The sequence below is a fragment of the Dendrobates tinctorius genome, unplaced genomic scaffold, assembly GCF_039654945.1.
Source record: "Dendrobates tinctorius isolate UK_male_01 unplaced genomic scaffold, ASM3965494v1 ptg000246l, whole genome shotgun sequence".
Classification (NCBI taxonomy): Eukaryota; Metazoa; Chordata; class Amphibia; order Anura; family Dendrobatidae; genus Dendrobates; species Dendrobates tinctorius.
Window position 1 is genome coordinate 4,922,962 of NW_027361913.1, and position 144,179 is coordinate 5,067,140.

The 144,179-nt window shown below is 45.4% G+C and overlaps 1 protein-coding gene across 3 annotated transcripts; it reads left to right on the plus strand.

Annotated features, from left to right (window-relative positions):
* The first annotated feature begins 16,074 nt into the window (after positions 1–16,074).
* Positions 16,075–110,541, plus strand: RAP1A (RAP1A, member of RAS oncogene family). Of its 3 annotated transcripts, XM_073557279.1 has the most exons (9): positions 16,077–16,415; positions 50,865–50,923; positions 80,699–80,788; positions 86,812–86,880; positions 87,829–87,885; positions 89,001–89,141; positions 90,521–90,664; positions 94,485–94,603; positions 109,794–110,541. In XM_073557279.1, the coding sequence occupies exons 3-8, from the start codon at positions 80,732–80,734 to the stop codon at positions 94,572–94,574; spliced, it is 558 nt and encodes a 185-aa protein (XP_073413380.1). In that variant the 5' UTR covers positions 16,077–16,415; positions 50,865–50,923; positions 80,699–80,731; the 3' UTR covers positions 94,575–94,603; positions 109,794–110,541. The 3 variants fall into 3 exon arrangements, with proteins under 3 accessions (XP_073413381.1, XP_073413380.1, XP_073413379.1); XM_073557280.1 differs by lacking the exon at positions 50,865–50,923 and having other exon boundaries at positions 16,075–16,415; XM_073557278.1 differs by lacking the exons at positions 16,077–16,415; positions 50,865–50,923 and adding an exon at positions 68,114–68,146.
* The last annotated feature ends 33,638 nt before the right edge of the window (positions 110,542–144,179 follow it).

Genomic DNA, 144,179 nt, shown 5'->3' on the forward strand with positions numbered 1-144,179 from the left:
AGGCAGAAGAGCATCTCTGAACGCACAGTGCGTCGAACTTTGAGACAGATGGGCTACAGCAGCAGAAGACCACACTGGGTACCACTCCTCTCAGCTAAGAACAGGAAACTGAGGCTACAATTTGCACAAGCTCATCGAAATTGGACAGTAGAAGATTGGAAAGACCTTGCCTGGTCTGATGAGTCTCGATTTCTGCTGCGACATTCGGATGGTAGGGTCAGAATTTGGCGTAAACAACATGAAAGCATGGATCCATCCTGCCTTGTATCAACGGTTCAGGCTGGTGGTGGTGGGTTCATGGTGTGGGGAATTTTTTCTTGGCACTCTTTGGGCCCCTTGGTACCAATTGAGCATCGTTGCAACGCCACAGCCTACCTGAGTATTGTTGCTGACCATGTCCATCCCTTTATGACCACAATGTACCCAACATCTGATGGCTACTTTCAGCAGGATAATGCGCCATGTCATAAAGCTCGAATCATCTCAGATTGGTTTCTTGAACATGACAATGAGTTCACTGTACTCAAATGGCCTCCTCAGTCACCAGATCTCAATCCAATAGAGCATCTTTGGGATGTGGTGGAACGGGAGATTCGCATCAGGGATGTGCAGCCGACAAATCTGCGCCAACTGTGTGATGCCATCATGTCAATATGGTCCAAAATCTCTGAGGAATGCTTCCAGCACCTTGTTGAATCTCTGCCACGAAGAATTGAGGCAGTTCTGAAGGCAAAAGGGGATCCAACCCGTTACTAGCATGGTGTACCTAATAAAGTGGCCAGTGAGTGTATGTATATAACAATATAGATCATAATGTATACAGTATATATAATATATATGTATATAACAATATAGATCATAATGTATACAGTATATATCATATATATATATATATCTATGGGCTGTTGCTGGGCAGCATTGAGTTTCATCTCCCTACAAAGATTTTCTATTGGGTTCAGCCCTGGAGTCTCCTTAATTGTCCTGGCTGTGTCCTTCAAGTCATTGTCATGCTGTAAGATCCAGCTACGACCCATTTTTAAAGCTCATACTGAGGAAGAAGGTTGTTGGAAAAAATCTCACAATACATTGCCCAACCTATCTTCCTTTCAATAGGGTGCAGCAGTCATGTTACCTTTTAAGAAAAGCACGCCCCAAAGTATGATTTTTCCCCCACCATGCTTCATGGTTGGGACGGTGTTCTTGGGGTTGTACTCATCTTTCTTCTTCCTCAACACGGCGAGGAGCTGACAGCAAAAAGTTCTATTTTGGTCTCATTTGACCACATGACCTTTTCTCATGCCTCCTCTGGATCATCCAGAGGGTCATTGGTGAACATTAAATGGGCCTGGATATGTGCTACAGTGAACAACAGGTACCTTGTGTGCCCTGCAGGATTTTAATCCAGAACAACATAGTGTGTTACCAATGGTGATGTTTGAGTCTATGGTCCCATCTCTCTTTAAGTCACTGACCAGGTCCTCACGTGTAGTTCTGGACTGATTCCTGACCTTTCTTAGAATCATCCTTACTCTACGAGGCAAGATCTTGCATGGAACTCCAGACTGAAGAAGATTAACAGTCATCTTGTGTTTCTTCCATTTTAAAATAATTGTTGCAACAATTGTTGCCTTCTCACCAAGTTGCCTGCCTATTGTCCTGTAGTCCATCCCAGCCTTGTGCAGGTTTACAATTTTGTCTCTGGTGTCCTTAGATAGCTCTTTGGTCTTGGCCATGGTGGAGAGGTTGAAGTGTGATTGATTGTGTGGACAGGTGTCTTTTAAACAGGTAACAAGTTCAAACAGGTGCAATTAATACAGGTAATGAGTAGAAATGAGCGAATATCTTCGACTCCCTCCTTATTCGGCAAGCTATAGCGCTTACCGAACAAGCTGCAGCGGGAACCCAGATACCTGGATCGCTCCTGCTGATTAGCAGTACAGTGCCGCAGCTGCATGTGTCGCGGCTGTGTGACAGTCACAACACATGCATGCAGAACCCAACACACAGGCTCTTCATGCTTGTGTTGTGACAGTCACACAGCCGCTCATGTCTAGTAATGAGTGCAGAGTAGGATGGCTTCTTAAAGAAAAGATAACAGGTCTGTGAGACCCAGAAATCTTGCTGGTTGGTGGGTGAAAAATATAGTCCTCGTGGCAGCATGTCTCGCTGTTGTTAGTCAGCCGCAATCCCTACATGTGTTGCAACCGTCGAACAGCCACGAGACATGCAGCTGAAGACACTTGGTTAGCACCTGAGCATGCTCAGATAACACCTTATCCGAGCACTCATCACTAATAGACATCCATTCGCATCCAGCTCTGGGTACACTAAATACATGGAAAGAAATACAAGCAAAATAAAATATCCAGATTAAATAAAATATCAAAATTACATTAAATAATTAAAGCACACTGTACCAAGTACAACATAGGCTAATACTGCACTACATATGGGCCACATAATTTGAAATTTAGCGTTTTTAATAAATACATTCTGCTATATGCAAATAAGCATATAGTTCTATGGGAACCACTCACAATGAAAAAAGTCTATTTTTATTTTGTGATTTTTTTTAGTTCTGAAAATTCGTCTATGCAAACTAGTCCAAATATCCAGTCACTGGTGAACAGATTTTGCTATCGAGTTGATGACATGTGGCTCTTCCATATATGACAATAGCACAAGAATGATGTGGTTTCTGTAGAATCGGAAACTTTGTTAGGGTATGTTCACATGCTGCCTTCTTCAGGCGCGTTCCACCTAGAATCCACATGAAAAAGCTAAAAAAAACAACCAAAAAGGATGCACATATTGCACAATTGTCGAAACATCTTGCTGTGCGTATGTTTCACAGTCTCCTTTAACCATTTCAGGCTTTGACAGCTGTGAAGCTGCTAAATGAAGTGACTTTGAGCTTTCTTCTGGCGTTTTCCACTTGAAATATATATAGAATTTCTTTTAAAAAGACATCGGAAGCGAAGCAACCGCAAAAGACATCCGGAAAGGTGCAAGAAAAGATGCTTGAGGTAAAACATTGCCGGTATCTACCTGAAGCAAAAACTATGAAGGTATACCGGCATCTATAAGACGCCGTGTGCGCCAACAAGCCTACAGAATGGCAGGTCTGGGTTTTGCCATTTCTTGGTGTCAGTAAAACTTCAATTTTGGTCTAAATTCCCGTAACCAATCGCCAAATATTAGACTTCCCTCTAAATAGAATTGAGGGCATACTGCCGTGCTCATTTATAACTATCGAGCTGCTATGATACAAGGAGTCCTTGAGAAGCAAAAATACTTGAGATATTTCAGGCGGCACCAAACAATGGCTTTACTTCAGTGTGAAAGTACAGAACAACAGCTTCCTGCTTCAGCACAGGCCACATAAGCTCCTTAAATAATTGCTGAATTTCACTACCTGAGCGAAAGCCTCACATGACGGCGGGGCTGTAACGACATCACTAACCCACCGCTGAGTGCACATTACGGCTCTCTGGAATGAGAAAAATCCACTCAGATGTTTGCTAAAAAATGTATTTCTAGTTAGAGGAAAGGAAGTATATTTCCATTTGTCACAGCAGTTTTCCCCTTTCCACAAACTATTTTTATCTAAAGAGTTTTACAGAATAACCAGGGCCCATTTGATGTTCTTGTCCTGAGATCCTTAGGCCACTTTGATGTAAGGAGGTGACAGAGTCCGTCAGGTGTCTTCCCCCCTGTGGACGCTGTACACATGTATTACCTGCGGCACCTTGTCGTTTGTTAATGTTAATGTAATATTGCTGTATTGTTTATGTACTGTACTGTGGATGTCTTTGATATGTGTTCATTTACATAATTAGGGATAGTATAGATGTTAGCATAGGATAATAGTAGAGTTAAATTAGTGGGGCACATTAGAGATAGGGAATAGGATTATTAGCTTAGGTTTACTTAGCATAGTGGTTTTCCAGCAGGAAGGGGCTACAGAGCAGTGAGGCATAGTGCAGGGGGATATACAGAGGGACTTCCTGGTTAAGTCTCAGTGCAGTCAGGATGTAGTAGTGAACAGTGATAGTCTGCCAGCCGTGGGGATAAAGCTGCTATGGCAGGAAGCGGCCCCAGGCTGAGGGACGTGCTAGCTGTCACCACCTTCAACGGATACCAACCCCATGAGGATTCGGGGCTTACGGTCGAGATAAGGTGCAGCTGAGATGGTGAGCCTTCTGCCTTCTCCTACTGAGACAGGACAAGGGGAGTGGGAAGAAACTGGTGAACACAAAAGCACGGATTGTGCAGATGGGAAAGGGACTGTCCAGAAAGGCCGGGATGGCCAGACAAGACAGAAACTGTCAGGTGGGACAGGGATTGTCCAGAGGGGCCTAGATAGCTGGGAAACAGAGACTGCCAGGAACAGCGTCAGGACTGCCATTACAAAGGAACTGTGCTGCACTTGTAACGAAAACCCTGTCATTAAGTAAAGTTGAATTGTTCAGCATGGATATGGAGTTTGGAGTGAATTCTGAGATCCGTGGATCTGAAGCCAGAGTGACAGATGACGAAAGGACTCCAGCAACTGAAGTGAGTGTCCTGCTGCATATACAGCAGTATGGACATTATATCTCATCTGTGAGGCGCCAGGGTGTGGGAACAGTACAGCCCGTTGCCACGACTACCGCCCTGGCCACCTAACATTCACACATTCAGTATTTGGTCAGTATTTTACCTTAGTATTTGCAAGCTGAAATCAGAGGAACAATCAGAGGAAAAGTATAATACTGTAGAGACACGTCACCACTTCTGTAGTTTTCACCCACTCCTGGTTTTGGCTTTCAAATACCGAGGTAAAATACTGACCAAATACTCAAAGTGTGAACGTGAATTTGTTACAGGATGACTCGTAATAAATCGCTCACGGAATTTGAGCGCGGTCCTGTAATAGGATGCCTCCGATGTGACAAGTCAGTTTGTGAAAATATTTCACTCCTAGAAATTCCACTAACAACTGTGAGTGATGATATTGAAAAGTGAGAGCGTTTAGGAACCACAGCAATAAGGGCATGAAGTGAAGACCACGTAAAGATAAAGAGCGGGGTCACTAAGTGCTGATAAGCTTAGCACAGAAAAGTCACCAACGCTTTGCTGACTCCATAACTGCACAGTCCAAACCTCCTTTCTCATTAACATCAGCTTAAAACCTATGCCGAAGGAGCTTCATAGCATGGGTTTCCATAGCTGAGTAGCTGCATGCAAGCCTTACACCACCAAGCACCATGCAAAGCGATGGATAGAGTGATGTAAAGCACACAGCCATTGGATTATGAAGAGGTGGAAACTTATAATGTGGAGTGACAAATCATGCTTCTCTGATGGCGAGACAGAATTTGGCCAGTGCTAATAGCATGCTCTCTGCATGACTGAATTATATCAACTGTTATTTTTGATGAAGACACGATCAAGTGGTTATTTTCAGGGGTAATCCTAGGCCCCCTTAGTTCAAGAGAGTCTTAATGCTTCAGCCTACCAAGATATTTTGGACAATTGTATGCTTCCATCTTTGTGGGAACAATTTGGGGAAAGATACTTTTCTGTACCCCATGACTGTGCCCCAATGCACAAAGCAACGCCCTTGAAGACATGTTTAGGTGAGATTGATGTGGAGGTACTTGATTGGTGGCTGAGCCCTGACCGCAATGGCATCAAACAGCAAAATCTCCACTTATAGTTTGGATTTTGCTACAAAACTGAAGCAAATCCGATACCATGTATTGAAAAAGGTGAATTCAGAGAGCAAGAATCTGAGGGAAGGACCTGCAATAAAACTATTCATCAAATACAGTGGGTACGGAAAGTACTTAGACCCCTTTACATTTTTCACTCTTTGTTTCATTGCAGCCATTTGGTAAATTAAAAAAAGTTAATTTGTTTTCTCATTAATGTACACTCTGCACCCCATCTTGACTGAAAAAAACAGAAATGTAGACATTTTTTTCAAATTAAAAAAGAAAAACTGAAATATCACATGGTCATAAGTATTCAGACCCTTTGCTCAGACACTCATATTTAGGTCACATGCTATCCATTTCCTTGTGATCCTCGAGATGATTCTACTCCATTGGAATCCAGCTGTGTTTAATTAAACTGTTAGTACTTGATTTCTAAAGGCATACACCTGTCTGTATAAGACCTCACAGCTCACATAGCATGTCAGACCAAATAAGAATCATGAGGTCAAAGGGATAGGCTAAGGAGCTCAGAGACAGAATAGTGAGGCCGTACTGGGCCGCAGACCATAGAAGGGAGGACGACATGACAGGGTTGAGGGGACTATAGGAAGGATGACAAGTAAGGTGTTTTGGGAAGGAAAGGGTTAAAAGGTTTTGGGAAATAGCAAGGGGACGAGGCTTCGGAGTGGTAGGAGGGGTCATAAGAGGGGAGGTGAGGGGGAACTATAAGAGGACGTCGCCATCTTAGTGGGGCAACCATTTTAGGTGCCCCATCACAGTAGGAACAAGCTGTGATCCTACCTGAAAGTATGGACGGTGAAGCGATCCTTCAGCATTTGAGAGCGGCTGTGAGCACCAGGGGCGCAGGATGGCTGCAGGTTTCCCTACAAGGCCTGTTGCAGGAAGGGGGGACCATCCATCCTCAGAGCCAGAGCGATGGGCGACGGCCTCGGAGAGCCAGGCCTCCGGAGCGCCTCAGCCCAGAGGTAACCCCCCGGGTTCGGCGCCATGTTAGGAGCCCCTCCGGGGACCCTTCAGCTGGTGTCACGAGCCGCAGGCCTAGGGCTCGGGGACCAAGAGCTGGGAGGAATCCTGTGTCGAGGCGGGAGCTGCAGCGGGGGGAGGTGTCGGCTTCCCCCTCTACATTTGCGTCTATGGCCGCTGGGGAATCGGGAGCAGGTGCGGCTGGTGCCCAGCCAGGAACGGGCCCAGCTCGGCTGAATCATCAGGGAGCACGGGGGCCGGTTTCCACGGCTCCTTCACCCGGGAGCAGGAGAGGTGGATCCGCCCACACAGCAGCTGCGCTCAGGGACGGGAGCGCAGAGTCAGCAGGACCACCCAGCGTGCACACTGCTGCACGGCTGAACGAAGGGACTCCTGCGGTTCAGGCTTCACTGTTATGAATGAGTCACCGTAGGAGGCAAAAACAGAAATATTAGCTAAGTCCAGAAAACCAGAGAAGTTGGCAGCTATCGGATTGCAGACCCCTGAACCTAACAACAACAACTAGCAGTAGCCGTGGGGGGTTCCTACGGTGCCCTAGACCCCTCGATCACAGCCGGAGAACTACATAGCCTAAAGACAGAAAGGGAAATCTAAACTGCCCCAGAGCAGACCCCAAAGCGATAGGCAGCCCCCAACATATAATGACGGTGAAGCAAGATGAAAAAACACTCACACAGATAGAAAGATAGGCTGAGCAAATGATGGGGCCCAAGCTAACTAAATAGGACAGGATAGAAAAGCTGCTGTCTGCAATCTGCCAAAACCCTCTCAAAACAAGAGTCAACAGACTGATAGGGAAAAAAAACCCTGAAGACGCTAGGCTTCAAAAAGACTATATCAGTACTCAGGTATTTTCTGAAGACAGAGCAAAAAGGAATTCAGCTCACCCAGCAGGGAAAGGCAGAAATCCAGAAAAACAAGGCAAAACAAAACCAAAACACAAATGCAAAAAGCAGAGCACAAAAGTTAGCTTTTGAGGAGCAGGAATCAGACTGGTCTCCAAGAATCCCTCAGAGAAATCACCCGCAAGGCAGAAGGGCGTCGGCTGCCTTATATCCAGTCAGCAATTCCAGTCACCCAGTCATCATCATTCTGCTCAGGAGCTTTGTAATCAGCCTCACTACCTTCCTTCACCAGAAGAGGGAGTTCATCAGACCTCAATGGTGAAGGGGAAAATGAACTCACAACACTTCACAGTGCAGAGTGGCTGTTGAGTGGCAGAGTGATACACCCGCCCACCATATGGCTGCTGCTGCTAGGAATCAGAGTGACATGCAGAGAGATATGCCTGTGTGGGACAGGGCAGGGGGGGAGGGTGGGGGTGCTGTATATCATAGGGTTTTTTTTGCATGACAGGGGGGATGCTGCAGCTGGGAGGGGGGCGTTAGTTGACATGGCTCCTGGACAGCACGCTACACCCCCTGCGCTGTCAGGGGGCCACGACACATCACGGCAGCATATGATGCCCACGGTGGACACAGCGGTCAGTCCCGGCCGGCTGTATGGAGCTCCAGCAGAAGCTATCCCAAGGAGCAGGAGAACATCAAGCACGGACCAAGGACGTCAGGATCCCGGATTGGCGGCCGCTGGGAACACAGCACCCAGGCAGCTAGGTGAGAGAAACTTCGTAACTTACTTGCAGCCGTCATTAGCCTCTGATGTTAATGTGTGTTGGGAATCGTCTGCGGGGGGGGGGTTAGTGCCGGCATGGGGATGTTTTTACAAGGTCTGAGGGAACTGGTTAGGTCATGGGATGCGGGGAGAGGTCAGGAGGCGCCGTCACCGCTGTCAGCCTGGTTAGGGCCAACAAGGGACTGTGGGTTATTGGAGAATAGCGTGTCACTGGGTCCGTTATCGGGGAAGGATGGGCCGCCGGGTTCGTTAAATGCATTACCAAGTACAGTGACGAGGGAAGTATTGGTGGGGGACGAGTCGGTGGGAAGAGGAACTACAGGCGAAGGGGGTGAGAAAAAGATGACGCTGTGCGCTTAGATGACGTGGCAAAAGGTGAAGTGTACGTTTGTTTTGAAGGGCCTTTGGGGGCACACTTGAAATAAGAGGTTAGGGAAAAAATATGGAGGTGGGAGTACGTGGAAATTTTTTCGTTGCTCCCACTGGATCGCTTTAATTTAGACAGGGTTCGGAGGGATGACTCAAAAAAAGAGGATGAAGAAAAAAGGAGGTTTCGGCTCATCCCCCGAACATTTTCAAATTGGCTACAGGCATTCGCTATACTAGCTAGTGTGATTGGGGAGATATCACCGGAGAATTGTTCACCCCTCTTTTGTTATATGGACGCCATCGGGGAGGCTTATAGAGTGTATGGGGGTCAGGGTTGGCTTAGGTACGATGAACAATTCCGACAGCGGAAAGCAGTTAGACCTAGTATCCGCTGGGACCATAAGGATATAGCACTGTGGATGAGAGTAACGGCTTCGGTCAGATCAGGGCAGGGATCGCAACTTTTTTCCGGGAGCACCGGGGGTTCTTGGCAGTCAGGGCACTCGGTGGCATTGCAGAATGGACTGTGCTTCTCCTTTAACGATGGCGCATGTAAATTCGGGACAAAGTGTAAGTTCAAAAATGAATATTCTTCATGTGGAGGCAGTCACGGGGCGACAAAATGCTTTAGGGGAGGGAAACAAAGAGGGTCTGACGGAGTTGAAAAAAGGGGTGACTCCAGTACGCTTGTCAGAGATGGATCGTTACCTAATTTAAAGTCGGCCAGAGACTTCCCTGAAGTGGTCACGGAAAAATTGAATAAAGAGGTGGCTTTAGGTAGAATGGCTGGGCCGTTTGAATCCCCGCCAGTAAATAATCTGAGTTTCAACATTGGGAGTAGTGCCTAAAAAAGAGACTAACAAATTCAGGTTGATACATCACCTCTCATTCCCAAAGGGTTTGTCGGTTAACGATGGGATTGACCCGAAAATGTGTTCAGTTTCGTACACATCATTTGATTTGGCATTGACCTGGGTCAGGGAGTGCGGCCAGGGAGCTCAGTTGGCAAAGATGGACATTGAAGCTGCTTTTCGCCTGCTACCGGTTCACCCGGACAGCATGCATTTGTTGGGGTGTTTTTGGAATGGGGGGTTTTACGTCGATCGTTGTTTGCCAATGGGGCGTTCGTTGTCATGTGCGTATTTTGAAACGTTTAGCACATTTTTGGAATGGGCGGTTAGGGAAGTGTCTGGGCTTAACTCCTGTATTCATTACTTGGATGACTTTTTGTTTATGGGTTCAGCGCAGTCGAATGCTTGTTCAGTTTTGCTTCACACTATGGAGAGCGTGGCCAAAAAAATGTGGTGTCTCGCTGGCGGCAGAGAAAACGGTGGGCCCGGTCACGTCACTAAGTTTCTTGGGTATCGAGATTGATTCCGTTGCAATGGAGTGTAGGATCCCAGAGGATAAAGTTTTGGATATGAGGGCTACGGTAAACCGGATATGTGGTTTGAAGAAGGCAACGTTGAGAGAGGTTCAATCACTACTCGGCAAGCTTAATTTTGCTTGTCGGATTATGCCGATGGGGAGAGCCTTTTGCAGGAGGCTTTCTATGGCTACAGTTGGAATTACATCGCCGTCGCATTTTGTACGGCTAAAAAAGGAGTTGAAAGGCGACCTGAGAGTCTGGGCGCTTTTTTTGGAATCTTACAACGGGAAGTCGATCTGGATTGCGCCAGTGGTGTCGGCTGAATCACTTGGCATGCTTATTTCAACCAGTGATCAAGGTTTTTGCATGTTCTTTCGCGGTATGTGGTAGGTGGAACGGTGGCCATCAGAGTTGTTGGCCAATCAGGTAGTGTGGGAGGTTTTTCCGGTAGTGGTGGCTCTATCACTATGGGGAGAGTTGGTACGTGACAGGAAAATTTGTTTTAATTGCGAGTCTTTGGGAGCAGTAAAAACCTTAAATTCATTGCCATCCTCCGATCAAATCGGGGTAAAAGTTTTGCAGCACTTGGTGGGGGTAGGTCTGAGTTTCAACCTCTGGGTTACAGCTGAGATCCAGCCTAAAGGACAGTACCCTATTCTGGAGGCTCTTTTTTTGTTCACAGTGGGATCAATTCCGGGAGCTGGCGCCTCAAGCGGAACCCACGGGGTTGGCGTGCCCGGAGGAATTATGGAACCTTCTGTCAGGGCAGTAAGAGAACTGTTTTCCAGGTCGTTGGCAGTGGGAACATGGTCTCACTATTCCAAAAACATGGCGTGTTTGGGAGGATTGGAAGCTAAAGTTATGCAGGGGCTTGGAGGATGAGAGCAAGTTGCTATTGTTATTGGGTCATAGTTGGGAATCAGGTTGGTCGGTTCCGAAGCTTAATAATTTTTTGTCAGGGGGCATCTCAGCAAGGGAATACAGTGGTCATTCATTTCGGATTGGGGCAGCTACGGAGGCCGCAAGGAGGGGACAGGGGGAGGACATGGTAAGGAGGATTGGTCGTTGGGAATTGGTGAGGTTTCGGGCATATGTACGCCCAAATTTGGTTTAGTGTTTGTCCGCAAGGTCTACTTAATGTGGTTATGGTGTTTTGTTTTCTTATTTGTTTCAGAGTCGGGACAGCTGCTCGTGTGGATCATGGGTCATTCTTTTGTATTCTGGGCAGCGTTGAGAGCTGACGTTCGTCCGGATGGGAGACAGCTTGGTGTGCCAAGCACTTTGGCGATCTTGAGTTGGATCGGTAAACAGGGTATGGTGTGGAAGCAACTATTACCTGAATTTCATAGATTCGTTCGCCTAGATCAGACTCCGGATGTGCTGCTGATCCATTTAGGGGGGAATGATTTGGGAAAGCGACCATGCAGGGATTTAATAAGGGATATTGAGTTCAACATGTTGAGGCTGTGGTCTATGTTTCCCAAGCTTTTGGCGGTCTGGTCGGACATCATCCTTAGAAAAGTGTGGCGCGAGGCGAGATCGGTCCGAGGGGTGAATAAGGCTAGGATAAAAGTAAATCGTACAGTGTCCCGTTTTATGGCAAGGAATGGGGCGATAGTTGTACGCCACATGGATTTGGAAGCGGGCAAAGGGGATTATTGGAGGAAGGATGGGATCCATCTGAATGCGATCGGACTGGATTTATGGTGTTTGGCAATTCAAGAGGGCATCGAGAAAGGTTTAGCAGTGTGGCGGGACACAAATGTTTGAGGGGTCAGAACATTTGTGTTGGTGGCGTGGCGGGAGTGGTCCTCGAGGTTGTTTGTGCCAGGAAATGGCGGTTTGGAGGGGGGGGATTTGTAAGGTCCTGGACTCCCCCTTTGGCGGATTAATGTGGAAGGGAACATAATGGTCACACCGAGGAACAGAAGTGGAAATACGCCGGTATTTCGGGTGGATATTGTCCGGTTGAGTCTATTAGTGTCTCTGAGCTGGTGCTTAGCGGCTAGAGGCAAGACTCGTCCTGGGAACAAGGTTTATAGGGTCATTGACCTGTGGCAGTTACAATTCTTGGGCCTTGAGGACCGCCCCCTTTGGGAACATTGTTATGTAAATGTTTTGTTAAATGTTAATAAAAGGCTGCTGTGGCCAATTTATCAAATAAAGGTGTGCGAGTCATCATTTATTGGGTCGGCAATCTTAAAGTAGATGGGCAAGAAATCTATAGGAATCGCGAATACCCATTGTCATGTGGCAAGGCACACAACTGGTCAAGGATACAAAAGAATTTTTGCTGTACTCACGGTTCCTAAGAGCACAATGGCCTCCATAATCCTTAAATGAAAGACTTTTGGGACAACTAGAAGTCTTCCTAGACCTGGCCATCCAGCCAAACTGAGCAATCATTGGAGGAGAGACTTGGAGAGAGAGGTAAAGAAGAACCCCAAGATCACTGTGGCTGACCTCCACAGATGCAGTAGGGAGATGGGAAAAAGTTCCACAAAGTCAACTATCACTGCAGCCCTCCACCAGTCTGGCCTTTATGGCAGAGTGGCCCGACGGAAGCCTCTCCTCAGTGCCAGACATATGAAAGCTCGCATAGAGTCTGCTAAAAAACACATGAAGGACTCCCAGACTATGAGAAATAAGATTCTCTGGTCTGATGAGACGAAGATAGATCGTTTTGGTGATAATTCTAAGCGGTATATGTGGAGAAAACCAGGCACTGCTCATCACCTGCCCAATACAATCCCAACAGTGAAATATGGTGGTGGCAGCTTCATGCTAGGGGTGTTTTTCAGCTGCAAGGACAGGACGACTGGTTGCAATTGAAGGAAACATGAATGCAGCCAAGTACAGAGAGATCCTGGATAAAAACCTCTTCCAGCGTGCTCTGGACCTCAGACTTGGCCGAAGGTTCACCTTCCAACAAGACAATGACCGTAAGCAGACAGCTAAAATAACGAAGGTGTGGCTTCAGAACAACTCGATGACCACTCTTCACTGGCCCATCCAGAGCCTTGACCTAAACTCAATTGAGCATCTCTGGAGAGACCTGAAAATGGCTGTCCACCAACGTTCACCATCCAACCTGACGGAAGTGGAGAGGATCTGCAATGAAGAATGGCAGAGGATCCCCAAATCCAGGTGTGAAAAACTTGTTGCATCATTCCCAAGAAGACTCATGGCTGTACTAGTTCAAAAGGGTGCTTCTACTCAATACTGAGCAAAGGGTCTGAATATATATGACTATGTGATATTTCAGTTTTTCTTTTTTAATAAATTTGCAAAAATGTCTACATTTCTGTGCAGAATGTACATTAATGAGCAAAAAAATGAACTTTTTTGCATTTACCAAATGGCTGCAATGAAACAGAGTGAAAAATTTAAAGGGTCTGAATACTTTCCATACCCACTGTACATGATCTTCCATGGCCGAATATAACCTTACAGTTTATTCGGCTGATTAGAAAAAGGGAATTAATAATTAGGGTATAACTCAAACAGAAGTTATTATTGAAGAAAAGTCAAAATGTCTCCATTCTGTAAAGAAACAGTGAAGCACAATTGTTCCCAAAAATTTAGACTTTTTAAAATGTTACAAATGATGAATCACATAAAAATATCTGCAATTGTCTATCCAAGCCCACACTGACAAACAAAACACAAGAGTGGCAAAGAATGTAAAAAAGGCACAAAAAAGGGAAAAAGATTAAAAAATAACAACTGCAAAATAAAATAGTGCAAATTAAATGATGAATTGGCCCCTTTATGTGGGACTATGAAATATTTTTTTTTTCATTATGGTTAAACTGTATTTATAATTTTGCAAAGGTTTTTATATATTATGTATAAATTGTTTGCTGTTTGCTGATTGCTGGGGGTACGAGTCTTGAGACTTAATAACGGTCTACAAATATCTCAAGGGCTGTCACATTATAGAAGAACCATCTTTGTTCTCATTTGCACAAGGAAAGACTCTAGTCTTAGCAATGGGATGAAACTGAATGGGAGGAGACACAGATTAGATATTAGAAAAAACTTTTTGACAGTTAGGGTGATCAATGAGTGGAACAGGCTGCCACGAGAGGTGGTGAGTTCTCCTTCAATGGAAGTCTTCAAACAGAGGCTGGACAGACATCTGTCTGGGATGATTTAGTGAATCCTGCTTTGAGCAGGGGGTTGGACCAGATGGCCCAGGAGGTCCCTTCCAACTCTACCATTCTATGATTTCTGAAGTGCCTAGCTACTGGAGGATAATGCACATAGTGTTGTATGGGCTCAATAAAAGTTCTGTGAGAGTGGTGTGCTTACCTATAAATTCATACACTGGAGCAGTGGACAGTCATGGGCACCCCTCATTTTCTATGGGACCACCAGAGATATCCCAGTGCAGCTTTTAGCTAGTCTTCAGCACTCCAATTAAAGAAGCCCTCCCAACAAAATTGTTATCCTTTTAATATATTGCAATCATCATATTATATAGCACTGTGTGCTTACAATTGCTCATTTTGCCTTTCTACCAAAATATCTCTCCAGTTTTCCATTAGATCTATGACATCAAGTGATTAAAAACTGACTAGCTAAATCTTTCTAAGCTCTATGTAGAAACAGGAAGTCAGTTTTCCCTGTATGAGACATAAGTCACTGTAAAATGTCCCTTGTAAGGGGTAAGAGGAGCAGCTGGGTCAGGCGTTAAAGAGGGGAATGATAAGTGTTGGGTCAAGAGATTTCCTGTTTCTACATAGAGCAAAGAGAAGAATTAGCTGGGTAGAAAGGCAAAATGAGCAATTGTAAGTACACAGTGCTATACAATATGATGACTGCAATATATTAAGCATAAAAACATTCACTGACAGCTAAGGCCACTTTCACACATCAGTTTTTTCACGTCAGTCACAATTCGTCGGCTCGACGATCTGTTGCAGATTGTGAAAAACTGATGCGATGGATCCGTTTTTTCGATGAAACGCGCGGCCATCCGTCGCTAATACAAGTCAATGAGAAAAAAACTGATCCAGCGGCATCAGTCGCTGGATCCGTTTTTTTTGCAAAATTCAACAGATTGTGACTGATGGCAAAAAACTGATGTGGGAATGAGACCTTAAAATACATCTCAGGCTGCATTGGCCAAGATTGGATTCATTCACCTAACGGTGCAGCTAGTCATCACAGTTCACAAAAAATCCAACATGCCTTTGCGATTGTGTCACCAAAGCAGCCATCATTTGTTCATTATGGTTGAAAGCCAAACATTTCAGCTTTTACCTAATGTGTATGGGCACCATAAGGCCAGAACGCACCCTGTCTTGTGCTCATGAGGCTCAGCCAGGCCGCCTGGTCTCCTCACATGAAGTCACTGCCTTGTAACTATACATAAAGCAGCACGTCAGGATATTTGGCCGTCAGGCTGGGTCCTCCGACGAGTGAAACCGGACTCACTAAATCTGATTTACTAATCTACGATCTTCGTATTGGTTTTAGTAAAATTCATCTTTGAGTGTTTCTTTTCCCACCAAAGACAATAAATATAAAAACCCTGTTTCCTTGATGTCAAAAGAGGTTGCCTCCATATTTGTTTTGTTGCTAGTGAGGAATTTAGATCACTCTGAGATTTCTCAAGATAACTGCAAGAACAGTTAACCAATCACATTTCGGCTCTCATTTTTTCAGACACCTTTTAGGAAATAGAAGCAGCAACTTGATTGGTTGCTATGGAGAGCATGTGTCCCAGCTGTCAATAACAACCAATCAGAATCCTACTTGTATTTTGTAGACAACACAGCTGAATTGAAAGCTGAACGCTGATCGGTCTGTTTAGGCAACCTCTAGATAAGACCCTATTGGAAGAGCTGTACTTGTTGATCCGGACTGGAGGGCTGAGGTCAGAGGCAGGACAGGAGGGCTCAGTTCCCCAGTGGCTGACCCCGGGGCGGGTCCTGACACGTCACTGTGCCTATAGCGTACTTTGCTATTGGCTGCTGACATACACGTTGTAACAGCCACTTCTATGCGCACGTACAACTGGCGGTATGTGACAGGAAGCCGGGCTCCTTACATCACCTAACGGTTCCTTAGCTCCTGCGCTCTGATTGGTTGGGTCGCTAGATGCTGCGCGCACATTAGTCCGCAGGCCCCGCCTCTTCCCCGCGACCAGGAGGCGGTGCCGCGCACAGACGAGGCGGGCTCCCGGCGTGAGGCGCTAGTGTCGGCAGTGGTACGCTTGTGTGTCCGGTTAGGAGACGTCTGTGTGCTCACACCAGGGGACGAGAGTATTGCCGGGGGATCCGGCTGGAGGTGGCGGCAGCAGCAGCGCTGTGGAAGAAGCGACCCTCCGGGTAAGTGGCGGCTGCCTGGGAACTTCTATGGTGAAGAGAGCAGCGGGCAGGACTCTGAGGAAACGCCGGGGACGCGGCCCGCCCTTCACATTAGGCCCCGAGTTGTCATCTCCTTGTCCGGGCAGGGTGGGGAGGGCGGAAGGGTTAATGTCTGTCCCTGACTTCCTCCTGGCGGCGCTGCGCTCACACTGAGCCCCTCTATGACCGGACCCTAGCTGTCAGCACCCCGAGCACTGCCTGCCACCATGGTGCCCTGTGGGTGTGGTGGGACTGCTGACGGGCTGTGACCAGGGAGAGCATCAGGTGTGCTGGGCATCGGCAACAGGTGGAGCACGGCCAGGGAGCCTCAGCTCTGCCTGCTCTGTGGGGTCTGTAGGGGCAGCAGCCTGTGCTGTACTGAGGGGTCTTTATATAGTGTACTTTTTACCTCTGCCAGCTATGAAATCTGTAGGGGGCAGCAGCCTGTGTTGTACTGAGGGAGTCTGTATGTAGTATTTACCTCTCATCTCTGCCTTCTATGAGGTCTGTAGGGGGCAGCGGCCTGTGCTGTACTGAGGGGTCTGTGTATGTAGTAGTTACCTCTCAGCCCTGCCTGCTATAGGGGGCAGCCTGTGCTGTACTGAGGGGTCTGTGTATGTAGTAGTTACCTCTCAGCCCTGCCTGCTATAGGGGGCAGCCTGTGCTGTACTGAGGGGTCTGTGTATGTAGTATTTATCCCTCATCTCTGCCTGCTATGAAGTCTGTAGGGGAAGCCTGTGCTGTACTGAGGGGTCTGTGTATATAGTGTACTTGCCTTTTATCTCTGCCTGCTATGAAATCTGTAGGGTCCAGCCTGTGCTGTACTGAGGGAGAGTCTGTGTGTGTGTAGTACTTATCTCTCAGCTCTTCCTGCTATGGGGTCTGTAGGGGGCAGCAGCCTGTGCTGTACTGAGGGGGTCTGTGTATTTGTTACCTCTCAGCTCTGCCAGCTATGGGGTCGTTACGGGAAAGCCTGTGCTATACTGAGGGGGGTTGTGCATGTAGTACTTACCCCTCAGGTCTTTCTGATATGGGATCTGTAGGGGAAGCCATTTCTTTGAGGGTCTGTGCTGTGTAATACCCCTCAGATCTTTCTGCTGTGACATGGAATCTTAAGGAACTCAGGCAGAGGAGTTTGACACTTTGCTGATGTCAACTGTTTGTTGTACTAGTTTGGTTAAAGATAACTGGTCACCCTTTAAATAAAAGCAGCACACTGGTGAGAGGCTAGGGGGCGCACTTGTTGCAGCTCACAGCCACCCATCCAGGGATGGAAATGATTTGTCATCTGTGGTGATAGTGACTGTTCTGTGACCACTCTTAGAAGCGGTGACGTGACATTCTTCTCTCAGCCTGCCTCTTCGTAGACAGGAAGAGTTAAGCGGGCAAGTCATGTTTCTTCGGACTTTCCACTGGCATCTCATGCACTGCCTAGTTCATCTATAGTACACTGTACACATGTTGTATTGGTAGAGAACCAACCAGCTTGGTGACTTCAGTGGATTGTTGCCCGACTCTGATGTATAGTGCTGATGGGCAGACAGGGCATTAGACATTCATTTACATTGTGCTGGGTTAATCACTGTGATCAAATCGTAAGAAACTGCAGTTTGACAGCAATTCCTCACTGCACTCTGATTCAAGGTATAAGGAATCTGTCATGTGATTCCTGCTGCCCATCATTCATGGGCTCATGAGAAGGTGGGCACTGTGGATCCAGCTTTTCAAAGTGTGCTTTCTCTGAAATACCGCAGCGTATCAGGACTGTAATAATGCAACTAGTGTCTGACTCATCCTGCCCCTGGTTTACTTTCTTATGACAGGTTTCCTTTAAATATATTCGTAAATCTGCTGAAAATCTGCACTTGCCTGTTATAGGGGTAGTCTCCTCTTCATAAATTGTGCTGCTTTTTTAAAAATTTTCAGCCCTTTGTGATGGCAACTTTGTTTACAGATAGTTGCCTTGGAGACTGACCACTGCTGCTAGACCACAGAACATGCTCAGTCCTGAGAAGTTGGGGCGCACTGTTACCTCCTAGTCCAAGCCATCTTCAATTAGGTACATATAGCAGTGGTGGGCGGTCTCTTAAATGTAAAAAAGTGTTAATATCTCCAGAATGGCGGCAAATTTATAGATTAACCAGTTCAGACCTCGGCTATTTACCCCCTCGTTCCTGACCTGGCACATTTTCGAGTTTTTTTTTTTTTGTTTCCAGTATTTGCTGCAGGGCTGTGGAGTCGGTAAGCCAAACCTGCGACTCCGTCTCCCACATATATTGCTTATATTTAAGTGAAAAATGTATTGTAGTACAATGTGAACATCAGACATTTAATCATTTTTATGATACAATAATCAAGATATTTAGATAGAACATAACATATATTTATTGGAATACAACTTTAGAACACAAAAAACTAATAAAATGTAAATATGTCATACTCTACAATATAGATTACATATATACAGTACAGACCAAAAGTTTGGACACTCCTCATTCAGAGTGTTCTTTATTTTCATGACTATGAAAACTGTAGATTCACTCTGAAGGCATCAAAACTATGAATTAACACATGTGGCATTATATAATTAACACAAAAGTGTGAAACAACTGAAAATGTCTTATTCTAGGTTCTTCAAAGTAGCCACCTTTTGCTTTGATTATTGCTTTGCACACTCTTGGCATTCTCTTGATGAGCTTCAAGAGGTGGTCACCGGAAATGGTCTTCCAATAGTCTTGAAGGAGTTCCCAGAGATGCTTAGCACTTGTTGGCCCTTTTGCCTTCACTCTGCAGCTCACCCCCAAACCATCTCGCTTGGGTTCAGGTCTGGTGACTGTGGATGCCAGGTCACCTGGCGTAGCACCCCATCACGCTCCTTCTTGGTCAAATAGCCCTTACACAGCCTGGAGGTGTGTTTGGGGTCATTGTCCTGTTGAAAAATAAATGATGGTCCAACTAAACGCAAACCGGATGGAATAGCATTCAGCTGCAAGATGCTGTGGTAGCCATGCTTGTTCAGTATGTCTTCAATTTTGAATAAATCCCCAACAGTGTCACCGGCAAAGCACCCCTACACCATCACACCTCCTCCTCCATGCTTCACCATGGGAACCAGGCATGTAGAGTCCATCCGTTCACCTTTTCTGCGTCGCACAAAGACACGGTGGTTGGAACCAAAGATCTCAAATTTGGACTCATCAGACCAAAGCACAGATTTCCACTGGTCTAATGTCCATTCCTTATGTTCTTTAGCCCAAACAAGTCTCTTATGCTTGTTGCCTGTCCTTAGCATTGGTTTCCTAGCAGCTATTTTACCATGAAGGCCTGCTGCACAAAGTCTCCTCTTAACAGTTGTTGTAGAGATGTCTGCTGCTAGAACTCTGTGTGGCATAGACCTGGTCTCTAATCTGAGCTGCTGTTATCCTGTGATTTCTGAGGCTGGTAACTCGGATTAACTTATCCTCCGCAGCAGAGGTGACTCTTGGTCTTCCTTTCCTGGGGCGGTCCTCATGTGAGCCAGTTTCTTTGTAGCGCTTGATGGTTTTTGCCACTGTACTTGGGGACACTTTCAAAGCTTTCCCAAATTTTCGGACTGACTGACCTTCATTTCTTAAAGTAATGATAGCCACTCGTTTTTCTTTACTTGGCTGCTTTTTGATTGCCATATTACAAATTCTAACAGTCTATTCAGTAGGACTATCAGCTATGTATCCACCAGACTTCTGCACAACACAACTGATGGTCCCAACCCCATTTATAAGGCAAGAAATCCCACTTATTAAACCTGACAGGGCACACCTGTGAAGAGAAAACCATTTCTGGTGATTACCTCTTGAAGCTCATCAAGAGAATGCCAAGAGTGTGCAAATCAGTAATCAAAGCAAGAGGTGGCTACTTTGAAGAACCTAGAATGTAAGACACACAGTCTTTTCAGTTTCACACTTTTTTGTTAATTATATAATTTCACATGGGTTAATTCATAGTTTTGATGCCTCCAGAGTGAATCTACAATTTTCATAGTCATGAAAATAAAGAAAACTCTTTGAATGAGGTGTGCCCAAACTTTTGGACTGTACTGTGTGTGTGTGTGTATATATATATATATATATATATATATATATATATATATAAAATATATCTATCTATCTCAGTTAAGACAAAGCCTAGATCCTCAGGCTACATTCACACCATGGGTGAAGCCAGGATCAAACCTAGGGAGGGAGGGCAGAACCTCATACTGCACACCTCAGCTGCTGCAGAATCTCATACTGCACACGCCTACATTTGAAAATAAAGCCTGCACCTTAAGAAGATGTGGTGATGAATGCAGTCTTTATTCCAACTCTCAATTGATGTTGATGTGTTACTGAAGACGAGCAATGCCTGTCCTGGGCATCCTTTTGGACAGCTATGAGGTGTACCTGACTGGTGCTAAAAAGAGTGTTGGTCTGTGTGCTACCCGGCTTTCATTCTTTTTGGTACAGATAAGATATGGATACACAGAGATGGATGGAGCAGATTTCTAATCTGCTTTTGCTATTGAAAACATTATCTATGAGCTCAAAAACCTTTCAGGTGATGTGGTTTTTTTAAAAAGCTGATCTGCTTTTGCAGCTGAAAAACGGATCCTCAAAAAACGCAGGAAAAATGCTGTGTGTGAATGTTGCCTTAGATCAGGAATAGAACAGCCATTTATAGGACATTTCATAACTTTCCCAAATTCCTATGAAAAAATATTCAGCACATTCTGCATTGAACTACTGTACCCAATTATATATTTTAGGAGTCGGTCCATTTTATACCGACTCCACCAAAATGAGCTCTGACTCCACAACCCTGATTTGCTTTATAAAGAGCTGTTTTTCTTCCCTAGTTTGTGTAATCAAGTCATATTGTGTTTTTTTTTTTTTTTTTTTTTTTTTTTTTTTTTTTGGTGATGCATGATTATTTTAGTCATTCTATTTTTTGCTGGTATGCGTCAATATCTATGAAAAACAATAAGACAATGTGAATTTTTCCCATTTTTTTATGACCTCATAGATTTACCACTAACATACTTTAAGGCTGAGTGCAGACGGAGTTTTGAGCCCTGCGGATTTTTCCGTGCAGAATGGAAGAAAACCGCAGGTCAAATGACCTGCATTTTTCCTGCGGATTTCTTCCATTTTTCACGCGGTTTTCATGCGGTTTTTGTGCGGTTTTCCATTGCGGTCTTCCCCCTGCGGATTTGGTAACAGGGGAGATAGAAAACCGCACAAAAGAAGTAACATGCTGTGGATTTTGTACAGCAGGAAAACCGCGCGGAAAAATCCGCAGCGTCTGCACAGCGTTTTTTGTTTTTTTTTCATTCATTTTAAAGGTACTGTATATCACAATGCGGATATGCAACGTTTCTGCGCGGTAAAATCCGCTGCGGAAACGCTGCATATCTGCATCGTGTGCACACAGCCTTAAAAAAAAAAATCTGGCTGCAGATCTGTCTGTGTCTCCTATGTCCCAGTATCTCCTGATTTCTCAGTATGCACAGTGAGCACATGACCACTGTGTACAGGGGAGGAAGCGTTGTCAACGCTTCCTATTTTTTCCATGCACATGTATAAAGCGATGGAGAAACCGCAAACGGTAGTAAAATAAGCTTCCTCCTTCTCTACGGAGACTCATGGACAATACACAGATAAAATATGGTTGTCTGAGCCCAGCATCAAAGGGAGCCTGTCACAGGTATGTGCTCAGTAACCTACATACACTGTCAGGTTGACACCTTTATACTGATTAAAATGATACCTTGGTTGATGAAATCTGCCTTGTTGTTTGATCTTTGTTTTCAGTTAATGAGATTCTCGGGCGTTGGGGGCATGTGGGGGGGCGTCATAGGGTGCTCTGACCTCATCATCCTTATAGGCTTAAATGACAGGTAACTGATTACCTCAGTGACCTGCCTCCTATTTTAAATACTGAATATTATGTGTATTGAAAGAAAAATCACATTCAGCAAGCAGTGTCACCTGTGCTGCAGCATGATCACATCTATAATATGCATTAAATAGTTTTATTTATTCATGTATACATTTATTCTGAAAAAAAACTTTGTGAAACTGGCACCAGCTGCACCTGCACAGGGTTATGTATCGGCAGTCCGATAGACGCTGCTGCACAGGTGCCGTCTGCGCCATTTTCTAGAGAGGAAAACAAATTGTCTTCACCAAGATGGCGCTGGCAGCGCCTGTGCAGTAGCATAATTCGGAATGCCGATACACTACTGTGCAGGCGCCCTTTAATGCAATATTTTAAACGTGACTGCGGGGGGTGGAAATCAGGAGCTGAGCTCCTTCCGAACACAGCAGGTATTGAAACTGTCTCTAAAGGTACTGTCACACTTAGCGATGTACCAGCGATATGACGCGGTCAGGATCGCTGGTACATCGCTAAGTGGTTGCTAGTGAGCTGCCACACAGGCAGATCTCACCAGCGACATCGCTGGGGACGGGGGTCGCTACTTACCTGTCACACTAGGCGATTCTGCGTCCTCCCGCCCGCGTCCACGCTCATCTCTCCACAGGAAGCGCCGCAGGAAGCTGACGACGAGAAGCGGTCCTGAACGTTCTCGCACGATCAGCGATAACCAGCGGGCGAGCGGGTTGTAGGTAAGTATCAGACAGCGATATCGCTAGCAATATCGCTATAATGTCACAAGTTATAGCGATATTGCTAGCGATATCGCTAAGTGTGACAGTACTTTAACAGATGAGGACAGAAATAAGTTCTTGTGTTTTCCAGCTTCATGGTGGCCTTCATGGGCTCATTGCCTTAGCGCTAATACGTTACTATGACTGCCACTGGCCTCCTAAAGGCCCCTGTCATCTCCATCTTGCTGCTTTGAAACTGAGCTTTCTGCTGAGCTTAAAAGAGAACCTGTTAGCACCTGAGCATGGTAGGATAAGACTTTTTGGGGAGCATTCAGTCGACAGTGCCCAGGACACCACACTTTCGCAACACCCTTTGGCTATAAGGAGTCAGTGTGCTGAGGAATAAAATTATTTCACACTTACGCAGTTGGTATGACTGTCAAAACAGGTCTACTGCAACTGCTTTACAGGTTTATATAACATAGTCAACAGCTTTGAAATGCTAAAGATGCTGACACCCTTTAAAGGGAATCTGTCACTCCTTTTTTGAGGTATCCTAATGATATCGTTCAATTGTGTGTCACATAAGGAGTCTCTTAGTACTTTTGCTTACCCCTGACCCCGCACCTTTCATGCATAAATACCTTTTTTATATCGGTTCAGATGTATGTAAACTGCCACGGTCCGGTCCGATGGGCAGGGCTTATTCAACTGCCCCCCCCTCCCTGTCTTGCTCTACACAAGAAGAAATGCGTAGACCAAGACAGGGAGGGGGGGGCAGTTGAATAAAGCTCCCATTACACACTGCGATATCGCTAGCAATATCGCTGTAAAGTCACCGGTTTTGTGACGTTACAGCGATATTACTAGCGATATCGCTGCATGTGATACTTACCGCCGACCGGCTCCCCGCTGGTTATCGCTGATCGCGCGAGAAGCTGCTGGATCATTTCTCGTCGTCCACTTCCTGTGGCGCTTCCTGCTGTGACGACGAGCGACGCGTGGAGCCGGGCGGGAGGACGCAGTATCGCCGCGTCTGACAGGTAAGTAGCGATCCCCGTCCCCTGCGATGTCGCTGGTGAGTTCTGCCTGAGTGGCAGCTCACTAGCGACCACCCAGCGATTCACCAGCGATCCTGACCACGTCATATCGCTGGTCGGGATCGCTGGTGAGTCGCTAGGTGTAACGGTACCCTAAGTCCCGGACAGCGGCAGTTTACATCCATCTGAACCGATATGAAAGGTGCGGGGTCAGGGGGAAGCAAAAGTACTAAGAGAATCCTTATGACACACAATTGAATGATATCATTATATGATATCTCAAAAAAGGGGTGACAGATTCCCTTTAAGGCAGTCATACACACTAGATGATTGATGTTGATCGAACATCTGTTTCAGTGGGAAAACGTCACCATATAATGTGTGTAGACAGATGTTCAGGAAAACAAGAGTCAGGTTATGGCTTCACTGGGTTTTCTCATTCAGTCCCATATGCAGTGAATGGGGCTGCTAAGTGCGTGCTCCGCCTCTGCTCCATTTGAATGTTTACATGGGACCCTGTTATCACGATCTAGCATTTATCACCTCTTGTGGACTGGCAATAAGTTGTGAATGAGAAACTTGTGACTGTAAGGGCCCCGTCACACATAGAGACTCACCAGCGATCCCGACGATATCAACTTGTAGCGACACACCAGCGATCCTGACATGATCGCTGGTGAGCTTTTAAACAGGCAGATTCACCAGTGATCAGCACCAGTGACACCGAGCGCGCGGCGTTGCTGTGTATGTTAGTTACCATTGTGCTGATGCAGAGAGCTGGTAACTAAGGTACACATCGGGTTTCTAAGCAGCGAGCGTCACTTAGAAACCCGATGTGTACCTTGGTTACCAGCCCCTTGCATTAGCGCGCTGGTATCTAAGGTACACAGAGGGTTTCTAAGCACAGCGCGCTGCTTATAAACCCTGCGTTTACCTTAGTTAACAGCGCGCTGATCGCTGGTCTCCCGCCTGTCGCACGCAGCGATGAGTGCTGGCCAGCGGGAGACCAGCGATCAAAAAAATGTCCAGGGCTTTCCAACAACGATCAGCGATACCGGCAGGGGGTCTGGTCGCTAAGTGGCGCACACACAGCGATCTCACTGGTGAGATCGCTGTTGCGTCACAAAACTTGTGACCCGGCAGCGATCTCGCTAGCGAGATCGCTGTGTGTGATGGGGGCTTAAGGCTTGGTTCACATCACGTTAGGTGCCATCCATTTAACGTATCTGTTACTAAGCGGCACTAACGCTATGTAACGGTTGCATTAATGCACCCATTGGCCGCCATTATAGTAACGCATCCTAACGCATGTCAAATTCAGCATGCGTTAGTGATGTTCTGTTACTTTGTGACGCACCCTCGAACGTGGTCTACTGCGTTTCCGGGTACATTAGGTCTAACTCACAGCGAACCTACACTACTAACGCATGCCGACACAAGGGTACCTTGCGTTAGCGCATGCGTTAACGTGATTGGCGAAAAACGTTGCTTTTGGCCATCAGTGTTAGCGCATCCGTTTAACAGAACCGTTAAACGGATTGCAATAATGCATTGTGAACCTATTACACATCTAAAATTCTCATATTTGCACAAGCGTCCACGTTATAGGTGGCATCTGTGTTCCTGACATTGGGAACTCCCAAAATGTTGTCTCCTCATGTGCTGGTTATGAGCTTTTTCACTTATTTGTCCAATGACAGGCATTTATTACTGCACTTAGGTTCAGGGCTCTATATAAAATGTTGGCCATTTGCTTATAAAATACTTAAATCCCAATCTTTGCATCGTAGGCTGTACTAATGCCAAAAGTACAACTTACTGCTCTCCATTAATAACTGGTCAATCCATTATAATTAATTAAAATGCTCAACATTTTTCTGTGCCGTATAAATGGCCTTTTCTGTGATTAAACCATTTATCTGGAATTATTAGACTCTGTTTTAATGGTTCTGACATGGTTAGCTTGTCACACGGAAAGTACAAATACGTTATTGTTTATATCCAACAAGGAGCTGATGTGTTTGGCTACATGGAAAATGATAGCATTTATTTTGCTGTCCCATTCCGTTGTGTAATGTACAAGTGGAAGTAAAGACTTTACAAACAGGTTCTTGCTATTGTAACGGACAATGCTTCTAACATGATAAGTACAATTAAACTGATGAATGAGAGTAATGAACAGCTAGAAGAAAATTTAGGATTCTGTATGTTTGAGATGGAAGGCCACATTGCTGTTCATGTAACTGAGGAACAAACAGATATTACAACAGAACAGCAAAATTATACTTTAGAAATAGATGATCTTGTTGAAGCTGCTTCAAAACACTTTCATATTTATCACATGCGCTGTGTTGTGCACATCCTGCAGCTGGAAATAAGAGATAAGGCCCCGTTACACGTATCAATGTCCAAGCGCTCCCACCAATGATCCGACGTGGATGGGATCGCTGGGACATCAATAGCTGATCGCTGGTGAGCTGTCACATAGACAGCCCCTCCAGCGATCAGGGCCAGCGAGCAAGCTGGTTTTCAATGTAAACAGCGGGTATCTAAGAGCCGCGCGGGGCTCTTAGTTACCTGCTGTTTAACTTGGAAACCAGCGTAGCTCATCGCTGGTCTCTCGCTGCCACACGCGTCGATGTGCGCTGGCCAGCGGGAGACCAACGATCAAAAAACTGCCCACGACATTCGAGCGCGATCAGCGCTACCTGGCAGTGGGGGGCGGTTGCTGATCCATGTCACACACAGCAACAAAATCAGCGATATCGCTGTGTGTGACGGGGCCTATAGTCTGCAAGAGGGACATGCTGGAAATCTGATTGGAAAAGTGAGGAAATTGGTTATTGCCGCCAGAACCCCTAAAATTGATTCCATCTCAAAGAGACGTGCCGGGAAAGGGGCAATTGTCGATCAAGCCACTCGGTGGGGCAGCACTTATTTAATTGAGTGATTGCTTGAACTAAAACAGTTTCTTATAGATATGACGAACCCTCAGGTAACCCTAAATGAAGGTCAATGGACACGGGTGGCTGAGTTGAAGGAACTGCTTAATCACCCATTTACAGTGACTAAAAAATTACAAGCTGAGGATTTAAGTCCTGGCATTTTCATAAGGGAGTGGAAGAACTTGCTATTTTGCCTGTCCCAAAGAGGAGGTTTAATCGCAGATGGCATTTCTGCTTCAATGAAACGGAGAGAGACACAGCTATTGGAAAATAAAATTTTTCTGGCAGCTGTTTATGTGGACCCAAGTCACCATATACTGCTTGATGATCAACAGCTTACTAAAGGAAAAGATGCTCTGACTGAGGTAGCAGTTAGGAGCAGTGGCCTACAGGAGGACTGCCAGGCGCAAGAGGACTCGGGTCCTGACAGTGCTACTGCTGCCATATCTTCATCCTCATCAGATGAGGAGTTTGACTTTGACAAGTATTTGGATGACATGGAGCATGCAAAGCGTTACCGCAAGGAAAAAGATTTCACTCCGTCTCCTATAGCAAGCAGACTGACCATATTTCAGCAAAATGTTTCACTTGCTCTCAAAGAATTAGAAAAATTCAACCGTTCATCAAAACTGACTGTACATGAGGGAATTCCTTTATACCCGGAAATTGTTAGAGATGTTGCCCATGTGGTTACAGCTTTGCCTCCAACTCAAGTTAGTGTAGAGAGGTTGTTCTCTGGCCTTAAAATTATTGGGTCAGATTTGAGATCATCTATGAAGGAGGATCTGATGGAGGCAATTCTATTTCTTAGAACAAATTCATAGACTGCACAAATATTTAGTATGTTTTTGTTGAAAACTTTTTTGCCACTTACATAGCGTAGTTTATTGCATAGTGATATATATATATCTCTCTCAATATTACATAGTGTATTACATATTTACAATTTTAGTTTTTTTGTGTTCTAAAGTTGTATTCCAATAAAAATATATTTTCTTTCTAAATATCTTGATTATTGTATCATAAAAATGATTAAATGTCTGATGTTCACACTGTACTACAATACATTTTTCACTTAAATATAAGCAATATATGTTGGAGTCGGTGTAAGGGAAATTGAGGAGTCTGAGTCGCAGGTTTAGCTTACCAACTCCACAGCCCTGGATGTCAGCGTGTTTTCACGGACCGTGTGTCCTTGTGCAAAATACGCTGACATGTCCGTTTTTGTGCAACAGCACGGATCACACACTGACCCATACAAGTCAATGGGTCCGTGTAAACACGTACCGCACACGGATGGCGTCCGTGTGCGTTTTTAGGAGTCATTGGGTTAACGTTGAAACCAATTTTTTCACTACACGGACAGCATACGGGTCACACACGGATGGCCTACGTATCCACACGGATAGCTCCGGTAGTTTTTTCCGGTACCGGAATTATCTGGACATGTTAAACCGCCCTTAAAAGCAGCAATGGCACCCTCTGCGTTATACTTCGGGCAGGCCATTAAAGTTGTTTAAGTTCACATATGGGTAAAACTTCAAAGTACTTGTGAAAACTACTTTGCTATTTGCCACTTATTACAAATCTCCATTCTCAAGAACAGAGAGGATTTCTATTTTGTATAGTGTACAGCTTGTTCCTTTGGATTTCAGCCTGAGGTCTGAGTGGCCGGTTACTTAGGCAAGGAACGTGTTGTTGGAGTCTGTGGCCGTTTTGGTTGTCAGTCGGTATAAAATGGTCCAACTCCTAAAATGTATAATAAGTTGGGTACAGTAGAACAATGCAGTATTTGCAGAATTTTTTCCTAAGAATTTGTGAAAGTTATGAAATGTCCTCTTTCTGATCCAAGCTTTTAGTAGAGCTGAATCTGTGCTGCATTTTATGCACACGCTCAGCAGTGAGGCAGTGCTGTGGAGTTGGAGTCAGAGGTTTGGCTTAACGACTCCACGGCCCTGCTGTGCTTCTCGTATTGCCAGCAGTTTAGGAGAGCACTCAGTTCAAACCACCAGTGCAACAATGCCGATAGTTCAGACTATCAGTCTTCAGCAGTGCACGTTCCCGGCAAAGCTGATTTAGAATATTCCATAACACATCACACGGGTTACTCCACCTTATATTTAAAATAAACTCTGGAGGCAGAGTTATCTTCCAGGCACCATCCTCCCCAGAACCTGGAAGAGGTCATTTTATATAAAGTGATAAAAAGGGATTTCTCAGCAACAAGGCGTCTGACGAAACACAAAGGGATGACTGTTTTCAGCAGCCTATAGGTTAGATAGGTCAAATGTGACCGTTTACTATATGGTTTAAAGGGAATCTATGTGAAGCGCAAGAGAGGAAAGAATGAAACTACAGAACTAGAGTTAAAGGGAACTTCTCACCAGGTTTGGCCGATTTGAGTTACGTCAACCACCGTTCAGGGCTTATCTACAGCATTCTATAATGCTGTAGATAAGTCCCCGATCTGACCAGCAGAATAAGAAAAATAAGTTTTATTATACTAACCCGAGGGCGGTCCGGTCCGATGGCCATGAGGCAAGCAGGAGGGCGGCGTTGCAAGAAGATGGGAGGCATCGGACCAGGACCTGTGACCTGTTTTAAACAGTGTTTTACCTCTCAGAATCAGCTCTGATCCCCTGCTGTGCCAGCTCTTTTGCTTCCTCTCCTGCCCAGGAGATGTGGTGTGATCAGACCAGTCCCTGCATGGTCAGACACAGCCATTACACAGCAAGGGCACATTCATAAGATTATCTCAGTGCAAGGACCTTTTATTTAACCCCTTCATGACCCAGCCTATTTTGACCTTAATGACTTGGCCATTTTTTGCAATTCTAACCAGTGTCCCTTTTGAGGTAATAACTCAAAAATTCAACGGATTCTAGCGATTGAGATTTTTTTCGTGACACATTAGGCTTCATGTTAATGGTAAATGTAGGTCAATTTTTGTGTATTTGTGAAAAAAATCGGAAATTTGGCGAAAATTTTAAATTTTTATTCTGTTAAACCAGACAGTTATGTGACACAAAATAGTTAATAATTTCCACATGTCTACTTTACATCAGCACAATTTTGGAAACAAAATATTTTTTGTTAGGAAGTTTAAAAGGGTTAAAAGTTGACCAGCAACTTCTCATTTTTACAACAAAATTTACAAAACCATTTTTTTAGGGACCACCTCACATTTGAAGTCAGTTTGAGGGGTCTATATGGCTGAAAATACCCAAAAGTGACACCATTCTAAAAACTGCAAAAAGCTGATCAAAACCACATTCAAGAAATGTATTAACCCTTCAGGTGTTTCACAGGAGCAGAAGCAACATGGAAGGGAAAAAATGAACATTTATCTTTAGTCACAAAAAATCTTTTTGCAACAATTTTTTTTATTTTCCCAATGGTAAAAGGAGAAAGTGGACCCCAAAAGTTGTTGTCCAATTTGTCTTGTACGCTGAAACCCCATATATATGTGTGTGTGTGGGGGCGGGCACTGTTTGGGCGCACAGCAGGACTCGGAAGGGAAGGAGCGCCATTTGACTTTTTGAATGTAAAGTTAGTTCCAATCGTTAGCAGACCACCATGTCGTGTTTGGAGAGCCCCAGTGTGCCTAAACTTTGGAGCTTCCCCACAAATGACCCCATTTTGGAAACTAGACCCCACAAGGAACTTATCTAGATGCACAGTGAGTACTTTGAACCCCCAGGTGCTTCACAAATTGATCCGTAAAAATAAAGTACTTATTTTCACATTTTCTTTTAGCCTCAATTTTTTCATCTTCACATTGGCAACAGGATAAAATGGATCTTAAAATTTGTAGGGCAATTTCTCCTGAGTACACCGATGCCTCATATGTGGTCATAAACCACTGTTTGAGCGCAAGGCAGGGCTCGGAAGGAAAGGAGCGCCATTTTGACTTTTTGAATGGAAAATTGGCTCCAATCGTTGGCGGACACCATGTCGCGTATGGAGAGCCCCTGTGTGCCTAAATATTGGAGCTCCCCCCACAAGTGACCCCATTTTGCAAACTAGACCCCCCCCTCAAGGTACTCATATAGATATGTGGTGAGTATTCTGAACCCTCCAGGTGCTTCACAGAAGTGTATAACGCAGAGTCGGGAAAATAAAAAATAATTTTTTTCCTTTTGGGCAGACATTGGGGCTCGGAATGGAAGTGGTGACGATTTGAAATGCTGACTTGATGGAATTGTCTGCGGGTGTCTTGTTACATTTGCAGAGCCCCTGATGTGCCTAAATAGTAGAAACCACCCACAAGTGACCCCATTTGGGAAACTGGACACCCCCAAGGAACTTATTGAGCACTTTGAGCCCCCAAGTGCTTCACAGAAGTTTATAACACAGCTGCGAAAATAAATAAAATCATTTTTTTTTCCACAAAAATAATTTTTTTAGCCCCCAATTTTTTATTTTCCTAAGGGTAACAGGAGAAATTAAACCCCCAAAGTTGTGCAATTTCTCCTGAGTATGCTGATACCCCATATGTGGGGGGTAAACCACTTTATAATTGGAACGTAAATGTAAAATTGGCTTGAATCAATGGTGGCGCCATGTCACGTTTGGAGACCCCCCCCGATGTGCCTAAATAGTGGAAACCCCTTAATTCAAACTCAACCCTAACCACAAGCCCAACACACCCCTAACCCTAATTCCAACCCTAACCCTAATGGAAAAATAAAAATAAATATATTTTCTTTAATTTTTCCCTACCTATGGGGGTGATAAAGGGGGTCTATCTACTTTTTTTTTTTTTTTTTTTTTTTTTCCATCACTGTGATAAACACTATCACAGTGATCAAAATGTACCTGGAATGAATGAATGTGCCGGCTGGCAGATTTGGCGGGTGCATTGTGCATGCGCCCGCCATTTTGGAGGATGGCGGCGCCCATGAAGGACCCGGAGGGACAGCGGGACTCAGGAGTTACCGGGGGAGCGGAGGGCAGGGGAGGGGGAGCAAATAATGACGGCAGCAGATTGCCGTCAGTCGGTGGCGGGGACAGATCGCCCCCGTCAGTCGGTGGGAGGGGTCAGATCGCGGTCTCCAGCCATGGCCGACGATATTGCAGCATCGGCCATGGCTGGATTGTAATTCACCAATGAAATTTGGCGAAATATTACAATTGCTCTGATTGGCTGTTTCACTTTCAGCAGCCAATCAGAGCGATCGTAGCCGGGGGGGCGCAAAGCCACCCCCTGGGGTGAAGTACATGTCCTCCTGTACTTACGGGTCAGGTGACCTTTCAGTGACCCTGGTCACCCGACCCGCAGGAACGCGATTTCCACCGTGATGCCTACGTAGGCGTCGCAGGTCGTAATGGCATGACTTTTCATGATGCCAACGTAGGCGTCATGGGTCGGGAAGGGGTTAGCATATCTAATTGTGGTAATTGCTAAGGATGATGGAATAGCTTTGTATAAGTGCTTATCCGAATAGCTATAGCGCTTCCCGGATACGTGGAGCGCTCCCGATCAGCTGTTCGGCGCTGCATGTGTCACGGCTGTTTCATAGTCACAACACATGCATGGAGAGCCCAACAAACAGACTCTCTGCATGTATTGTGACAGTGAAACAGCTGTGGTGCCAAACAGCTGATTTTCGGGAGAGCTCCAGGTATCCAGGTTACCGATGCAGCTTTTTGGGAAGCATTATAGCTATTCGGATAAGCATTTATCCAAAGCTATTTCATCATCCCTAGTAATTATTAATCCAAGAAGTATTAATTTAAAATATACTTTGTGTGACAACCCCTTGAAGGGAACCTGTCACCAAAATAATGCTGTTAATCTACAGGGTGGGCCATTTATAAGGATACACCTGAATGAATGGTTGGTGATACCAACTTCCTGTTTGTGGCACATTAGTATATTGGAGGGGGGGAACTTTTTGAGATGGGTGATGACCGTGGCGGCCATTTTGAAGTTGGCCATTTTGGATCCAACTTTATTTTTTCCAATCGGAAGAGGGTCATGTGACACATCAAACTTAGACTTTTAACTTTGGGGTCATCTGAAGGCATTTGTCTATGCTTTGAAGATATGAGATGTGCGGCATCTGAAACAACGGATACTGGAAGCCTGTGCTACCATTTCTTCTGCGGTGTTGCTATCATTATGTCCAGAGTGGGCGAAGAGGGTTGCATTGACAATCCAACACAATGGGCAGCACTTTGAATACATTTTATAAGTGGTCATAAACTTGTGAATAACTCATGAAAGAATAAAGTTGCATTAAAACCAAGCACACCATTGTTTTTCTTGTGAAATTGTCAATAAGTTTGTCACATGACCCTCTTCCCTATGAAAAAAATAAAGTTGGATCCAAAATGGCCGACTTCAAAATGGCCACCACGGTTACTACCTATCTTGAAAAGTTTCTCCCCTCCCTTATACTAATGTGTCACAAACAGGAAGTTAATATCACTAACCATTCCCATTTTATTTAGGTGTATCCATGTTAATGGCGTTACAATCCTGCACGGCGCCCTCACTTACCCTTAATGCTGCGATGAGAAAATTAACTTCCCTCCAGCAGCGTTCAAGTTTCAGTGGGGGGGGGGGGTTCAGTCACTCTTCTGAGGGTACAGAGCAGCGTCTGTAACCGCGACCCCGGCCATGACTGGCCAGTTGTTCAGTTAGCAGCTATCTCGACAAGGTTTCCCGTATGCTGGAGCACTTGATTAGCTTAGTGCTTCTGTGTTCTCTTAACCACTTTCCAACATTGGGCATAATAGTACGCCCATATCGGACTCCCTCCCCGCCGGAGCCCACAGCTTTCCCAGCACATGTCAGCTGTTTTGAATAGCTGACATGTGCCCGGAACAGCTGACGATGGAATTGCGATTCACCCGCGGCTGTTAACCCATTTAACATGCAATTTTAGCAATCGCGCCGGAAACCCGCCCATCTGTGACCTCCGTCACGTGATCGTGGGTCACTGATGGGTTGGCATGACAACCAGAGTCTCCTGGAGACCTCTATGGTTGTCACTGCTGGCTTGCTGGGAGTAATAGCAAGTGAGTAATTCTGCTACATAGAGGTGATCTGATCATCGCTGGTATGTAGCAGAACCAATCGGGTTATGGCAGCTTCTAGCCTCCCATGGAAACCTTTGAAATCGCCCCTCTTTTGCCCCATTCAAAATAAAACAATAAAAAAAATCAAACCTACACATTTGGTATCGCCGAGTTCAGAATCGCCCAATCTATCAAAAAAAAAAAAAATTAACCTGATCGCTAAACAGCGTGGTGAGGAAAAAAAAGTAAAAACGCCAGAATTTTTTTTTTTTTTTTTTTTTTTTGGTCGCCACCACATTGCATTAAAATGCAATAACTGGCAATCAAAAGATCGCATTTGCCTCATCACTGGCATTTTCCCACAGTCCTGAGGTCACCCAAGTTCAGCCTGGCCGCGATGATGTCACTGCTGGTGAATGATGCTGCACTCTCAGCAGCTCATTCACCAGTGGTTTTCAGCCAGGACGGTCGCATCTTGGCACCTTCCAGGTTGAAAACTATTTAGCCCCAAACATGGATTACAGCGTGGGACACAATGACTGACAGGTATGGTATATTGTTTGTTTTATTTTTTATTACAGGAGATCGAGGGCTTTGCTTGGAATTAGGTGATGGTTGAATTGAGATTAATAAAGGAGTCTGTCCTTTTTTCACATAAAGGATTTTATTCTTGCTGTGTCTTTATTTAACTTGTAACTATCGGATTCATAATGTATATGTCTTAAAGACTCCTCTCCATTACTAAGCCGTGGGCTTGATGTTGCCTAATAATACAAAGGTGACATCAACCCCACAAATATGAATCCCACTTGCCACCACTACAGGGCAAGTGGGAAGAGCCGAGCAAAGCGCCAGAAAAGGTGCAACTAATAGACGTGCCTCTTCTGGGCAGCTGCGGGCTGCTGTTTTTAGGCTGGGGGGGACAATATCCATGGCACCTTGCCAGCCTGAGAATACCAGCCCCCAGTTGTCTGCTTTAGCAAGGCTGGTTGTCAAAAACTGCCCATGCAGTTTTTTTTTTTTTTTTTACTTATTTATTTAAATTTTAAAAAATAACAGCGTGGTGACCCCTCTATTCTTGATAACCAACCTTTCTGAAACGGACGGCTGAAGGTTGCAGCCCCCAGCTGTAAGTTTTGCCTGGTTCGTTGAAGAAAATAGAGGAGAACCTACGTTGGGTTTTTCTTTGATTTCATTAGATTGCAGGCGGCGGCTGAGAAACTCCGATCATCCGCTCCTGCTGTCACTGTTATTAGCTGCAGCAAGTGTCGGATGATGGGAGTAATTGTCCCAAAAGCCCCCACCTGCTGTCATCTTTTGGACTTTAACCCCTTCACCCCCAAGGGTGGTTTGCACGTTCATGACCGGGCCAATTTTTACAATTCTGACCACTGTACCTTTATGAGGTCATAACTCTCGAACGCTTCCATGGATACCGGTGATTCTGACATTGTTTTCTCGTGACATATTGTACTTCATGTTTGTGGTAACATTTCGTTCAAATAACTTGCGTTTATTTGTGAGAAAAACGGAAATTTGGCGAAAATTTTGAAAATTTCGCAATTTTCCAACTTTGAATTTTTATGCCCTTAAATCACAGAGATACGGCACACAAAAAACTTGATAACTAACATTTCCCACATGTTTACTTTACATCAGCACAATTTTGGAACCAAAATTTTTTTTTGGTAAGGAAGTTATAAGGGTTAAAAGTTGACCAGCGATTTCTCATTTTTACAACACCATTTTATTTTTAGGACCACATCACATTTGAAGCCACTTTGAGGGGTCTATATGATAGAAAATACCCAAAAGTGACACCATTCTAAAAACTGCACCCCTTAAGGTGCTCAAAACCACATTCAAGAAGTTTATTAACCCTTTAGGTGCGTCACAGGAATTTTTTTGAATATTTAAAAAAAAATGAACATCTAACTTTTTTTCATAAAAAAAATACTTCAGGTTCAATTTTTTTTATTTTAACAAGGGTAACAGGAGAAATTGAACTGCAAAAGTTATTGTGCAATTTGTCCTGAGTACGCAGATACCTGATATGTGGGGGGAACGACTGTTTCGGCGCATGGCAGAGCTCAGAATGGAAGGAGCGCCGTTTGACTTTTTCAATGCAAAATTGGCTGGAATTCAGATTGGACGCCATGTCACGTTTGGAGAGTCCCTGATGTACCTAAACAGTGGAAACCCCCTACAAGTGACCCCATTTTGGAAACTAGACCCCCCAAGGAACTTATCTAGATATGTGGTGAGAACTTTGAACCCAAAAGGGCTTTACAGAAGTTTATAACGTACAGCGGTACAATTAAAAAATCATATTTTTTCCACAAAAATGGTCTTTTCACCCCAATTTTTATTTTCCCAAGGGTAGCAGGACCCTAAAAGTTATTGTGCAATTTGTCCTGAGTACGCTGATACCCCACATGTGGGGGTAAACCACTATTTGGGCGCATGGCAGAGCTCGGAAGGGAAGCAGCGCCATTTGACGTTTTTGGCTGGAATTGAGATCGGACACCATGTCGCGTTTGGAAAACTCCTGATGTACCAAAACAGTGGAACCCCCCCACAAATGACACCATTTTGGAAACTAGACCCCCTAACGAACTTATCTAGATGTGTGGTGAGCACTTTGACCCCCCCAGTGCTTCACAGAAGTTTACAACGCCCGGGCGTGAAAATAAAAAATTCGTATTTTTTCCACAAACATGATCTTTTAGTCACCATTTTTTTATTTTCCCAAGGGTACCAGGAGAAATTGGACCCCAAAAGTTGTTGTCCAATTTGTCCTGAGTACGCTGCTACCCCATATGTGGGAGAAAACTACTGTATGGGCACACGTCGGGGCTCGGAAGGGAAGTAGTGACGTTTTGGAATGCAGACTTTGATGGAATGGTCTGCGGGTGTCATGTTGCCTTTGGAGAGCCCCTAATGTACCTAAACAGTGGAAACCCCCCACAAATGACACCATTTTGTAAACTAGACCCCCCAAGGAACTTATCTAGATGTGTGGTGAGCACTTTGAACCCCCAAGTGCTTCACAGAAGTTTATAACACTCGGATGTGAAAATAAAAAAATCATTTTTTTCCACAAAAATGATATTTTTGCCCCCAATTTTTTATTTTCCTAAGGGTAACAGGAGAAATTGGACCCCAAAAATTGTTTTGCAATTTGTCCTGAGTAGGCTGCTACCCTACATGTGGGGGTAAAACACTGTTTGGGCGCATAGCAGAGCTTGGAAGGGAAGGAGCACCATTTGACTTTTTCAACTCAGAATTGGCTGGAATTGAGATCAGACGCCATGTTGCATTTGGAGAGCCCCTGATGTGCCCAAACAGTGGAAACCCCCAATTCTAACTCCAACCCGAACCCCAACACGCCCCTAACCCTACCCCAACCCTACCCCAACACACCCCTAGCCCTAACCCTAGCCCTAACCCTAATGGAAAAATGGAAATAAATACATTTTTTTTTATTATTATTTTTCCCTAACTAAGGGGGTGATAACGGGGGGTTTGATTTACTATTTATGGCGGTTTTTATGTTTGGCGGCTGTCGCACGCTAAAAGACGCTTTTTATTGTAAAAATAGTTTTTGCATCACCACATATTGAGAGCTATAATTTTTCCTTATTTTGACCCACCGAGTCATGTGAGGTCTTATTTTTTGCGGGACGAGTTGACGTTTTTATTGGTACCATTTTCGGGCACGTGAAATTTTTTGATCGCTTTTTATTCCGATTTTTGGGACGCAGAATGAACAAAAACCAGCGTTTCATGAATTTCTTTTGGGGGGGGTGCGTTTACACCGTTCCGCGTGCGGTAAAATTGATAAAGCGGTTTTATTCTTCGGGTCAGTACGGTTACAGCGATACCTCATTTAGGTCGTTTTTTTATGTTTTTGTCGGTTTTATGCAATGAAAACTATTTTATATAAAAAATAATTATTTTTGCATCGCTTTATTCTGCGAGTTATAACTTTTTTATTTTTCCGCTGATGATGCTGTGTGGCGGCTTGTTTTTTGCGGGACAAGATGACGTTTTCAGCGGTACCATGGATATTTATATGCGTCTTTTTGATCGCGCGTTATTGCACTTTTTGTTTGGCGGTATGATAATAAATCTTTATTTTTTGCTTCGTTTTTTATTTTTTAAGGGGTTCGCTAAAGGGGTTAACTAATGGGACAGTTTTATAGGGCAGGTCGTTACGGACGCGGCGATACCTAATATGTGTACTTTTATTGTTTTTTTTTTTTTATTATTTTCAAAAAATGAATTTATTGGGGAATAATTTTTTTTTTTACTAATTTATTTGGCGATTTTTTTTAAATTTATTTTTACACTTTTTTTTAATTTTTTTTTTTACTTTATTACATAGTCCCAGGTGGGACATCACTGTCCTGTGACAGATCGCTGATCTGTCACATCACAGATCACTGTGACAGATCAGCAATCTGTCACAGGCAGTGCACAAGGCTTCCTCATGCCTGCGCTTTGCAGGCACTGAGGAAGCCAGCTTCCCCAGGCCCCCGTCGCCATCTTGGATTCGGGGGCCTGGAGGAAAGGAGCCCCCCGCAGCAGCGCTGCACATTGCGCTGCCGTGGGGGGCTCAGGGAAGCACGGAGGGAGCCCCCTCCCTGCCGATGCTTCCCTTTAACCCCCGGTACACCGCGATCATGTTTGATCGCGGTGTGCAAGGGGTTAACGTGTCGGGGGCGGTCCGTGACCGCCCCTGACACGTAGTGCCGGGTGTCAGCTGTGATAATCAGCTGACACCCGGCCGCGATCAGCGGCGCTCACCACGTGGGCGCCGCTGATCGCGGTAGACGTACTATCCCGTCCCCGGTCATACGGGCCCGGGTACCGTGGACGGGATAGTACGTCTCATGTCAGGAAGGGGTTAATATACAGTTAGGTGTGTGTGTATGTATATGTGTATATATATATATATATATATATATATATATATATATATATATATATATATATATATATATATATATATATATATATATATATATGGACAGAAACAACATTTTTCTAATTTTGGTTCTAGACATTACAACAGTGAATTTTAAACAAAACAATTCAGATGCAGTTGTAGTTCAGACTTTCAGCTTTCATTTGAGGGTATCCACATTAAAATTGGATGAAGGGTTTAGGCGTTTCAGCTCCTTAACATGTGCCACCCTGTTTTTAAAGGGACCAAAAGTAATTGGACAATTGACTCCAAGGCTATTTATTTCATGGACAGGTGTGGGCAATCCCTTCGTTATATCATTCTCAATTAAGCAGATAAAAGGCCTGGAGTTGATTTGAGGTGTGGTGCTTGCATTTGGAAGGTTTTCCTGTGAAGCAAACATTCTGTCAAATGAGCTCTCCATGCTGGTGAAACAAGCCATCCTTAAGCTGCAAAAACAGAAAAAACCCATCCGAGAAATTGCTACAACATTAGGAGTGGCAAAATCTACAGTTTGGTACATCCTGAGAAAGAAACAAAGCACTGGTGAACTCATCAATGCAAAAAGACCTGGGTGCCTACGGAAGACAACAGTGGTGAATAATCTCCACGGTGAAGAGAAACCCCTTCACAACAGCCAACCAAGTGAACAACACTCTCCAGGAGGTAGGCGTATCAATATCCAAATTACCATAAAGAGAAGACTGCATGAAAGTAAATACAGAGGGTTCACTGCACGGTGCAAGCCACTCATAAGCATCAAGAATAAAAAGGCTAGACTGGACTTTTCTAAAAAAAAAAAAAAATCTAAAAAAAAAAGCCAGCACTGTGCTGGAAGAACATTCTTTGGACAGATGAAACCCAAGATCAACCTCTACCAGAATGATGGAAAGAGAAAAGTATGGCAACGGCGTGGTACAGCTCATGATCCTAAGCATACCACATCATCTGTAAAACACGGCGGAGGCAGTGTGATGGCTTGGGCATGCATGGCTGCCAGTAGCACTGGGTCACTAGTGTTTATTGATGATGTGACACAGGACAGAAGCAGCCAAATGAATTCTGAGGTATTCAGAGCCATACTGTGTGCTCAGATGCAGCCAAACTGATTGGTCGTCGTTTCATACTACAGATGGACATTGACCCAAAACATGAAGCCAAAGCAACCCAGAAGTTTATTAAAGCAAAGAAGTGGAATATTCTTGAATGGCCAAGTCAGTCACCTGATCTCAACCCAATTGAGCATGCATTTCACTTGTTAAAGACTAAACTTCAGTCAGAAAGGCCCACAAACAAACAGCAACTGAAAACCACCGCAGTGAAGGCCTGGCAGAGCATCAAAAAGGAGGAAACACAGCGTCTGGTGATCAAGACTTCAGGCAGTCATTGCCAGCAAAGGGTTTTCAACTAAGTATTAGAAATGAACATTTTATTTACAATTATTTAATCTGTCCAATTACTTTTGGTCCCTTTAAAAACAGGGTGGCACATGTTAAGGAGCTGAAACTCCTAAACCCTTCATCCAATTTTAATGTGGATACCCTCAAATGAAAGCTGAAAGTCTGAACTTCAACTGCATCTGAATTGTTTTGTTTGTGGTAATGTCTAGAACCAAAATTATATGGACCTCACTGTAACTTTCATCATTCTCCCCTGCTCGCGCCGATTGCCGGCAGAGCAGGGGAATGATGAGAGCAGTCTTCAGCACCTGCCGCCGGGGAACAGCGCTTACAGTAGTGCTACTTTCCCGTTGCCGATGTCACTTGGAGGACATCAATGTGTGTTTTCCATGTGCAGGACCTTTTGCCGTCCATGCTGATGGTAAAAATCCAGACATGTCAGCGTGTTTTGTCCACGGATCATGGCCCGTGGAAACACATTTGACATTTGCACCGTCCCATTCATTTGAATGGGTGTACGTGTGTCTGTCTTCGGTACATGTGAAAACTGTCACCACACGTACCGGAGACACTGATGTGTAAAAGAGGCCTAACAGGGTAAAACTGCTGAGATTTTTTAGTAGTACTGAACTTTATTGGCAGCTATTGTTCCTCCTCATCTAGCATGTGAATAATATGCAATAATATTCACAAATATAAAAGCTATTCGGCAGCGTGAAGTCCCCTCTTCTTGCCTATTAATTGTGCCCTAGAACAAAGTTAGTGTGTGAACTGTATCCATTATCGATTGCCTCCTCTCCCAGCCACTGATAAACCATTGTTTCGAAGTTATTGCACGTGATGGGTGCCAGGCTACCGGCCTCTTCTCAAGCTGGCAATCAGTCAGTAGGACAGAGAGCATAGGCTGATAATTGTCTGCCAGAGAGCAGCTCCGCCCAAAAAGTATTTAGGCCTGGGATACACACTGACTTTTTGTAGTTACTGATTGATTTTAACTATTTTGCTGCTGAAGTTCAAAACAATACATTGCATTTAATAGTTAAAATCCCTCAGTAACGCTACAAGGAAGGTGCAGTGTAACCCATGATTTAACCCCTTAGTGACCACCAATACATCTTTTTACTGACCCGAGATAAGAGAATAGCATCCCCATATAGACGTCAATCCAGCAGCTGTCAGCCGTACTCTAACTGACAACTTTCTGCAACAGCCCCTTTCAGTGTTGGCACCAAACTTAGCCATTTAACCTCCTTAAATGCTGATGTCAATAGGGACTACAGCATCTAATTGGTTAAGAGTATGTGGGCTTCCTCTTTAACCCGATTGGCATTCTAAGATCTTGATCATGTGGTCCTGACGTTTGCCATGGTAACTAATGACCAAATAATGGCCTTAAAGTCTGACTGCTACAGTGGCCTGTTCAGAAGTTATAAAAACTTAGGTGGTAAAAATAAAACTTTTTTTCATTCCTGTCATGTCACTTGGTATTAATACCTGAAAAGTACCTAAAGGGACAGTGAACTACCTTAAACCAATTTTGAATACATTGAGGTATGTGGGTTTGAAAGTGCTATCAGATTTGGGGGTTTCCAATATGTAGGACCCCCAAAGTCACTACAAAACCAAGCAGGTCCCTAAAAATACATTTTGTACATTTCCTTGAAAAAGTAAAAAAATTACTGCTACATTTTTAAACCTTCTAAAATACTAACAAAATAAGACCAAATTTTACAAATGGTGCTGATGTGAAGCAGACATGAGGGAAATGTTACTTAATGTTTTTGTGTGGTATGACTATCTGGATTAAAGAGATAAGCATTAAAAGTTTGAAAATTGCAATTTAAAAAAATATAAAATTTGTTATTTTTCTTAATTAAAAGCAACCTAAATTCACCATTACCATAAAATATAATGTGTCATGAAAAAACAATCTCAAAATCAGTGGGGTATGTTGAAGAATTTCAGAATTATTACTACATAAAGTGACACGTCAGATTTAAAAAAAAAAAATTAGAAATAGAATAGAGCTTGGCACTCTGCTTTTGATAATCTGTGAAGAACTTTAATGCAGTCCAATATACAACTCAGGCAAAAATTAAGACCACTGCACAATTTTATAAAAAATCAGCTTCTCTACATGTCTGACTTCCATTCCAGTGTCAGTTGAATTCCAACCAGAGTACACCTCTTCCTACTTAATGTGATTCTGATTAGGTGATCACCTGAACCAAATCTTATTTAGAGAAGGAAAGTATAAAAAAAACTCTGCTGTGGTGTTCACAATCCTCTTGCAATAGGAGAAGCTGGATGGCAAAACAAGTGCTAGTACTATCCCAAAAGTAATAGGAATGTAAAAATAACTTTTAACCATGCCAAAGGAGTTGAAAATAAGAGTCTTGAGTGAGGAAAAGTGCTCAATTCTGGCTTTACTAGCAGAGGGATACAGTGAGCATCATGTTGCCGCCATCCTTAAAATTTCTAAGACTGCAGTCCATTACAACAAGGTCAAGCAGCAGGCATTGAGGACAACTAAGCTACAGATCGGCAGAAGGTGAAAAGAACTCTCCACTGACCAGGATGACCGTCATTTTATTCGAATGTCACTCAGCAACCGCAGGATGACATCAAGTGACCTACAAAAGGAATGGCACATGGCAGCTGTGGTGAAGTGCACTGCAAGAACAGTTCATAACAGCCTCCTAGAGGCAGGGCTCAAGTTGTATAGAGCTAGAAAGCCTTTCACCACTGAGACGCATAGGAGACCCAGGCTGAAGTTTGTCCAAGACCATAAGGATTGGACCATAGAGGACTTGAGTAAGGTAATCTTCTCTGAGTCTAATTTTCAGCTTTGCCAAACACCTCGTCTAGTGGTTAGACGGAGACCTGGAGTGGCATATAAGCCACAGTGTCTTGCACCCACTGTAAAATTTGGTGGAGGATCGGTGATGATCAGAGGATGCTTCAGCAAGGCTGGAATTGGGCAGGTTAATCTTTGCGAAGGAATTATGAATCAAGCCTGGAAAAACAGTTGATTCCTTCTGCTCAGGCAATGTCCCCCAACTCTGAGGCCTGGTTTTTCCAGCAGGACAATGCACCATGCCACACAGCTAGGTCAATCAATGTGTGGATGAAGGACCACCACATCAAATCCCTGTCATGGCTAGCCCTATCTCCAGACATGAACCCCATTGAAAACCTCTGGAATTTAATCAAGAGGAAGATGGATAGTCACAAGCCATCAAGCAAAGAACTACTTAAATTTTTGTACCAGGAGTGGCATACGGTCACCCAAAAGCAGTGTGAAAAACTGGTAGAAAGCATGCCAAGACGCCCGAAAGCGGTGATTAAAAATCATGGTTATTCCACAAAATACTGATTTCTGAACTCTTCCTGAGTTAAAACATCAGTATTATTTCTAAATGATTATGAACTTGTTTTCTTCATTATTTGAGGTCTGCAAGCACAGCATTTTTTTTTTTTGTTATATTGATAATTTTTCTCATTTTCTGAAAATAAATACAAAATTTAGTGCTTGGAAATTCTGAGACATGTCAGTAGTTTATAGATATGTTTGCCATTTTATTCCATAAAGAGAAAAATCAGACAAACTGAAAATTTTGCAGTGGTCTCTCAGGCTGTGTGCACACGGTGCTGATTCTGCTGCGTTTCCGCAGCGGTTTTGCCCCTGCGGAAATGCAGCAGTTCCGCTGACCAAGTACAGTACAATGAAACCCTATGGGGTTTCAAAAACGCTGTGCTGACGGTGCAGTTTTTTCCGCGGTTTACAAACCGCAGCATGTCAATTGTTTGGTTTCCGCAGCGGTTTCACACCTTTAACATAGTAGAGGTGTGAAACCGCTGGGCAAAACCGCAGGTCACTTTACCTGCGGTTCCGTAACGTGTGCACAAACCCTTAGTTTTTGCCAGAGCTGTAGAATACAAATGTTTCAGTAATTATGAGACCTTCATCAGTGTACTAAGGTATAAGCGCATTGAAAAATATACAGGTCAATCATGTAGGAACATAAATAATCTCAGAATAGAGAAGTTTTTTGAAAATAAAATAAACATCACATTCATATTTTCAAAAAGGCATGATGTAACAAAACGCAATCTGGGTTGGTGGAAGAAGATACTATGGGTAAATGAGGAAAAGGACAGGGAAGCCTACCCAACTTTTTTTTCAGAATGAATGGGTTGTGTGGGTCACACGGTGTTTGTCACCTGTAATGATAGGGAAGTGAATAGGTGACGTTACTTATATAGAATGCTACCTAAAGTCACTGAAAATAAGTCATACCTGTGGAGTCAAGACGCTTTCTAATGAGAAAGCTGAAAAAAGACATGTATTCCACTGTGGTTGTTGTTCCTAGGTCCTAGAAGGAGACATAGATGTAAATTTAAGCAAATATCAATGCTAAATTAGACTGTATGCACATCCGGTGCCTGGAATAAGTGGCTGTGTGAGCCAAGTTATAAAATAGTCCAATATAGTAATCCCCAAGGTTGTTGTTTCCTACCAGTGGTGTTCAGTGGATATGCTCCTGGCTCCAATATGGTATCTGCTGCTTGTTGGAGTGACGTACAGCACAGTATACTGTGCTTAACCCCTTCCCGACCTTTGACGCCACGTAGGCGTCATGAAAGTCGGTGCCAGTCCGACCCATGAATTGATAGCCCCCCTGCGGGTCGGTTGACCGGGGTCACTGAAAGGTCACCCGACCCGCAAATGCAGGACCCTTTGTACTTCACTCCGGGGGGGTGGCTTACCCCCCCCCCCATGGCTACTATCGCTCTTATTGGCTGTTTCATTTTTAACAGCCAGAGTGATGTGTAATATTTCAGCTATGAAACTTGGTGAAATATTACAATCCAGCCATGACTATGCAGCAATAGCATCGGCCATGGCAGGAGACCGAGATCCGAGCCCCCCCCCGCCACTGACTGATGGCGGCGATCTGCCGCTGCCATCAGCATCTGCTTCCTTCCCCCTTCTCTCCGCCCCCCCCCCCCCCCACCTCCTGTGTCCGTTCCGGTGTCCCTCCCAGATCCTTCATGGGCGCCGCCATCTTGCAAATGGCATGCGCAGTGCCCCCGTCGAATTGACCGGCAGATTCATTCATTCATTCATTCATTCATTCATTCATTTTGATCACTGTGATAAACTCTGTGATCAAAAAAAATAAATACCCCACCCTTATCACCCCCATAGGCGAGCTCTGCTGTGCGCCCAAAAAGTGGTTTACCCCCACTTATGGGGTATCGGTGTATTCAGGAAAAATTGTACAACCAATTTTGTGGTTCGTTTACTCTTCTGACACTTGTGAAAATAAAAAATTGGTTCTGAAGTAAATTTTTTGCAAAAAAAAAAAAAAAAAAAAAAAAAAAAGGAATGTTACTTTTTTTTTTTCCTTCCATACTGCTTCAGTTCCTGTGAAGCACATAAAGGGTTAATAAACTTCTTGCATTTGCTTTTGAGCACCTTGAGGGGTCCAGTTTTTAGAATGGTGTCATTTTTGGGTATTTTCTGTCTTGTACACCCCTCAAAATAACTTTAAATATGATGTGGTCCCTAAAAAAAAAAAAAAAAAAATTGTTGTAAAAAATTAGAAGTATACTGGTCAACTTTTTACCCTTAACTTCCTAACAACCAAAAAAAAAGTTTTTAAAATTCTGCTGATGTAAATTAGATATGTGGGAAATTTTATTAAGAAATTAGTGTGACATGTCTTTGATTCAAGGGCATAAAAATTACGTTTGAAAATTGCAAAATTTTCACCATATTTCTGTTTTTTTCATAACTAAACACAAGTCATATAGAAGAAATTTTACCACTAACATGAAGTACAATATGTCACGAAAAAATCAGCAGGGATCTGTTAAAGCGTTCCAGAGCTATAACCTCATAAAGTGACAGTGGTCAGATTTGTAAAAATTGGCCCGGTCATTATGCTGCAAAATGGCTGTCACTAAGGGGTTAAGACTGGCCAAGTCACCGAGACGACAGTTGGTAGTATACAGGGCTGTGGAGTCGGTAAGCCACAGTTGCGACTCCGACTCCTGGATTTTATCAGGCTCCGACTCCGGCTCCGACTCCTTCATAAATGGCCAATTCATAACAACAAATTTACTGTTGTAAAATATTAAACATCGTGCTTATTCAGTTTCTCACCATCATATAAGTAATCAGACCACTTAGAGCAAAAACTACATTTATTAGAATACAATTAGAATATAGCAAATAACTCTCTTATAAACTTTTCTAAACTGTAAGTAAATATGCAATAAACACTTTTATGCAGTTAATAAGAAGAAATCTATAAATTTGTCCTCAGAAAAAGTATTGCCTCTGTCAGATCCTCCTTCATGGATGCCCTCAAATCTGATCTAATTATTTTGCGAGCAGATAACAACCTCTACACTAACTTGTGTTGGTGGCAAAGCAGTAACCACTCGGGCAACATCTCTGACAATGTCAGGATACAGAGGAATCGCTTGTTGCACTGTTTTTGATGAACGGTCAAATTTCTCAATTTCTTTTAGTGCACATGAAAAATTCTGCTGAAATGTACTGGCTGTGTTCCTTGATGGGGATGACTCTTCTATGCGGGAACGATTTGCACGGTCCTTGTGATCCAAATATTTTTCGAAATTAAATTCATCAGTTGATGATGAGGGTGAAGATGTGGCAGGACGACCAAATTCTTCTTGTTCCTCCTGACTGTTCTGCAACCCTTTCATCCTTACTGCTATTTCAAACAGAGCTTCTTTTCCTTTACTTAGCTGTTGATCATCTAGAAGAATCCGATGCATTGGGTCTATATAAACAGCTGCCAAAAGAATGTTATTTTGTAATAGTAGCTCCTCTCTCCGTTTCATTGATGTAGCAATGCCACTTGCAATTAACCCTCCTCTTTGGGACAGGCGAAACATCAGGTTCTTCCACTCCTTTAAGAAAATACCTGGAGTTAAGTCCTCTGCTTGTAATTTTTTTAGTCACTGTAAATGGGTGCTCTAGCAATTTTTCCAGCTCAGTCACCTGATTCCACTGACTTTCATTTAGCGTCAGTTGAGGGTTAGCCATGTCTACAAGAAAGGTTTTCAGTTCAACCAAGCGCTGAATTATTAAGTAAGTACTGCCCCATCGTGTGGCTTGATCAATAATTGCCCCTTTTCCAGCACGTCTCTTCAAAATTGAGTCAACTTTAGGGGTTCTGGCAACAGTAGCCAATTTTCTCACCTTGCCAATCAGTGCAGCAGCATGTCCTTCTTGCAGACTGTCTCTTATAGCCAGCTGTAGCGTATGCACAACACAGCGCATGTGATGAATGAAAGAACATATTGACACAGTTTCAACAAGATCATCTAAACTATCATGTTGCTGTTCATCTGAAGCAACTTCAGTTTGCTCCTCAGTTACAATACTGTGTTCCTCTATTTCAAACATTTCTGTGTCTGTGGACCCAGAATGTTCTTCTAGCTGCTGGTCACCATCATTACTCTCATTCATTAGCTTAATAGTACTTATCATATTTGAAGCATTGTCAGTTACGACAGAAAGAACTTGCTCTTTTTTAAGTTCATAGTCTTGCAGAACCTTTCCACCAAGACCTGGAGAAACTCACTGGTGTGATGAGCTTTGGTGTCTCTTACTGCCAATGTCTTGGTAACTATTTCATTTTTATCACAAATCGGACATTGATGGCAAAATAGTTCACTCTGTGACGTGTGCAGGCATCCATTTTAAGAAACAGAGAGTCCCTTGAGAGTTTTTTTTAAGTTCTTCCTTTTGTTTAAAAGCTTCTTCGATTACTAATTTTCTAATACTCTCTCTCTCCAGAGAAACACCAAGCTTGCGGGCCATTTCCCCATTCAGACACATAAAAGCTGGTCGTGAAAATAATGAAATAGGCACACTATCCTTTACAACAAGCTCTATGATCTGTTTTTTAAATGTATCTACTGTCATTGTCACAGTAACTTTGTCACTGACAAAATATCTTGCAACTGATGGCTGCAAAGTTCTCTGCTCCTTTGTTTGGCTGGAAGAGCTGGGCACTGGTTCATTGGTTTGGATGCAGTCTTTCTCATCCACTGTTTTCAGTACTTCTGGATGAAAGCGCTGTAAATGTCTCTTTAGATTAGAAGCTCTGGTAGGAGCATTTTTATCTTTGCCTGAATATGCACTCATCTTGGCTTCACAGCATTTGTTTTCGTCTGGATCATTGGTCATACACTGAGAGACATAATGTTTTCTATCTTGAGTGATGGTGAAATGTTCAAATACAGTTGATTTAATGTGATGCTTCTTTCACATTCTCAGGTTTTTAATTCTGCATTCACAATCCAAATGACAATTGTTTTTCCTAAAAACAATTGTACAAAATTATTGCCAGGTCGTACAACTGATATAGTGGTCAGTAATACTGTTATTATTCCTCATGTACTCACAGTTAACTGATGCAAAGTTTGTTGAAAGGATAATACTTCTTACAGTCTTCCTCTTCTGAGTAGCAGGCAGCTGTGAGATGCTTGGAAGACGCACACCTAGTATGATCTAGTCTAGAGGAGGAGCTTTACTACTAAGAATTTGCAACACATTTTCACTTTCAGTTTCATACATTGTAAGTAGGGGGGTTGGGGCAGCATGAGGTTAACCAAGTATAAGATTAGATAAGGGCAGTGGAGAACAGTGACACACAAGAAGTAAAGGGGGTTTTACACTAAGCAATATCGCTAGCACGTCACTGGTTTTGTGACGTTATAGCGATATTGCTAGCGATATCGCTATGTGTGATACTTACCAGCGACCGGCTCCCCCGCTGCTCATCGCTGATCGCGCGAGAATGTCCGGCTCCATTTCTCGTCGTCTGCTTCCTGCTGGGCTTCCTGCTGTGACGTCCAGCGACGCGTGGAGGCGGGCGGGAGGACGCAGGATCGCTGTGTGTGAATGGTAAGTATCGTGCGCTGCGTCGCTGCTGCATCGCTGTGAGGTCTTTCTGTATGAAAGCTCACTAGCGATCATTTAGCGATGCACCAGCGATCCTGACCGGGTTGGATCGCTGGTGCATCGCTAAATGTAAAAGGGCCTTAAGAAATGTCTCTATCTCCAGCAGAACTGCTTATCACTGTTGTTCATAGTTTGATAGAACATATATATTTGAGTAACATTTATAAAATTCATATGAAAGTTCAATTATGAAATATTAATACATTTTTTTTTAAAGCTGGAGTCAGTACATTTCTACCGACTCCGACTCCAACCAAAACTAACTCCGACGCCACAGCCCTGGTAGTATATTCATATCACTTGCAAAGTAATGGCCCTAGCCATATTTGTGGGAATCCGTATGCCAATGTGTTACTTGTGAATCAACAGCCGCGGAGACACCATCACATGTTTCTCAACGCAAGCAATGACTAGCCAGGTCTTTCCCCGGGAAGGAACAACCACGGGAAGGGCAGTCTCCAATGAAGGAAACCACCTATGCCAAAACATGGTATCCATCCACAGACAGCTGTTTCGGGGTATTGCCCCTCATCAGTGTGGAGTAGGAAACTGGCTAGTAGGAGCAATGCCTAGTGAAAGGCTATGAACATAAGGATGAGTGACCTCATGGAGATCAACATCCAACACTGCGGAGACACCATCACATGTTTCTCAACGCAGTGATCTAGAGCAATGCCCCCATCCCTTATGGGAAAAATGCAAAAGCATGTAAATCAACAGCCGCGGAGACACCATCACATGTTTCTCAACGCAAGCAATGACTAGCCAGGTCTTTCCCCGGGAAGGAACAACCACGGGAAGGGCAGTCTCCAATGAAGGAAACCACCTATGCCAAAACATGGTATCCATCCACAGACAGCTGTTTCGGGGTATTGCCCCTCATCAGTGTGGAGTAGGAAACTGGGGGCATTGCTCTAGATCACTGCGTTGAGAAACATGTGATGGTGTCTCCGCAGTGTTGGATGTTGATCTCCATGAGGTCACTCATCCTTATGTTCATAGCCTTTCACTAGGCATTGCTCCTACTAGCCAGTTTCCTACTCCACACTGATGAGGGGCAATACCCCGAAACAGCTGTCTGTGGATGGATACCATGTTTTGGCATAGGTGGTTTCCTTCATTGGAGACTGCCCTTCCCGTGGTTGTTCCTTCCCGGGGAAAGACCTGGCTAGTCATTGCTTGCGTTGAGAAACATGTGATGGTGTCTCCGCGGCTGTTGATTTACATGCTTTTGCATATTTCCCATAAGGGATGGGGGCATTGCTCTAGATCACTGCGTTGAGAAACATGTGATGGTGTCTCCGCAGTGTTGGATGTTGATCTCCATGAGGTCACTCATCCTTATGTTCATAATGTGTTACTTGTGAACATACAATTAGTCACCAATGTAACTTTTTTTTTTTTATGTTTTGTAGGTGTTGGACGCTATTCCAAAAACAAGGATCAGAAACGGTTTACATGGTCAGGATAGCAAGTAAGTTTTCTGTTGTTTCACTGAACCATGTGGCAGGAGTCCTTCTCCACACTCTCCCATTAAAAAAAAAAAAACAACCCTCGTAGCCTACTTGCATAGGGTTTTATTATACATTTTTATTCTCCTGAACACTTGAAACAGTATGCGACACTATACACACTGGTAGCGCTCTGTGCGTCGGTTCCCTGTGTGCCTCGTCTTCCTACAGAGCAGTTATCGCAGGGCTACTGGCATGCTTCTCTATATCTTAACTACTGCTTGATATTAACCGTGTAGGAAGCAACTGCTGCAGTTGCAAATTAGGTCTGTTGAAAGACTTTGGTCACATTTCCAACCTTGTTGTCTGGAGCCCTGGGTATTTCATCAGACACTGATAAACCATGCCCAAATAATTGAATGTTTTTCTATAGATGTAGATTAGATTACTATAGGTAAAACATGCCAATCCTTGTGTCTTAACCCCTTGGCAGAATATATGTGTGCAGAATTGTGTAACTAAAAGAAAACGTTAATTTTCCCATCTCAATAGTTTTTCATCTGATAAAGTGAGAATAACCAACTCAAAATGTACAAAATACATTTCTGCATTTAAAAAGTGTGTGTATCTGTATCAGTGACCATTATAGCCACCTGTCTTTTCAGTAAGTTATGTTTCCCATCTATGGAGTCTGTCAGTTTCTTGAAGTGAAGGGCAGAGCAAAGTACTGCAATATGCAGGCACCGGGAAAGGTCAGAGAGGCCCAGCGCCTGCGCACTGCAGGAATTTCCTCTGCCCTCAACAGGGCAGATCAGTACGCCTGCGCAGGAGCGCAATGCCAGGGAGCCATGAAGCAAGCAGGAGGGCGGCCCCTAACAGCCGTGTTACATGTCAATCACTGATAGCAGCATTTAACCCGAGTGCGCTAGAAGCGTATCATAAGACCTGGCTATCAGCGCCCCAGGTCTGCTGAAGAGAGGAGATGGCGATTTCTGCTGCAGTTCAGCCCTGCTATGTGTAGCTCAGGCATTCGGATGAGTGCAGCTTCAAGTCTCCTAGTTGACTATTAACCCCTTTCTGACATCAGACGTACTATCCCGTCCATGGGACCCGGGCCCCTATGCCCATGGACGGGATAGTACGTCTCAGCGATCAGCGGCTCCCACGTGGTGAGCGCCGCTGATCGCGGCCGGGCGTCAGCTGATTATCACAGCTGACACCCGGCACAATGTGTCGGGTGGTCACGGACCGCCCTGATACGTTAACCCCTTGCACACCGCGATCAAACATGATCGCGGTGTACCGGGGGTTAAAGGCAAGCATCAGGAGGGAGGGGGCTCCCTCCGTGCTTCGCTGAGCCCCCCACGGCAGTGCAATGTGCAGCGCTGCTGCGGGGGGGGCTCCTTCCTTGCAGGCCCCTGAATCCAAGATGGCGACGGGGGGCCTGCAGGGAGCTGGCTTCTTCAGTGCCTGCAAAGCGCAGGCATGAGGAAGTCTGCAGCAGTGCCTGTGATGTGACAGATCGCTGATCTGTCACAGGACAGTGGTGTCCCACCTGGGACTATGTAATAAAGTTAAAAAAAAGTGTTAAAATAATTTTTAAAAAATCGCCAAATTAGAAAAGAGAAAAAAAAAATTCCCCTAATCTATTTTTTGTAAACAAAAAAAACAAAGTATCCATATTGGGTATCGCCGCGTCCGTAACGACCTGCCCTATAAAACTGTCCCATTAGTTAACCCCTCTAGTGAACCCCTTAAAATATAAAAATAAAAAACGAAGCAAAAAATTATTTATCATACCGCCAAACAAAGTGCAATAACGCGCGATCAAAAAGACGCATATAAATATCCTTGGTACCGCTGAAAACGTCATCTTGTCCCGCAAAAAACAAGCCGCCACACAGCGTCATCAGAGAAAAAATAAAAGTTATAGCTCGCAGAATAAAGCGATGCAAAAAAAATTATATAAAATAGTTTTCATTGCATAAAACCGACAAAACATAAAAAAACCTAAATGAGGTATCACTGTAACCGTACTGACCCGAAGAATAAAACCGCTTTATCAATTTTACCGCACGCGGAACGGTGTAAAAAATCGGAATAAAAAGCGATCAAAAAATGTCACTTGCCCAAAAATGGTACCAATAAAAACGTCAACTCGTCCCGCAAAAAATAAGACCTCACATGACTCGGTGGGTCAAAATACAGAAAAATTATAGCTCTCAATATGTGGCGAAGCAAAAACTATTTTTACAATATAAAGCGTCTTTTAGCGTATGACAGCTGCCAAACATAAAAACCGCCATAAATAGTAAATCAAACCCCCCGTTATCACCCCCTTACTAAGGGAAAAATAAAATTAAAAGAAAATGTATTTATTTCCATTTTCCCGTTAGGGCTAGGGTTAGGGCTGAGATTACGGTTAGGGGTGTGTTGGAGTTAGAATTGGGGGTTTCCACTGTTTGGGCACATCAGGTGCTCTCCAAATGCAACATGGCGTCTGATCTCAATTCCAGCCAATTCTGAGTTGAAAAAGTCAAATGGTGCTCCTTCCCTTCCAAGCTCTGCCATGCGCCCAGACAGTGGTTTACCCCCTACTCAGGACAAATTGCAAAACAACTTTTGAGGTCCAATTTCTCCTGTTACCCTTAGGAAAATAAAAAATTGGGGGCAAAAATATCATTTTTGTGGAAAAAATGATTTTTTTTATTTTCACGCCCGGGCGTTATAAACTTCTGTGAAGCACTTGGGGGGTTCAAAGTGCTCACCACACATCTAGATAAGTTACTTGGGGGGTCTAGTGTCCAAAATGTGGTCACTTGTGAGGAGTTTCAATAGTTTAGGTACATTAGGGGCTCTCCAAAGGCAACATGACACCCGCAGACCATTCCATCAAAGTCTGCATTCCAAAACGTCACTACTTCCCTTCCGAGCCCCGACGTGTGCCCATACAGTAGTTTTCTCCCACATATGGGGTGTCAGCGTACTCCGGACAAATTGGGCAACAACTTTTGGGGTCCAATTTCTCCTGGTACCCTTGGGAAAATAAAAAAAAATTGGTGACTAAAAGATGATGTTTGTGGAAAAAATACGATTTTTTTATTTTCACGCCCGGGCGTTATAAACTTCTGTGAAGCACTGGAGGGGTCAAAGTGCTCACCACTAGAGTTGAGCGACTTTGGTCGGAACGGGTTTCGTGAAACCCGAATGAAACAAAATAAGTTTCAGATGAAACTCGTCCGACTAGAGCAAAACAAAGTCGGAGTTTCGTCCGAAACCCGACCCCAATGCAAGTCAATGGGAAATAAAAGTCGGACGAAACTCCGACTTTTTTTGCTCTAGTCGGACGAGTTTCATCTGAAACTTATTTTGTTTCATTCGGGTTTCACGAAACCCGATCCGACCAAAGTCGCTCAACTCTACTCACCACACATCTAGATAAGTTCCTTGGGGGGTCTAGTTTCCAAAATGGTGTAATTTGTTGGGGGTTTCCACTATTTTGGTACATCAGGGGCTTTCCAAACGCGACATGGTGTCAGATCTCAATTCCAGCCAAAAACGTCAAATGGCGCTGCTTCCCTTCCGAGCTCTGCCATGCGCCCAAATAGTGGTTTACCCCTACATGTGGGGTATCGGCGTACTCAGGACAAATTGCACAATAACATTTAGGGTCCTTTTACCCTTGGAAAAATAAGAATTGAGGGTGAAAAGATCATTTTTGTGGAAAAAATGATTTTTTTTATTGTACGGCTGTATGTTATAAACTTCTGTGAAGCCCTTGGGGGTTCAAAGTTCTCACCACATATCTAGATAATTTCCTTGGGGGGGTCTAGTTTGTTTCCAAAATGGGGTCACTTGTGGGGGGTTTCCACTGTTTAGGTACATCAGGGGCTCTCCAAACATGACATGGCGTCCGATCTGAATTCCAGCCAATTTTGCATTGAAAAAGTCAAACGGCGCTCCTTCCCTTCTGAGCTCTGCCATGTGCCGAAACAGTGGTCCCCCCCCCCCCCCACATATCAGGTACCAGCGTACTCAGGACAATAACTTTTGCAGTCCAATTTCTCTTGTTACCCCTGTTAAAATAAAAAAAAATTGAACCTGAAGTATTTTTTTTGTGAAGAAAGTTAGATGTTTGTGTTTTTTTTTTTTTTGTTTTTTTTTAAATATTCAAAAAATTCCTGTGACGCACCTAAAGGGTTAATAAACTTCTAGAATGTGGTTTTGAGCACCTTAAGGGGTGCAGTTTTTAGAATGGTGTCACTTTTGGGTATTTTCTATCATATAGACCCCTCAAAGTGGCTTCAAATGTGATGTGGTCCGTAAAAATAAAATGGTGCTGCAAAAATGAGAACTCGCTAGTCAAATTTTTAACCCTTATAACTTCCTAACCAAAAAAAATTTTGGTTCCAAAATTGTGCTGATGTAAAGTAAACATGTGGGAAATGTTACTTATTAAGTTTTTTGTGTACCGTATCTCTGTGATTTAAGGGCATAAAAATTCAAAGTTGGAAAATTGCGAAATTTTCGCCAAATTTCCGTTTTTTTCACAAACACAAGTTATTTGAAAATTTTACCACTAACATGAAGTACAATATGTCACGAGAAAACAATGTCAGAATCATCGGGATCCATGGAAGCGTTTCAGAGTTATTACCTCATAAAGGGACAGTGGTCAGAATTTTAAAAATTGGCCCGGTCATGAACGTGCAAACTACCCTTGGGGGTGAAGGGGTTAAAGCATAAAGTCTGATCTTTCAAAAACTAATGCAAAGAAAAATCCGCTCCAGAATTTTTCTTTGGTCATGCAACATTGAAATAACAGGCAATCAAAAGATTGTATCTACCCTGAAATGGTATCGATAAAGACGTCAGCTCGGCACAAAAAATAAGCCCCCACCCAAATCCCGAAAAATGTGGATGCCAGAGTTTTTATATGCTAACTTTATATAATTTTATTTTTTTCCACAACTTTAAACATAACCTATACATGTTGGGTGTTTACTTAGGCCGGTTTCACATTTGCGCTTTATAGCGCTGCGCACGGCCACTGCTAAGCCCCGCTCCCTGCCCGCCTCATCCGGTCATCGCCGCCTACTAGCGCACATGGGCGCTTGCGATCTGCGCACCCTATCTTTAGCATAGGGTGCGCTGGCCGTGCGCTAGCAGGATTTTGCCGTGCGCTGCGCACTTTTGAAGGTGCGCCGTGCACGCCGAAATGCAACATGCTGCTTTCGGCGCACCTTCAAAAGTGTGCGGCGCACGGCAAAATCCTGCTAGCGCACGGCCAGCGCACGATTTGCGCACCCTATGCTAAAGATAAGGTGCGCAGATCGCAAGCGCCCATGTGCGCTAGTAGGCGGCGATGACCGGATGGGGGGCGGGGCTTATCGGCGGCCGTGCGCAGGCCGTCGCAGCGCTATAAAGCACAAATGTGAAACTGGCCTTACTCATACTGACCTCAAGAATCGTGATGGCAGTTCAGTTTTAGCATTTAGAAACAAACGTGTAGAATTGCACTTTTTTTTTTTTTTTTTGCTATATGGTAAAAGCAATGGAGTTGTTCAAATGTACAACTCGTCCCGCAATAAAACAAGCCCTCACATGACCTTATTGGCGGAATAAAAAGTTATGGCTCTGGGAAGAAGAGGAGCAAAAAATTAAAACGTGAAAAAAAAAAAAAAAATTTGCAAGGTCTTGAAGAGATTAAGGCCTTTACTGGCTAGCCAAGCAGTGGAGACTTCGATGCATGCAATGAAGCATTGTCCTGCATAAAAATTAGTTTTCTTGAAAGATGCCAATTTCTTCCTGCGCTTCTGATTGAAGAAAGTGTCTATTTAAAAGCTGGCAGTAGGTTTGAGAGTTGATTTTCAGTTTATCTTCAACCTGAAAAGGTCCAAATAGCTCATCGTTAATAATAACAGCCCAGAAGAGTACCCCACCAGGCGTCTGTGTCAATGTGGAGGTCTGTGCCCATTACTGATCCAGCCACGGGTCCATCCAGCTGGTTCGACTAGAGTCACTCTCATCTGATCAGTCCATAAAACAACTGAAAAATCTGTCTTCAGATATTACTTGTCCCAGTCTTGATGTTTCAACTTCTGTGGGTTTCAGCCTCCCTTACCACGGCCATGTCTCTTGGCACTGAACATGTGTTACTTCTGAGCACTACAGGTATGTTGTAGTCCTCAGTTATGATAGTGCTGGAAGATAACTGGCTTCTGGTCACTTCACCTTCGATCCTTCTCAAATCTTTTTTTTTTTTCTCAATACTATTTTTGCGACCCCGTTGCGACTATTTGCAGCAACACTTTGATGGTTCTGTCATCACGCCCCAATACCTTCGCAATATCAGGAGTGCTGCATCATTTTAGAAGACCTGTAACCATTTGCCCACTTTGCATGAGGAAAAAAGGCTGCGTAATTCTTCACTTCTTGATAAAGGGTGTTGAGATTCTTATGCAGCTTTCAGTCGAAAAATTTGCTTAAAAGTGATATGGTCAAAACACTCAGCTATTAATTGTGCACACAATATTAAATGGATCTGTCATTTAAAACATGAAATTAATTCTCATAGCGAACACTGTAAACAGGCAAAACCCTAAATTTTAGAATTACATTTTTCTGGTTGCTGCACATTTCACAAAAAAATACAATAAAAAGTAGTCAAAACATTGTACGTACTCCAAAATGGCATCAGTAAAAAAAAAAAAAAAAAATGCATGTCACATGTAAAAAAAAACAAAAAAAAAAACGTGCAGTTCTACTGCTGGAAATTAAAGTTGCAAGACTCGGGGAAAGAGAGATTAAAAACCTGTTATGGCTCGATGAAGAAAATAAATGAAAATTACCTGTTCCTGAAGGGGTTAAGCTAGGGCGTATTAGGTAGTTTGGATAGAGGCGAGTATTGTTATACTACAGACACAGAAATGGTTTGTCCTGTGTTTCTGCACCATTTGTTGGAAAATGTAGTGTAGGAGTGCTCAGAAACGAGAACAATGCTCTAGATGTGAACAGTGACAGATTGTTCTCATGAACAGATCACAAATTGCCAATTCTCGTGTTGAGAAGAAGCCTAGAAGTACAAGCAAAGTGACTATCCTTGGGGGTTACATCTTGTATATAATAGTGGACACTTCCTTCTATCCAAAGTTGGGATAGAGGGCGCCTGTGCAGTGTGGTGCTGGAGTCAGTATGTGAGCATACCGCACTATGGTATCGAAGACACTGTATTCGAATTCGCAGCGACAGTGTGTTCAACAAAATGGCGCCGGATATCGCAGGATGCGGACGCGTTGACTCCGGCTCCATTTTTATTGAATTGTCCTACAATACTACATCAACAAAGCAGTGCACATTTGACGTCCGTCGCCATTATCCCTATGACTGGCGCGTGCGTGCGTTGTAGTACACTAAATAACATAGCGCCGGAGTCAGCGCGTGTGCATACCACAATCTGCAGCGTCGTTTTATTGAAGACACTGTATAAATGTACCAATAAAAATTCACGCAACCTGGGTGTAGAATGGGTTCAATAGCTATTATGTTGTGCAAGAACCTGTACAGCCGTAGCATTGGTTTCAGTCGTAAAATCGTCCATCATATTCTCCTTAATGATCAATGTCACCTCTGGGAAGCCCCCTCCAATTCTGATTTTATAAGGGGCTTTTCTCGTTCGCCTTATTGGGGGACACAGAGACCATGGGTGTATGCTGCTGCCACTAGGAGGCTGACACTATGCACAAAAAAGGTTAGCTCCTCCTCCGCCGTATACACCCCACCGACCGGTAGGAAATTCCTCAGTTTAGCTTAGTGTCAGTAGGAGGTGGACACGGGTCTTTTATTAGACCCATATCTACCTCAGTGTGCGTCGTTTCTTTGCAGGGTCCGGAGGGATACGGAGTGAACAGTCACATCCGTACTCCCACAAAGAGACTATGAGTACGGCGTGTACTGCCACCCCGTATCCTCATAGGTCTCCGCAGCAGGACCAGGAGCCTCGCACAAGTAAGTGCCAGCCGCACGGACGGTCCTTGCCCCCCGCCTCCCACCCTCTCGCCTACCAGAGCCTGAAGGTTGGATAAGGCGCGGATTTCATAGAGACAGACAGCGTGGGATTTTCAGGTACCTTTATTGTAAGGCCCCCTGCCTGGGTGAGTATGTCAGTCTTCCCCCGGCGTTTTCTCTTGGAGCGGTCGCCAGGGGGACCACGTTAGGGTCCCTGCACGCCCCGCATCCCCCCACGGTCACCGCATCCATGCAGGCCCCGGGTCTTCACGGGCCTCGTTCTGCGCTTCCCCCCCTTTTTTTCATTTCGGCAGGGGTAGCGCTGGAGTCGGGCAGTTCTGGGCAGGGACGTGGCCCGGTGTTGCGACGCGTCTTCCGCGCCGACCCCCTGCTGACAGGCGGCCGCCGCAACTAATTTAGGCCCCGGCTTGTGTTCGGGCCTACCGCAGCGTCGCGGCCACGCCCCCCGCCCCTTTCTACTAAGCGGGCTTCACTCCCGCTCTCCCCAGGCCCTCCCCCCGCCTTTCCCTCTCCTGCCCAGCATATTATGGCTAGAGGGCAGCAATTATTAACCCTGCGAGGAGCTCCGCCCTTCCCCGGGACCCACGCTTTTCTACAGGCAGGCGCCATCTTCACAGCCTGCCAGCCGGACGCAGCTGGAGAGGCTCCCCAGCCCCTGAGCAGTTTCTGCAAGCAGCTTTTTGCCTCTTTGGGACGGCCAGCCGGACTTCTCCCTGATCTGCATCCCCGGACAGGTCGAGCAGCATCGCTTTTGGGGACACCGGACCGTGAGTAGCTCTGCACGGCAGACTGACCCTTCTCCGCCCTCTGTCCCCCAACCTTCCGGCACTACCTCAGGTTTTTCACAATGTCTATCCCTAAGGCTGATCGTACCCGCTCTTCGGCCCTCCCCTGCACCCTAGTCAAGTTCTTCGCATGTTCTTCGTGCAACCGCAAACTTCCCTCAGGTCAGTCCTCTCCCCTCTGCCTGGACTGTAGCAATCCAATCCAGCCCGACGCCGCTCAGGAGCCATCCATAGCCCCAGGGGTGAGTGGCAGACCTCACCAAGGTGTCTCAGTCCCTAGTAGCCGTTCTGGATAAGTTGCCCTTGGGAGCTTCTGCGGGACCTAGCACGTCCCAGGACGTCCCATCTGAGCCAGCCAGTGTCAGTTGCAAGAGACCCAGGCAGGATCTCCAGGCGGAGTCCTCTCCTCGCCCTACCTCACCCCATACTCCCCAGCAGTCTCCCTCTCGGGCCTCCTCTCCCGAGTCAGGTGAAGCGCTTTCGGAATCTGAAGGGGTCTTAGAGCTGGATTCGGATCAGGATGCGAACATGAAGGTTACGGTGCAGAACCTCATTGCCGCGATTCACCATACCTTCGACATCACTGACGCCCCTGCGAAATCCTCAGATCAGGAGGTTTCGTTCAGACGGGCGGAAACACCTTCCAGGGTGTTTCCCTTTCATTCCGAGTTTGGGAAGATTTTTACCAAGGAAAGGGAAGATCCGACTAGATGCTTTCAAAGAGGAAAGCGTCTCGGCGTGCTGTATCCGTTCGCTAAAGAGCTCACGGACAACTGGGCCGCTTCTCCTTCAGTGGACCCTCCCGTATGCAGACTCTCTAATAATACTGTTCTTCCGCTGTTGGGTGTAGCGTCTCTAAAAGATTCTAATGACAGAATCATAGAATCCCTAGCAAAGTCTGCCTTCGAGGCGGCATCTGCGGCGGTATGTCCAGTCTTTGCTTCATCTTGGGCAGCAAAGGCTATATCCGCTTGGGCAGAGGACCTTCGGCAGGGCATTCTGGATAAGGCACAACCGGAGCATTTGGCCGATCTCGCCAATCAGATTTCCCATGCGGGGGATTATCTGCTTTCTGCTTCCTTGGATGCCGCATCTTGCGCGGTTCAGGCGTCAAGCAATATCGTGGCAATCCGACGTACAATTTGGCTCAAGGCCTGGCAGGCGGACTTGTCCTCTAAAAAGTCTCTGACTAATCTGCCTTTTCAAGGAGTGCGTCTCTTTGGGTCCCAATTGGACCAGATTATTAAGGATGCTACCGGAGGTACGAGTTCTCTTCTCCCCCAATCCAAGCCTCGCAGACCTCCTCCAAGGCGTCAGTTCCGTCCCTTTTGGTCTTTCCGCCGTTTCAATGCGGCGGAAAACCCTTCCAACCAGCAAAGGCCACAAGCACGTCAGGAAAGAAAGAAGGTCTCCTTCAGGCCCACTCCGTCCTGGCGGTCCCACTCTTCCCAGGGAAGACCACCCAGATCTAGATCTGGACGGTCTACGTCCGCATGACTATCATCGGTCTTCCGTGGGTCCCTTCCAATTGGGAGGTCGACTTCTTTTCTTCAGCGACGTCTGGTTCGCCTCAGTAGAGGACGCTTGGGTCAGAGAGGTTGTATCGACAGGATACAAAATAGAGTTCGTTTCTCTTCCACGGGATCGCTTCTTCCAATCCCGTCCGCCACGGGATCCTGCCTTGATCCCGGGGTTCGGTTCGGCCATCGCCTCTCTCCTCAGCTCCGGGGTGATTGTGCTCGTTCCCGAATCAGAACGATTCACAGGGTTTTATTCAAACCTGTTTGTGGTGCCGAAAAAGGACTGGGCGGTTCGACCCATCTTGGATCTCAAGTTACTCAACAAGAGAGTTCGCCTCCGCCACTTCCGGATGGAGTCGGTTCGCTCGGTGATTGCCTCCATGGAGGAGCAGGAATTCATGTGTTCCATAGACTTCCAAGATGCCTATCTACACGTGCCCATATTTCCCGGACATCCGAAGTTCCTGTGGTTTGCGATTCACCACAAACATTATCAGTTCGTTGCGCTCCCTTTTGGGCTCGCCACCGCTCCCAGGGTCTTCACGAAGATTATGGCGGCGTTGATGGCCTTGTTGAGGATCAGAGGTCTTGTTCTTTTTCTGTATCTCGACGATATTCTGATCAAGGCTCCCTCCTTTCATCAGGCCCGCCTAAGTGTGGCGATCGTTCTAGACACCCTGTCCAGTTTTGGGTGGATCGTCAACCTGAAAAAGTCCTGTCTGATCCCTACTCAGCGCCTTGTGTTTCTGGGCCTTCTTTTCGACACTCGTCGGTCAAGGGTATTTCTCCCACAAGACAAGATTCTTTCCCTGCAGCAGGGCGTCCGATCACTACAGATCGCACGGTTTTCATCTCTCAGGACAGCAATGAGGATTCTGGGGAAGATGGTGGCAGCAATAGAGGCAGTTCCCTTTGCCCAGTTTCACGCCAGGCCCCTCCAGCAGGCCATTTTGTCCAGGTGGAACAGGTCGGCTCTGTCTCTGGATCGTCTGGTTCGTCTTTCATGCCGGATCAAGCGGTCTCTCAACTGGTGGTTGACGTCTCCCCTCATTCTCTCGGGGCGGTCCTTTCTTCCCAGATTGGCACAACGGACGCCAGCCTCATCGGCTGGGGTGCAGTGTTCCGCAATCACACTGTTCAGGGTCGATGGTCGACTCAGGAATCAGCTCTGCAGATCAATGTCCTAGAGATACGAGCGATCCTTCTGGCTCTCGTCCACTGGGAACGGCGCCTCAAGGGCCTGCCTGTCAGGATTCAAACAGACAATGCCACAGCGGTGGCGTATATCAACCGACAAGGGGGGACACGGAGTGTCTCAGCCCTGGCGGAAGTGTCCAGAATTCTTCAATGGGCAGAGACCTTTGTTCCAACAATTTCCGCGGTTCACATTCCCGGCGTGGACAACTGGGCCGCCGATTTTCTAAGCCGCGAGGGTCTCGCGGCAGGGGAATGGTCCCTACATCCGGAGGTGTTTCATCTGCTCTGCCGTCGGTGGGGAACCCCGGACGTAGACCTCATGGCATCTCGCCTCAAAAGGAAGGTACCACAATTCGTGTCCAGGTCTCGGGACCCCCTGGCAGTGGGCGCCGACGCTCTGGCCGTTCCTTGGTCTTGGTCACAGTTTGAGCTCCCCTACCTGTTCCCTCCCCTGCTTCTTCTTCCCAAGCTGTTGAAGAAATTCAAGGCAGAAGGGATTCCAGTCGTCCTCATCGCCCCGAATTGGCCCACAAGTTCTTGGTTCGCGGACATTGTCAACCTTCTCGCGGACGCCCCCTGGAAGCTTCCCGACAGGGCAGATCTGTCGCAAGGCCCGATTTGCCACCCCCATTCTCGGTCGCTCAATTTAACGGCGTGGCTGTTGAGACCGAGGTTTTGAAACGGGCAGGATTCTCTGATCGAGTGATTCATACCATGATCCGCGCCAGAAAGCCTTCCTCTTCCAAGATCTATTACCGTACTTGGAAAGCCTATTTCTCCTGGTGTGAGGCCAATGACATCGCGGCCATGTTTTTTTCGCTTCCTTCTGTTCTGGCGTTTCTTCAGACAGGGCTGGATGCGGGGCTTGCTCTCAGTTCCTTGAAGGGTCAAGTTTCGGCACTGTCCATTTTATTTCAGAAGACGCTGGCCTCCCGGCCCCAGGTCAAAACCTTTCTTCAGGGTGTGGCTCACACGGTTCCTCCGTACCGAGCGCCCGTGGATCCTTGGGATCTTAAGTTCGTTCTTGGGGTTCTGCAAGGTCCTCCTTTTGAACCTCTCAGGGATGTTTCCCTTGCCCTCCTTTCTTGGAAGGTGGCCTTTCTGGTGGCCATTACTTCCATCCGACGTATGTCAGAATTAGCGGCCCTTTCTTGCCGCTCTCCCTTTTTGGTACTTCATCAGGACAAGGTAGTTCTGCGGCCTCCGCCCTCTTTCCTTCCGAAGGTGGTATCTTCGTTTCACCTCAATGAGGACATTGTTCTGCCATCCTTCTGCCCAAGCCCAGCTCATCCTCGGGAGCGATCCTTGAACAAGCTGGACCTGGTCAGGGCATTGAGAGTCTATCTAGCCAGGACATCTTCCTTGCGGAAGTCAGACTCTGTTTATCATTCCAGACGGTGCAAGGAAAGGTCACCCAGCCTCAAAGGCCACTATTGCTCGCTGGATCAGATCGGCAATTTTGGAGGCATACCGGGTCAAGCATCATGCAGCTCCTTCAGGGATCAGAGCGCACTCTACCCGGGCGGTGGGTGCCTCCTGGGCGGTGCGCCACAGAGCTTCCGCGCTGCAGCTTTGCAAAGCTGCAACCTGGTCTTCGGTTCACACTTTTGTGAAATTCTACAGGGTCCACACCTACGCTTCGGCGGACGCCAGCCTAGGTAGAAGGATTCTGCAGGCCGCGGTGGTGAGTCCACTGGCCTAATGGAAGTTTGTTTCCCACCCCAGGGACTGCTTTGGGACGTCCCATGGTCTCTGTGTCCCCCAATAAGGCGAACGAGAAAACAGGATTTTTTGGGTTGCTTACCGTAAAATCTGTTTCTCGGAGCCTTCATTGGGGGACACAGCACCCTCCCATGTTCTACAACTCCTGTTCTTATGTTTGTCGATTGGTTACAGTTGAGTTGTTCGTTCTGTTTTAAATCTATTCCGTTACTTCTCCTACTGCTTTCTCACTAACTGAGGAATTTCCTGCCGGTTGGTGGGGTGTATACGGCGGAGGAGGAGCTAACCTTTTTTGTGCATAGTGTCAGCCTCCTAGTGGCAGCAGCATACACCCATGGTCTCTGTGTCCCCCAATGAAGGCTCTGAGAAACAGATTTTACGGTAAGCAACCAAAAAAATCCTGTATTTTCAGTTTTTCTTCTGTATCGGAACGTTTTAAGGCATTTCCCCCTTGGAATATCCCTTTTAGAGGGAATCTGTTAGCAGGTTCACCCCTCCTAAGATGTCTATATTGGAATGCAGGTCATAGCAGAGATCATTATATTAATCTTCCTATCTGATGTCGTATTCCAGAGAAATCTTTTTTTTTTTTTTTTTTTTTTTTTTTTTTTTTTTTTCTTCTTATATGTAAATGAGATGTTCCAGGCTGTGGGGAGGATGTTGCCTGGAAGCTAACTCTGCCTCCAGAGCTTATTTCACCAGAAGACGAGTTACCAGTGGCAAATAAGTAACTAACACAGAACAGGAGAAATTAAATTGTTTTCTTGCAAGCATATTTTTTGCAGTTCTTAGCGCCACTGTATTGCAACAATATTACAACCGTCTGCCTGTGAAGTAGAATCTTAGAGGAGCCTGCCGATGTCAGTTATAACCACACACAGCTCTGCAGTGAGAGCAGAAAGCGTCCATTACACATCACTGGTAACTCCCCATTCATGTAAAATAATCTTTGGAGGCAGAGTTATCTTCCAGGCAGCGGCCTCCCCATAGCCTGGAAGAGGTCATTTACAGTGGGGAAAATAAGTCTTTGATACACTGCTCATTTTGCAAGTTTTCCCACCTACAAAGAATGGAGAGGTCTGTAATTTTTATCGTAGGTACACTTCAACTGTGAGACTGAATCTAAGAATAAAAAACTGAAAATTACATTGTATGATTTTTAAATAATTGAATTGCGTTTTGTTGCATGAAATGAGTATTTGATCACCTACCAACCAGCAAGAATTCTGCCTCACTGACCTGTTAGTTTTTCTTTAAGAAGCCCTCCTACTCTGCACTCATTACATGTATTAATTGCACCTGTTTTGAATGTGTTACTTGTATAAAAGACACCTGTCCACACATTCAATCACTCACCCTGCAACCTCTCCCAGAGCGGTCTTAGGACACCAGGCACAAAATTGTAGATCTGCACAAGGCCAGGATGGGCTACAGGACAATACGCAAGTTTAGCTTGCTGAGAAGGCAACAACTATTGGCACAGTTGTTAGAAAATGGAAGAAACACAAAATAACTGTCAATCTTCCTTGGACTGTGTCTCCATGCGAGATCTCGCCTCGTGGGGTAAGGCTGATTTTGAGAAATGTCATAAATTGACCCAGATTTACTCGGGAAGACCTGGTCAGTGACCTGAAGAGAGCTGGGACCACAGTCTCAAACATTGTTAATAACACACTACGCCATCATGCATTAAAATCCTACAGGGCATGTAATGTCCCCCCTACTCACGCCAGCATATGTCCAGGTCTGTTTGAAGTTCGCCAATGACCATCTGGATGATCCAGAGGCGGCAAGAGAGAAGGTCATGTGGTCAGATGAGTCCAAATAGAACATTTTGGAATCCACTCCACTCGCCATGCTTGGAGAGATTACTAGAACACCATCCCAACCATGAAGCATAATGGGGAAAACCTACATTGGAGGTGCTATTCTGCAAAGGGGAGGAAGGGAAAATGGATGGGGTCATGTATCGGAAGATTTTGGCTAACATCCTCGTTCCCTCAGTAAGGCTACTGTCATACTTCAGGTTTTTGCCATCAGTTGCAAACCGGCAGAGTGTGAATAAACGGATCTGCTTTGTTTTTGCAACAACCTGATGCAACCGGATCCGTTTTTTTTGGACTGATACGGCGCGCTAGAAATTTAAAGGAACAGTGATCCAGAGAGAGAGTTGTTTTTTGTTTTTTTTTTTGTTTTTTTTTGCAGCCTGAAGGGTTAGCATGCATGCCAGAGGAAATCTTCCGGGCATGCGCTATTTAATAAAGCGGTCCGGCACAGAAAAAGTTACATATAACGTTTTTTTCCTGACGCCACACCGTCACACTTTGCCGTATCCGGCAAAAGCCAGATGCGCCGCCAGTACAGGCGGCGCAATGCGGCAACAATGTACGTCAACGGAGATAAAACCGGATCCGGCGCCACATATCGCCAGATCCAGTTTTGCACATTTTTGCCGCATAGCGCCAGATTCAGAAAGCCAGAAGTGTGAAAGTAGCCTAAGAGCGTTGAAGAAGTCTTATGGCTGGGCCTTCCAGCATGGCAATGACTCGAAACACACAGCCAGGGCAACTAAGCAGTGGCTCCATAAGAAGCATTTCAAGGTCCTGGATTGGCCTAGCCAGTCTCCTGACCTGAAACCCACCACCTCTGTGTTTGCAAACAAAGGTTTCTGTATCAAATATTAAGACCTATTTCATGCAATAAAATGCTAGTTAATTATGAAAAGGTCATTACAATGTGATTCTAGTTTTCATTTTTAGATTTTGTCCCTCACAGTTGAAATGTACCTACGATGAAAAATTACAGACCTCAATTCTTAGTGAGTGGGAAAACTTGCAAAATTGGCAGTGCATGAAATACTTATTTCCCCACTGTATATAAAGTGATAAAAGATGATTTTGCAATAAGGCATCTGATATGAGGCACACAGGGATGTTTTTTTTTTTTTCCAACAGTCTATAACCTGTATGCAGGACTACGGAGTCCGTGTCCATTTTGGTGGAGTCGGTATAAAATAGGCCGACTCCTAAAACACATAATTAGGTATAGCAGTGCAGGATGTGATGAATATTTTTTTCATAAAATTTGTAAAAGTGATGTCCTATAAATGTCTGTCCTGTGTCCTTGATCTAAGGATCTTTGCTTTAGTAGAGCTGAATCTGTGCTGCACTTTATGTACACGCTCAGCAGGGAGGCAGGGCTGTGGAGTTGAGGAGTCTGACTCCACAGCCCTGCCTGTATGCCCATATGAATAGTTTAGCTAGGATAAATGTGATGACAGATTCCCTATAAGTTGCCTTCTAAAGCCACCCCTAACGTAGATTTGTAAATATTGTAGATGTCATTCTCCCCCATAATTTTTCCTGTGCCCATGATTAATACTAATTTACTGCAGCTATGGAGGGGGCAGGCAATTCCATTACTACAAGTGAATCTGAAATCTGCCAGCATGATTGATAGAATAAAGAAGGCAGAATAAACATGGGAACAAAGATGTTTATTGCTGGCTTTGTCATTCTCCTTATTTGTCAGGGAGGGAGCAGTAAGGGAAAGTAAGGATCTCAGACGTTATAAGGAGGGAGATTGCCATAAAAAGACATAATTTTGCGGAGCCCGGCCATGGAGGAATTACTTGGAACAACAGTGCATTGGAACTTGGCAAAGGAGACAAGTCCTCTGAGAAATCCCTAAAAGCCATATATATACATAGGAGCTTTTTATTACGTGCAGCATTATTTCACCATGGGTAGTTTGTACTCTTATATCATAGTAATGGGTGTTACCTGGTGTTGTGGAACCGGACAGTTCATGAATGCACTAATCCCTCACCCCTTTACTTAGTTTGAGGCTATTGGTTCTTCCCAACAATTCTTAGAATTTAATTCATTTTTAGGAATCGCATTTTGATGTCATTCTTGGGTACACATTTAAAGGAGACCCGACGGTAAACGCATGTTGAACCTAAGATTTAAACAAAATGAGCAAATACCCTGAAGTAAGTAAATAAATACATGCAAATAACATGGGGTAATTGGTTATTGTTTTCATGACAAAAAAACCCACAAGTCATCCCACCACAACAAGATGTAGCGAAAACTAAACAACCTAAAAATAAAAAAAAATCAGAAAACCCTATTCTGATTAGGGTGGTGGGATGGTTTTTACATTATTTTTTTTTTTTTATCAATCAAAAGCATGTTAACTGTTATTTACATGTGCTATTACGATTTCTTTACTGATTACAGGATATTAGGTAATTTTTGTTTGTTTTTTTGGTTCTGCTTGTTGACCCATTTAACCCCCCCCCCCAAGGTGGTTTGCAAGTTAATGACGCAGCCAATTTTTACTGTTCTTACCAGTTGTTTTTTTTTTTTTTGTGACATTGTACTTCATGATAGTGATAAACTCAATTATATTGAATACATTTTATTTGTGAAAAATAACAGAAATTTGATGAAAATGTAGCAATTTTCAAACTTTGAATTCTTATGCTCTTAAATCAGAGGGATATATCTGACAAAATAGTTCAGAAATAATATTACCCACATGTCTACTTTACATCAGCCCGATTTTTTTTTTTTTTTTTTTTTTAAACCCTTTTTTTTTTTTTTTTTCTTAGGAAGTTATTAGGGTTTAAAGTTGACCAGCAGTTTAGCATTTTTCCAACAAAATTTACAAAACTAGTTTTGTTTTTTTTCTGGGACCACTTCACATTTGAAGTGACTTTGAGGGGTCTATATGATAGCAAATCCACCGTGTTGACACCATTCTAAAACTGCACCCCTCCAAATGCTCAAAAGCACATTCATGAAGTTTTATAGGTCGGGACGTTCTGGACATGGCTATACCAAATATGTGTACTTTTATTTGTGTGTGTATGTATATAATATATATATAATATTATGAACCGAGCATTTTTATTGATATATGGTCACATGGATAGGCGGTGCCGCTAGCTTTTGCCGGATATGGCAAAGTGTGACGGTGCGGCGTCAGGAAAAACGTTATATGTAACGTTTTTATTTCTGTGCCAGACCACTTTTATTAGCGCATGCCCGGAAGATTTCCTCTGGCATGCATGATAACCCTTCAGGCTGCAAAAAAAAATCTTTCTGGATCACTGTTCCTTTAAATTTCTAGTGCGCCGTATCCGTCCAAAAAAAACGGATCCGGTTGCATCAGGTTGTTGCAAAAACAAAACAGATCCGTTTTTTACACTCTGCCAGTTTGCAATTGACAGCAAACACCTGAAGTGTGACAGTAGCCTTAGGCTAGTTTCACACTAGCGTTTATGAGCGCAGCGACGGCCTGCGCACGGCCGCCGCTAAGCCCCGCCCCCTGCCGCGCCTCCGCCGGTAGCTCCGCCCACCTCTGCATGCGTCCTGCGTCCCCTATCTTTATCACTGGGGGCGCAGGCCGTGCGCAGTATGCGTTTGGCGGCGCATGCGTCCTTTTGACGGTGCGCCGACCTGCTCCAAACGCAACCTGCTGAAGTTTGGTTGCGTCGGCACACCGTCAAAAAGGCGCATGCGCCGCCAAACGCATACTGCGCACTGCCTGCGCCCCGTGTGATAAAGATAGGGGGCGCATGCAGCGTCATGCGCCGGTGGGCCGAGCTACCGGCGGAGGCGGGGCTTAGCGGCGGCCGTGCGCAGGCCGTCGCTGCGCTCATAAACGCTAGTGTGAAACTAGCCTTACTGAGGGAACGAGGATGTTAGCCAAACTCTTCCAATACATGACCCCGTCCATTTTCCCTTCTTCCCCTTTGCAGAAAAGCACCCCCAATGTAGGTTTTCCCCATTATGCTTCATGGTTGGGATGGTGTTCTTGGGGTTGTAGTCATCATTCTTTCTCCAAACATGGCGAGTGGAGTGGATACCAAAATGTTCTATTTTGGACTCATCTGACCACATAACCTTCTCTCACCTCACCCCCTATCCTGGTATGCATGGTACCCTGCTGCTCCACCAGTTGAGAGTTCTTCCGTTCTCCCTCTGGTGGTGACAGGAGGTAGTGAGGTTGGTTTAATTGGTAGTGATCTGCCACCTGATGAGGAGGATAACGATTGGATCTCTGGAGTATCAGACTGGATATAAGACAGCCGACGCCCTATCCTGGTGCTGGTGATTCAGTCTGCTTCTCAGGTCTTGGACATCAGCTCTGTTCCAGTCTTCTCAAGTTAAGTTTGTTTTTGCTATTGTTCACACTTACTCTTGTTGGTCAATTCAGTTTTTTGTGGTCAGCCAGCCCTTGCTGGGGTTGTGCTGAATTTCCACTCCTATTTATCTGTTTTGCCTTTTTGTCCCTTATTAGATTGGCCTCTTTTTGCTCTGTCTCAGAATATTTCAGTGCTGATATAGTGGGAGAAGTCTAGTGACTTCAGGGTTAATTTTGCTATCAGAAGTGTTGGATATTATTTTGGTAGGGTTTTTGGCCGATTGCAGACAGTCTCTTTCCTTTCCAGTTAGTCGAGCCCCATCGTTTGCTCAGCCTATTTTTCTGCCTTTTGTTTGTGTTTTCATCTTATTTCACCGTCAATACATGTGGGGGGCTGTCTTTCCTTTGGAGTCTGCTCTGGGGCAGTTAGTTTTCCTCTTTTCCTGCTTTAGGCTTACGTAGCTCTCCGGTTGTGACGAGGCGTCTAGGATCATCATAGGTACGCTCCACGACTGCTGCTAGTTGTGTGGTAAGATCAGGGATCTGCATAGTTACCAACCTCTCTGGTTTTCTGAGACTTGGCTTGTGGTGTTTTTTCCTCCTCGGTGACCCATTCATAACAGTACCCCTCATCCCCCCCAATCCTGGAATGCATGGTAGCCCTCATCCCCCCCCAATCCTGGAATGCATGGTAGCCCTCATACTCCCAATCCTGGTATGCATGGTAGCCCTCATCCCCACAATCCTGGAATGCATGGTAGCCCTCATCCCCCCCCAATCCTGGAATGCATGGTAGCCCTCATCCCCCCCCAATCCTGGAATGCATGGTAGCCCTCATCCCCCCCCAATCCTGGAATGCATGGTAGCCCTCATCCCCCCCCAATCCTGGAATGCATGGTAGCCCTCATCCCCCCCCCTATCCTGGTATGCATGGTAGCCCTCACCCCCCCTATCCTGGTATGCATGGTAGCCCTCACTCCTATTAATACTACACACATACAAAAAAAAAATTATATTCACCCTTCTTTCCTGTGCTCCAGCGCTGTCACGTTCTGCTGGAGGCCGGGGCAGGAGTGCGGCCGGAATCGCGCATGCCCATAGCGCTGTCCGGCGCCATATTGCGGAAGACACTGCAAGTGTGTCATCATTAAAATGGCGCTATGCGCATGCGTGATTCCTGCCACACTCCTGCCCTGGTCTTCGGCCGAAGAGAAGCGCCGTGGCAATGCTCCTCCCGGTACCACCATCTCCGGCGCCATACACGCTGCTCACCGCTGGCTGCCTCATTCTGTCTGGAGCCAGACTGCGCAGGCGCGTCACGCTTGCGCAGTCTTTAAAGGGTTCGGAAAGAGTGACCCTTACAGCGTGTGTATGTGTATGTATATGTGTGTGTATATATATATATATATATATATATATATATTTATATTATATTATATTATATTATATTATATTATATTATATTATATTATATTATTTTATTACGTGAACCATATACGCCAGGGGGTCGGAGGGGGAGCGGGCGTGTCGGGTCACACTTAACCCCTGCTGTCGGCGCATCTCTGCAGCTCCTCCCCCCCCGCTTCTCCCGGTCTCCGGCTCCTTCCTTCAGCGGTCACGTGGTACCGCTCATTAGTCATGAATATGTGCATATTCATGACTTTAATGAGCGGTACCATGTGACCGCTGAAGGGAGAAGCGGGGCTGCAGAGACCGCGCCAGGAGGGGGTAAGTATATGCAATATTCACCTATCCCTGTTCCATTGCTGCGCACTACTCTGTCCCTCTGGCTGTGATGTTCAGGTTAGAGGGCGCAGTGACTTAGTGCGCACCGCCCCCTCTGCTGCCTGAACGTCACTGACAGAGGACCCGGAAAACAGCGGCAGCGGTGGACCAGGGACAGGTGAATATCTGAGGTGCCGGGGCCCTGAGCCAGCGGTGACACCAGCACCTGTCCCCCATAGCGCGCCGGTGTCCCTGCCTGCTTGGGGCCCCGGCACTTGGCCCCCAGCGATGAGAGGTGAGTATGTCTTTTTTTTTTTTTTTTTTTTGCAGCATATGGGACCATAATCTATGGAGCAGCATATGGGGCCATAATCTATGGAGCGGCATATGGGGCCATAATCTATGGAGCGGCATATGGGGCCATAATCTATGGAGCGGCATATGGGGCCATAATCTATGGAGCGGCATATGGGGCCATAATCTATGGAGCGGCATATGGGGCCATAATCTATGGAGCGGCATATGGGGCCATAATCTATGGAGCGGCATATGGGGCCATAATCTATGGAGCGGCATATGGGGCCATAATCTATGGAGCGGCATATGGGGCCATAATCTATGGAGCGGCATATGGGGCCATAATCTATGGAGCGGCATATGGGGCCATAATCTATGGAGCGGCATATGGGGCCATAATCTATGGAGCGGCATATGGGGCCATAATCTATGGAGCGGCATATGGGGCCATAATCTATGGAGCGGCATATGGGGCCATAATCTATGGAGCGGCATATGGGGCCATAATCTATGGAGCGGCATATGGGGCCATAATCTATGGAGCGGCATATGGGGCCATAATCTATGGAGCGGCATATGGGGCCATAATCTATGGAGCGGCATATGGGGCCATAATCTATGGAGCGGCATATGGGGCCATAGCGCACTGTATTGAGCGGCATATGGGGCCATAGCGCACTGTATTGAGCGGCATATGGGGCCATAGCGCACTGTATTGAGCGGCATATGGGGCCATAGCGCACTGTATTGAGCGGCATATGGGGCCATAGCGCACTGTATGGAGCGGCATATGGGGCCCTAGCGCACTGTATGGAGCGGCATATGGGGCCCTAGCGCACTGTATGGAGCGGCATATGGGGCCCTAGCGCACTGTATGGAGCGGCATATGGGGCCCTAGCGCACTGTATTGAGCGGCATATGGGGCCCTAGCGCACTGTATTGAGCGGCATATGGGGCCATAGCGCACTGTATTGAGCGGCATATGGGGCCATAGCGCACTGTATGGAGCGGCATATGGGGCCATAGCGCACTGTATTGAGCGGCATATGGGGCCATAGCGCACTGTATTGAGCGGCATATGGGGCCATAGCGCACTGTATTGAGCGGCATATGGGGCCATAGCGCACTGTATTGAGCGGCATATGGGGCCATAGCGCACTGTATGGAGCGGCATATGGGGCCATAGCGCACTGTATGGAGCGGCATATGGGGCCATAGCGCACTGTATGGAGCGGCATATGGGGCCATAGCGCACTGTATGGGGCCATAGCGCGCTGTATGGAGCGGCATATGGGGGCCCCAGCGCGCTGTATGGAGCGGCATATGGGGCCATAGCGCGCTGTATGGAGCGGCATATGGGGGCCCCAGCGCGCTGTATGGAGCGGCATATGGGGGCCCCAGCGCGCTGTATGGAGCGGCATATGGGGGCCCCAGCGCGCTGTATGGAGCGGCATATGGGGGCCCCAGCGCGCTGTATGGAGCGGCATATGGGGGCCCCAGCGCGCTGTATGGAGCGGCATATGGGGGCCCCAGCGCGCTGTATGGAGCGGCATATGGGGGCCCCAGCGCGCTGTATGGAGCGGCATATGGGGGCCCCAGCGCGCTGTATGGAGCGGCATATGGGGGCCCCAGCGCGCTGTATGGAGCGGCATATGGGGGCCCCAGCGCGCTGTATGGAGCGGCATATGGGGGCCCCAGCGCGCTGTATGGAGCGGCATATGGGGGCCCCAGCGCGCTGTATGGAGCGGCATATGGGGGCCCCAGCGCGCTGTATGGAGCGGCATATGGGGGCCCCAGCGCGCTGTATGGAGCGGCATATGGGGGCCCCAGCGCGCTGTATGGAGCGGCATATGGGGGCCCCAGCGCGCTGTATGGAGCGGCATATGGGGGCCCCAGCGCGCTGTATGGAGCGGCATATGGGGGCCCCAGCGCGCTGTATGGAGCGGCATATGGGGGCCCCAGCGCGCTGTATGGAGCGGCATATGGGGGCCCCAGCGCGCTGTATGGAGCGGCATATGGGGGCCCCAGCGCGCTGTATGGAGCGGCATATGGGGGCCCCAGCGCGCTGTATGGAGCGGCATATGGGGGCCCCGATTCAATATGGATATTCAAAAACATTTAACCTACTGATATCTCAATTAATTTTACTTTGGTATCTATTTTTATTTTCGAAATTTGCCAGTAGTTGCCGTGTTTTCCACCCTAGGCTTATACATGAGTCAATAAGTTTTCCCAGTTTTTGTGGCAAAATTAGGGGGGTCGGCTTATACACGTGTGTGTGTGTGTGTGTGTGTGTGTGTGTATATATTAGTCTCAGTATGAGCCGAAACGTCGTCCAGACATGTGGCTCTGAATAAATTCACTACCTTTTTTAGCAGTATGGATTGCTACCTTCATTTTTGATAAAATCAGCTTCTTTACATGTCTGACAGCCATTCCATTCCAGCGTCAGTTAAATTCCTACCACAGTACACCTCAGGGTGTGTGCACACTAGGGTGACCGGATCTCATATGGGGGGGGGGAAAATGTCAGAATCTTGTTCATCTGGACCCCACAAAACGATTCCCCTTTCCAGATATTGAGAGAGCCAAAATTTGAGCTCGATCAAACGACGTTAACCCGTGCCGCTCGTCGCTCAAAGTTTGAAAAAATCCAAATTGCGGTATTTTAAGATTTAGGTATTTTGCATAGTCTGTTAGACTATAAAGAATGTGACAACAACATTTCAGAAATAGCCCTGACCAAATTTTCGAACCATTTGTGGTATTTGAATGCAGAGTTGGTGGGATTATCGTTTTTTGATCCCACCATTACAGACAATGAAAAGTTGTTAATGGCTAATAAATTGCTCAGTAGCACAGATGAACCATCAGAGCACGCTAACCTACATGAGTTGATAATTTTACATAGTAATCTAATCTATTCTAGAGCTTTTGTTAAAGTAGTTTTTGAAACGTCAGAATATAATGCTCGGCATTTGCTTACAACTTGCAGGACATATTGCTTTTGTTCTTCATCTTTTGTCAGAAGGTCGTTAAAGTCGGTTACTTCCTACCTCTTTTAATTTTTCTTTCCTAACTTTTGGATTTACAACCCTAGTGTGCTCTGATGGTTCATCTGTGCTACTGAGCAATTTATTAGCCATTAACAACTTTTCATTGTCTGTAATGGTGGGATCAAAAAACGATAATCCCACCAACTCTGCATTCAAATACCACAAATGGGTCGAAAATTTGGTCAGGGCTATTTCTGTAATGTTGTCACATTCTTTATAGTCTAACAGACTATGCAAAATACCTAAATCTTAAAATACCTCAATTTGGATTTTTTCAAACTTTGAGCGACGAGCGGCACGGGTTAACGTTTGATCGAGCTCAAATTTTGGCTATCTCAATATCTGGAAAGGGGAATCGTTTTGTGGGGTCCAGACGGACAAAATTCCGACATCCGATTTTTTTTTTTTTTTTTTTTTTTTTTTTTTTTTTTTTTTTTTGCGGTCACCCTAGTGCACACGCTGCAAAATTTTCCTCGCAGATTTGTCTAAATCTGCAGGTAAAACAGCAGGTCAAAAGACCTGCGGTTTATCTGCAGATTTTCTGCAGGTTTCCCCTGAGGTTTGACACCTGCCGTGGAGCAGGTGCCAAACCGCAGCGGAATCCGCACAAAGAATTGACATGCTGCGGATTTGAAACCACAGCAAATCCGTGCGGAAAATTCCGCACCGTGTTGACTGCGGATTTCATTTTCCACTGATGATAATGGTACTGTACACCACAGCAGAAACTGTTGCGGATTCGTAGCAGAATCCGCAGCGTGTGCACACACCCTGAGGTGTACTCTGGTAGGAATTCAACTGACACTGGAATGGAATGACTTTCAGACATGTAGAGAAGCCAGCGGATTTGGTCCTGTGGATCCGCAGCAGTTTCTGCTGGATTTACCTGTGGATTTAGAGAAATCTGCGCAGAAAATTCTGATCATGTGTATAGTACCTGTATAAGTAGGTTTTGGGCAGGTAACGTCTGATGTGGACACGCTATGGAAGACTGCTTTTGTGTGCATGGCCCATAGGGAAGAGGTGGAAACCTCGCCATCTTACATGAACAAGAAACCAATTAGGCACAAACACATGGGCCATGCACACAGCGAACAAGTCTGTATGACAGTGTTCATACCACCAAGAGACTGAAAACACAGTAAAACAAACATAAAAAATTTACTGTTGTAAAAAAGTAACTGTAAACAGCAAGTGCTAGTAAAAAGATAACAAAACAGGGTATTTAGTTGATACGTATTTTGCAAAAAATGTATACTAAGCTGCTCTTCTACTGTTACTTTTTTAAAGCAGAGTATTTTTATACATTTTACTGTGTTTTTCTGTGTTTGTCTTTTGCTGGTGTGAACACTGTCATACAGACTTGCGTCCAGCAGCGACTGGGCCATCATGGGTTCCCTCTCATTAAGGTAATGAATATTTACCTCTCTCCACTCCCATAGACATGGAGTAAGGTTAATCATTCCCTTAATGAGTGAGGTCAATATTCTTTCCCTTAATGAGTGGAGACACGTGATCGCCTGTCCGCAGGAGCTACTGGCATCGGAACAAGATGCTGCGAGGGCGCGCAGGGAAGGAAAGTAGGGTGTTTTTTTTTTTTTTTTTTTTTTTTTTTTTATATGCTTTTCTCATGGAACCATGCATACCAGGACAAGGGATGGAGACTCAGGCAAGGATAGGGATGGGAATGAGGAGTCATGCGGACAAGGATGGGAATGAGGGGACAATGTATACCTGGCTTATTTTTGAGTCACCAAGTTTGCCCAGTTTTTCGTGGCAAAATTACGTTTCCCGGCTTATATTCGGGTCGACTTGGACACAAGTATATACGGCAGATAAAAGTGTGTATGTATGTGTGTGTGTGTGTGTGTGTGTGTGTGTGTGTATATATATATTTTCAAAAAAATAAAGGGAATACTCAAATAACACATCCTAGATCTGAATGAAATATTCTCATTGAATACTTTGTTCTGTACAAAGTTGAATGTGCTGACAACAAAATCACACAAAAATCATCAATGGAAATCAAATTTATTAACCAATGGAGGCCTGGATTTGGAGTCACACACAAAATTAAAGTGGAATGTAATGTCCTTAAAACAAGTCAAAATGATGCTCAGTAGTGTGGCCTCTATGACCTCCCTACAACGCCTGGGCATGCTCCTGATGAGGCAGCGGATGGTCTCCTGAGGGATCTCCTCCCAGACTTGGACTAAAGCAGGGGTCTCAAACTGCATTCCTCGAGGGCTGCAAACCATGCGTGTTTTTGAGATTCTCTTAGCATTGCACAAAGTGCTGGAATCATTATCTGTGCAGGTGATTAAATTATCACCTGTGCAATATAAGGAAATCCTGAAAACGTGACCTGTTTGCGGCTCTTGAGCAATGCAGTTTGAGACCTCAGGACTAAATCATCCGCTAACTCCTGGACAGTCTGTGGTGCAATGTGACGTTAGTGGATGGAGCGAGACATGATGTCCCAGATATGCTCATTCGGTTTCTGGTCTGGGAAAAGGGTGGGCCAGCCCATAGCTTACACACTCCAGCCACATGAGGTCTGGCACTGTCCTGCATTAGGCGGAACCCAGGGAAAACCAGATCAGCATATGGTCTCACAAGGAATCTGAGGATCTCATCTCGGTACCTAATGGCAGTCAGGCTACCTCTGGTGAGCACATGGAGGGCTGTGCGGCCCTCCAAAGAAATGCCACGCCACACCTTTACTTACCCACTGACAAACTGGTCATGCTGAAGGCTTTTGTAGGCAGCAGATCGCTCTCCACAGCGTCTCCATACTCGGTCACATCTGTCACATGTGCTCAGTGTGAACTTTCTTTCATCTGTGAAGCGCACAGGGCACCAGTGGCGAATTTGCCAATGCCAAGCGTCCTGCACGGTGTTGGGCTGTGAGCACAATCCCCATCTTTGGACGTCGGGCCCTCAGACCATCCTCATGGATTCGGTTTCTAACCGTTTGTGAAGACACATGCACATTTGTGGCCTGCTGGGTCATTTTACAGGGCTCTGGCAGTGCTCCTCCTGTTCCTCCTTGCACAGGCAGAGGTATCGGTTCTGCTGCTGGGTTATTTCCCTCCTACGGCCCCCTCCATGTCTCCTGGTGTACTGGCCTGTCTCCTGGTAGCACCTCCAGCCTCTGGATACTACGCTGACAGGCGCAGCAAACTTTCTTGCCACAGCTCGCGTTGATGTGCCATCCTGGATGAGCTGCACTACCTGAGCCACATGTGTGGGTTTTGGAATCCGTCTCATGCTACCACGAGTGTGAAAGCATAACATTCAAAAGTGACCAAAACATCAGCCAGAAAGCATTGGTACTGAGTTGTGGTTTGTGGTCCCCACCTGCAGAACCACTCCTTTATTGAGGGTGTTTTGATAATTGCCAATATTTTCCATCTGTTGCCTATTTCATTTGCACAACAGCTTGTGAAATTGCTTGACAGTCAGTGTTGCTTCCTAAGTGGACAGTTTGATTTCACAGAAGTTTGATTTACTTGGAGTTATATTCTGTTTGTGTTCCCTTTATTTTTTTTTTTGAACAGTGTATTTTTTTCCTTTTTTTTTTCTTTGCACTTGAAACTATTTTTTTTTCTCGTTTTCCAGTACACTATGTTTAAAAACCAATGGTGTCATTCAAAAGTAAACTTCTTTCCACAAAAACCAAGTCCTCACTCGGCTATTTTGATGGAAAAAATAAAAAGTTATGGTTCTGGGAAGAAGGGGAGCAAAAATGGAAAATTGCAAGCTGGTGAAGGGGCTAATTTCTGTTTTTTGACTCTGCAGTGTTTTGAGTCGAGCATACCTGGTTTATAACATACAGCTGGTCTCTGATACATGGTACCTGTAGATTGCATGGATCAGTTATCAAGGTTCCCTTTTTAATACGCTTTTTTTTTTCTCATTATAATAATAATCTTTATTTTTATATAGCGCTAACATATTCCACAGCGCTTTACAGTTTGCACACACATGATCATCACTGTCCCCGATGGGGCTCACAATCTAAATTCCCTATCAGTATGTCTTTGGAATGTTGGAGCAAACCGGAGTACACTGGAGGAAACCCACGCAAACATGGGGGAGAACATACAAACTCCTTGCAGATGTTGTCCTTGGTGGGATTCGAACCCAGGACTCCAGTGCTGTAAAGCCCCCGTTACACACTGCGATATCGCTAGCAATATCGCTGCAAAGTCACCGATTTTGTGACGTTGCAGCGATATTACTAGCGATATCGCTGTGTCTGATACTTACCTCCGACCGGCTCCCCCGCTCGTTATCGCTGATCGCGCGAGAAGCTGCTGGACCATTTCTCGTCGTCAGCTTCCTGCTGTGAGGACGAGCGACGCGTGGAGCCGGGCGGGAGGACGCAGGATCGCCGCGTCTGACAGGTAAGTAGCGATCCTCGTCCCCAGCGATGTCGCTAGTGAGGTCTGCCTGTGTGGCAGCTCACTAGCGACCACCCAGCGATGTACCAGCGATCCTGACTGCGTCATATCGCTAGTCAGGATCGCTGGTGTGCATCGCTAGGTGTAACGGTACCCTAAGGCTGCAGCGCTAACCACTGAGCTACCATTCTGCCCCTTATGCAGAAGTCTGGAAAAAAGCCTGTAAAAACAAAACATTTATACGTGGAGTATTCAGCGTTTTCAGAAGTTTAAAAAAAAAAGCTGTAAAGTTTATTTTGTTTTTTGAAAACCCAGTTGACTTGTTGCAGCATTCTCTGTTGAAAAGTGACACAAAAGATGCTGTAACATCAGGCCTTCTGAAATCATCAACATTAAAAGGCTTAAATTCCCTTGCAGCAAGTTTCCATTTGGGAAATCACTTTGTGCTCTTGTCACTTTTTTTTTTTTTTTTTTTTTTATTTTCTGCAGACCTTTGATGTGCTTTTTTGGGCACATAAACTACACTATTGCTACACAACCTGTATTAATGGCTCAAAAAAATTGATTTAAAAAAAAAAAACTCACCGAAAACCACAGGTATTTTAGAGTTTTTTATATGGATTTTCCAGCTATGTGAAATAACTGAACAGTGTGTGAGGGCACACTACCAGCATTGGTATTGGGTTAGATTCCTTTCTGTCATGTTTATTCCTTTTCCTATTTTACAGTACGTTACACAGCTCAGCAATCATTAGCTGTACACAGGCTCTCTAGTGCTTTTCCAGAAAGTGTGCTCAGGATCTTTTTTTTATAGTTGAAAATTTGTGTGGAAAAAGAAGCTGTGTTTATGTACAAGGTTTTAGTTTTTACATATTTTGTATTTATTTTTTTGTTTCATCTCTACAGTTTTCATCAGTATTTGACAAACCAAAAACCATAATGCGCGAGTACAAGCTCGTGGTCCTTGGTTCTGGAGGGGTCGGGAAATCTGCACTGGTAAGAAGAAATCTAGATTTATAACATTCCACTTGGCTTGTTTATACCATTCGATCCACAGAGAATACTGCATGTACAATATGACATGTTCTCTTTTTAAAAAGAACCTGACTGCTGATAGATGCTGCTTGATCCACGTGCAGTATGTATCCGACACTTGCTGCATGACTTCATCTATATATGTGTAACTATGAGGCGCTGTGGCTTCTCACTGCCAGAGTTGACTCACTGCCTTTGAACGACAGGTTTCTACTTGAGTACGTGTATATCGAGAGGCCAGTCATTCCAAGTCCTTTAACGGGCGCCCTCTTCGGCTGGCGCCTACTACAGGCGACACTTGAACTGAACACAGTCAGGTATGTTTGACTCTGAAACGCTGTGGTGTATCAAGGAACAACATACTTTGATAGGCTTGGAGGCTCAAATAGCATTGTAGACTAATCCGACAAGCGGATCTCCGGTGGCTTCTCCCTGCCTGTTGCCAGTGACAGGTCTTTTATATGCATCTAGGCATAGTCCTGTCAGTCCAGAGCAGTGGTGAGAAGAAGCTGCCAGGGACCAGCCTGTCTTGACGCCACATCGTTTGTGTCCAACATACCTGGTGTGTTCAGACAGCTAGTGCTTATGTATGATGCCCACGAATAGTACATGTGACAGTAAGAAACTTTCTAATATATCTCATCAGAGAAATCTGCTTCCTTCTCCGCCAGCACTGATCCATTATTTTCAAAATTGTTAGGTAAAATCTGTAATAAGTGAAGACAGAATGTACATAACAGAGAGAATCTTATAGAAACCAACTGTCCCTCTCCTATGTAGAAGGAATTAGTCCTGCCTCCAGCTCCTCCATTCTCCTCAGATTAATAGTAGTAGCTGTTCTCGATCTCAGTAATATAATCTGTCTTAACTGAATCCAAATTTTACACTTGAATTGAGATTTTTGAATAACAATCAGTCCTGGCGAAGAGAAAAGCAGATTTCTCTAATAAGATAGTTTACAAGTATATTTTCATCTGTATTATTGACTTATAAAATAAAAATTAAACCGATGGTTACTCTTTAAGAGTATTCTACCATTTTGTGCCATGCAGAACTGTGTGTCTTTGGTAACAGACCTATAAGACTTGTGTAGTCTTATATCTCAGGCACAAACTTTCATATTTAACTAGTTTTGAAGTAAACTAAATGTGTTTAAAGGGAACCTGTCACCAAAAAAAAAAAAGCACTGTTACCCTGAGAGATGGGGTTATTCTGCAGGTTATTAATCTGCCCATGCTTAGCCGAACGCTGCAGGGAGAAAATAATTTTTATTCCCCCAGCAGCATTCCGGTTTCAGTCACGGGGCCGGCACAGGTTGAGACATACAGAGCGGCTGCCCCAGTGCAGAGCCAGTGTCAGTCAGGGCCAAAGGCCCGGTTGCAGCCAATGCTGAGTATACTCCGAATATAATTAATTTTCTCCCAGCAGCGTACGGCTAAGTGCAGATGCTATTACCCTATTAACCGCATATCTGCAGGTTAAGTGTTTTTTCAAGTGACAGGTTCCCTTTAATGGGACTATGTCGGCACAGAATGACTTTTCAAACAAAGTACTGACCATGCCGTGAAGCACCAAGCGCCTATCATTTAACTACACTTTCCCACCTGCTTGTTTTCTCTCTGACAGCTTTGGCTTCATTGTGCCAGAGAAGGCAACAATCAAATACTGAGGGAAAATAAGCAGGCGGGGAGGTGCTTTTAAATGAAGGTCCCACCATGAAGTATTGAGTGGGTTGACTAAAGGCCCCATCACACACAGCGTGATCGCTGATTTTGTGACGCCACAGAGATCTCTCCAGCGATATCGCTGTGTGTGACATGTATCAGCGACCGGCCCCCCTGCCAGGTATCGTTGATCATGCTCGAACGTCCTGGGCCATTTTTTGATCATTGGTCTCCCGCTGGCCAGCATACATCGCTGCGTGTGACAGCGAGAGACCAACGATCAGCGACGCTGGGAGCTGGTTTCCAATGTAAACAGCGGGTATCTAAGAGCCGCGCGGATCTTGGATACCTGCTGTTTACATTGGATACCAGCTTGCATGCTGGTCCTGTTCGCTGGAGGGGCTGTCTGTGACAGCTCACCAGCGATCAGCTAACTATGTCCCAGCGATCCCATCCATGTCGGATCGTTGGTGGGATCGCTGGGACATTGATGCGTGTAACGGGGCCTTTAGTTTGAACAGTCATCATGCGTTGACAGCCCTTTACAGGGAACCTATCAGCAGGATTGTTCACAGTAACCTACAGACAGTGTCAGGTCGGCGCCATTGTACTGATTACAATGATAACCTTGGTGATGAAATCCATCTTGTTGTTTAACCTTTATTTTCAATTAATGAGATTCTCATGCTTCGGGCGGCCTGTGGGGGGGCTTCATGTGGAGCTTTGACAGGTCACTGATCCCTCACTATAGAAAGAACACCGTGAGCACAACTCAAGATGGTGCTAAGGTTAGGTTCCCAAACCGTTAAAGCAACAAATATAAACCTAGCACTCAACTTAAAGGTATTTGCAAGGCGGTTTATTGTAGTACACAAAAAAGACGTTTCGGTCAATGTGACCTTCAGTTATGTGTGGTATATAGATTGTGTAGAGCTTATAGGCATCTATCAGAAAGGACGATGGTGCTTTAAGCATTGAGGAGAATCTCTCTCAGGTAATGAGCTTTTCAGAATATAGGAGAGGGGCAACCGTGCCTCCAGATGTGGTGTCCATGGCCGGTGGACACCACATCTGGAGGCACGGTTGCCCCTCTCCTATATTCTGAAAAGCTCATTACCTGAGAGAGATTCTCCTCAATGCTTAAAGCACCATCGTCCTTTCTGATAGATGCCTATAAGCTCTACACAATCTATATACCACACGTAACTGAAGAAGGTCACATTGACCGAAACGTCTTTTTCGTGTACTACAATAAACCGCCTTGCAAATACCTTTAAGTTGAGTGCTAGGTTTATATTTGTTACTGATCCCTCACTGACCTGCCCCCTAGTTTACATAATGAATATATGAATGTACATACTGCAAAAAAAAAAAACAAACCGGCAGGCGCCGGCCGTGCCACCTGTGCTTCAGCATAATCACATGCTGTGTTACTAAATGTGCTTGAGGTTATCCTAAGTATATATAAAAAATAAAATACATTCTAAAATGGCGCACCTGTGCAGTAGCAGATATCGGGGTGTGTGTGTGTATATATGTGTATGTGTGTGTGTGTATATATATATATATATATATATATATATATATATATATATATATATATATATATACACACAGTATATGTATGTGTATATATATATATATATATATATATACACACAGTATATGTATGTGTGTATATATATATATATATATATATATATATATATATATATATATATATATATATATATATATAGTGATCTGATAGCTGTGCCATCTTGCTTCAGAAGAAAAAAATTCCTCTTCCAAGATGGTGCCACCTGCACACTAGTAACTATTGGATCACGTCTATATACATCGATAGCTGCTTTTGCGCATGTGCCATTTTAAAATTGATTATTTTTTTTGTGCTCCTCAGTATAACCTCAAGCACATTTATTAACAGCACAGTACACATGCGATTATGCTGCAGCGCACCTGCCTACAGAAGGGTTTCTTTTTTTCTTCAGTATGTACTGATATTATGTTAACTGAGGGATCAGTGACCTGTCAGAAGACATACAGATGAATACCTAATCAGAGCACCTCATTTACATTGGCATGTGTAATTTCTTATTATAGGAAAATACCTCTCCTATTGATCAGTCACCTGCTCCCCATACTCGCACATATCATACTGCTCAAATTTTTTAACCAATTAATGATAGGGCGATGTTTCATGTTTGCGCCTTTTATTTTCCTCCCCTTCTTTCAAGAGAGATTTTTTTTCATCATTCTGCCAACTATGCTGTAGTTGTGTTTTTTTTTTTTTACCGGGTCTGGTTGTAATTTTGAGTGACACTTTTTATTTTACCAGATGGTGTATTAAAAAATGAGGGAAATTGTGGATAGAAAAGATGGAAAATATTTTTTTTATTTTGGGGTAAAAATGATCTTGCAACATGATTAACCATGTCGGTGCACTTACGGCAATTCCAAACTTTTCCAGATTTTTTTTTTTATATTTTTTTGCCAGTGCAGTGCATACTCATTCCTCTTTAGCAGCGGGCACAGGCTTTAACCGCAGCAGCTGGCTTCTGCCTCCTGTGACCTGCTGCTCCACCGATGCCGCTCCCAGTCCATCTTGTAGGACCCTCACTCAAGTATAAGCCAAGGGGGGCTTTTTCTGCATAAAGCATGTGGTGAAAAACTGCTTATGCTTGAGTATAATACGGTATGTTATTCCTCATGTACACGTGTGACACACAGTTGCATTTAAGGCCCTTTCAGGCATGATTAACGAGTGAAGTGCCTCCTGTATTCCCTCCCCCAGAGAGGTAATGAGGCCTAAATACATGAGACCGTCCCATTAATATGTTAAACCTGAGAATGATCAGAACAAGCGAGGCAATGAAGGAGCATTATCGTCCTCTCTGCTTCTGTTTGGACAAGTTCATCAAACACTATGCAGGATCAAAGGTTATTTCTGCACAGATGGGCGGCTATATACTCGCTTGCTGCTCTCGTGCATCAGGTGATGGAACATGTTCTTCCACTTTGCTATAGTGCTTACACCTGCACGAAGAGTAGATATTATAGAGCGAGCATTGTGTGCCAGCTTCTGTGGATTGTTTGGGTTGAAAATTGGGGTAATTGAATATTATATAGAACACAAAAACCTGCTCCTGCCATCAGCTTATTGTGACAGCTCTCGTTTCAATCACTTTTGCATCTTGTCATTTTTCATACAGTCTAAATATATACTGCTGTATGTATAACCCTATATACAGATTGCCTCTTCAGAGAGAGAGAGGACTTTTACTCTACAGCACCACCTGTTGGTAGTAGCGATCCTACAAGTCACAATCAACCCTTTAACGAGTCTTGTAATATGACTTGGGATAACAGCCAAATCAGAATCTTGTATCAGTGTATAACCCTAATCTTGAATTCTGAACATAAAAGGGTTATTTAATAGGTGGTCTTCAGGAACGCCCCACTCCCCAGACTCCCGATTTCCTGCTTTCTGAAAGCTTTGCACTTCTCGTGATCGACAATTTTTTAAAGGTAACATGTCCCATATAAAGTAGGGCCAGCACCTGTAAGCTGTGTGTCCGCGTTCTAGAATGTTGTAAATATTTCCCCAATGCGCCCTCCAAAAAACAGCTTTTATTATACTCGCCTAGAGGACTGCTCTTGATCTGGCACCTCCTCTCCTTGTTTCTTGTAGATGATGCATCCACACAGTGTCTTTGGCATGGTGCCTCTCTAGAGCGCATTGGTCACATATAGGCACCATTCTAGAATGCTGTCACATAGGACTTGCATGTGCTGGCCCTACTTTATATTGAAAAAGCCTGGTGACTGGTTCCCTTTAAACCAGTGGCACAGCTGTGCGCTCTCCCATGCTTCAAGCGGAAGCTGCTGCTTTCCCTGGCAGGGGCTCTGAAGCTCGTCCTATCCAGCCATCTTCAGAGCAGCACTTGCAATCTCTTTGCTATATTGTTTGTAAGTGCACGCTCCTTGCCTAAGAAACTGGACACCACAGATTTTCTTTTTTACTCTGCATATGGATGAGCGTACATAACAATCTACTGGTGTAATTAGCGACACGTTTGCCTCTGAAAGATCCTCTGCTTGTTAAGAGCTGCTTTGTAATTCCATTGCTTTTTTTTCACGATATTTACAGTCTAAAGGGTTATATACATGAGATGAATGTCCATACCCACTGATCCCAGCAGGAAAGGACACGTGTGTAATGCATATGGAGGTCTCCTGACTTGCACCGATGCGTAGAAAAAAAATGTATTTTATTTACCAGTTTTGTATGATTGTTTTACACTTTTTTTTTTTTTGTAGACGGTGCAGTTTGTGCAAGGAATTTTTGTGGAAAAATATGACCCCACCATAGAAGATTCCTACAGAAAGGTAAACTTCATCTACAAAATGATACAACTTAGATCAAATGTCACTAGGACAGTCTGAGCAAAATAAACTATGTGGCACGAGTGACACCCACTTGCCATTGGGTTACCTTTACAGGCAGCCCTGTTTTGCCTTACCCTGTCAGCTGGTACATGCTGCCCAGACCATGGGCTGCATATATCAGCCACTGGCTGTAGTAACCCAGCCATTGTAATAGCTGCCAGGTACTGGGCCGTGCTATTCTCTAGTCGTACAGGTAGGTCCCTTGCAGCTTCTCTCAGCCCACTGACAGTGACTGACAGGCCCCCGCTGAGACAAACATGCATGGCTGGGGTACTACAGCCAGTGGCTGTTACATGCTGCCCATGGCCTGGGCAGTATGTATCAGCTTACATCATGCAATCTGTTACTCCTTAACTGAAAAATTGCTCATTTAATTAATATGCAAATAAGGCTTAAGTGCTATGAGTGTGCCAAGGCACTTCTCAGGCCTCTGCCTCCTTTTCTCTATTCCCTGCCCAGCCCCACCATCCTCTGTGTGACTGACTTCTCTATGTATCAGGCAAACCAGAGGAAGGTGGAGCTGGGCATGGAATAGAACAAGGGAAGCAGTGTCTTTGGATTTGCTTTGACTATGCCCAGAGCTCTTAATTCTCATTGGTATGTAAATTAAAACCGCAATTTTTTTTTTATTTTTTTTTTCCCAGTCTGTTATCTATCTATTGCATGCAAACATATATGCGCATACACACTGAACTACAAATGAAACTATATACATAAGAGTGGAAAAATCAGGCCCACTTTGTTTTGACACCAGAATCTCTGTATCCATTTTGTAATAACCAGCCCAGTAAAGTAAGACACTAATATGCCAATTAAAATAATTTAGTGGGTGTTTCTATGTGTATGATAAAATGTGTATGTTTCATAGTGGTATTTTTTTACTCTTAGCAAGTGGAGGTAGAAGGACAGCAATGTATGCTTGAAATTCTCGATACAGCTGGAACAGTAAGTGACTTGTAATATTACAGATTTTTTTCCATCATTTGAAACTTTACAATTGCTGTTACAGTGGATTATTTGCATACCATGATTTCAATGATGTGTCACGGACAGGCCTGCTTTCTGTAATTTAAATTAAACTACTTTATTTATCAGCAGGTGATTATCACTAGTAGTCCTTCATATTCATGAGCTCTATATAGTCTAGCGGCACCACTGATTGGCAGCTTTCTGCCTATGCAGAGTGCACAGGCAGAAAGCTGCCAACCAATGGTGGGGGTGGGGGTATACAGAGCTCTGCATTTAGAGAACTGATGGGGAATGCGCCCCTACATCAGTGGAATCTGGGACTCTGCCCATACATCATGTTGCTCTCAGATGGGGTAGCAAGAACCTGCTGAAAGATTCCCTATAAAAATGCAGTGTTTTTTTTTGTTTTTTGTTTTTTTCCTTTACCCTTTTAAGGTTCTGATGTGTCATGAAGGTAGTATTCGTTCCTTGTACCAGGTGACAGCATTTATGACATGCCGGAATCACGCAGTGGTTACTGTGTGGAGCCAAGGTCACTTCTTGACATATTTTTTAATGCAGAGGCTATAGTGCCTCGTTCTGTGGCTCACAGACTTGTATTGAGAGAGTAAGCGCTGCGACACACAGTGATCCAGCAGGTTACAGATATGGTGCTGGAAAGGCGGCTACCAGTGAGTATGTTACTACCTTCACGACACCCAAGATGCCCAGCAAAGGGCTAAATAAAATATCTCTCCTGTGATTTTATAGATTAAGTTTTGTTGCAAGTTTTCTACACTTAAATCTGAACATGGTGTGTAAAAATCTATTTACATGCTGCAGAAACAACCTTCCAGATATATAGATATATGCAGGTCTTCCTCTACTGAACATTTTGCAGCAGATATTCATGTGAACCTTCGCGATGTCTCCACCGCCACCTGCAGTCCAGAGATGATATCAAGTGTAACAATTCTGCTGCAGTCTGGACTGACCTAGTGCAGGATGATCTGAAGCACTAGGTGTTTTACACCACTTTTCTAGTACCTAAGCACTCTTCACATGCCATTTTCTATGCCCCCTCTATAACATGATTTTTTGTTTTGTTTTAGGAACAGTTCACAGCTATGAGAGATTTGTATATGAAGAATGGTCAGGGATTTGCACTAGTTTACTCTATCACAGCACAGTCCACGTTTAATGACTTGCAAGACTTGAGAGAGCAGATTTTGCGAGTTAAAGACACAGAAGATGTAAGTCTGAAAGTGGTTTTAATGACCAGTGTGCAAATTAATGCATGAAGAATCCATTGTTCCTTTGCACAGATTACATTATAGGGTTATTCCCTGTTCCTAGATGGGTAAAATACAAATTGCTTGTAAAAACTGACTTTACAATTTTTGTTAAACATCCTCTTAATTCTGACGAAGGGAGGGATTTTACAATTTATTCTTCTACACCTAGGTTACCGGCCACCTGAAACCTAACAGCAGTGGCCAAATGTGCACTGCTCACAATCTTCCATGGAGCTTGTAAGCACTGCACTGATGCTGGTGAGGATCCCAGGGGAGTACTCTTCCCTCCTGCAACACTGTCATATTGCAGCATCGTAGAGTGCACAGATTGGGCCAGAGACTCAATGATACTTACTGGTCTGAACTGTGCAAGTCCAGCAGGGTTGCACCGCCTCTGAGCAAACAAGAAGGTGGGAAAACACTTTTAAAGAGAATTTTGTCTGATTTTATGCTGCCTGAAGGGCAACTTAATTAAAGGGGTTGTCCAGGCTTAAGACAAAAGTCTGCAGTCACTGTTACTGCAGGTTGCTGAATCGTGACAGTGTGTGGTGTGCACGGACCCTCTTGTGTGCAATTTGCATTTTTGTGGTATCATCTCTTCTAAACGCTGTCTGATTTCCTGACCACAGAAATGCAATGGTGCACAAGAGACAACCCACTCGGCGCGCATAAATTTGTGACAATATGCACATTGCTGGCTGTAACACTGACTACAGACACTTGTGCCAAGCTTGGCCAATTTCTTTAAAAGGGACATATCGCAATGCAATATATTTTTGTTCTATTTTTTCCTGTAAAATGGCAGACTTCAGAACAGAAATCAAACCGATCCTATTATAGTTACTTGAGTCCATCTAGATCCGCCTTGCCTGTCATAGGCCGGAGCTGATTCCTGCAGCAGTTCAGTTTTCCTGTTCTACAGGAACACTCTTCCATGTAGCTTCAGCTGTATGAACAGAGGAATTGTATTATTGTGCTCGGAAATACGCTATGAAGCTGCAGCCGGCTCAGTTGTTGCAAAATCTTGTGGGTTAGATGTGAAAAGGAAAACCATTCTGTGCTGGGGATTGTGACGCAGCGGCAGAGCTTGACTGGGGAGGTTGGGAACTTTTTTGATTTACTTCATTCATTCATGTATTTATTTAGTTCTATTTTTTTTATATAATTTGAAAATAACATTTCATAATATAATCCAGGATGATAGGTTGGTGGTGGGTAAAAGTAAAAATAACACTGTTTAACTGTGAAAGGTTGTGACTTGAAATCATCAAGAAATAAACATACTAGAACTTGTCTGTCTTTTTACCAACTAATATATATTTTTGTCAACATTGCAGGTTCCTATGATATTAGTAGGAAATAAATGTGATCTGGAAGATGAGCGGGTAGTTGGCAAAGAGCAGGGACAAAATCTAGCCAGACAGTGGAATAACTGTGCCTTTTTAGAATCTTCTGCAAAGTCTAAAATCAATGTAAATGAGGTGAGTAGCCCTTTCATCTAATATGGAAAGTCTTGTATAGTAATTACACTTTCTCAGTGACCTAATAAGGGCGATTCCTGAATGTAATCTGGTGCGGAAGAGCCAGTCGGAGTTTTAGGCCAGGTTCATTCAAGGCATTTTCAGACAAACCTGATTGGACAAAACCCTTAGCCAATCTGTCCACCCAACACAAATGTCGCGACATGTTCAGAAAAATGCACATGTTGAATTTGAACATGTCACTTAGCTCCTGCTGGGGAGACGCCGCAGGAAGAGTTGTCTGGCAGCAGCTTTTTCTTCACTGGCTTCTTAAATGCAAGATTAGGCAACTTATTAAACAATTTTGAACCAGTCTACACAAATGTCAAACAATCTGTGGCGGCCAAGTGGTACAAGTGCTGTGAAAGTTTCTACATCTAGTGTTAGGGCTGGGGTGGGTGTTACACACATCTCCACACTGTGGGCACTGGAGAAAGGATATATAGAACGTCACAGGTCACCTACCAGACAGTGAATGTGTTAAACAATGGCAGAGTTTGGGATTTTTTTTGCCCTCTGTTCAACTCCACAACAATTGCTTTTTGTCTTATATTTTCAGTAGAGAAAATAAACTTTTTCTGAAAAGGTTAAAACATTATAAGCCTCTGATAGAAAGCATCGTTGTACCCGTAGTCACAAGTTAATAAATCACATGAATACAACTGTAAGGTTAATGTTGCATATTTCCACTGATATCAATGTAACTACAGACCTTATCGGATGGTGAGGGTGTTACAGACGCTGGCGTACCTCCATAGGTTTTGAAGCAGAAGACTATTCAGGAAAATGCCGGGTAGTGTTTTACCTGAAACATCGCCTTTGCCATGTTTTCTTGCCTAGCTATATATTTCACATTTCAGTGTGGCAGGTTTTTTTTTCCTCTCCTTTTTAAAGTCCTTGCAGTGTTTGCTTCAAGGGAAGACTGACCCATGGATGCACTCGGCAATTAAACAAGCTCACTTGGGAGTTTCCTTGGGTGGAGGCACATCTGATTGCAGCAATGAGTGAACTTAATGTCTTCAACTTTAGATTTGTTGCTTTATATTTTTCAACTTTATATACTGTAACTTTTCTATGTGTTCAGCATTGTTTTACTACTTTAAACTTTGCGGTTTTCCATTAAACATCATTGCATCATTCACATCAGTGAATTTCCAATAATGCTAAACTTCTATGTATGCGAGTGTCGTATAGTGTTGAGCATTCCGATACCGCAAGTATCGGGTATCGGCCGATACTTGCTGTATCGGAATTCCGATACCGACTTCCGATATTTTTTCAATATCGGAATTCGGCATCGGAATCGGAAGTTCAAAGTTGATTGACAGACTGACGTCATCATGATGCGCGGTGTGTGCGCATCATGATGCGCCGTCATTTCGGGCCTGCCGGGGGGCTGTGTGGACTGCCCGGGGTCTGTACCGGCCTGCCGGGGGGCTGTGCCGGCCTGCCGGTGGTCTGTGCACCCTGTGGGGGTCTGTACCGGCCTGCCGGGGGGCTGTGCCGGCCTGCCGGTGGTCTGTGCACCCTGTGGGGGTCTGTACCGGCCTGCCGGGGGGCTGTGCCGGCCTGCCGGTGGTCTGTACCGGCCTGCCGGGGGGCTGTGCTGATGTCCGGGGGTCTGTGCAAGCATCGTCCGATGGGACTACAAGTCCCATCGGGCGATGCCTGCTACCATGACAGTGATTGACACATTAGCCAATGATGGGACAGTAGTAGTCCCATCATCCGGCTAATGTGTTAAATGTTAAAGAAAAAAAAAAAAAAATACTACATACATACTACATGCATGCTACATACATACTACATGCTACATACATACTACATATATACTACATACATACTACATACATGCTACATACATACTGCATGCTACATACATGCTACATACATACTACATGCATGCTACATACATACTACATACATACTACATGCATGCTACATGCATGCTACATGCATGCTACATGCATGCTACATGCATGCTACATGCATGCTACATGCATGCTACATGCATGCTACATGCATGCTACATACATACTACATACATACTACATGCATGCTACATGCATGCTACATGCATGCTACATGCATGCTACATGCTACATACATACTACATACATACTACATGCTACATACATACTACATATATACTACATGCATGCTACATACATGCTACATATATACTACATGCATGCTACATACATACTACATATATACTACATGCATGCTACATACATACTGCATGCTACATGCATGCTACATACATACTACATGCTACATACATACCACATATATACTACATACATACAATACATTCATACAATACATACATAGACATACAGTACATATAACATAGAGTAACATACTTACCAATACTTGTCACATTGTTCCCCGAAGCCATTGTCTTTTCCGGAATAAATATTAACATAACAAACCACAAAAATACTCACCCACGATCCGAAGCAGTCCACGAGTGTGTCCCACGACGATCTTGGGTAGAGAACTGCAGCATCAGATGATGCTGCCGTTCTCTACGGGCTGCAGGAATCCAATGACGGAAGGTAGGTATCCTTCCGCACTGTATTCCTCCGCCACTTAAAAAAAAAAAAAAAAAAGTCCCTAGTCTCACTTTATGCCATTGCTGTGTGGGACTACTACTCTCCCATCATTGGCTAATGTGTCAATCACTGTCTTGGTAGCAGGCATCGCCCGATGGGACTTGTAGTCCCATCGGACGATGCCTGCACAGACCCCCCGAAGCCTGCGCAGACCACCGGCAGGCCGGCACAGCCCCCCGGCAGGCCGGCACAGCCCCCCGGCAGGCCGGCACAGCCCCCCGGCAGGCCGGCACAGCCCCCCGGCAGGCCGGCACAGCCCCCCGGCAGGCCGGCACAGACCACAGGAGCCTGCACAGACCCCCTGGCAGGCCGGCACAGCCCCCCCGAAAGGCCCGTACAGACCCCAGAGAGGCTGTACAAGGGCAGGAAAGGGTTTTTCTTATTCCGATACCGGAAGTCCCATAGACTTGAATGGGACTTCCGGTATCGGAATCGGCGATACCGATACTTTTTTTAAAGATCGGCCGATACCATCCGATACGATACTTTGAAGTATCGGACGGTATCGCTCAACTCTAGTGTCGTATTATTTGATATCTGCTTCTTTGAATTCTGAAATCTTTTGATCTTCAAGTTGAAAGTATTGTCTACTACTATGACATTATAATAAGGTGGTCCAAAACCTGTCCACTCCCTCCACCATAATCCGCTTTTAATATCTCCCGCAGTGGCTTGATGTAAACAGTCTATGGAGTGGAACATCACAGCTCCATACAGTTTAGTGACCTCTACATGGCTAATGCAGATCACCTCTAATTTCAATGCTGGCAGACTGATCACCTTGTGGGTCTTTATGTGGACCTCAAATTTCACAATAGAAATCGTTTAAATTATTAAATGGATCTCTAGGATCTGATGAGGCTGCTGCACTTAGAATTATACAGCCATTTAGACACATTTTTCAATATTGAAAATGTTCCTGCTTAATATTAAAATGGGCTTTTTATGAGTAGCTGGAATATATAAAATACTCATTTTAATCTGAGGCCTATACAGTCATTCTTCAGCTTTCACAATAAGTACACCATCCCCACTAGGTATAAGATCTACGGTATTTATTTAATGTATGCTGTTTCTATTGTGGAATCTGGCACGGAACAACATAAAACTAATATTCATATTGTGTTGTCCTTGTTGATTCTTACTGTCACTTTCTGTTTCAGATCTTTTATGACTTGGTCAGACAGATAAATAGGAAAACACCAGTGGAAAAGAAAAAACCTAAGAAGAAATCATCGTGTCTGCTGCTCTAGATACGTGTCAAGCAGCAGGTCTGAGCCAGGTGAGCTGTAATATCGGTTTTATTTTTCTCTCTCTAATCTTCAAATGCTTGTGGTTCCAGCTTCTTTCTAACTTGAGAACAAACTCTTTAACCCCTTAGCTTTTGTTTGTTTTTGCATTTTCGTTTTTTTGTTTCCCTTATGCCCAGAGCCATAACTTTTTTTATTTTTCTGTCAATATGGCCATGTGAGGGCTTGTTTTTTGCAGGACAAGTTGTACTTTTGAACAACACCATTGGTTTTAACATATTGTGTACTGGAAAAAAAATTCCAAGTGCGGTGAAATTACAAAATAAGTGCAATCCCACACTTGTTTTTTGTTTGTTTTTTTTTCACCATGTTCACTAAATGCTAAAATTGCCCTGACATTATGATTCTTCATGGCATTGCGAGTTGATATAGAAATACTTGGCACTCGTATAGGTGTGTTTAAGAACTTACCGTATTTTTCGGACTTTAAGATGCACCCCAAATTTTCAGAAGGAAAATAGGGAAAAACCATGGATTTTTGTGATAACTCGCCGTAAAATCCTTTTCTCCGAGATGCTCATTGGGGGACACAAGTACTGTGGGTGTATGCTACTGTCGCCTGGAGGCTGACACTAAGTGAAAAAATAGGTATTAGACCTACCGGTAATGATGTTTCCAGGAGTCCATCCTGACAGCACCATGGAGGACGTTCTCCTCCTCCTTACAGGGACAGGAAAAGCACACGAGAGGTTAAAAGGTCATGTCCCACCCCCTTTCCCTCAGTGATTTCACAAGTACCACAAGGTGGATGATGCTAGTAACAGTTTAATGAAACAATCATATTTACAGCATATGACATATCGTAATATAACATAGTATAACATAACAGGGAGGGAACTACCCGTGCTGTCAGGATGGACTCCTGGAAACATCATTACCGGTAGGTCTAATACCTATTTTCCAGGACGTCCACCTGACAGCACCATGGAGAGTACCAAAGCACCTCCTCAGGGTGGGATTACCGCCTGGAGAACTTTCCTCCCAAATGCGGTCTGTTGACCAGATAACACATCAAGCTTGTAGTGCTTGCAGAATGTATTAAGGTTGGCCCAGGTTGCTGCTCTACAGATTTGATCAACCGAGGCCCCCGCCCGTTCCGCCCATGAGGCCGATACCGCCCTCGTAGAGTGGGCCTTTATGGAATCTGGCGGGCTGGCGCCTTCGGCTTGGTAGGTGTCAGATTACTGAGGTAATCCAGCGCGCGATGGACGCCTTAGAGGCCTTTTTCGCTTTATTTTTACCCCCAAAAAGGATGAACAGGTTTGGGTCGATGCGCCAGCTATTGGTGGCCTCTAGATAGTCTAGAACTGCACGCCTCACGTCCAGCGAGTGAAGACGCTGTTCCTTTTTATTACGGGGATTGTCACAGAACGATGGTAACACTACCTCTTGGTTTAGATTCTTTTTGGAGGCTACCTTTGGGGTAAATGCCGGATCTAACCTTAGGATTATACGGTCATCTCTTATCTGAAGATATGGGTCCTTAGTGGACAGGGCCTGGATCTCCCCTATTCTTTTGGCCGTGGTAATGGCTACTAGGATGGCCGTTTTACGAGTGAGAGCAGGGATGGTTATTTTCTCGCTGAGGGCGTAGGGTTCTGTACAGAGGAACCTGAGTACCAGGCCCAGGTCCCAAGGCGGGGTGAGCTGCCTAATCGTGGGGCGCAGGTGCTGCGTGGCTCTTATAAATCTGATTACCCAGGGATGTGAAGCTAGCTGGTAGTCGAAGAAGGCGCTCAAGGCTGAAAGCTGGACTTTCAGAGTGCTGGGCTTAAGGCCTTTATTAAAACCTGCCTGCAGGAAATTTAGTATACTAGGGAGGTCGGGGGTGCCCGCCCCGAGATCGGACCTGCCACCTTCCAGACAATCTTTTCCATATCTTTTGGTAGATTGCGGATGTCACCGGCTTTCTACTGGCCTGTAGGGTGGATATGACCTGATCCGACAATCCCTTTGCCTTTAGGATGTCCCTCTCAGGATCCAGGCCGATAGGTGGAGTCTTGCTGGGTTTGAGTGGTAGATCGGGCCCTGGTGGATGATGTCCTTCCGCAGGGGTAGCTCGACTGGGTTTCCTACTGCCATGGCTCCTAGAAGGGGAAACCAGCTTCTCTTTGGCCAGTATGGAACGATCAGCATCACTCTTGCGTGGTCTTCGCGTATCTTCCTGAGCACTGCCGGTATGAGAGCTAGTGGTGGGAATGCATAAGCGAGGGATTCTCCCCAAGTCTGGCTCAGAGCATCTACGCCTTCCGGGTGGTCCGTCGGATTCAGGGAATAGAATCTGGGGACCTTCGAGTTTTTTCGGCTTGCGAAAAGATCTATACTGGGGGTCCCCCAACGCTGACACAGATGGTCGAAGATCTCTTCGTTCAGTTCCCACTCTGTCGGGTGGATCCGTTGTCTGCTCAAGTAGTCTGCGACTTCGTTCTGAGAGCCTTCTAGGTGTACTGCGGTCACAGATCAGACTGAGTGCTCCGCCCACGCGAATATCCTTCCCACTAGGGCCTGTAGTGGTTGATGTCTGGGTCCTCCCTGGTGCTTCAGGAATGCCACTGTCGTCATATTGTCTGATAGTATGCGGACGTGACGATTCTTTAGTACCGACTGGTTTCTCCGCAACGCTTCCCAGACCGCGAAGAGCTCTCTGAAGTTGGAGGATCTGGACCTGATGTCTACTGGCCATCTCCCCTGGAAGATCTTCCCTTCTATGTGGGCTCCCCAGCCCCACGCGCTGGCGTCTCTGGTGACTACCACATATGGAGAGGTTGTCCAAAGTACGCCCATCTGAAGGTTTCTGGACTGTCCACCACCGAAGGGACTCCCTTACACGTTCTGGCAGCCTTAGGGGTCTGTCTAGCGATGCCTGACTTCTGTCCCACCTCGCGAGGATATCCTTCTGTAATGCTCTCGAGTGGAATTGGGCCCATCGGACACACTGAATGCAGGCCGTCATGAGGCCCAAGACCTCCATTGCCTCTCTTATGGAGCATTGATGTCTCAACAGGTCTCTGGTTCTGGCTTGAATGGTCCTCTGCTTCTGCTCGGGTAGCCAGGATATTCTGTCGGCTGAGTCTAGAAGGACTCCAAGAAATACTTTTCTGGTCTCTGGTCTGAGGTCCGACTTCTCCCAATTGATCACCCAGCCAAGGAACTCCATTACAGTAATTGCTCGGTTTGTGTCGCGAATGAGCTTTTCTTTGGATCTTGCCACCAGTAGGAAGTCGTCCAGATATGGGATGATCACGATACCCTGATCTCTCAGGTAGGCCACCACTTCTATCACCAGCTTTGTAAAGATTCTGGGAGCTGAGGCCAACTCAAATGGAAGACACTGGAACTGGAAGTGGCAGGTCCGGGCCGGTAAACTGACCGCGAACCTTAGTAACCTCTGGGATGAGGGATGGATAGGGACCTGGTAGTAAGCCTTTTTTAGGTCTAGGGTACACATGACGGCGTCCCTGTCTATTAGGGGGATTGCGGATCAGATCGATTCCATCCGGAATCTTTTGTACCTGACCCAGGCATTTAGCGGTTTCAGGTTTATGATGGTACGAGCCTCGACCGATGGCTTTGTGATTGAAAACAGGGAAGAGTAGTGCCCTCTTCCTCTTTCTGTGGGGGGAACTGGTACTATGACCTTTTGAGTCTACCATGTCCTGTAGGTCCGTCCACATTGCGGAGTCCTCCAGGACAACGGTGGGGGTAATATATCTCTCGGGGGAGGAGAATATTCTATGCTGTAGCCTTCCGCGATGGTTCTGAGGACCCATTGATTGTGGGTGACTCGGGACCAGTTTGTTGCGAAGTGGCGAAGTCTTCCCCCAATACCTATGGCGTCATTGCCTCCTCGATCTTGATGTTGACGTGAATGGGTGACTCTTGTTCCTCCCACCTTGGCTGAAGGAGCTCCTATAGGAGCTTCTATTGGACCTTGCCCGACCCCTGAATTCGGTCTGTCTCCTAGAAAAGGAGCCTCTCCGAAAGGGCTGGGGCCGCCTGGGTTTTTCCTCTGGGAAACCTTTATTTTTATCGGACACCAGCTCTAGAATGTTATCTAAGGCTGGCCCGAATACTCTCAGGCCCGAGAAAGGGATGGAGCATAGCTTAAATAGCTTAATTTTAGAAGCATTGTCCCCCCGACCAGGATTTTAGCCAGACTGCTCTTCGGGCCGCATTAGAGAGGGAGCTGTTTCTGGCTGCAAACCTTACTGATTCGGCCGACGTATCCGATGGGAAAGCCGTGGCCGATTTCATGAGAGGAAGAGAAGCTAGGATCTCTGATCTAGGGGTCCTGTTGGTTAGGCCTTCCTCCAACTGCCCCATCCACAAAAACATAGACCTGGCCACCGAGGTGGCTGCTATGTTGGCTCTAATAAGAGCCCCTGACGTCTCCCATGCTCTCTTTAACAAGACGTCCGCTTTCCTATCCATCGGGTCTCGGAGACCTGATGAGTCTTCAAATGGGATGGCTGTTTTTTTGGTAACCTTAGCGACCGGGACATCTATTTTAGGGACTTCTTCCCATGCCCGGGTTTCCTCGGGATCAAAAGGCAGTCTATTTTTAAAGTCTCGGGAGAGTATCAACCGACGCTCTGCCTCCTTCCACTCCTCCTGGACCATCGCTTTGATGTGTTCACTTACGGGGAACACTACCTGTTTCCTGGCCTCTGGACTGCGGTTTAGGGACTTCTTCTATTTGCATAGTGTTCCTGACTGCCTGGACCAAACTCGTCCGTGTCCTCAAGTCTGAACAGGTACTTTCTGCTCTGATCCTGTCTATCCCCCAGGATCTCGCCTTCTTCCTCCTGATCGGAGTCCCGGAAGTCAGACTCCTCACTAGGGCTTGCTTCCGACTCTGGGTCTGCCTCCCACCTTGGACGTTTGCGACTCGGCCCTGGGCTGGGGGACTGACGACGAGCGCAGCTGGCTGTAGAGGCCCGGACTTCCTCCCTTATCAGCGATCTCATTTCGGCAAGGAGGGATGGCTGTTCCTCGCCTATGACCCTTGAGGTACAGGGTCCGCACAGGGTCTTGTTATAGGTGTCTGGCAGCTTTACCCTGCATACGGGGCATCGGACTGATTTGGAGGTGGCTTTGGCCGGTTCCTTCACCCCCGAGGGGGATTCTGCCGGGGTTCCCTTCTCCTAATAATACAGAAGGGGCTCTACTTAGATCTGGGTTGTGGGGATGGATGGGGGAGGGTGGTCTGCGCTATGCGCACTTACCCCTCCACCTGCTGGAGCATTTCCTTCCATCCTGGCGCGGTTCTATAGAGCGCTGTGGGCCTGCAAAGCGTGCGCTGTTGGCCTCTGAAGCGCGCTCTGTGGGCTTCGGCGGCGCGCGCTGAGATTCAAGGCCGGCGTGTGACGTCACCGGATGTGACGCGCGACAGGCCGCCTTTCCACTTCCTGCCGGGCCCTGCGCGCGACCCCCGCTTTGTTGGAGCCGTCGCTCTTCTTCCGGCGCCGACCGCACCGATCTCCTGTCGGTGCCCCCCCCGGCCTGTCGCTGCTGGGAGCCGACCTCCGCCTGCTGCGGCGGTCTGCTGCTCCTACCACGGGGCCCCGCCGTCGCTCGATATGGCGGCCTGCTGGAGGCCTCTCTCCTGCCTCCCATTCTTTCGTCGGTGCCCGTTCGGCCAGCCGCCTGCGGGGAACCGACCATCGCCTGTATGGCGGTCCGTGCTGGAGCCGAGAGCCTCCCCTAGGGAGGAACGGCTCCCTCCAGGAGCGTCGTCCTGCTCCTGGCCTTTAGGGCAGAGGGACTCCCCCTCGGAGAGTTTCGGCCCCGGGACCTCTTGACAGGGGAAGGCTTGGACTGGCCGCACGATCCCCTGAGCCCCTCCGGTAAGTCTCTCGTGTGTCCCTCCATGCAGGGACAGGAAAAACACTGAGGGAAAGGGGGTGGGACATGACCTTTTAACCTCTCGTGTGCTTTTCCTGTCCCTGTAAGGAGGAGGACGACGTCCTCCATGGTGCTGTCAGGTGGACGTCCTGGAAAAAGAGGTTAGCTCCTCCTCCGCCGTATACACCCTCGCCCCGATTGCGGGCGGAAACCAGTTTGGTGCAAAAGCAGTAGGAGGTCAACCATAAATCGGACATCAACCTTAATGCAGGTAACATGTCTAGAAAATAACCACCCTAATCTCATACAGAGAGCATATTAATTAAATAGAAGACAACTTGGCTAACAGGGTGGGTGCTGTGTCCCCCAATGAGCGTCTCGGAGAAAAGGATTTTACGGCGCGTTATCACAAAAATCCATGTTTCTCCTTTGCCTCATTGGGGGACACAGGTACTGTGGGATGTCCTAAAGCAGTCCCTGGGTGGGAAGTTGACTCACCGATCCAAGCTACATGCACCTCCTGTCTAATGGTGCGCCACCGCTGCTTGTAGAATCCTACCCAGGCTCACATCCCCTGAAGCCTGAGTATGGATATTGTAATGTTTAGTAAACGTGTGCAGGCTGGACCAAGTTGCTGCCTTGCAAACCTGTTTCGTTGAAGCCTGGTGCCGAAGCGCCCAAGAGGCGCCCACTGCCTGAGTAAAGTGTGCTCTGATCCCTGCTGGAATCTTCGCGCCTCTGATGAGGTAGGACTCCTGAATAGCCAAACGAATCCATCTGGCTATGGTCGATTTTGAGGCAGCGAGTCCCTTCCTGCGAACTTCAGGGAGCAAGAACAGCGCGTCTGACGAAAGGGTGCCGTCCGCGTCACATACCTCCTGAGTGCTCTCACCAGGTCTAACGTATGCAAGGCCTTTTCCACATGGTGTACCGGTGCTGGACAAAAAGAGGGCAAGACAATATCCTCATTAATGTGAAATGAGGAAGCAACTTTTGGCAAAAAAGGAGGAGCTGGTCTATGAACCACCTTGTCTTTGTGAAAGGTCAGAAACGGGGCTCGGCAAGATAACGCTGCCAGCTCAGAGACCTGCCTGATTGATGTTATAGCTACCAGGAACACCACCTTCCAGGAAAGGTATGACAAAGAGAGACACTTAGGACCAGGTTAAGGTCCCAGGCGTCCATAGGTGCCTTATAAGGAGGTACCAAGTGGGAAACCCCCTGGATGAAAGTCTTTACCTGCAAGTTGGTAGCAATCCTGCGCTGAAAAAGGACGGATAAAGCAGATATCTGTCTCCTGGGAGAACTGGGGGCCAAGCCTGAGTCTAGGCCAGACTGGAGAAAAGCCAAGATATTAGGGATGGAGAGTCTCAGTGGAGAACAACCGTTGCCTTGACACCATGCAAAGAAAACCTTCCAGGTGTGGTGGTAGATTCATGCTGAGGCAGGCTTCCGGGCGCTTACCATCGTAGCAACCACTTTGTGCCCAAACCCCGCCTGGCTCAGAATCCAAGATTCAACGGCCAAGCCGTCAAACACAGGGCCCCTGAGTTCGGGTGGCAGATCTGCCCCTGAGAAAGTAGATCTGGGCGCTCTGGCAGTCGCCATGGCACGTCGACGAGCAGCAGCACTAGATCTGCGTACCACACCCGACGAGGCCGAATCGCTGGCACCCTTTCTGCCTTGATCTTCTCGATGACCCTCGGAAGTAGTGGCAGCGGGGGAAATAGGTATGGGAGGCGAAACTGATTCCATGGCAGAACCAGGGCATCCACGGCGATTTCCTGCGGGTCCCGGGACGGAGCGACAAACACGGACACCTTGGCGTTCACCCTGGAGGCCATCAGATCCACATCCGGTGTTCCCCACCGTTGGCAAATCTCCTAAAAGACCTCTGGGCGTAGTGACCATTCCCTGGACGCAAGACCCCGGCCGGCTGAGGAAGTCTGCCGCCCAGTTCTCCTCCTCTGGGATGTGGACTGCCAATATAGCCGAGTGGATCCTCTCGGCCCAGCGAAGCACGTGCCCTACCTTGCGCATGGTTACCCTGCTGCGGGTGCCCCCTTGGTGGTTTATGTAAGCCACCGCCGTGGTGGTGTTCGACTGAATCTGGACGGGGCGGCCTGCTAGAAGGCGGTTCGCCTGTATCTCCCAAGTTGATCGGGAGATGTGCCTCTTGCGTTGACCACCGTCCCTGGGTCGTGTGTTGGTGGAAAAACTGCTCCCCAGCCGGGGAGACTGGCATCTGTTGTGACCACCAGCCACTGATCTGGGGGAAAGGGTTTTTCCCTGAAGGGACCAACTGATCGTCCACCACTCTAGTGACTCTGATCTGGAAGGACAACGGCACCGATGATCAAGCATGAACGGGTTCTTGTCCCTGAATGACAAGAGGGCGTGCTGCAGGGGACGAAGATGGAACTGGGCGAACGGGATCGCTTCCATCGCCGCCACCATTTTTCCTAGAATTCTTATGCAGAAACGGATGGTGTGAAGGACTTGTTGGCGCAGTACCCGCCCTCCCTGCCGGAGGGCTAGGGCCTTGTCTCGAGGGAGAATTACCAACCCTCGGCAAGTGTCGAAGGTCATCCTTAAAAATGAAATTCTCTGAGCTGAACAAGGGGATTACTTCTTTACATTGATCAACCACCCTAACCGGGCAAGAGTATCTAGCGTGATGCTGACACTTTCCTTGCATGCCCGCCTTGACCAAGAGGTCGTCCCAAGTAGGGGAATACGACTATGCCCCGGGAGTGCAGGATGGCCATGAGGACTGCCATGACCTTTTGTGAACACTCTGTGGGCAGTGGCTAGCCCGAAGGGCAGCGCTGCAAACTGAAAATGTAGACCGTTGATGGCGAAGCGTAGAAACCTTTGATGTGGAGGGAAACTGGGGATATGTAGATAGGCGTCCTGAATATCGATAGAGGCAAAGTACTCTCCCTGCCCCATTGCCGATATGACTGAATGGAGAGACTCCATCCGGAAATGTCTAATCCTGATAAATTTGTTCAGGAGCTTTAGATCCAAAACGGGCCTGACAGTCCCATCCTTTTTGGGGACTGCAAACAGATTGGAATAGAAGCCCTGAGTCTTCTCTTTTTCCGCTACCGGAATGATGACTCTGTTGTGGCTGAGCGAATTGATGGCTCCTCGTAGAGCCTTTCCCGGGTATCCACTTTGGGAAGACTGGGGGAAAAAAAAATCTTGGGGGTTGGGGCGGGGGGGGGGGGGTTACCTGGCAAATTCTATCTTGTATCCTTTGGACACCAGCTCTCTCTCCCATGTGGCGTGTGTGACATTGAGCCAGGCGTGGTGAAACCGGGCTACGCGGCCGCCTACCTTGCTGGTGCCGCCTGACAAATGCCCCGAGTCATTTGGCTGAAGATCTTTGGGACCTGGATCCCGTCGACCTGGACTGGTTAGTGCACATCCTCCCCAATGGGTTGGCTCTATATGAGACCTGTCGGTCCTTATTCTGGTTGGGGCGCCCTGACGCGCCGGAATTAGCCGCCATAGTCCACCCGGGGTTGTGAAAGGCCCGAAGACGCGCCTGAAACTGGTGACGAAACGGCGGTTTGACCTTTAGTTGAGGAAGAAAACCGCTCTTGCCTCCTGTGGAGTCGGAGATGAGCTGATCTAACGTCTCTACGAACAGGTGGCCACACTGGTATGGTAGTGCTGTCAAGGACTTTTTTGAGGCTGAATCGGCCCACCATGTCCTTAACCATAGCACTCTCCTAATGGAGTTAGCATTTGCAGCCGCAAGTGCCACGCAGTTGGCCGCATTTAAAGATGCATTGATGAAGTAGTCCCCCTGCCATGGCTATCTGATTTTTGATTTGATACTTCAGCTGGTATGTCTGTCTTGCAAGGCTCTATTCAATGATTCTGACCAAGAGACCATGGCCTTGACTACCCACGTTGCTGCGAACGAGGGAGAGAGTGCTGATCCTGATGCCTCAAATACTGAGCGAGCCAAGTTCTCTGAGACGATCAGTGGGATCCTTAATAGAAGAACCACTAGGTACGGATAGTAGTTTTTGTAGCCAAGCGCAACACGTGGATCCATCTTTGGGGATTCCGTCCACTTTTTGCGGAGATACGGGGCAAAAGGATATTTCGCCTCGAGTGCCTTCTGGCCCAAGAACCGCCTGTCCGGCCGTTCTGTGTCGTTGCACTATGTCCTCAAATTCAGGGTGAGTGCAAAATACTCTATGGGGACGCTTGACTCTTAAATGACACCTTATGGCCCAAAGCCAGAGTGGAATCATCCTCAATCCCTAAGTCTGGTTGACGGCTTCTATGAGACTGTCAACTGTTTCCTGACCACCCGGCGTATCTAGGTCGAGGGGTACGTCTGAGTTGTAGTCCGAGCCTTGCTTGCTATCGACTGCTGGTGACGGGGAGCGAGAAACAGAGCTCACAGATGCCGAGGCACCGGATGGACTGGGAGACGGTGTAGGTTCATTTCCCCCGGGTCTGCCTGGAGTGAGAGCGGCCCCTGCAGGCCAGAGGCTCTTGTGAGGTAGAGGACCCCTCTAAGCCACTGTCCCTGCCCCTATCTGGGGCCCGAAGGGACTCGATTGCTCTCGTAAGTGACGCCATAGATTGCGACAGTGATAACGCCCATTCTGGGGGACTTGGTACACTGGTCTGCGCCTGCGGAAAAGCGGACCAACAGGAGATGCATGCAGCGTATAAGAACGTATGCGTCTTAGGTTTTCCTGACATGCTGTACCTGTCAGGCATCCACGCTGAAAACGCTGGGGGAGGGCGCTCTTTGCTTCTGTTAGCGTGGCCTCCCTGCGGGGCTTGGGGCAGCACTTACCCCAGTTCTGTGCCACCACTGCAGGCAGTCCCCCGGAAGAAAAAAAGGATCCTGGTGGCGGTACTTCCTTTTGCGGCCTAGCTTCGGCCTGAAGCCGGGGCCTAAATTTCTTCTGCGTCCGTCAAGGCCACGGGGGGAGGGACCGCCGTGATGCAACATCGGGGGCTGGGACTTCTGGCCGCGGCCTAGCGTTGACTGAAGCCACGGCCTCAATTTTTACCATCCACCCGGGGGGCAGAAGGGCGGGCGGAATCGCCGGACTCCAGAATCAAGGCCGAGACCGGATCCTCCGCTGCCGGACGCCCGTCTCTGCTGCTGCCCGGGAGAAGCTAAGGGTTCCAGCCCTGTGCCGCTGCAGGAGCCCTCCCTGGCCATCCACCTCTGTCCAGCTCAGGTAGAGGGGAGGGGGGCCATATGAAACAAGAATGGTGCAGGCACCCTAGCTCCATCTAACCCCTTTAAGGGGTGAGGAGAGGGACTGTCTGCCTCCTTGCCCCACCGCAGTCTTAGCATTGGTGGGGCAGTGGGGGCCGCACGTACTACGCTTGTGCCTCTGCAGCCTAGGGTTTCAATACCCTAGGGTGGACCGGGCTAAGTCCGGCATCATGTTCCACGGTGCGGCAGAGGATGCGTGGAGGGACACTCGCATGTGCTCGCCCGTTGTTGGCTTGGGGAGATCTGACCCCTTCAGTAGAATTCGTTGCCCGTATCTCACCTCCGTGGTCTGACAATATCCCACTTTGCGGGAGAGGATACGTGGAGGGACACTCGCACGTGCTCGCCCGTTGTTGGTTTGGGGAGATCGGACCCTTTCATTAGGATCCATCGCCCCTATTTCATCTTCGTGCGAAAAAAGGAACATCCAGAAAAAAAATCCCCGTTGCGGGAGAGGATACGTGGAGGGACACTCGCACGTGCTCGCCCGTTGTTGTTTTGGGGAGATCGGACCGTTTCAATAGGGTCCGTGTGGCCCCTGTCTTATCTTCATGGGGGGAAAAAGAAAAAAAAAATCAGTCTTGAGACAGACCGATGTGTGCCTCCAACAGACACTAAGCAAAAAACTGGCTTCCGCCCACAATCGGGGCGAGGGTGTTTGTGGCTGAGGAGCTAACCCTTTTTTTTCACTTAGTGTCAGCCTCCAGGCAGCAGTAGCATACACCCACAGTACCTGTGTCCCCGAATGAGGCGAAGGAGAAAATTAATGTCAAATGGGGGTTAGTCTTACAGAATTTAGCTTACCAGGGGAGTTTCAGTGGTCCAGCGGTATGACTCCCATCCCAAACTGGTGCAGTGGCCTTCGGGAAACCCCAGGCTGGTGCGGCAGATTCAGCGACTATGCTCAGGGGATACTCTGGCGTCTTGTAAAAGCCCGGAGGCCCCGCATATTTATTGCTGCGATGCGATGGTCGCCGGGGAGCGGCGCATGCTCAGAGTGAGATCTCGGCAACAAGATCTCATCTCAATCTCGGGACAAAAGCTCGTTGCCGAGATCTCAATCTGAGCATGCGCTGACCCCCGGCGGCCATTTTCCCGGAGGCCACCGCATCACAGCAATGAAAAATGCGGGGCCTCCGGGCTTTCACAAAATGCCGGCGGAGCCCCCTCCCCCGCACCGCAGAGCACCACCGCCGAACCTGCTGCACCAGCTTGGGATGGGAGTGTGATCATCGCCCGGCAGGGTCGGACCGGGACCGCCGCAGAATCGCCAGACTCCTGCCGCCACAGTATTTGTACGTATATTCCGACTATAAGACGTACGCCCATTTTCCCCTTGAAATTTTTGGTGGATAAAAGTGCATCTTCTAGTCCGAAAAATACGATATTTGAGTGAAGAAATTCCAGAAAGAGATCAGTGTGGACACTGCAGACTTTCACACAGCGCGCTGCCACACAGATCTCCTCTATCCAGATGATTGATGGAATTTCTTCACTCAATAAATAAGTTCTTGAACACACCTATACGAGTGCCAAGTATTTCTACATCACATCTGATGGATTTGGTTATACTACTTGTGCACCACCAGAATTCCAGAAGTGCCGTGTTTTCCTAATAACATTATTACGAGTTCATAGACACCAAACATGTGTAGATTCTTTTTTTTTTATCAGAGTGGTGAAAAAAATTTCAAACTTTGTTAAAAAAACAAAACACAAAATTGCGCCATTTTCTGATACCTGTAGCATCTCCATTTTTTTGTGATCTAGGGTTGGGTGAGGGCTTATTTTTTGTGTGCCGAGCTGATGTTTTTAATGATACCATTTTGGTGAAGACACAATCTTTTGATCACATCCCTTATTGCATTTTAATGCAATGTTGCTGCAACCAAAAAAAGTGATTCTGGCGTTTTTACTTTTTTCTATATGCCGTTTAGCGTTCAGGTTAATCTTTTTTTTTTTTTTTGATCGGGCGATTCTGAACGCGGCGACCAAATATGTGTATGTTTTGTTATTAATTTTTTTTTATTTTGAATGGGGTGACAGGGGGGTGATTTTAATAAAAAAAAAAAAAATATATATATATATATATATATATATATATATATATATATATATATATATATATATATATATAGCACTCAGATTAAATGTGAGAAAAGTGGATACTTTACTGATCCTCACATGGCAATCTTTCAACGGTGACCCGTCTTTGTCTTTTTGCCTATTTTTTTTTTTTCCTTTTGGCTGTTTGGGCCCTGCTGAATGGGTCTTGCACCTGCTGTATGTTGGTAGTGCTGCTATATATATATATATATATATATATATATATATATATATATATATATAATATTATAATTTTTTTTTACTTTTGGCATGCTTTAATAGTCTCCATGGGAGACAAGAAGCTGCTACCTACAGGCAATATTAGGTATGTAACAAAATTGCTCACTTGCTATGAGCGCGACCACCGGCGGAGCTCATAGCAATCCGGCACTGACAACCATAACGGTCTGCATTGTTGATCCTGGGGAAGGCAAAAAACCCACAGAGTAGAAGCCAATTTTCTCCATAGGGATGGAGGGAGTCCGACATCAACGTAAATTTACGCCAGATGTCAGAAAGGGGTTAAAGAGAAGCCATCGGCAGAAAATTACTTATTGTTTAAATCTGTGTTTTTGTTTTACATGTATATTTTTAAACTTTGTTTTCTAAATTTCACCTAATGCTATGTGCACACGGTGCGGATTCTGCTGCGGATCCACAGTGGTTTTGGCTCTGCAGAACTGCATGTGATGTACAGTAACATTCTTTTCTATGTAAAACAAAATCCGCAGTGCACATGCTGTTTTTTTTTCCACGCAGATTTGGTGCGGAATGAAAAAAGCAGCATGTCACTACTTTTGTGCGCTTTTGCTGCAGTTTTCCACCTGCTCCATTATAGAAATCGCAGGTGGAAAACCGCACAAAACATGCATTAAAACTGCACAAAAAATGCACTGAATCTGCAGAAAAAATGCAGGTCATTTGACTTGCGGATTTAGTGAATTCTGCGCAAAAAATTCATAAGCAGAATGCGCACCGTGTGCACATAGCCTAAATCACAATCTTTATTGAAATACAGAATTTGAAATGTTGAATTTCCCCTCTGGCTACTATGAAGGGCGATACTTTCCCTATGATGGTGTTGACAGTCCATAAATCATAAAATCAGGATACGTGTTACTCTTCACTTATTCACTTATTGTACCAGAATTCCCTCCGAGCCACTGTCCCTGCTCCGTGTAAACTTTGAGGAAAGTCCCCTTAATTCTGGTCAGTAGAGTCTTTAGTAAATCTGGCCCTTCACATGTGACAACACGTCAGCAAACTGTATTCATTCCTGATTATTCCCCAATTTACACAAGCATGTTACTCAGCCGAGCCAGCATTTTTTCAGTGGGGAAGAGGAGACTAATGCTGCTGCCACACACCCACTGGCTTTATCGCCCCTTATATCAAAAGTTTCTGTTGAAGCTCTATCGGCTTTCTTCATTGATATCTGTGGAGAGTTGTGAGGCCCCCAGACAGGTTAGGCAGACATTCATCTGAAAGGGAGGGAAAAGTACTGGGATTATCACCGTAGCCTGCTATATGGAAACTTCTGGTATGTGCTGCGTAAGCCATAGAGCCCTATAGTCCCACTGATTAAAAACTGTCCTTTTGACATCTGCCAAGGATATCTGTATGTATATAATATACATTATTGCAGCCTTTAGTTAATATGTGCTGCCGTGTTCCAATTTAGTGACTTTTATTGAAGCCTTCTGTCTGAAAATATACTGTGTATCTCTAATGGAGCAGGGAAGACCCATTATGGTAACTTTCAAGTCCTGAGCGCATGCAATAAAATCATTACAGCCAGAAATAATTTGGTCTTAATTAAAAGTGTATAACTAAGGATACTCCCGGCACAATAGTGGTTGTTCCGCTACCTTACACTGCTCACACTTGTCCTATTTGCACCTTATGATGTTTTTCCCCTCCTTTTCTCCCTTCTCTCTCAATTGTAGACTATAGGAATGAAGAACTGTTGCCTGGTTGGAAAGTGCCAGCATTCCAAAATGTAAAAAAGAGATATCCAATCCTAAGTTAACATATCTGAAGAGGCTCGTCTGTTTTATATACTGTATCATGTGAAGACGTTAGATCTCCAATACTGTTTGCACAAGGTTCCCTGGCAATGATTTAGCTGTTTCTCTCTGAAAATAAGACTCGTGTCAACTTTTGCAATAGTGGCGCTCACAGATGTGAAATAAACATACTTGACTCGATTTCTGAATGATTGAGAGCATGAATGCATTTCATATGTTAAATATTGCTAGTTTAATGACTTAAATGATTTTCATATTGACGTCCTCCAAGCCCTCTCCCAGTGATGCCTGTGTCAAGCACTAAAAATGTAGCCATTTCTAGTTTTCCTTTATAAATATATATAGAGAGATGTATATCCCCTTTAATGAACTCAATGGGGCTAATACCTTTTTGAGTCACGGTGACTTCATTTTATATTTAAAACTTCTGGGTTTATTATAACTTTCATCTTGCCATTATATTATAATTAAAAAACCATTTTGTGCATAATGCTTTTTGGGGGAGGGACGATGGGATCTTTTATAGGAAAACTGGGATACTGATTTCTATGGATTTCAAAGCTGAAATATATAATATACTAAAACAACTCTAATATTGCTTCTTGTGTTTTACTGTCACAACTTAAATTACAGCTTTTATGAATGATTAAATTTTAGTACATTTTCATTTTCTTGATTGTGTGTTTTTGTTTCACCCTCCTGTGCCACCGCTTTGTTACTCTTAAAGGGGTTGTCCAATCTTAAACTACAAGTCTGTAGCTGCTGTGTGACTGCAGACTTGTGAATCTTCACATTGTGCTCACTGTGAGGATTCTCCTGGAACGGTGATATGTATACTTCACATTTCAATTAGATTGTTCCCGCCTCACTTTATACACTTGGATTGAGTAAAGTTGCTCTCAGTTGCTGGGAACATATCACACACTTGCAGTCACATGACCACCATTCCAGGCACTAGAGAATCCTGACGGCGTGCAGTGCACACGTTGTGAGGTTTCACAAATCTCTGCAGACTTGTAGTGACAAATGACTGCATACTTGTAGTTTAAAGCCACCATACACATTAGATGGTTGTCAAGCCAGCAGCCATCTCGGCAAATCTCACATAAGTGATCGCTCCCGTGGTCTACGTCAGGGTTCCCCAACTCCAGTCCTCAAGGCCTACCAACAGATCATGTTTTCAGGATTTCCTTTGTATTGCTCAGGTGATAATTGCTTCACCTGTGCAATACAAAGGAAATCCTGAAAACATGATCTGTTGGTGGGCCTTGAGGACTGGAGTTGGGGAACCCTTGTCTACGTGAGTGAGCCGCCAACAGGCATCTCTAGTGGTGGCTTATCTCCAGGTTTTACCTGCGGATTGGCCTGCGGTTTTTCATCTCCACAATGGAGGAGATGGCAAACTGCAGCGGAATCCGCAGGAAAACAGCGCGGAAACGTCTGCACTGCGGTTTTTAATATCCATAGGATATTATGGTACTGTACACCGCAGCAAAAACTGCTGTGGCTCTGCAGCGGCCAAATCCGCTGTGGAACGCAGCAGAATCCGCAGCGTGTGCACACACCCTAAAAGTGGCATCAATTTCCAGAGTAGAAACAGTATAATAGGCCTCTGGCACACCTTCTACACGTAACACACCAGATGGAGACCAAACTTGGAGTCTGCACATTTCAAAAAACTGTAAAATCGGCAGCAGTAGTAACAGCAGGCATAGAAGACACTACAAAGATGACAAAGGCTGCAATAGTGCAGGATCAATACATGACACACAACTCCATTGCCTAGTCTGCCCAATTTGCAACTGGGGTGCAAAAGTCATCTATCAATCTATCCCATATCTATTTTATCTATAGAACTGTCAATCGCTCTGTGTTTTTAAAAACGTATCCGTAAAAAAACGGACGAAACGGATGTGATGGATCTGTTTTTTCGAAGGATGTCTCAGAAACGGATCCGTCGCATCAGTTTTTCACAATCTGCGATGGATCCGTCGAGCCGGCGGATTGTAACTGACGTCAAAAATTTGAAGTGTGATAGAGGCATTATCCACACAACCCAAAGGGTACTGGGAACAGTAAAATAGATAGATGTATAACCAAACAAGCAGTGCTCACAATGAATGGGGGCAGAAAATATCCACTAGCCATATATTATATTGGCTAGTCATTGCTTGCGTTGAGAAACATGTGATGGTGTCTCCGTGCCTTGTTTTGCATGTTTTATATATTGTGAGGCTTTGTCACATGTAGGGGTCGCTGTGTGTTCCTCCCAGGATGCAAACTTGTCACAGCTGGAAGCCTGAGAGTCACAGGGCAAAATAAAAGTAGGCGTGGACTTGGTCAAGCTATTTGCCCTGGGATTGTTCAGGAAAAGCCGCTATGGGCTTTTATTTTTGAAACAGACTGCTTGAAGGCAGTCGGGCTGGTCCATTAGCTCCAGGTCGGGTCTTACAGGTGGCCTAAGGCCACAGATTCTATTTTTAAATCCCTGTAGTAAAGGGTTTGGATGTGTCAGTATCAGAGTGGAGTTTGAAGCAAGCAAGGCTCTGCAAAAGTTCAGCTCTGTATGAGTAACACAGAGATCAGCAGAACGAACTCCTGGCACCCCACAGCGTACACAGCGGTGCAGTCACCCACGGCAACCGGTCAGTGATGGACCGGCGTATTTAAGGGCTGTAATCTAGAAGATATGGTTCCCGACAGCGATCCGGAGGATATCCTTTGCTATGTAGAGCTGTGAGTTGGACATTAATGCTGTGTTTTAATGAGTTGGACATATAAACGCTGTGAAGTAAACGCATTAAAGAGACTTTTGTTTGGAACTTTGCTGAGTCACTGTCTGATCACTGCATAAGTGTGCTACCACTGCACTACAATATACACTCACTGGCCACTTTATTAGGTACACCTGTCCAACTGTGTGTTAAGACTTAATTTCTAATCAGCCAATCACATGGCGGCAACTCAGTGCATTTAGGCATGTAGACATGGTCAAGACAATCTCCTGCAGTTCAAACCGAGCATCAGTATGGGGAAGAAAGGTGATTTGAGTGCCTTTGAACGTGGCATGATTGTTGGTGCCAGAAGGGCTGGTCTGAGAATTTCAGAAACTGCTGATCTACTGGGATTTTCACGCACAACCATCTCTAGGGTTTACAGAGAATGGTCCGAAAAAGAAAAAAAATCCAGTGAGCGGCAGTTCTGTGGCCGGAAATGCCATGTTGATGCCAGAGGTCAGAGGAGAATGGGCAGACTGGTTCGAGCTGATAGAAAGGCAACAGTGACTCAAATTGCCACCCGTTACAACCAAGGTAGGCAGAAGAGCATCTCTGAACGCACAGTGCGTCGAACTTTGAGGCAGATGGGCTACAGCAGCAGAAGACCACAATGGGTACCACTCCTCTCAGCTAAGAACAGGAAACTGAGGCTAAAATTTGCACAAGCTCATCGAAATTGGACAGTAGAAGATTGGAAAAACGTTGCCTGGTCTGATGAGTCACGATTTCTGCTGCGACATTCGGATGGTAGGGTCAGAATTTGGCGTAAACAACATGAAAGCATGGATCCATCCTGCCTTGTATCAACGGTTCAGGCTGGTGGTGGTGGTGTCATGGTGTGGGGAATTTTTTCTGGGCACTCTTTGGGCCCCTTGGTACCAATTGAGCATCGTTGCAATGCCACAGCCTACCTGAGTATTGTTGCTGACCATGTCCATCCCTTTATGACCACAATGTACCCAACATCTGATGGCTACTTTCAGCAGGATAATGCGCCATGTCATAAAGCTCGAATCATCTCAGATTGGTTTCTTGAACATGACAATGAGTTTACTGTACTCAAATGGCCTCCTCAGTCACCAGATCTCAATCCAATAGAGCATCTTTGGGATGTGGTGGAACGGGAGATTCGCATCAGGGATGTGCAGCCGACAAATCTGCGCCAACTGTGTGATGCCATCATGTCAATATGGTCCAAAATCTCTGAGGAATGCTTCCAGCACCTTGTTGAATCTCTGCCACGAAGAATTGAGGCAGTTCTGAAGGCAAAAGGGGGTCCAACCCCTTACTAGCATGGTGTACCTAATAAAGTGGCCAGTGAGTGTATAACCTCACTCTCCAACATCACTGAAGGGGAGCTTAATTGTCTCTTCTCCAAATCGCACCTCACAACCTGTGCACTTGACCCCATTCCATTCAACCTCCTCCCCAACCTCACCACCACACTTATCCCATCCCTTAACCACCTCTTCAACCTATCGCTAATGTCTGGTACCTTCCCTTCTGCTTTCAAAGATGCCACAATCACGCCTTTCCTTACAAAGCCAACCCTCGACCCAACCGATATGTCCAGTTATCGCCCAATATCGTTGCTCCCATTCGCTTCCAAACTCCTGGAGCAGCATGTCCACGCTGAACTTTCCTCCCACTTATCTAACTTTAGCTTTGATAATCTACAATCTGGTTTCCGCCCCCATCACTCCACTGAGACAGCCCTGACCAAAATTACTAACTACCTACAGCCAAATCAAATGGACAATACTCTATACTCCTGCTTCTACAGTCATGGCCAAAAGTTTTGAGAATGACACAAATATTATATTTTCACATGATCTGCTGGCCTCTGGTTTTTATGTGTTTGTCAGATGTTTTTATCACATACAGAAATATAATTGCAATCATATTATGAGTAGCAAAAGGTTATATTGACAGAATGAGTTAATGCAAGTCAATATTTGCAGTGTTGACCCTTCTTCAGGACCTCAGCAATTCTCCCTGGCATGCTCTCAATCAACTTCTGGATCAAATCCTGACTGATAGCAGTCCATTCTTGCAAAATCAATGCTTTTATTTTGTCTGAATTTGAAGGTTTTTGTTTGTCCACCCGTCCCTTGATGATTGACCACAAGTTCTCAATGGGATTAAGATCTGGGGAGTTTCCAGGCCATGGTCCCAAAATCTCTGTTTTGTTCCCTGAGCCATTTAGTTATCACCTTTGCTTTATGGCAAGGTGCTCCATCATGTTGAAAAAGGCATTGTTGATCGCCAAACTGCTCTTGGACGGTTGGGAGAAGTTGCTCTTGGAGGACATTCTGGTACCATTCTTTATTCATGGCTGTGTTTTTAGGCAAGACTGAGAGAGAGCGCCCATTCCCTTGGCTGAGAAGCAACCCCACATGAATGGTTTCAGGATGCTTGACAGTTGGCATGAGACAAGACTGGTGGTAGCGCTCACCTGGTCTCCGAATAAGCCATTTTCCAGATGTCCCAAACAATCGAAAAGGGGATTCATCAGAGAAAATGACTCTACCCCAGTCCTCAGCAGTCCACTCTCTGTACCTCTTGCAGAATATCAGTCTGTCCATGATGTTTTTCCTGGAGAGAAGTGGCTTCTTTGCTGCCCTCCTTGAGACCAGGCCTTGCTCCAAGAGTCTCCGCCTCACAGTGCGTGCAGATGCACTCACACCTGCCTGCTGCCATTCCTGAGCAAGCTCTGCACTGCTGGTAGCCTGATCCCGCAGCTGAAATACTTTTAAGAGACGGTCCTGACGCTTGCTGGTCTTTCTTGGGCGCCCTGGAGCCTTTTTGGCAACAAGGGAACCTCTCCTTGAAGTTCTTGATGATGCGATAGATTGTTGACTGAGGTGCAATCTTTCTAGCTGCGATACTCTTCCCTGTTAGGCCATTTTTGTGCAGTGCAATGATGACTGCACGTGTTTCTTTAGAGATAGCCATGGTTAACAGAAGAGAAACAATGATGCCAAGCACCAGCCTCCTTTTAAAGTGTCCAGTGGTGTCATTCTTACTTAATCATGACAGATTGATCTCCAGCCCTGTCCTCATCAACACCCACACCTGTGTTAATGGAACAATCACTGAAACGATGTTAGCTGGTCCTTTTAAGGCAGGGCTGCAATGATGTTGAAATGTGTTTTGGGGGATAAAGTTCATTTTCTAGGCAAATATTGACTTTGCAAGTAATTGCTGTTAAGCTGATCACTCTATAACAAATTGCCATTAGAAAAAATGAAGCAGTAGACTTTGTAAAAATTAATATTTGTGTCATTCTCAAAACTTTTGGCCATGACTGTAGACTTGTCCTCTGCATTCAACACCGTTGACCACTGCCTCCTACTACAGATCCTCTCCTTTGGCATCAAAGACCTCACCCTATCCTGGATCTCATACCTTTCCAACCGCACATTCAGCATCTCCCACACCACCACCTCATCCCACCCTCTCTCTCTGTTGGAGTCCCCCAAGGCTCTGTTTTAGGACCCCTACTCTTAATCTATACACTTGGTCTGGGGCAACTCATAAAGTCCCACGGATTCCAGTACCACCTTTATGCTGATGACACTCGGATCTACCTCTCTGGCCCAGACGTCATCTCTCTGCTGTCCAGAATCCCAGAGTGTCTATCAGCCATATCCTCCTTCTCTCGCTTCCTCAAGCTCAATGTGGACAAATCTGAACTCGTCATCTTTCCTCCATCTCACAGATCTTCCATACCTGACCTAGCTATAACAATTAATGGCATCACACTTTCCCTAGTACCAGAAGTCCGCTGCCTCGGAGTAACCTTTGACTGCCCTGTCCTTCCAACCGCACATCCACTCTTTCTACCTCCTGTCGCCTCCAGCTCAAAAATATTTCCAGAATCCGTCCTTTCCTCAACCCTGAGGGTGTGTGCACACCCAAATGTCCCAAGTAAACCTGTACCTGATGGATTCCACTTTGAGGGCCTACGGAATAAACACCCAATCCAAGTAATGTATCACACCCTGTGGGAACCAGCCCTGGGGAGAATCCGAATGAGTCCAGTCTTCTCCGTTATATTGAGGCCTTGTCCGAGTAGAAGAGGGTGGTAGAGGTAAAATTCCACTAGTAAGAAACAGCCCAAGAGGAAGCAGGAGCAGAGGGCTAAAATGGCGGAAGATGGGAGTCCAAAGTATGATGGCGGTCCAGTCGGACTTATGGAAAGATAAATAGAGAAAAAGGTGAGTGCTATGTTGATTCCTGTCATGCCAACAGGAAAGTATTCTGAGACCTTTCCTGGTTGTATCTGTTCATCAAAGGGAGTGATCTCATAACATTTCCTTGAGTAAAGAATGGTATCTAAACCTCTTCTGAGGCCTCGTTCACATGTCTGTGTTTAAACACGGATGTGAAAAATGGTACCGGAGTCATCAGTGTTTTGTATCAGTGTGTCATTTGTGTCTCTGATTTTATCACCAGTGGGTCAGTGTTTCTTCGATATGGAAAAACGTATGGTACAGTGATGCCATCCGTGTTCTGTACATGGTTTTCATGGACCCATAGACTTGTATTGGCCATTATCTGTGCTGCTGTAAAATAATGCACGTCTCCTTGTGCTTTACCTGGACATGTTCATAATACTGTAGATTACAATGGATATGTGTGCTATATGTGAAAAAAAACAAGGACAAGAAGAAAACATACCACACATTCTGAAAGCACAGACATACAAAGGAGGCCTAAGACCAACTTCTACCAATAATCCAACTGCAATTTGGTGATGAACCATACATTTTCAAGCATTGATGGAGACTAGAGTTGAGCGACTTTTGGTTTTTTAGGGTCGCGTTTCGTTTCGTGAAACCCGACTTTTCCAAAAGTCGGGTCGAGCAAGATCGTCCGATTATAGGGAAAAGTCGGGGTCGTCAAGAAACCCAATGTAAGTCAATGGGGAATAAAAGCCGGCAGTGAGAGGAGGACAGGAAACACACCTACAGTGCCCATTTGAATGCCAAAAGCATCAATTCTTCTTACTTAAGCTTGTCAACCTTAACTAACTTCATAATACAAGTTACGCACTGAAAAATGGGGGTTATTTGGCTAAAGTTGTGGGGGAGGGCTGGCTGCAGGTTTTCATGTGCCCTGGGCGAAAGAGCGCCCCTTTAACACATACCACAACTCATCATGCTCCGATACGGCAGAGAAATAGCGGTATAGTACAATGAAAAATACCTCACTTTTTACATCTCATGACGAGGCCCATCTATTTCTCCATACAGAATCATTGGTCCCATATAATGTTTGAAACAGTATATGATGAGCTCCACACAATGCTACAGTATATGTTGGACCTCATGGATGAAGCTCCACTGTCTTATGGGCCCAAATAATGCTCCAAACATAATGGGCCCCATTTCTAATGCTCTAGTGTATAATGGGCCCTGTAAATGCTGCTCCAGTGTCTGATGTCCACCTTTGGAATGTTCCAGTGTATGGTGGGCCCCATCTATCATTCTCCAGAGTATAGTGCTCCCCAAAAATTGCTGTCCCAACATTGAAAACAATCAAGTCTCCTCGCTAGGGAATCCCTGTACTTGTCTGGATTCCTCGTCGTCCCCATCTTCCATCTCACTGCACAGTATTTCAACTTTGCAAGTGCTGTGATCCTGAGCAAGCAGGGGGGGGGGCCCGCTCGTTGGCGACGGCACTGGCACAGGGCCCCTGATAGTACGGTGGTGTGTCTAATGGCGGGTGGGCCGAACCTGCACTTTCATCTGCAGCTTCCTCTTTGTCACCGTGTAAGATGGAACTGTATATGGGAAGGGTAACCTGAGTTTCATCAGGGTCAGATTCAGGTCGTGTAGCGTGCGAGGGGAATGTAGTGGTCTGGGTCAATGTACCAGCAGATTCATCGAGCAGTGGCTGGGCATCAGTGCTCTTGTGTCGCCCCCAGGAGTACGGTCGCCACAGTGGCATTACCTTCTTCCTAGGGAGTGTGATGTCATGCTTGGGAGCAACGAAGGATCTCTCTAGCAGGTTAACTGATTGGGCGGCGTTATTCCCACGAGTCATGACCCTCCAAACAGCGTTCATGAAGGCAAAGTGTTTGTTTTACGTGGGCAGTATGGTTGCAAAGCTGAACCTTAAAGGAATGTCCAGAAGGGCACCACCAGGAGTGGAGCCTACGGTTAAATTCGACTCCACCTGGGAAACCTCAACCATGCCAGCTACAGAACAGATGCACACATTGCAAGCTTAATTCCGTTAACGAACGAGACTCCGTCATGCCCCGCGGTCCGAGTCCGGCTTACTAGAGGGACACGTGAGGCTCTGGCACATGAGATTGGCCAATAACTGGTGTGTCATGCCCTTACATGTCCGTGGCTGCATGTGCGCTACACTGAAAAGGCCAGCGTTTGTCGCTTACAGGTGCAGATAACCCGCTGAACAACGTTAGTGATGGGGATCACTGATTACAATTATTACCCGCGAACAATGATTTCCCAGTAAGTGCAGGTCAACCGCAGTTCCGGAATTAGGCCTAACCGTCATTTCTGAAAAAATGAAAAACTTACGTGTGCAAACCACAGGTGCTGTAGCTTGCTTAACAGCTCGCCAGCCGTTCTCACGCCCAGTATGGATTACACGTGATTGCACAAAGGTGAGAAAGGGTACCGTATCCCCAGATAACATGTATGGATAGCGTACACATTCAAAATACATGTCTCAGGAGGCAGGCTCAGACGGTGTTAGGCCCAGTATGGATTGCACGTGATTGCACAAAGGTTAGAAAGGGTACCGTATCCCCGGATAATATGTATGGATAGCGTACACATTCAAAATATATGTCTCAGGAGGCAGGCTCAGACGGTGTTAGGCCCAGTATGGATTGCACGTGATTGCACAAAGGTTAGAAAGGGTACCGTATCCCCGGATAACATGTATGGATAGCGTACACATTCAAAATATATGTCTCAGGAGGCAGGCTCAGATGGTGTTAGGCCCAGTATGGATTGCACGTGATTGCACAAAGGTTAGAAAGGGTACCGTTTCCCCGGATAACATGTATGGATAGCGTACACATTCAAAATATATGTCTCAGGAGGCAGGCTCAGACGGTGTTAGGCCCAGTATGGATTGCACGTGATTGCACAAAGGTTAGAAAGGGTACCGTATCCCCGGATAACATGTATGGATAGCGTACACATTCAAAATATATGTCTCAGGAGGCAGGCTCAGACGGTGTTAGGCCCAGTATGGATTGCACGTGATTGCACAAAGGTTAGAAAGGGTACCGTATCCCCGGATAACATGTATGGATAGCGTACACATTCAAAATATATGTCTCAGGAGGCAGGCTCAGACGGTGTTAGGCCCAGTATGGATTGCACGTGATTGCACAAAGGTTAGAAAGGGTACCGTATCCCCGGATAACATGTATGGATAGCGTACACATTCAAAATATATGTCTCAGGAGGCAGGCTCAGACGGTGTTAGGCCCAGTATGGATTGCACGTGATTGCACAAAGGTTAGAAAGGGTACCGTTTCCCCGGATAACATGTATGGATAGCGTACACATTCAAAATATATGTCTCAGGAGGCAGGCTCAGACGGTGTCAGGCACAGTATGGATTTGACGGCCCAGACTACACAGCGGAGGAGCAGGGAGAGGTAAAGATTGCAAATGCTGGGGCCCTGCCCAAGCAAGGGGGGCCCACTCGTGGGCGTCGGTACTGGCACTGGGCCCCTCATAGTACGGCGGTGTGTCTGACGGCGGGTGTGCACCACCACCGTCAGAGACACTTGATTGCACTATGAAGGACCCTGTACCAGTGCCCGCGCCCAAGAGTCGGCCTACCCACCTGTCCAGGGCAACGGCACTCGCACGGTGTCGTGCGCTAGGTGGTGACCCCGGCCATGGGGGGGGAGGCAGCACAGTTAGGGAGTTTTAGAAAGTGGCATATGTTGATGTTGGACATTCAGCTGATGCAAAAGGTGAAATAGGTCAAGTCCCAGGAAGAGGTGGACCAAAGCAAGCCATTTTTCTGTCACCCTATGTGTCATCAGAGGAAGGTGGGACAAAATCCTTGGAAACCCATGCGTGGTTGATTTTAATGAAGGTTAGATCATCCACATTTTGGGTTGACAGACGGGTCCTTTTTTCTGTCAGGATTGATCCAGCTGCACTGAAGACTCTTTCCGATAGCACACTTGCAGCTGGGCAAGCGAGCTCCTGTAAGGCATATTGTGCCAATTCAGGCCAGGTGTCCAGTTTAGTGGCCCAATAGTCAAAGGGGAATGACCTGTGTGGGAGAACATCGATATGGGAGGAAAAGTAGTTTGTAACCATAGTTGACAACTGCTGTCTCCTGTCACTTTCCATCGATGCAGTATTACCAGTTGTGTGAGCGGTACTTGAAAAATCAGTCCACAACATTGTCATGAAACCCCTGTCTCCAATGCCACTTCTGCTGTGTGCACCACGAACACCTCTGCCAAGCTGCCCCCGGCCCGTACGGCTCGTGTGAGAACCATCACCGCTGCTGTGTGCTGGGAATGCCTCAAGCAACCGATTTACCAGAGTTGCTTGTTTATTAGCCAATATTAGGTCAAGGTTCTCCTGTGGCATGATGTTTTGTAATTTGCCTTTATAGCGTGGATCCAGGATGCTGGCCAACCAGTAGTCGTCATCGTTCATCATTTTGGCAATGCGTGGGTCCCTTTTTAGGATCTGCTAGGCATAATCTGACATGTGGGCCAATGTTCCCGGTGTCAATGATGCACTGCGAGTGCTGGTTGGAGGAGCACTTTCTGGCAAATCCACATTCCTCCAGTCACGCACAAACCCTGTACCAGACCTTGCCACGCCAACATTTTCACTTGCCCCACGAGATGCATCCTCCTCCCCTAAGTAATCATCCCCATCATCCTCCTCCTCCTCCTCTTCTTCCTCCACCTCGTCCAGGAGAGGTCCCTGAGCAGACAATGGCTGAATGTCATCAAGGATTCCCTCCTCCTTTTCCTCCTCATCAACATTGGCTGCAGACGCCTGCTCCTTAAGGTGCGTCAAAGTTTGCATGAGCAGACGCATAAGTGGGATGCTCATGCTTAGGATGGCGTCGTCTGCGCTTACCAGCCGTGTGCATTCCTCAAAACACTGAAGGACTTTACAGAGGTCTTTCAGCTTTGACCACTGCACACCTGTCAACTCCATGTCTGCTCTCAAAGTGCCTGGCCGTGTATCCTCCCACAAATGCATTATGGCCTGCCTCTGCTCGCACAGCCGCTCCACCATGTGCAGGGTGGAGTTCCACCTTGATGCAATGTCGATAATGAGGCGGTGGTTGGGAAGGTGGAGCAATCGCTGCAGCTTCTGCATACGAATGGAGTGTACAGGCGACCGGCGGATGTGCGCGCACAGTCTTCGCACCTTCTGGAGCAGGGCTGTTAACTCCGGATAATTTTTGAGGAAGCACTGCACCACCAGGTTCAAGGTGTGAGCCAAACAAGGTATATGGCTGAGTTTTGTAAGGGCTATGGCTGCCACAAAATTACGGCCGTTATCACTAACTACCTTGCCTGCCTCAAGATGTACACTGCCCAGCCATGACTCAGTTTGTCACTTCAAGTACTCGGCCAGCACCTCAGCGGTGTGTCTGTTGCCCAAACACATCATCTGCAACACAGCCTGCTGACGCTTTCCACTAGCTGCTCGATAGGGGGACACATCGTGTGCAACAGTGTCAGCTGCAGATGGAGTGCTCGTACGACTGCGCTCTGTGGACGAGCTTTCGCTTCTGGAGGAGGAGGAGGAGGAGGGTCGAACGCCTACAGCCAACTGTTTCCTATACCGTGGGCTAGGCAGCACTGTCCCACCACCGCTGTCCCCTGTGGACCCTGCATCCACCACATTAACCCAGTGCGCAGTGATGGACACGTAACGGCCCTGGCCATGCCGACTGGACCATGCATCAGTTGTGAGGTGCACCTTTCCGCTCACTGACTGCTTGAGTGCATGGACAATGCGGTCTTTCACATGATGGTGGAGGGCTGGGATGGCTTTGCGAGAGAAGAAGTGGCGACTGGGTAGGTCATAGCGTGGTACTGCATAGGCCATGAGTTCGCGGAAAGCTGTGCTTTCCACCAACCGAAAGGGCATTATCTCAAACGAGATTAGTTTGGCAATGTGGGCGTTCAAACCCAGTGTACGCGGATGAGAGACTGAGTACTTTTTTGACCTACTCATAGTGTCTGGGAGGGTGAGCTGGACTTGAGAGCTGCATATGGTGGAAGTAGCGGTGGACAGGGCAGACTGAGAGAGGGTTGATGATGGTGATGGAGTTGGTGTTCTTTCTGATGGCCTAGAATCAGTCTTTCGTTGATATAACAGTGGGATTCCCTGACTGCTGTGGCCTTGCAACGACACCTCAACATTTGCTGCTGTGCTAACCGGTGGGCTTACAGTGGGGGAAACAATGTAGCGTTGCTGACTACCTTCGTTGTGATCAGTTGCACATGTGGCACTTGAGGTTTGGTGTTGTGTCCACGCTTGCAAGTGCATGCTGGTTAAATGTCTAAGCATGCAACTGGTATTCAAATTTTTCAGATTTTTCCCTCGGCTAAAGGTCTTTGCGCACTTCTTACAGATAACCTTGGCCTGATCATGAGGATTTTGTTCAAAAAAGTGCCACACTGCACTCTTCCTACTTTGGCAGACATTTTGCGGCCTAGCACGCTGTGATCTTTTGACCCTCTGGACAAGCTGTCCAGCAACTCTTTTGATGTTTGGAACCTGTCTTTGGAGTGCTCCGGGCCTGCCAGATAACAGCTGTTGCGATGTCGATGTCTGCTGTGGATGCTCCTCATCTGAGCTATTGGAAGCAGCATCCTCTTCCCCCAATGGATGCCAATCTGGGTCAACAACTGGGTCATCCATCACCTCCTCTTCTATGTCATATGCACCTTCCTCTGTGTCACCGTGTATGGTGGTATAGTGTGCGGGAAGGGGCACCTGAGTCTCATCAGGGTCAGTATCTGGCTCTGTACACTGCGAGGACAATGTAGTGCTCTGAGTGAATGTACCAGCAGAATCATCCATCAGCGGCTGTGCATCGGTGCACTCCATGTCAGATTCATCTTGGCCTGGGTAATTCACCATTTCACTTGATAATCCAGGCATGGTATGTGAAAACAGCTCCATGGAGTAATCAGTAGTATGGCCTGCGTCATCCTTCAATCTTGGTTGAGGTGAAGGACACAAGGAAAGGTGTGGTTCATGAACATGAGCCTCCAATGACGACTCAGTGCTTTTACTTTTTACAACTGAAGAAGAGGAGGCAATAGAGCTGGAGGCTGAGTCAGCAATGTAAGACAAAACTTTTTCCTGATGCTCTGGCTTTAAAAGCGGTTTGCCAACTCCTAGAAAACTAAGCGTTTGAGGCCTTATGTAGCCAGACGATGACGCAGGCTCAACACCTCCTGCATTCGGTCCTATTTTGCTCTTGCCACTACCATCAGATCCACCACCAACACCATCATTACCAGCTGCCAACCCCCGCCCAATTCCACGGCCTCTTCCACCAGCCTTCCTCATTTTTGGTAGAAATGTAGACAAAATCCAACAAACTATATAGTAATGTAAAACAAGGTACAAGGTGTCTATAGGACAGGGGAGATTTTGAATTTCTGCACACATTTGTGGACACTGGACACTTTTGGATTGTGTGAGGCCCAATGAATATCTGAGCGCTATGTGACAGGCTCGATGGCACAGCTGTGACAAAAGTGACTAGAGGATAAGGGAGATTTTGAATCTCTGCACACACTTTTGGACACTGGACACTTTTGGATTGTGTGAGGCCCAATGAATATCTGAGCGCTATGTGACATGCTCGATGGCACAGCTGTGACAAAAGTGACTAGAGGATAAGGGAGATTTTGAATCTCTGCACACACTTTTGGACACCGGACACTTTTGGATTGTGTGAGGCCCAATGAATATCTGAGCGCTATGTGACAGGCTCGATGGCACAGCTGTGACAAAAGTGACCAGAGGATAAGGGAGATTTTGAATCTCTGCACACACTTTTGGACACTGGACACTTTTGGATTGTGTGAGGCCCAATGAATATCTGAGCGCTATGTGACAGGCTCGATGGCACAGCTGTGACAAAAGTGACTAGAGGATAAGGGAGATTTTGAATCTCTGCACACACTTTTGGACACTGGACACTTTTGGATTGTGTGAGGCCCAATGAATATCTGAGCGCTATGTGACAGGCTCGATGGCACAGCTGTGACAAAAGTAACTGGAGGATAAGGGAGATTTTGAATCTCTGCACACACTTTTGGACACTGGACACTTTTGGATTGTGTGAGGCCCAATGAATATCTGAGCGCTATGTGACAGGCTCGATGGCACAGCTGTGACAAAAGTGACTAGAGGATAAGGGAGATTTTGAATCTCTGCACACACTTTTGGACACTGGACACTTTTGGATTGTGTGAGGCCCAATGAATATCTGAGCGCTATGTGACAGGCTCGATGGCACAGCTGTGACAAAAGTGACTAGAGGATAAGGGAGATTTTGAATCTCTGCACACACTTTTGGACACTGGACACTTTTGGATTGTGTGAGGCCCAATGAATATCTGAGCGCTATGTGACAGGCTCGATGGCACAGCTGTGACAAAAGTGACTAGAGGATAAGGGAGATTGGATTGCTTTTAAAAAAGCAGTTTGCAGAGCAGTGGGTAAACAGCAATGCCAGCCTGTCAGGAAGCCTTAAAAGGCAGCCCAACAACCAACACCACTGATAAACCACAATATAGCCTCCCCTTGCACTGCACACACAGTGACTGGTGTGTTGTGCAGGCCAAATTGCTAGCAGCAGAAGCAGTTTTTTTTTCTTCTCAGCAGGATAAAAAAAAAAATTGGGATTGCTTTTAAAAAAGCAGTTTGCGGAGCAGTGGGTAAACAGCAATGCAGGAATGTCAGGAAGCCTTAGAAGGCAGCCCAACAACCAACACCACTGATACACCACTATATAGCCTCCCCTTGCACTGCACACACAGTGACTGGTGTGTTGTGCAGGCAAAATCGCTAGCAGCAGAAGCAGTTTTTTGTCTTCTTCCCTGCCTAACGCTCTCCCTACAGAATCAGCAGCAACCTCTCCCTATACTGAGATCGGCAGAAGTAAGATGGCGGTCGGCGTGCACGCCCTTTTATACCCCCTGTGACGCCCACCAAAGCAAGCCAATCACTTGCATGCCCTTCTGAAAGATGGTGGTGACCCCTGCCCATGTCATCACGTTGCCCACAGTGTCCGTGTATCCTGATTGGCTAAAAAAGAGCGCAAAACAAACTTTTGAAACGCGACTTTGGCGCGTAAGTCGCCGACCTCGTGGCCGACCTTATCCTAGGGTCGGGTTTCGTTTCATGAAACCCGACTTTGCCAAAAGTCGGCGACTTTTGAAATTTTTCGACCCGTTTCGCTCAACTCTAATGGAGACCATTGCACAAGGCGTAAGTGGTAACTAAGTGGCTCAGTGAATAAAGCATTCAAATTTTGGGTCCATGGCCAGGAAACTTCTCATTTCATTTTCATTGATGGTCAATTACCAAAGAGTGGGTGTACATTAGGGTGACCGGTTCTCATGGGGGGGAAAAAATGTCAGAATCTTGTTCGTCTGGACCCCACAAAACGATTCCCCTTTCCAGATATTGAGAGAGCCAAAATTTGAGCTCGATCAAACGACGTTAACCCGTGCCGCTCGTCGCTCAAAGTTTGAAAAAATCCAAATTGAGGTATTTTAAGATTTAGGTATTTTGCATAGTCTGTTAGACTATAAAGAATGTGACAACAACATTGCAGAAATAGCCCTGACCAAATTTTCGAACCTTTTGTGGTATTTTAATGCAGAGTTGGTGGGATTATCGTTTTTTGATCCCACCATTACAGACAATGAAAAGTTGTTAATGGCTAATAAATTGGTCAGTAGCACAGATGAACCATCAGAGCACGCTAACCTACATGAGTTGATAATTTTACATAGTTATCTAATCTATTCTAGAGCTTTTGTTAAAGTAGTTTTTGAAACGTCAGAATATAATGCTCGGCATTTGCTTACAACTTGCAGGACATATTGCTTTTGTTCTTCATCTTTTGTCAGAAGGTCGTTAAAGTCGGTTACTTCCTACCTCTTTTAATTTTTCTTTCCTAACTTTTGGATTTACAACCCTAGCGTGCTCTGATGGTTCATCTGTGCTACTGAGCAATTTATTAGCCATTAACAACTTTTCATTGTCTGTAATGGTGGGATCAAAAACCGATAATCCCACCAACTCTGCATTCAAATACCACAAATGGGTCGAAAATTTGTTCAGGGCTATTTCTGTAATGTTGTTGTCACATTCTTTATAGTCTAACAGACTATGCAAAATACCTAAATCTTAAAATACCTCAATTTGGATTTTTTCAAACTTTGAGCGACGAGCGGCACGGGTTAACGTCGTTTGATCGAGCTCAAATTTTGGCTATCTCAATATCTGGAAAGGGGAATTGTTTTGTGGGGTCCAGACGGACAAAATTCCGACATCGATTTTTTGCGGTCACCCTAGTGTACATAGAAAATCACAGAAATTGTAATAAGCTCCAAGCACTGACTAGACAATAGGTTGTCATCACTCAGGATTTGGCCAGAAACTGATATCCAGCATGTCAGGGAAAATTGCAGAAGTCTCAAAAAATAAGTCAATCCTGGAAATATTGAGTCTTTCCATAAACTTGATGTATTTGTCAAGAAAAGTGTAAAAACTTATGAAATGATTATAATTGTAACTTCAGGATCAATAGCAACATCTGACTAAAAGATCTAAAAATACTGAAGGTGCAAACTTTGTGAAAACCAACAATTGTGTCAGTCAGAAGACTTTTAGCCAGATGGTTGAGTCACCAAACAAGCCCAACGAGGGCCTGGATGCCTGTCTTGAACAGTATGTTTCAGCCTTGCAGGTTATGAGCACTAGGTTCTGTGATGGGACCTTGATCCAGGGAACTTGTCTGATTGCTATTAACCCCTTTGTTACATTGGACGCAATATTCCATCCATGTGACCTGGGACTTTAGTCCCATGGACGGAATAGTACGTCATACGCGATCAGCTGCGCGCACGGGGGGAAGCGCAGCTGATCGCGGCCGGGTGTCAGCTGATTATCACAGCTGATAATTTTCAACATTTTTGCCAAATCTCCGTTTTTCTTTTACAAATAAGTTATATCAAAGAAATTTTACCACTAACATGAAGTACAATATGTCACAAGAAAGCCAATTTCAGAATCACCGGGATCCATGGAAGCGTTCCAGAGTTATTACCTCAAAGGGACAGTGGTCAGAATTGTAAAAATTGGCCCGGTCATTAATGTGCAAACCACCCTTGGGAGTAAAGGGGTTAATGGGGTTGGGCAATGATCTTCTGCCTCATAGGGTTTTGGGTTTTGCCTTCCTCTAGATCGACATGTTAGGTTATAGGATGAGTTGATGGACTTTTGTCTTCTTTCAGCCTTAAAACCATGAATTTATAAATTTGCTGAAGGAAAAACAAAGAAAACAACTCAGAATTATGGGAAAAGATGCTTCATATTCTTTCACGTGGAATACAATTATTTGCTAGGACAGAATTCAGGAGTTGTGATGGGGCCTCTTTAATTGATATAACAATGGGCAGGTGACAATCCTAGTCTTTCATACAAGCCTATGGCAGTCATCTTTTCTAGTCATTCTGGAATCATGTGGATATTAGTGAGGAGCGAATGTGCTGGGATAAGGTGTTCAACAGCAGCAACACATGCAGGGATGACCTGTTTGTTAAGCAATCCCTGCACGTGTTGCAGCTGTCGAACAGCCACAGGACTTAAACAGTCTTTGAGCACGCCGAAGACTTTCGATTAGCACACGAGCATGCTTGGATAACACCGTATCTGAGCATATTCGCTCACCACTAGTGGATATCCATCTACTTCCAGTGTCCGGCAATGAATGTGTTATCAGTGTTTTCTCATTTTAAAAAATGCTGTTAAGTAATGAAGTACGCTCTGAGGCTCAAAAAGTTATATATTTTTCCAGAATGGTGGGATGGCTCTGTAAGACGCTAACCTCTTGCTTTTCTTCCTTTGCCTGCACAATTTCATGTTTTGCTACCTTGATACTTTGTTATAGTTTTCCGGTATGTCCTTATGCTTACTCAATTTCCACCACTAGATGGAGCCACACTCATAAGCTAAATAACGGGCTTTGTGGATTGACACTATTACTCTGTGTGCTATGAGAAACTAGTGATCACAGCACTGACTTGTCTGAGCTTTCTCTACCCATAGTGCTCCTTCCAGGCAAGAAAGCACCAGTGGGAGGCAGACAATGCTAAACCAGTGGGCAGAATTGCATGGAGCCCCTCGGTCACACAACAATGGGGCAATGCGCATCCTGACTTGCATTCTTTATTAAACTTCAATTTCTGAAGAATGGAGGCATCAGTTACCACACTAAGGGGAAAAGTCAGGCAGCCGTATAACTTTGACGAGGATTGCAAAGCAACGCTCGTTTTCTGCAAATCCATGGCATTTTGCAAGAGTCAAGTTAAAACTCTATCTCAACTACAACATATGAATGTAAACTAATAGGTTTATTATTATTGCATCCACACAACTGCAACTGTACTGTATCACATTATAGCCACTTACTACACAACCTAGTGGTCACACCACATCCAAAGATTTGTTTATGGCTGGACAATCTGCAACAGATTCCAAAAATTCTTCAAAAAAGTCACAAAACTCCATTTAGAAACAATATACAAGTAAAAAACTAGGCATGGATCTTGTTTTTTATGTTTACTTTTTGCTGCTGTTTCCACTGTTTGCAATGGAGAAACCCAGCAAATGTTGCAGCAGAAAATTCCCAATATGTAACCGTAGGGTAAGTTCCTCCGAAGAGTATTTGGTGCATTTTTGATTTGTATTTTCGCTGTGCAACAAACGCAACGTTTTATCGTTCCAGCAAAGTGGACGGGATTTGAAGAAGTCTAATACCAACTGTGCTTTTTTTCTTTATGACGTGGAAACTGACCCATGGTAAATATAATTTAAATTTAATTGTAAATATATTTAATTTGTGGATTTTCCCCATAGACTTGAATGAGATGATAAACGCTGATGAGTTTTCAGTTGTGGAAATCAACTAAATATGCATGTAAAAACAATTATTGACCTAGGTTAGTGGCACTTCCAATATATAAATAATCCTACAGATAAAAGGAACCAAATGCCAAATGTATTTTGAAAATTTATTTTACATACTTTATTAAACATATAGAGTACAATACAAATTTGAAAAATAGGGGATACAAATACAAAAATAACTGCATGCACAAGGGTATATAAAATATCTCATACCAATGGATTAATATATAGAATGTTTACTCTATCAGAAAAAATTGACCCATAGTGTCAACTATGATGGATAGTAAAACTTCATGGTACAAGGGTTACATAAAAATTATTAGATGAACAGGGAATTCTAGGGGAGATATAAATTGGCTATTTAAGCCTAGTTATCAATAAATAATTATTAAAGTAATTCCCATAGAAGTCTCTGGACATAACAGCTTGCCTTCATTTACATAATCACTATCAATCAATTCTATAACTTATCAATTATCCCAGACGTGATAAAGTGCAAAGAGCTTTTTGTAAATCAGATACCATAGCTAGGGACTAAGTAATGATGTATTATGCAAGCATATGGGTAACAAATAGGGAAGGAAGGAAATCTCAGAGATAGAATATACATGACCTGTGGATGCAGCACAGCGCACCGACGCACGTTTTGCATTAGCTTCTTATTGTGGGGTTTTCTGTGTGGGGAAGTAGGTGAATATGCAGTCTTTATCTACCATGTGTACTCAGTAGTGGCAGCGGCATGATTGCGGCACTTCCGTCGACGAGAACAGAATTTAATGTCACTGCAGATTGGCGTCTCATGTCACTGGTTCACTCCCCCCTCTGATGCATCGGATAGGAGGGCGGAGCCAGCAATGATTCGGACATTTCTCCATGGCGACCTGCACACCGGAGTTCTGAAAAAGCGCACTCCACTCCATGGGAGGTGATCTTATGGTGGTATATTTAAGTGGCTATGCTTGGTATCACAGAATATGTGAAATACCTAGGAGTTGTGTGTTCCATACCTTTCCCTATGCTTGCGCACTATAGGTGCTTAGTAATAGCAGGCTGCATGGACTCACATGATTCGGACCGGGGGTGGAGCTAACAGCAGCTCAGACATGACTCAAGCCTACAGCCTGCAATGACCTCTCTCACCACTACCGGCGATATCACCTCAACCAACATCGGAACTGCTGCAACCCATCAACCTACTGTCTTTTTCCCCACCGTCCTGTAGCATGTGAGCCCGCAAGGGCAGGGTCCTCTCCCCTCTGTATCAGTCTGCCATTGTAAGTTTACTGTAAGTGATATCTGTAATTTGTATGTTACCCCTTCTTATGCACAGCACCATGGAATCAATGGTGATATATAAATCAATAATAATAATAATAATATTATCCCTAGTGTTTAACCCCTTAGCGACAGAGCCAGTTTGCAGCTTAATGACCAGGCCAATTGTTACAATTCTGACCACTGTCCCTTTATGAGGTTATAACTCTGGAACGCTTTAATGGATCCCGCTGATTCTGAGAATGTTTTTTCGTGACATATTGTACTTCATGTTAGTGGTAAAATTTCTTCGATAAGTCTTGTGTTTATTTATGAAAAAAGCGGAAATATGGCGAAAATTTTGCGATTTTTAAAACTTTAAATTTTTATGCCCTTAAATCAGAGAGATATGTCACACAAATTTCTTAATAAATAACATTTCCCACATGTCTACTTTACATTACCACAATTTTGGAAGCAAAATTTTTTTTTCTTAGGAAGTTATAAGGGTTAAAAGTTGACCAGCGATTTCTCATTTTTACAACAAAATTTACAAAACCATTTTTTTAGGGACCACATCATATTTAAAGTCATTATGAGGGGTGTACATGACAGAAAATACCCCAAAGTGGCACCATTCTGAAAACTAGACCCCTCAAGGTGCTCAAAACCACATTCAAGAAGTTTATTCACCCTTTAAGTGCTTCACAGGAACTAAAGCAATGTGGACGGAAAAAATTAACATTTAACTTTTTTTTGCAAAAAATTTACTTCAGAACCAATTTTTTTTATCTTCACAAGTATTAAAAGAGAAAATAACCACAAAAATTTGTTGTACAATTTCTCCTGAATACGCCGATACCCAATATGTGGGGGTTAACCACTTTTTCATCACACGGCAGACCTCGCAAGGGATAGAGTGCCTTTTTTTTACTTTTTCAACTCAGAATTGGCTGGAATTGAGATCGGATGCCATGTTGCGTTCGGAGAGCACTTAATGTGCCTAAACAGTGGAAACCTCCAACAAGTGACCCCATTTTGGAAACTAGACCCATTATGGAACTTATCTAGATGTGTGGTGAGCACTTTGAACCTTCAAGTGCCTCACAGAAGTTTATAACGTAGAGACATGAAAATAAAAAATCCATTTTTTTTCCACAAAAATTATCTTTTCGCCCCCAAATTTCTATTTTTACAAGGGTAACAGGAGAAATCATACCCCCACAGATGTTGTGCGATTTGTCCTGAGTATTCCGATACCCCATATGTGGGGGGGAACCACTGTTTGGGCGCATGAGAGAGCTCGGAAGGGAAGGAGTGCCATTTTGAAATGCATACTTTGATGGAATGGTCTGTGGGCTTCATGTTGCGTTTGCAGAGCCCCTGATGGGCCTAAACAGTGGAAACCTCCCACAAGTGACCCCATTTTGGAAATTAGACCCCCTAAGGAACTTATCTAGATGTGAGGTGAGCACTTTTAACCCCCAAGCGCTTCACCGATGTTTATAAACGCAGAGCCGTGAAAATAAAGTCTTCTTTATTTCCACAAAAGTGATTTTTTAGAACCAATTTTTAGACCCCCAAAGTTGGTAAATTCTTGCTCCAACCCTAACCCCAACACACCCCTAACCCTCATCCCAACCCTAATCCCTAATCCTAATTCTATCCCTAATTCTAACCCTAATCCTAGTTCGCCCTAACCCAAGCCCTAACCCTAGCCCAACCCTAACCCTAGCCCTAACCCTAATGGAAAACTGAAAAAAAAATATTTTCTTTATTTTGTTATGTTGGCCTAACTAAGGGGGTGATAAACGGGGGGATAATGCACTATTTTGCTTATTTTGATCACGATGGTAGTTTATCATCATGATCAAAATGAATGAATGGAATCTGCGAGCCGGAGCCTGCAGATTCCCGGCGGGTGCACTGCGCATGCGCCTGCCATTTTCTCCAGATCCAAGATGGCGGCACCCACCGGAGGACGCCGGCGGGACGCGGGACCACCGGGAGGGGACCCTGGACCACGGAGAGATACCGGGGGGGATTGGGGACCCTATTTCTCTCTCCTCTGATGTGCAATCACACCAGAGGAAAGAGAAATTTAATGCACAATCGCGGCTTTTTTTTTTTTTTGCGGTTGCCATTATAGGGTTAATAACGGCGATCGCAAAAGCGGGGTTGGTAAAAACCGACCGATTCATGTTCTCTGGGGTCTCAGGTACCCCCGGCAGCCAAGACCCCGGAGAAAATCTGACACTGGGGGGGTGCTATTCACTTTCTCCACAGCGCAGTGAATTAACGGCGCTGTAGTTTTAGTACACTTAAATACCGCTGTTAAAAGGCGTATCGGCGGTCGCTAAGGGGTTAATGGATTTTGTTCTACTTTGGGGGAAGTAGTTTAAGTGGGATATGTGGAATAGTTAGGGATCTAGGGATCTACTTGTCCATAGCTACTATGCAGGACCAACTATAGAAAAAGCCTTTGGAAAGATCCAAAATGTGGATTTTTTTCCCAGCAACGACTGTATAGCTTGCCCTAACATGTATGTGAAACTTTTTTTCAAAATACATTTGGCATTTGCTTCCTTTCATCTGTAGGATTATAAATATGGATGTAACCTGCAATTATCAATAGAGTTATATCAAATTCAACTGGTATGAGGTTGCCAAAACAAATCACTTTTATTTAAAACATTACATACCAAAAAGAGGCAATAAAAAATCAATAGAACCGTATGTAAAAAAAAAATGCAGTCAAAAAAGCAATAACAAAATGCAAATAATCAAATTGACCTAAGCTGCCAAAAAATGTAGTCTAAAGGTGACCGAATTAGCCAACAACTGTTCTGGCATGAGCATAGATTTTATATGTGTCCCATGATTGTAAATAAATTCTAGTTAATGCTTGTTTTGTAGTCTGTAGACAGGGAGACACATAGTTCTGCATAGGAACTATATGAAGCATTGTATATTATTTGTAATATTGCTTTCCTTTCTATTTAGATATATAGGGATGATAAAAAGGGGATGTGTATTATGCTAAGGGTCAAAATGCCTCCTCTCTGATGGGCAGGTGCTGTGTTTTCATACATATCAATGAGCACTTGGCTATACATAGACATGCTTCTATGTGCAGATCCCAGTAGTCACGGTGATTATTATTTTATTATCACTACTAAAATTCATCTGTTACTTATTTATAGGAGACCTGCATTCTCATGTCTGCTATGTCCCAGCCCCAAACATCCTCACACACCCTCTATGATAACAAGGGCAGATCCGTGGTGTAGAGGCGATGACACATTGCACCAGGAGTCACTGCGAGACAAAAGGCTCATAGTAGTTTCTTACACAATCACATGGCAGCCAGCTTTCATGACCATCCTGGTCCTTGTAGCACTTTTTTCATTATTTATTTTAGGGCAGTACTAATTCATTATACAGTGGGGAAAAAAAGTATTTAGTCAGTCAGCAATAGTGCAAGTTCCACCACTTAAAAAGATGAGAGGCGTCTGTAATTTACATCATAGGTAGACCTCAACTATGGGAGACAAACTGAGAAAAAAAAATCCAGAAAATCACATTGTCTGTTTTTTTTTCATTTTATTTGCATATTATGGTGGAAAATAAGTATTTGGTCAGAAACAAAATTTCATCTCAATACTTTGTGATATATCCTTTGTTGGCAATGACAGAGGTCAAACGTTTTCTGTAAGTCTTCACAAGGTTGCCACACACTGTTGTTGGTATGTTGGCCCATTCCTCCATGCAGATCTCCTCTAGAGCAGTGATGTTTTTGGCTTTTCGCTTGGCAACACGGACTTTCAACTCCCTCCAAAGGTTTTCTATAGGGTTGAGATCTGGAGACTGGCTAGGCCACTCCAGGACCTTGAAATGCTTCTTACGAAGCCACTCCTTCGTTGCCCTGGCGGTGTGCTTTGGATCATTGTCATGTTGAAAGACCCAGCCACGTTTCATCTTCAATGCCCTTGCTGATGGAAGGAGGTTTGCACTCAAAATCTCACGATACATGGCCCCATTCATTCTTTCATGTACCCGGATCAGTCGTCCTGGCCCCTTTGCAGAGAAACAGCCCCAAAGCATGATGTTTCCACCACCATGCTTTACAGTAGGTATGGTGTTTGATGGATGCAACTCAGTATTCTTTTTCCTCCAAACACGACAAGTTGTGTTTCTACCAAACAGTTCCAGTTTGGTTTCATCAGACCATAGGACATTCTCCCAAAACTCCTCTGGATCATCCAAATGCTCTCTAGCAAACTTCAGATGGGCCCGGACATGTACAGGCTTAAGCAGTGGGACACGTCTGGCACTGCAGGATCTGAGTCCATGGTGGCGTAGTGTGTTACTTATGGTAGGCCTTGTTACATTGGTCCCAGCTCTCTGCAGTTCATTCACTAGGTCCCCCCGCGTGGTTCTGGGATTTTTGCTCACCGTTCTTGTGATCATTCTGACCCCACGGGGTGGGATTTTGCGTGGAGCACCAGATCGAGGGAGATTATCAGTGGTCTTGTATGTCTTCCATTTTCTAATTATTGCTCCCACAGTTGATTTCTTCACTCCAAGCTGGTTGGCTATTGCAGATTCAGTCTTCCCAGCCTGGTGCAGGGCTACAATTTTGTTTCTGGTGTCCTTTGACAGCTCTTTGGTCTTCACCATAGTGGAGTTTGGAGTCAGACTGTTTGAGGGTGTGCACAGGTGTCTTTTTATACTGATAACAAGTTTAAACAGGTGCCATTACTACAGGTAATGAGTGGAGGAAAGAGGAGACTCTTAAAGAAGAAGTTACAGGTCTGTGAGAGCCAGAAATCTTGATTGCTTGTTTCTGACCAAATACTTATTTTCCACCATAATATGCAAATAAAATGAAAAAAAAACAGACAATGTGATTTTCTGGATTTTTTTTTCTCAGTTTGTCTCCCATAGTTGAGGTCAACCTATGATGTAAATTACAGACGCCTCTCATCTTTTTAAGTGGTGGAACTTGCACTATTGCTGACTGACTAAATACTTTTTTTCCCCACTGTACCTTTGATTTAAAAATTGTGTGTCTTATTATATACCGCAAAGAAATGAACTACAGCTCAGAGACAAGGAGCTTTCAGCTATAGCTCGCAAGGAATGTATGCCAGCTGCCATGTTTGCATTCTTTTCTGAGTAAGGCCATGTTCCCAAGAGCAAAAATGCAGCTTTTATTCCGCTGTAGATGCCCGCACTAAAATGTAGGGAAGGTGACCTGACGGACGGACTGACTGGTCAGATTTCAAAAGGGAAAACAGCTAGGAAAGTGTAGGTGACGTGCAGTACCTTGAACTGACATTAGAGGGCAGGGAGGAGTGTGAGTATAGGACTTCACATCAGCTTAGGGCTAAGAAACTGTTGGTCATGGGGGGCGGAGTTATAGGGAACCGGGAAAGATATAAATTTGACAGGAGGGTTCCAGAAAGTTCTAGTCCCCAGGGGGAGCTCAAGTGACGGGGAGACTGTGACAGTTGCTGCACTGTGAGGAAAACCTTACCAGGGGGACTGAGGAGAAAGGAAGTCAGGGGGGTGGTCCTGACACGAAGTACCGCAGTATAGACGAGGCTCCGGGTGAAGGATACCGTACAAGGAACGACGTTTAATCAGTAAAATTACCGTTGGTGTACAGGCCTAAGGCAGCCACGGTGACGGAGCTGCCAGAGCGTCACTAAGCGTAAAGGGACGGTGCGTAAATATACGTCCCTGGTGAAAAGTACGGTATGTTAATGTGTTCTGTAACTGGAGAGCCTTGAACAGGAACGTGGTGTGCTGTGAGGCCGTCAGGTGGATGGCAAGAGAATAAACTTGGACCTGTTGCATCCGAAACTTGCTTCTATCTTGTGTCTGTACGTCACTGCGCGGTAACCAGAGGGATCACCCCCAGCCCGGCCCACCGACCATACAAAAATACACAATAGATTTTGGTTTAAGGGTTAAAGTTTCTCCTTGTGCAGAGTGACTTGCCAGTGTAGAGAGACTTATAGGCCATGCTTTCTGAGAAATTAAATATGCAAATTGCCTCTTCAAAGAGGAAGAGGTCTTGCACTCCAGTGCTACCTACTTGAGGTAGCATTCCTAAAAGGCTATATCAACCTTTTATCGAGCCTTGCCATATGTTGTTGGATAAAAGCCAAACCAGAATCTCAATTTACAGATGCATGTTCCAGGGTGTTGCCGCTCCTCAGTTTAAAGCAAGCAATCTAATTTGGCTGTATGAGAGGCCTCTGACTGAAGGTCTATGACCTATGGACTTGTCTGGTGAAGAACGAAATGTAACCTGTGATGTGTACAATGCTTTATTCTGACTTGAATGTATATATGTGGAACAACAGCTAGAATTGGGGAAAGATGGTGTAGTACCGGGTTTTGGCCACAAGATGGAACCATAGAGTAGTGAGAAAAGGGCTTAACAGCAGCTTCAGGCTAGGGAAACGCAGAGTCATGGTGGACGGAGTTACGGGACTGGGAACGGGATTTCCAGGAAAAGGAGATAAAAGGAAAGAGAGTCCCAGGGTAAGACAGATCTCTCTCAGGGGGTGACAGAGACAGAGAAGAGCTCAGGAGAAGATAGGAGAGCGGAGCCCAGGAAGAGACAGAGGAAAGAGATGGATAGTCGGGGGTGGCTCTGACAGGACAGCTGCAGAACGCAGGAGGCCAGGGGGGTACCGGACGGCTGGACAATGAAGGAGCAGTAAGTGTCGCAGTGGGCAGACTTGGTTGGGGGAAACGCTGTGGCCATGGGCCTAACGGCAGCCACGGTGGAAGGACCCAGGGGTCTTCGCCAAACAGGAGCAGGAGGAGGTGACAGGTACCCAGGCCTAGGAGCAGAAACTGTCGTGTTTGCTGTAGATGTCATGGAGGACACTCAATAAAGCGGACCTGATTGAACGAGTTTCTGCGTCTGTCTTCAGTCTGTTCCGCAGCCGAAAGGGCCCACCCCCCCAGTCGGCAAACGATCCTACACTTGTGGAGAGTGAGATTCCTGACAGGCCAGGTTAAGGAGGCTTATAAGCTGTGCAAACCACAGGTAGAGACATTACCCCTTTCAGAGGCCCCTCATATAGCCAAATCAGACTTCATGCTTTTGCACTGAGGAGGAGCAACACATCGATTATCCTAAGTCATGTGGCAAAGCTTGTTATAGGATCGATGTTAATTTTTAGTATTGCTATTTCAAATAAGTGGCACTAGAGTTCAAGTCCTCTTCCTCTCTGAAGATGCAGATTTGAAATATCATTTTTGAAATCTGTTTTTCCAGATTGAAGGTTGTTGTTTCCTGTTGTTGGAAACAACAGGCTGCTGCAATTGCATTTTTTTTTACATACATTTTTTTCAGGCTCTCAAAAGAAACCTATAGGAAACAAAATGCTCAAAAAACACACACAGTTCAACAAAGTCTTAAAACCGACAGTGGGAATTAGTTTTTATGAAATCACATCCACTTTGCATGATCTTGTAAATGCTGCGGATTCTCTGCACAAAAGGGCAGCGGAAAAAATGCAGTACTTACGTTATGTGTGAACATGGCCTGAGAAATACCAGAAATTGGCTCATAGGGCCATTCTTGTCCATGCCCCCTAATATGACATCATAGAGGAGGGGTCTCTTGCAGAGTAAGCACAGTACCATCTGTCCATGTGTTGCATGGTTGACCACTGATCTCATTACACAGCATGCAAAGCAAAACTCTGTGGCTGTTGCTACATCAAAAATGTATGGCAGGATCAGCCAACACTCTAATAGATATGGCTTGCGAATTCCACACCGAGACATTATGTTGAGGATCATAAGAAGTGGAGATCAATCACCCAATTTTTTTGTCCAGAATGCACAACAAAAAGCAGAGGCTTAAGGCCGCCATGCACATTAGACTAATGTAGAATGAACCCGTCCATATCAACAGGTTTGGCTGAAACTCTAACGTTTATGGGAGTGCCAATCAACTGAGCGTCGGAAAAGATGCAGGTCGGACATGTCCAATTTCAGACTGCCGATCGCTTTGCTCTCCCAGAGACAAGCTGCCAGCAGAAATATCTGTCAGTGTCTTTCTCATAAAGAACACATGAACGCTCGTCCTTCTATGTACTCTCAGTATAGGAGAGAGGGCAAAGTTGACTGTCAGCTGAACAATTGACTGAAGCATCGTTTGCCTGTCGGCCATATAAAGTGTTTAGTGGGCTTTACTCTGCTATTCTCATTGAGAACACAATGAGCCTAGCAATACTGTGTATCTAGTAGTCACTTACTGTGTACAGCCAACTTAACTAGAGCTGGTGATCTTTACTACCTTCTGGAGCTAACAAGCAGATGCATGTCTTTTTCTTAGTGACTGGATTAGAGATTATCAAAACTGTTCAGGTGGAATGGAACGCTACTTGAATTTTTTAAAAAAAATTTCTTTGTAATTCACCTCTGTATGAATTCAGCAAAATGGCGGGAACTGGCTGGCAATTTTCCAAACCATAAGGGCCATTAAAAGGATAAACAATAATAAAAATTACTTATTTTCATCTTACTGCTCATCTCTCTGGACCTTCTGCCCTTCACCGTCACCTGTCCTCTTCACTTCTCCTGATTGCCGGGCGAGCACAGAAATCCCCACGTCTTGACTTCCAACTCTGATGAGTCTTGAGATGGTTCTGCAAAGTGAATCATGGACGAGGGGTACAGCAATAATCAGCAGACACGCACAAAGATTAGATAATAATATGACAATTTAGTAACCAGTTTTGTAAAATAAAGGAAATGATGGTAGGTAGACAATGTGTAAGTAACAAATACAATGACAGCAGTTACTCTCAGTAACACCGACTGAGTATACGCAGGTACACTTAAACAGAATTAACAGTTATGAGAGCATAATACAATGTGATTAACCCTTTCTATGCATAAATCAATAAAACAACAGCGTTGTGCCAGTACTTTAGTAATCGCCTACTTGCAGCAGTTTTCAAAGTTTCTCTTAGAGAAAAGAAGCCTTTTCTCCTAACTAACTGGACCTCTATAAGGTTATTTATATATGCGAATATACATTCAGATGTAAGATGGTGCTGGTACATCCTGATACTGAAGTAAACACCGTCTTGAAGCTCTTAGGGAATGTCGATCTCTCCGATGCAGGTCTTCTCTAAGTCATTAGAGATAAGGCTGACATGGCCTAGCCCAAGATGCTGTGTACTTGGTTGTCCTCACCGAGTCAACTCATGTCAAGCAGAAAGATGGCTTTCAATAGCTTTATAATGGTTGACTGTTGTAACTGCAATTTACAGTCCAGAGTTCAGTAGGAAGAGCTCCTCTGAAGCAGAAACTACTGTAGTACTGGACAGATTGACAAAAGAGGAAAAGAGGAGGATCAATCATTAAAGCATGTACTGTACAGCTGACCATACACATTAGAAAGCTGTTTTCCGAGCCATCGTTGGGTTTAGTTCACATGACCAAATAAAAAATGACAATTTTTAATATTGGCTTCCATATGGCATCTGTATATAAATAGCAGTGAATAAAATCTACAAAGCCAAAAGCAATTACAATTACCTATGTTAATAAGGGCAATGTATCCCTAAAGATCAGATGCTATATGGTTTGATCTGTATGAAATCCGATTTCATGGTTGGGGATCCCAAAGTGTATTTAAGCCTTTAGTTTTTATGAATGTAAAGATCTCATGCTGCTTAAAGGGTTAAGCCCCCGTCACACATAGCGATCTCGCTAGAGATCGCTGCTGAGTCACAAGTTTTGTGATGCAACAGCGATCTCACCAGCGAGATCGCTATGTGTGACGCTTATCAGCGACCGGCCCCCCTGCCGGGTATCGCTGATCGTGCTGGAATGGCCAGCACATTCTTTGATCGTTGGTCTCCCGCTGGCCAGCACGCATCGCTGCGTGTGGCAAGCGGGAGACCAGCGATCAGCAAGCTGGAGCTGGTAACCAAGGTAAACATCGAGTTTCTAAGCGCCGCATGGCGCTTAGACACCTGATGTTTACCTTGGTTACCAGCTCCCTGCACCAGCGCGCTGGTATCTTAGCGTACACTGTGGGTAACTAAGCGACGTGTGTCGCCTGTTATCCGCATGTCGGTGTTCCTGATCGCTGCTGAGATCTACCTGTTTGGCAGCTCACCAGCGATCATGTAGTGACACACCAGCAATCCTGACAAGGTCATATATTGTTGTCGGGATTGCTGGTGAGTCGCTACGTGTGATGGGGCCCTTAGTCTCAACATCACTGATGGTGAAAATTACAAACTGCTTGTAGAAACAAGCAACTTTTCAACTTACTTGTTATCAAAATCCTATCAGTTCTCTAGATCAGAGGGATTTTTAATTTTATTCTTTAATGCTCATTGTCTAGGTCACCTGCTACCGCTGCTTTTTAGCAACAGTGGCCGAGCATGAGCCGTATGTACAAACTCATTTTAAACTTTTAAACGATGATCTAAAGCTGGCCAGATCGCTAGAGAAAGTAGGGAAATCAGGCCAGCATCAGTGCCCCTGTGCTCCTCCAATGCTGTAGAGGCAAAACTGCGTCATACAGAAGCAATGGAAAGTGGACCAGGAGTTCAGCTCAGCCACTGGTCTAACCAGTCAATTTTCAGGAGCACACCACCCGCTGGCAAACAGAAATCCTAGAAGCAGGGAAATGGTGCATTCTCGAAAATGAAACATGTGAAAACCCCTTTATTGGTAGACTGTATGACCCTAAATTAACATATTTCAGTGACTGGTATATCTATATAATTTATCACATTTAGGCTGAGTTCACACGTGGTGTTTTTTTCGCGTTTCCGCGGCGGTTTTAACCGCGCGATTTTGCCACGAAAACGCGAAAAATAAGCATCCCATGCATTCCTATGGGATTCCGCAATGCTGTACTAATGCTGCGGTTTTTACCGCGGCGGAATCGCTTCGTGGTAAAAACCGCAGCATGCTCATTAATTTGCGGAATCGTGGCGATCCCGCACCCATAGGATTGCATTGTTCCGCTTACTTCCCGCAAGTGGCTGTGCCCACCATGCGGAAAGTAAGCAGAACATTTGCGGATGGTACCCACGGTCCGGAGGAGAGGAGACTGTCCTCCGGGCTTTGGGTACCATATCCCTGCAAAAAATAGAATTTAAAAATAAAAAATATTGTTATTCTCACCCTCCGGCGTCCCGCGCAATCTTCTCGCCTCTCTCCACGCTCTCGTTCCCAGTAATCCTTTGCGAAAATGCCCGCGATGGCGTCCGTTCTCGCGGGATCACGAAGTCTCGCAGTCATTCGCGCGACGTCATCGCGAATGACCGCGAGACGTCGCGATCCCGCGAGAACGGACGTCATCGCGGGCATTTTCGCAAAGGATTACTGGGAACGCCTGCGCGGGACGTCGGAGGGTAAGAATAACACTATTTTTTATTTTTTTTTTTACATTCTATCTTTTACTACTGATGCTGCATAGGCGGCCTCAGTAGTAAAAAGTTGGTCACACTTGTCAAACACTATGTTTGACGAGTGTGACCAAACTGTCAATCAGTTCTCCAAGCGATGCTACAGATCGCTTGGAGAACGCTAGCATTTTGAAAGCTAATTACGCTTGCAAAATGCTAGTTTTTCCGCGGGAAAATCGCGGGAATTTAAAATGCGATTTTCCCGCGGACTGGAATTCCGGAATTCTCGCGGTAATTTCCGCGAGAGTTCCGGTACGTGTGCACTTAGCCTTATTTGTTTAATTAAAAGTGAAATAGTCCATGAGCCGGGCCAGATATCGGTACTACCCGGAGTGACTAATTCTCTTTGGTGTTTTTAGGTAGATGCATGTCTGTAGTTTATGTTTTGATATGATAGCCCTTGCACATCAGTAGCTTAACCCCTTCAGGACTATTTGTACCCAAATGCCTAGGCCATTTTTTGTAAATCTGACCTGTCACTTCATGCGGTAATAACTTTGGGACGCTATCACCTACCCACGCCATTCTGAGACTGTTTTCTCGTGACATATTGTACTTCATGGTAGTGCTAATTGTGAGTCAATAGATTTTACCTTTCTGCATAAAAAATTACAAAATACACAAAAATTTGGGAAAAATTCGCTATTTTTGAACTTTGAAATTCTCTACTTTTTACAAAAATGCTGATACCACCCATAACAGTTATTAGTTTACATTCTCCACATGTCTACTTCACATTGGCATCATTTTGGAAATGAAATTTTATATTTTTCGGATGTGATAAGGCTCATAGTTTTATACGCAATTTTTAAAGTTTACGACTAAATTTCCAAAACCCATTTTTCCAAGGACCAAGTCAGTTCGGACGTCACTTTATGGGTCTTGTATAACAGAACCCACCCATACATTACCCCATTTTGCAAACTACACCCCTCAAGGTGTCCAAAACAGATTTTCAAAACTTTGTTAACCCCTTAGGTGTTGCACAGGAATTCAAGCAAAATGACAGTGAAATATCAAAATTTCAGTTTTTTGGCAGATATTCCATTGTAATCCAATTTTACCTGCAACCCAGCAAGGGTTAACAGCAAACCCAAACCCAAAATTGGTTACCCCAATTCCGCAGTTTAAAGAAACACCCCACATGTACATGTAAACTAAATTATGGGCGCGCAAGAGGGCTCAGCACAGAAGGAGAGCTAGGCGGTTTTTGGGATAATAGATTACACTGGAAGAAATCCAGTGGGCCATGTCGTATTGGAGAGACCCTGAGGTACCCCCAGAGTGGAAACCCCCAAAAGGTTACCGCATTTTGGAAACTACACCCCCTAAGGAATGTTTTAGGGGGTATAGTAACCACTTTGACCCAACAAGCGCTCCATTGGAGTTTCATGCACTTGGTTGAGGAAATTGAAAAGTACGTTTTTTACCGAAAAATGTCGCTTTAGGCCCACATTTTTCATTTTGAAAAGGGGGACCAGGAAAAAGTACACACCACTTTTTATTCCCCATTGTCTTCCGAACACGGCAATACCACAAGTGTTGTCTAAAACCACAGTATTGGCGCACGGCAGACTTCGTAAGTGA

What these genes read in the sequence shown, in the direction of transcription:
- RAP1A (XM_073557278.1), top strand. An exon ending in TAGAAGATTCCTACAGAAAG is followed by an intron (nt 86,881 to 87,828) that starts GTAAACTTCATC and finishes TTTTACTCTTAG; the next exon opens with CAAGTGGAGGTAGAAGGACA. An exon ending in CTAAAATCAATGTAAATGAG is followed by an intron (nt 90,665 to 94,484) that starts GTGAGTAGCCCT and finishes TTTCTGTTTCAG; the next exon opens with ATCTTTTATGACTTGGTCAG.